Genomic DNA, 124,308 nt, shown 5'->3' on the forward strand with positions numbered 1-124,308 from the left:
GCCTTCCCTGCTGATGTTTATGTGCAGTTGCATCACACACCAGGTACACATAGACACATGGACACTGTTCTCACATATACGGCATACATGTACCCATGTGCACCAGCAGCCCACACCAGGCACAAATGTACACATGTGCAGCAGCAGCACTCACCAGGCACACATGTACACATGTTCAGCAGGATCATGCAGCAGGCACCCTTGAACACATGTACAGTGGCAGCTCACACCTGGCCTACATGTAAAGTGGCATCATACACCAGCCACACACACCAGGTACACATGTACACATGTGCAGCAGCATCATACACCAGGCCCAGTTGTACACATGTAGAGTGGCATCAGACACCCACCACACATGTAAAGTGGCATCATACAATAGGCACACATGTACAGAGGCATCACAGACCAGGCATACATGTACACATTGCAGCAGCAACACATACCAGGCACACTTGTACACATGTGCATCAGCATCACACACCAGGTACACATGGACTCATGTACACTGTCATCTCACACAGGGCACACATGTACACATGAGCAGCAGCATCTCACACCAGGCACACTTGTACACATTTGCAACAGCATCACACTCAGGCACACATGTACACATGTGCATTAGCACCACACATCAGGCACACATGTACACATGTGCAGCAGTAGCACCCACCAGGCACACATGTACATATTTGCAGCAGCAGCATCACACTCAAGGCCCACATGTACATATACAGTGGCATCACACACCTGGAACACAAGTAATGTGGTATTACACACCAAGCACACATGTATTGTGGCATAACATACAAGGCACACATGTACAGCAGCACTGTACTGGCTAGTTTTGTGTCAACTTGACACAGGCTAGAGTTTTCACAGAGAAAGAGCTTCAGTTGGGGAAGTGCCCCCATGAGATCCAGCTGTGGGGCATTTTCTCAATTAGTGATCAAGGGGGGAGAGCCCCTTGTGGGTGGTGCCATCTCTGGGCTGGTAGTCTTGGATTCTATAAGAGAGCAGGCTGAGCAAGCCAGGGGAAGCAAGCCAGTAAAGAACATCCCTCCATGGCATCAGCATCAGCTCCTGCTTCCTGCCCTGCTTGAGTCCCAGCCCTGACTTATTTTGGTGATAAACAGCAAAGTGGAAAATGTAAGCTGAATAAACCCTTTCCTCCCCAACTTGCTTCTTGGTCATGATGTTTGTGCAGAAATAGAAACCCTGACTAAGAAAAGCAGGAAACAACAGGCACACATGTACACAGAACAGTAGCATCACACACCAGGCACACATGTATACATTTACAACAAAATCACACACCCGGCACACATGTACACATGTTCTGCAGCATCAACATACCAGGCACACATGTATGCATGTAGAGCAACAGAACACACCAAGAACACATGTACACATTTGCTACAGCAACAAACACAAAGCACACATGTACACATGTACAGTAGAATAACACATCCAGCACACATGTATACATGTACAGTAGCATCAAACACAAGGTGCACATGTACAGTAGCATCACATGCCAAGCACACATGTACACATGTGCAGCAGCAGCACACACCAGGCACACATGTAAACATTTTCAGCAGCATCACACACCAGGCACACAAGTACACATGTAGAGCAGCAACACACAACAGGCACACATGTACACATGTGCTGCATCACCACACATCACAGACAGATGTACACATGTACAGAGCAATCACACACCAAGCATACATGTACAGTGGCAACACAAACCCAGCACACATGCACATATGTGCATCAGAATCACATACCCGGCACATATGTAAAGTGGCAACACACACCAGGCATACATGTACAGAGTCATAACACACCAGGCACACATGTAAACATGTGCAGCAGCATCACTCACCAGGCACACATGTACACAAGTGTAACAGTATGACAAAACAGCATACATGTAAACATGTGCAGTAGCATGACACACTAGGCACACATACACATATGTGCAGCAGCATCACATACAAGGCACACATGTAGACATGTATAGTGGCATCACACACCCTGCATAAATGTACAGCAGCAGCACACTCAGGCACACATGCACACATGTGCTGCAGCAGCACACATGAGGCATACAGGTACACATTTGCAGCAGCATCATACACAAGGCACACTTGTACACATGTAGAGTCGCAACAAACACTGGTCAGACATGTAATGTAGTTTAAAAAACAAGGCAGACATGTCCGGAGGCATCACCCAACAGGCACACATGAACACATGTGAAGCAGCATTACACAACAGGCACACATATACACATGGGAAGTAACATCACACACCAGGCACACATGTATACATATACAGCAGCATCACATGCCAGGCACACATGTGCACATGTACAGTTGCATCCCACACCTGCTACACATGTACACATATTCTGTAGGATCACAGACCAGGCACACATGTACACATGTAGAGCAGCAGCACACACAAGTCACACATATACACATTTGCTGCAGGAATAAACACAAGGCACACATGTACACATGTACAGTGGCATCACACACCTGGCACACATGTAAACATGTACAGTAGCATCAAACACAAGGTACACTTGTACAGTGGCACCACAAACCAGGCACACAAGTACACATGTAGAGCAGCAGCACACACGAAGCACACATGTACACATGTGCTGCAGCACCACACATCACAGACAGATGTACACATGTACAGTGCAATCACATACCAAGCACACATGTACAGTGTCAGCACACACCCGGCACACATACACACATGTGCATCAGAATCACACCTTCAGCACATATGTAAACTGGCAACCTACACCAGGCATACATGTACAGGGTCATAACACACCAGGCACACATGTACACATGTGAAGCAGCTACACTCACCAGGCACATATGTACACAAGTGCAGCAGCATCACAAAACAGGCACACATGTAAACATGTGCAACAGCATGACACACCATACACACATGTACACATGCGCAGCAGCATCACACACCAGGCACACAAGTACATATGGGCAGGAGTATCACTCACCAGGCAAAAATGTACACATGTGCAGCAGCCTCACACATCAGGCACACATGTACACACATGCAGCACCATCACACCCAAGGCACACATGTACAGTGTCATCACACACCCAGCACACATGTACATGTTTGCAGCAGAATCATACACCAGGCACATATGTACAGTGTCATCACACACCCAGTACCCATAAAAAGAGGCATTATACAACAGTCACACATGTACAGAGGCATCACAGATCAAGCACACATGTACACATGTGAAGGAGATTCACACACCAAGCACACATGTGTAGCAGCATCACACACCAGTCACACAATTCAGTGGCATCACACACCAGGTACTCATGTACATATGTACAACAAAATCACACACCTTGCAGACATGTATACATGTACAGCAGCATCACACACACAGCACACATGAACACATGTACAGCATCATCTCATACCTGGATCAAATGTAACGTGGTATCACACACCAGCCAAACACCAAGTACACATGAACATATGAGCAGCAGCATCACACACCAGGCACACATGTACACATTATCAGTGGATTCACATACCAGGCACACATGTAAAGAGGCAGAACACACCCAGCACACATGTACACATGTGCAGCAGCATCACATAGGAGGCCCACATGTTCACATGTACAGTGGCATCACACACACTGTACACATGTACAGTGGCATCACACACCAGGCACATATGTACAGTGGCATCACACACCAGGCACATATGTATACATGTACAGCAGCAGCACACTCAGGCACACACGTATACATGTGCTGCAGCAGCACACACAAGGCATACAGGTACATATGTGCAACAGCATCATACACAAGGCACACTTGTACACATGTAGAGTCGCAACAAACACTGGTCACACATGAAATGTAGTTTAAAAAACAAGGCAGACATGTCTGGAGGCATCACCCAACAGGCACACATGAACACATGGGAAGCAGCATCACACAACAGGCACACATATACACATGGGAAGCAGCATCATTCACCAAGTACAAATGTATACATGTGAAGGAGCTTCACATACCAAGCAGATATGTGCAGCAGCATCACACACCAGTCACACAATGAAGTGGCATCACACACCAGATACACATGTACACACGTACAACAAAATCACACACACGGCACACATGAACACATGTGCAGCAGCATCACACATAGAGCCACACATGAACTCATGTGCTGCAGCATCCATCACACACCAGGCACACATGAACAGCATCATCTCACACCTGGATCACATATAAAGTGGTATCATGCACCAGGCAAACACCAGGTACACATGAACACATGAGCAGCAGCATCACACACCAGGCACACATGTACACATTATCAGTGGATTCACATACCAGGCACACATGTAGAGAGGCAGAACACACCCGGCACACATGTACACATGTGCAGCAGCATCACATACGAGGCCCACATGTTCACATGTGCAGTGGCATCACACACCAGGCACATATGTACACATGTTCAGCAGCAGCACACTCAGGCACACATGTATACATGTGCTGCTGCAGCACACACGTGACATACATGTACACATTTGCAGCAGCATCATACACAAGGCACACTTGTACACATGTAGAGTTGCATCAAACACCGGTCACACATGTTATGTAGTTTAAAAAAACAAGGCAGACTTTTCAAGCAGCATCACACAACAGGCACACATATACACATGGGAAGCAACATCACTCACCCAGCACACATGTACACATGTGAAGGAGATTCACACACCAAGCACACATGTGCAGCAGCATCACTCAACAGGCACACAATGCAGTGGCATCACATACCAGGTACACATGTACACATGTACAACAAAATCACACACCTTGCACACATGTATACATGTATAGCAGCATCACAAACACAGCACACAGGAACACATGAACAGCATCATCTCACACCTGGATCACATATAAAGTGGTATCACACACCAGGCAAACACCAGGTACACATGAACACATGAGCAGCAGCATCACACACCAGGCACACATTTACACATTATCAATGGATTCACATACCAGGCACACATGTAGAGAGGCAGAACACACCCAGCACACATGTACACATGTGCAGCAGCATCACATAGGAGGCCCACATGTTCACATGTACAGTGGCATCACACACCAGGCACATATGTACACATGTACAGCAACAGTACACTCAGGCACACATGTATAGATGTGCTGCAACAGCACACATGAGGCACACATGTACACATTTGCAGCAGCAGCATACACAAGGCACACTTGTACACATGTAGAGTCGCATCAAACACTGGTCACACATGTAATGTAGTTTAAAAAACAAGGCAGACTTGTCCAGCGGCATCACCCAACATGAGTCCTGAGCTACATAATGTTATAGCTGATTGGTCAGCCTGAGCTACATAGTGTTGTAGTTGAGTGGTCAGCCTGGGCTACGCAGTGTTGTAGCTGAATGGTTTATGGCAATGAGCATTTCAGCACCCAGATTGTGAATTTAAAAGGACTTTTCCTACTTAAAAGGACCAGGTATCCCTGGAGCCATGGCTGATGATAAAATGTTCACTGGGAACTTGTGGGCGCTCTGTGAGGAGCATGCATGAGAACACTGCCACAGATGTGGTGCCTACTTCAGGGTTTGGCAGTATAGCCCTGCCCTGCACACCTGCTGTCCAGAGTCTGGGTTATGCCTGCAGCCCTGGCCTTTACTCTATAAACTGTCATATTGTGTTGTGTGACAAAACTTTTCCTGTGGAGGCACTCACCTCAGGGAGCCCATGACAGACCAAACTACAGCTACCACCAAAGTTCTGTTTCCTGAACCATGAGTTTTATTGGGAATGTGGGGAAGGAATATAGAGCAGAAGTGATTCGAAGACAGCTGCATCACTAAAGCCCACCCTGGCTCACAAAGCTGGGAATCTGGAACATACTGCACCGCTCAACAGGTTGGAGAGTGTCCTTCCAAGGTGGCTCAGTTGGTCTAAACCTCTTCAAGGTAGCTCGGTTGGCTTCTGCTTCTTCCAGGTCTTGCTGATCTGGTCTGAGAGTCTTCTTTGGAGCACGGCTTTGGAGCTGGTCTTAAAGAATCTGATCAGTTTCAGGGACTTCCTGAGGCTCCTTTAGTTTATCTTCTTTCTTAAGAAGCTTGCCTGCAGGATAAAATGTTTCAACTTCAGAGGAAACTATTAAGCAACATGTGGTCACACTATTCAAGAGAGACCCTCTTCCCTACCAGGTGGGAAAGTGAACTTTCATTCACTCATCTATCTCTTTCACAGCTCCATCCTTCATCTGCCCCCACCCCCATTAAATACTGCTTGGGGTACTGAGGCAGGAGGAAGGGAAATTCAATGATGTGGCTAGGCTAGAAAGAAGTTCAAGGTCAGCCTGGGCAACTTCTTGAGCCTTGTCTGAAAACCGAAAACAAGAGAAGAGCTGGTAGAGCACATGTGGCAGGCCCTGGGTATGGAAAAAGAAAAGGAGAAAACGCTCTTGACGCCATGGCTCAAGGCTGTAATGCCTGGCCTGTAGTACTCCAGGAGGTTAAGGCAGGAGGGTGGAAAGGCCAACCTAGACTAGGTACAAAAAGACGGGTTCAGGCGCATCCGATGAAAGGGTTTGTGTGTACACGTGTTGAAGTCTCCCGAGGGCATGGAGGCCAAGACTGAATAGAGTCCATTCTTTTAAGGACCAGACTAGGGACCAAGGTCCTTCTTGAAGGGCACTCAACCACGACCGGCCTGCACCTGCAGAGGGCGCCGCAGACACACTGAAGCGAAGTGAGCCTCCAGATGGGTGCGAGAGCAAGGCCAGCAAAGTTTCTGGAAAAAGCTTCTCCTCTAAGAACTCCAGAGCTTCAGACAGGAGGGGATATGAAAGTTGGTAGAAAGAACAGAAAAGAAAGAGACGGTTAAAAAAAAAAATAGAGTCCTGCCACTGACCCCAATCGTTCAGGTGCTTGAATCTGTTTCCCCATCTACAGAGCAGACTGGGGGCGGCGGGGGGGGGCGTGCTGGGGTGGGAGCGGTTTCGGAAAGTGCTCTTACAGGATTCCAAGACTACTTAGATTCAAACTCCAAGTGCCGCTTGCCCTCTCTGCTCCTCCCCAGTCTGAGCATCCCCGCCACTGAGCTTGGAGTAGCGGATGTGAGCAACGCAGCAGTCCTGAGTCCCGACTCCGCGAGGCCTTGGCACGAGGGGAAAACCTCGGACACCCGGCCAGAGTCCCATCGGACCTGTTCTCTTTTCCCTACCCATCTCCACCCCGAGCGCCCTGTCACCTGGGCGCTCCGGGGGTGCTGGCCTGGCGGGCGGGGCGCGGATGGGGGTGGGGGCTGACGCCCGGTGGAAGGAGGCTGGCCACGTGACTCCCGAGGCTCAGCTGGGCTGCCAGGCGGGGAGCGCCGCTTCGGCCCAGGAGGAGGTGGTGGGCGCGCAGCCCGAGCTGCGCGGGACTGGCCGTCGGGGTCCCGGGACGGCGAACCCCGGGGAGCGCCCATGCCATGGAGAAGCTGGCGGCCGGGCTGGCCGGGCTGCGCTGGAGCATGGGCGCTTTCCCGCTGGACCTCATCGTCAGCCGCTGCCGCCTGCCCACGCTCGCCTGCCTCGGACCAGGTACCGGGTGTCCAGAGGGGAGACGGAGGCGGAGGATGCGGAAAGTCGGGGCTTCGCTCTGTTGGAGCTGGCAGGACTTATAGGCGCATTCAGTCACTGCCCTCCCTGTCCCCATTGATGGGGGCTTTGCTTGTCTTCTGGGGCGGCTCATGGCACAACCGGAGCCCCCAAGTCTGGGAGCCGCTTCTGGGCCCCTCCGACCCCCTACAGGGTTAGTAACTGGCCTCAGGGTTGCAACAAAGTTTTCAGTCCCCTCTGGAGCCAGTAGCGCTGCTGAGTCCGTGGACCGCTCTGTCGGTGCACCCCGCTTTCCCGGCGCCTATCGGCCCCTGCCCGGGCCGCACCCCCTTGATCCCTTTGTCTCCAGCCTCTCACCTTCATCCTACCGCATCTCTTGGACTACGATAGGTCTTTCCCTACCATCCCCGCTAGTCCCTTTTTGGGACCTTTCCTGAACCGTCCTTTGATATCCTGAGGTCCTTTGGCAACGGGCAGACTACCCTCCGGAGAGGCCTGAGTGAGCGGGCCGGCCACCAGGCACCCCCCCCCCCCCACACACACACACCCTTCCCTATCTCAGCAGAGGACCCCGGCCCTCCCCCACCTCTCGTCCTATTTCGCCAGCAGGTGCGGGTGTTCCGATGATGGGACCGAATATGGCCTGAAGGCTGCACAGAGCAAGAGGACTGTAGTGTTGGGGGAAAGGGGAGCTGTTTGGTTGGGGGAGGGGCGGGAGCCGGGGCTGGCAGCCAGGCTGGGGGTTTTGTGTGTGAGAAGAATAGGGGTTTGGCCCGCGTTGGCACACTCGCTTCCCTGAATGCTAATGGGACTCCTGTGCTGTCTTCTTCTTGGACTGGCAGCCCCTCCTCAGACCGGCAACAGCAAGAACTGGGCACTGTGAGCACCAGGCGGGCCGAAGCAGGCTCTGTGGGACTTCGGTGTCCCGGTCCTTTAGGTGGAATACCTGGCAGTCTAACTCTGGTGGGACCTCACCCACTGCTCAGCGTGAGATCCCAGGACTGCGCCTGCAGCTGGACTGTGTCTGCTTGTGAATAGGAAATTCTGCCCTAGGTTCTTCCTGCTCACTTCCCACGCATCTCTTTGACATCCTTTTCTTTGAGTTCTTTTCTGAGCGCTTCTTTATGGCTAGGCCTTCTATGTGCTTCCCTGACACCGGTGTGCCCCATTTCACAGGGCTGCTGGCTTTTGGGGAGGGCCAAGGAGTATGGACATTCATTCATTAAGTGAATGAATGAATGAGCAATAGTGTGGGACGGCCTAGCTGTCTGTGACAGTGTGGTTATTACTGTCGTAACCATTAGAGTATAAATGTATGCTTGAAATTGTGTGTCCTTGGAAGTCCTCTCGTTGGTATGCATTCAGGAGGGGTCCCTTGGTAGGATCGTGAGACTGAGTTGTGCTGTTGGATGACAAGCATTTGTCTTGTTGGGTGCAGCTGAACTATTGCTGAGGGTGACCCCTGGCTATTGGTGTGTATACCTGTGTGGCTTCGGCCTGTGTCCCTGTGGAGGAGTGGTGGGTGGGGCTTGTTAGGCTAGCTCCAGGGAGAGCTTGTAGAGCTGGAGGGGAAACAACAAACCTCCCCTGTGCATATATGCACTTTAGTGCACATACATCCTCACACCCAGAGTGGGAGATCTTCCCCTGAAAGCCCTGAATACCCCACCCATTGTTCACACCACATAGACATGCTTTATGAAGTCCCCCGCTGTTAGAGTAAACCATTTCCCATTCATTGGGCTGGTAGAAAAATTGTAAGATGTGTGTGTGTGTGTATGCCCGCACGCGCGCGTGCACGTGAGGGGGCTGGGAAGGAGACATCCCCACCCCCACTGTGCCCACCAGCTGCATCCAGGATACGCCCCATCAGTCTCCTGGAAGCTGGGCTGCCCCTCCTGCTCCCCTGGAAACCGTTGCTGGGGATGGAGCCTCTTGAGCCCAGACCCCTCCCAACCCCTGCACCTCTGCCCCTGGGCTGTTTCCCTCAGACTAGACTCCTTCCCCCTCCCCCACTCTGCTTTCCTAAATCCAGTGCCTGTGCTACCCCAACTTTAAGAAATAGCTTCTCTGGGGTGGAGTTCCAGTGTCAGAGTGGGGTTCCCTCCCCTATCCTTTGAGGTCCTGTGAATGTAAGACTCTGGCTGTGGGCTGAGAGATTCAGGAGTAAACCGTGCCATTCAGAGCGAACAGTGACTGTGAGGGCCCTCATAGCCAGGACCCACGGGACAAATTCTTTCTAGTCCTTTCCTTGACAGGATCCCACTGATGTGAATTTGCCCCGTCCTAGAGAGTAATGGCTCTTTTACTCCACCCCAGCCTGGTGTCCTCTTCCTCCATGTCCCTACACACCCTCAGCTCTGTGCCTCCAACTTGCTTCCTGCTTGTCTCCTGAGGCCAGAGCATGGCTAGAGGGCAGAAGCTGGCTGGCCCAGACTCATCCACTGGGAGTCCCCAGCCTCAGCTTGGGCCAGGACAGCAGGCACTCCAGTAGAATGATGAATGGGAGGCTGTGGAGGCTGTAGTTACCGAGTCCCCATAGGGAGACAGAGCTTTGGGGCTCAGGCCAAACTCACAACACAGCTGACAGCCCACTGCCTCCGCTGGTGTTGCCGAGCAGTACAGGGATCACAGGGAACAATACCCAGGCAGGGGCTTGCTGAGGAACAGGGGGGTGGGGGGTGGGGGTGGGGACACACAGGAATGTCACCCAATCTTTTTTTTTTTCTTTCTTTCTCTCCTGACTTTCTCTCTCTTCTTTCCTTCTTCCCCCTCTCTTCCTTTCCTCTCCCAGGAGAGTATGCTGAGGGAGTCAGTGAACGAGACATCCTGCTGATCCACTCCTGCCGCCAGTGGACTACAGTGACTGCCCACACCCTGGAGGAGGGCCACTATGTCATTGGGCCCAAGATTGACATCCCCCTGCAGTACCCAGGTGTGCCCAGCTAGGGCCAGATGACTTAAGATCTCTGAGCATGGGGAAGCAGGAGGAACTGGGAGCAAGGGTGCAGGGGGGATGTTTAGGGAGAGCCTCTGCTGAGGGATGAACTAGGGCATGCTAAAGGGGTGAAGGCTGGAGGTCACCGTTAGAGTCAGGGCTTAGGAGTGTCAGTATCTTTTATAGAGACCTGTTTCTGAAAAGGTGGCATTCGGGCTTACAGACTTTTGATTCTTAGTTTATATTTTAGAGACAAGTTCTTGTCTTGTAGCTAAGGCTGGCTTTGAACTCAGGTTTAGTTTTATCTCCGTCTCCCAAGTACTGTTTTAAAACATGAATCCCTATGCTAGGCACATTTTAAGTTTTAAATGTATTTTGAAGTAATGATGAAAAATACCCACCTTTTAAAAAGAGACAGGGTCACACCGTATAGATCAGGCTGGGACTCAAACTCATAGAGCACTGTTTGCCTCTCAGGTGCTGGGACTAAAGGTGGGTAACTGCACAGCTGGCAAAATGTACACAGATTTTAAGCAACTAGAAGTCAGGCTTTATCCCTAACTGGAGAGTTTTGAGGCTGTTCCCTGAATTGTACTTAACTCCCAAAGAGAAGGTCTGCTAGGCTCTGCTCAGTACCAGGCGGTCCTGACCAAGGCCTGCCAAGGCCGACTTGTGCTGCCCATCAGCACTGAATACTCTTTTTCTCCAGTTTTGTGTTCAGCTCTCTCCATGGATTGGCTTTATAAACAATGCTGAAGTGTTAGATTTCTAAAGAATGTGCTAACTGCTTTTATGTGGTTTGTATTATTTTTTAGTTGTAGTACTGAGGTTAACACTAAGGCCTCATTCCTGCTAGACAAGTGCTCCCCTCTAAGGTACATCCCCAGACCCTTTGCCACCTTTTCATTTTATTTTTTATTAGATTTTTATTCATTCGTGTGTGAGTGTGTGTGTGTGTGAATGTATGTGAGTGTGTGTGTGTGTGTGTGTGTGTGTGTGTGTGTGTGTAAGTCAGAGGATAACTTGCAGATTTTCACCTTCTACCATGTGGGGCAAGGAAACAAACCCAGGTCTCCCGGCTGGGCTGCAAGCACCTTCATGAGCCATCGTAGCCATCCTTTATTTTGAGACATGATATTGATAGGTCGCCTAGGTTTGCTCTGTAGCCCAGGCAGGTCTTGAACTTGTGCTCCTCCGTGCCACGAGGGGCTTGACTCTGTGTTTTATGTAAGATTTTGTTTGAAGGAAGGGTGTACTGCCAATAGAAAGTGTAGCACTTCAGGTAAAGAAACCAAGGACCCTGGGAGGACAGTGACCTGCTGTGGGTCATAGGGCCACTCAGAGAAGTCAAGGACCAGAGCCCAGGTGTCATAACTGCTGGCTTCTGCTTAGTGCACTAGGCTAGCACATAATTGTCCCCAAGGTGCAGTACCATCCTAGAACTGTCTCCATGCAAGCCCAGGGCAGCTCCCCTTCCAGATCCTGGGTTTTGTCCTCACAGATTGGCCCCCTTGAACAACTGGAGAGCAAGGCTCCCATTCTGTGCTTCTGCCACTGTACAGCTCTCTGCCCCTGTCTGCAGCAAGGCCTTTGGAGCCAGGAGGTCACAGTCTTTCACTGGCCTTCTTACCACTGCTCTGTCTGGCCTGGGTCTCTTTTGAGTCAAGGCTTAAACCTTGCCCCAAGGTTTATAACACCCTTGGCAGGGCTGGCCTCTGTACTTCCAATACTTCAGGGAGGAGCTACCCCCACTATCTGGCTGACCTGAGGCTTCTATCCTAGGCTGCCAGCTAGAAATTCTCCTACCAGATAATCTAGCATTTGTTCAGGTAGAGATCTTTACCTTCTTGGACTAAAGCCCTCCAGCCTTTTGTGAAGGCCCTCACGGTGTTACCAGTTTGGTTGTATCTTTACAACCAAAGTCATAGAGTTTCCAGAATACTATGAATGGAGGAGGGAAGCCCCCAATCTTTTACCCCTCCAATTTAATGCCTCCTTAGTGAGCATGAGAGGTGGGGACAGGACAGTGGGGTGGCAGCTGGCCAGCAGAGCCTGCGGGCCCCTGCTCCCTCTTCCGCTGGGGGCCTCACTTCGTGGGAGTGGAGAGGGGGCTGGGCCTCGAAGAGGCTCAAAGTGCAGGCTCCACGCTGAGCCCTCCCAATGAATTAATAATGGCACTGGCCAGGCCGGCTGTGGCCAGCGGGCGGGGGAGGGGTGGGAGTAGGGGCGCTGCCACTGCTGCCGCCTGCGGTCTCCAGGCTGAGGGAGTCAGGGTGACTTGGTGTCTTGAGAAATCTGGGCCAGTGCGGCCTGAGGGTCCAAACACCTTCCCCAACCACCGGATATTTTCCGAGCCTTGCAAGGCCTTGGGCCATGCTGAGTCCTTGTCAGGTGCGCCCCTGCGCTCAACTCCAATGTGAGCCACGTAGTATGGCTCCATTTTACATATGGGAAACCACAAAGTCCAGCTAGCAAAAGATTTCACTTGCTGTTTGGTGTCAGAACTGAGACTCGGCCACATCCAAGTCTGTGCTCCTTCCCACCTAACTGCGGCGATGCAGAATCAGACCTGGCTTAGGCAAATTAGACAGAAGCAACTGAGTCACTACTGCTGTTCTTTACTGAGAGCTCGCCTGAGAGACGTCAGGTTTTTAAGAGGCAGCTGCTGGGTAGGGTGCTTCGGACTGGAAAGGGTAATCAGCACAGTTTAAATGTGCGACAGTCCCCAGATCCTTTAGTAGACCTTGCCCCTAACGCCGATTGTTGGGGGCGGCAGGAAAGGAAGCTGCAGTGCAGAGAAGGCTTCTAGAGGCCAACGCACGTCTCCCAGGAGGTCTCCCTTCCTTCCTCCCCGCAGAAATGACCCGGCTGGGCGGCTGAGGGGGCGGTGCTGGATACCATGGTTACATCGATCTTCCCTGCCACATCCTCCTAGGATCCAACCCTGACTGGGCTCCAAATCTCGCCACAGGGGGGCAGCAGGCATTTCTCCACGTCTGGCAACTCCTGGTTAAGGGGTGGGGGTTCACGTGTGATATGGAGACTGAGGAGACTGAAGCGGGTTAGAGAGTGCTAGCATCCATCCTCGGGACTCCTGCGCCTTGACTCTGGCCCCTTTCTTTTCTCCCTGATGCCATCTTCTCTCTAGCATCTGGAAGGTTGGGGCTGGACCGGGACCCTCTCTCCGGTTTGCTCCAGGGCACCTCGGCTGTCCTCTCTCCTCTTTCTTAGTTCCCATCCTCTCTTTGGTGCTGGCTGTTGGTGTTTTAGGCCCTGCTGCTCTTCAGGTCAGGCACCAGGGGGGTGGGGGGATCTCAGTCTCCCTCTGCCTCTGGTTAGACTTAGGGAGGGGCAGGGACCCTCTTCACTGTGTGCTTATGCTATGAGCAATGTGGGCTTTTAGGGGGTCGAGGGTCCCCACAGGGTTAAGACCCTCTTTCCCACTTCCTTAATCTGCCCCACCCTGCACTTAAGTCTGTTGCTCTTTCGTTCCCACATGGACAAGGGGCACTACCCTATGAGGCTCTTTGTTGGTCTTCTAGGATCTGCTTCCACCATGTTCCTCTTGGTTCCTCCTGTGGAACAGCCTGCCATCCCCTCTGTGACCAGTAGGCCATGTGTGTCACCCTCAGTCCATTCCTCCTTGACTTCTCTCCTTATGTCATTAGGGTCTGAGGGGGTCCTCTGAGTATCCATGGGTTTGCTCACTGTGTGCCATTTCCTGGCTCTTCTCCAGGATCTCTTACTGGACTGCTTGCCCGAGTATTGCCACAGCTCAGCTTCCATTACTGCATTTTCTTGTTCAAACTCTTCCAGAGGGCTTCATCCATTTTCTTTCCTGGTTTTATTGTTTATGTGTGCACACACGTGCACGAGTATGTGATGTTCTTGCAAGTGTGTATGTCAAAATGCGTGTAGGTATATGTGTGTATATGCATTCTTTGTGAAGAGCCCCAAGATTGACAGCAGGTGCCCTCCTTGGTTGCTCCCCACTTTGTATACTGAGGCAGAGTCTCTTTCTGAACCTGTAGTTCCTTTCTTCCGCTAGTCTGGCTAGTCTGCTTGCTCTGAGGATTTTCTGTCTCCTCTTCCTTTGAGCTGGGATTGCAGATTCGCCCATCCCCGCCTCGCTTTCCATGTGAGTGCTGGAGAGAACTCTGGACCTCACATTTGTACAACAAACACTGTGCCTGCTGATGCCCATTCTGTAAAGTCCCTTTCATTTGAAAGGTGCAGCTTCGTAATCCCCCACACATTGTGCCAGGCAGGTCTCTTCCTTTGGAGCTGCTTTCTCACAGGTGTGCCTCAGGACTTGTCACCTGTTGACTTCAGACACACCAGAAGAGGGCATCAGACCCCATTTCAGATGGCTGTGAGCCACCATGGGGTTGCTGGGATTTGAACTCCGGACCTCCGGGAGAGCAGTCAGTGCTCTTAACCACTCAGCCATCTCCACTTGGCCTGAGTTTCCAGAGGGCAGACTGTTTACAGAACTGTCTAATCTAAAGGGACTTTGGTACCGACTTACATCACAGTGGGGACGCCATGAATGTGAGTGAACTACAGAGAGGGCCACAACAGAACTAGGAAAACTGTGTCCTCTCTCCATCACCCTCTGTTAGTCCTTACTAACTCTCTGATTTTCCATCTGTGTGAAGGCAGAGCAGTTCTTAGCCTATCTTTAAGCTCATCATAAAAGCAGATTCAGTTGTTGAGGTGAGACAGACAATTTACATTATACCTTAATATACCTGCTTTGTGCCCACCTGAATTCCAGAGGGACTGGATGAGTGTGGGATAGCAGTTAGTATAGGGCCTGATGTACCTAGAATTCAGACCTGACCCCTAGCAGACAGGTCCTCCCTCAGCAGCTTGTGTCCCCTGTGCAGGCAAATTCAAGCTCCTGGAGCAGGCTCGGGACGTGCGGGAGCCTGTGAGATACTTCAGCAGTGTGGAGGAGGTGGCCAGTGTCTTCCCTGACCGAATCTTCGTGATGGAAGCAATCACCTTCAGTGTCAAGGTTAGTCCTAATGGCACGGGGTAGGACCTTCCCAAGCTTCCCTTTCCCTAGGTTAGAGTGTTGCTCATAGGATCCAGGAGGGAAAGTTGCTTCAGGGCACCCTCTGGCACAGCCAGGCCATGCCAGGAAAGCCCGCTCACTAACTCAGTGGACAGAAGCATTTCCTAGGAAATGTGGTGAAGCAGGAATGGCCTGTGGAGGGGTCACGACCCGACGTAGTCTTGGGTGGGTGAGGTATTGTTATCACACAAATGGTCAAGATGGCCTAATAAAATGTGCAGTGACTGAGCACTTTCAAAGTACATCTCTCCACCCATATGACCCAAAGAAAACGTTAAAGTCGCAGATTCCGTCCAGTCCCAGTCCAGTGCTCTCACTCTGATGTCAGTGACAGCTTAAGAGGAAGGGACTGGAAAGCTGAGGAGTTTGGAGCTGGTGTGTGACTTTCTTTGCGACCCTAGCTAGGGCTTCACCTTGTCTCTGGGATTCCCCAGGTGGTGTCAGGCGAGTTCAGCGAGGACAGCGAGGTGTACAACTTCACACTGCACGCAGGCGACGAGCTCACTCTCATGGGCCAGGCGGAGATTCTGTGCGCCAAGACGACCAAGGAGCGCTCGCGCTTCACCACGCTCCTGCGCAAGCTGGGCCGTGCAGGGGCCTTGGCCGGAATCGGCGGCCCCGGGAGCATGGGGGCAACAGGGGGTGGCGGTGGGGCCGCCAGGCCCGTCAAAAGCAAGATGCCCTGTCTCATCTGCATGAACCACCGCACCAACGAAAGCCTGAGCCTGCCCTTCCAGTGCCAGGGCCGCTTCAGCACGCGCAGCCCACTGGAGCTGCAGATGCAGGAGGGCGAGCACACGGTGCGCGCCATCATCGAGCGCGTGCGGCTGCCGGTGAACGTGCTGGTGCCCAGCCGGCCGCCGCGCAACCCCTACGACCTCCACCCGGTGCGGGAGGGTCACTGCTACAAGCTGGTCAGCATCATCTCCAAGACGGTGGTGCTGGGGCTGGCGCTGCGCCGCGAGGGCCCGGCGCCGCTGCACTTCCTGCTGCTTACCGACACGCCGCGCTTCACTCTGCCGCAGGGTCTGCTGGCCGGGGACCCGCGCGTCGAGCGCCTGGTGCGCGACAGCGCCTCCTATTGCCGCGAGCGCTTCGATCCGGACGAGTACTCCACTGCCGTGCGCGAGGCGCCCGCGGAGCTCTCCGACGACTGCGCCAGCCCGCGCCATGCGCGCCTCTGCCTGCCCGCGCCGCGCGCCCCCGGGGCCGTCCGCGCGCCCGGACCGCCGGGTCGCCTGGGTCCCGCCTTGCCCGCGCCGAGCGACAGCGACCAGGATTACGTGAGTCCCGATTGGGCGGGTGCGCCGGAGCCAGCGGGCGGCTGCGCCGAGATCCCTTACGAAGAGTTGTGGGTGCACCAAGCCCCGGAGAGCCGCGCTGACGCCCGTGCACGGCCGCTAGCGGGGCCGGACCTCATCTCCTTCGGGATCGTGGGGTCCCCACGGCATGAGCCAGAGGCACCACCGCCTCCTGTCCCTCCCAAATCCGAGGCGGTGAGTGAGCTCTGCTTCACCTTGAAGGTTCTTGAAGGAACTTGGGCAGGTTTTAGAGGACCACGGAGGCTCCGTGCGCCTGGGGAGTGACAGAATGGCCAGAGCCGAAGGAGAGGGGAACAGACCAGGGCACACACGTAAGGCAGAGAGAATTGAGGGTGAGCTGGAAGCAGTCACCCACAAACTCCACAAAGTTCGACATGATGGAAAAGTGCAGTAAATGTAGGAAATGCGAGTGATTTCCAGCAACCCCTGGAGTCAGTGAGTTAGAACCACATTACAGGCTCTGATATGTTCTGTGCTGATATTTAACCGTTCCCCACTTATTTGCCCACAGGACAGTTCCCTCATCAATCACACTTTTTTTTTTAAAAAAAGATTTATTATTATATGTAAGTACACTGATTTATCTATTATTATATGTAAGTACACTGTAGCTGTCTTCAGACACACCAGAAGAGGGCATCAGATCTCATTACAGATGGTTGTGAGCCACCATGTGGTTGCTGGGATTTGAACTCAGGACCTACAGAAGAGCAGTCAGTGCTCTTAACCGCTCAGCCATCTCTCCAGCCCTCAATCACACCTTTAAACACACTCTTTGGGGAACACACTCTTTGGGGAACTTAATTTGTAAGGACAGGATCCTAGTAGCAGGTCCCTTGCCTTTTCCCTGAAGAAGAAATATCCCTATCGCCCCCGCCCCCCCCCCAATCTACTAACATTCACAATAAATTTACGATGGAATAGGGGACTGTTGTGGACCGAATATGAGAGACAAAACAGGTTGGAAATAGACAGGGGTATCTAGGCGGGACAGCCTCCATTCTGCATGGGCCAAGGTCTCAGGCCCGGCCCACCTGCTTGAGAGGTGAGGTAAGGAGGGCCAGCTGCTCAGTAAGGCAGTCATGGTCTTCGTCTGCAGGTGAAGGAAGAGTGCCGCCTGCTTCACGCCCCTCCAGTGCCTCCTAGGGGGGGCGGCAGCTGCAGCAAGCTCACAGGCAGCCCTCCGGTGCTGCCCCACTTTCCCAAGCTGCAGCCTGTCCACTCGCCCAGCTCCAGTCTCTCCTACTATTCCTCTGGCCTGCAGGATGGGTGAGTCGCTACCTTGGTCCCTGGCTTTTCATTTCTCTTTCGTGTTCTGACATGACCTGGGGACTTAGGGGATCCAAGAGGGTCTCAGGCTATACAGTAGAGGGATAGTTTCCTGCCGGCGGCTCTGGGGTCCTGTGACTGTCACTTCCCACTCTGCCTGCCTTATGCTATGAGTGCATCCTGTGTGTCTGTCTCTGCTTGTAGGGCAGGATCCCGCAGTGGCAGTGGCTCCCCGTCACCGGATGCATACTCTCTCTATTGCTACCCTTGCACCTGGGGAGACTGTAAAGCCAGCGAGTCCTCTAGTCGCCCGCCACCTGGACCCCTGCCTTCTACCACCACCCAGCCCAGCCAGGCCTCAAGAGGCCTAGCAGAGCCCCTGAGTGGTCGAACCCCCTCCCTCTTGGGGGCTGACACTCCAGTAGTTAAGAACTACCATAGCTGCCCACCTGTGTTCAAGTCCTCTCGTCCCCAGAAGTCCTTTGCTCCCTTTGGTGCACTCAACCCCTTCTCTGGGCCTGCCCACCCTTCAGGTGCTCCAGCGGCCTCCTCCTCTGGGTCCATATCCACCTCGGGTGTCCTGGCTACCTCCAGCCCCACACACTCCCCAGGCCCAGGCCCAGGCCCAGGCCCAGGCCCACAAGGCCAAGGTTACTCAGCTGCTCCTTCCTCCTCCTTGTCATCCTCTGAGTGGCAGGAGCCAGCGCTGGAGCCCCTGGACCCATTTGAGCTGGGGCAGGCCAGTCCTCCTGAGCTGGAGCTAGTGCGCTGTCAGGAGCCCAGAGCTGTGGGGGCACCTGGGTCAGGACCTTGCCTTTCACCACTTGGTCAGCCCAAGGCCTTTGAGCCTGAAGGTTTGGTGCTGAGGCAGGTCCCTGCCTCACTGTCACCAGCTGCCTTGCAGGGGCCTGAGGCAGGAGGAACCCTACTCTTTCTCACCCAAGGGTGCCTGGAAGGGCCTCCTGGCAGCCCCCGGGAGGGAGCCACAGGTGCTGGGGTCCGGGATGCCTCCTCCTGGCAGCCTCCAGCAGACTTGTCAGCACTCTCCCTGGAAGAGGTCTCCCGTAGTCTGCGCTTCATCGGGCTCTCAGAGGACGTGGTGAGCTTCTTTGCCCGAGAACGCATTGACGGAAGCATCTTTGTGCAGCTCAGTGAAGACATCCTGGCTGACGACTTCCATCTCACCAAGCTTCAGGTCAAGAAGATCATGCAATTCATCAAAGGTTGGAGACCCAAGATCTGAACCATCCAGCCAGGTGCTGCACAGCCTCAGCTTTGGAAGCAGAGGCCCCGTGGGGTTAACTTGGGTCTGCCAGAAACAGTGCTCCCTGCAGGGAAAATCTGGGCCAGACCCTGCAGGAGCTTGCCTTGCCTTTGAGGAGGAGGCATTGCTCTGCAGGTGCCCTGGTGAGGCTTAGTGCCATCCCCACAGCAGGGTAAAGGTGGTGCGTATGTCATCGGGTGGCTTTGCGCTGGGAGAACGCCATTCTCTGCCCTGCTACAGCCTTTCACACATACACACACACACACACACACACACACTTCTCGGCCCTGTATGTTCAGGTGAGAGACAAGGGAGATGCCTCATCATTTTCAGCCATGTCCCCAAAGTGCCCTCTCTTTCACGCTCTGTGGTCTTTGGCTTGCAGCTGTTCAGAGTTAGGGATGTCTGTCTGTGAGGTACCCCTTGCCCTGGTGAATCAGTTACAGACAGGCCTATGTAGCACCAGAGTCCTTGTTCCGACGTCATCACAAATAGCCTGTTGTTTTCCACAGGGCAGTCTGAGGAACTAAGCCCTGAGGGAGAGGAGCCAGATGTAGGTCAGACACCTCCAGCCTACCAGTCTCTTGCCATTAGCTTTGGCTCTGATGGGCTCTTGGTGGCCTCCTTGGTGTGTCACTGGTACAGGACAGCAAGTGGCTCCGAAAGGCTGCTTGCTCCTGAGCTCAGCCACCAACTTATTCACATGGTTCAGAGCAGATCTTTGTACTCTTCAGTCTCAAGTATGGTGATCTGTTTGACAGTAGAGGTCTGGCTAATGTGCACCCTCACCCTCATTCTCCAGCACCTCTAACAAGAGGTGCTCACACTCACGCCTCCAGCGTCAGGGCCCAGAGATAGCAGCTTTCTTGTCTGCCTTCCCTGGCCTACCTATTTATTTCTTGTGTTTTATGAATAGTTAAGCCCTGCCCATCTGTGCCTTTCAGACGGAAACACAGAAACCTAGGCTGTGCCGTTTGTCTTCTCATAGTTGTTTAATGAAACCTCAAGGAATATGGAAATAAAGGCTAGACCCTGGAGTGGTGAAAGAGTAGGGCCCTGGGTGTTGGCTGATTCTTTCTGTGGAAGGCCATGAGGACCAAGGATGTGTCTCTAAGCAGGGAAGAATTCTAGAATGGTATGTGTAGCCTATGGTTATACCCTAGATACACATGGGGGCAGTCCTCACTGTGGCCTGTAAAACCCTATCCTCTCGCAACAATCTTTTTCTTGACACAGGGGTCCTTGAACTCACAGAAATCCACCTGCCATCACTAGGCTGCTCGAGTAATTTTTATCAGAGCCCACATCTGTGTGCTTGCAGGGAAGACCCAGAAATCAAAGCCCAATGCCACTGAGGTCTGGTGTAACTGCAGCTCTGCCAGCTCCCGAGACACCCTCAGTTGCACAGTAGACACCTGGGCTTGGCCTTTGTGTATGTGATCAGTTCTTTGCCTTCTGGCCATCTGAAAATGCATTTGAGATGACCAACTTTAGGGTTGGAGCCAGGTGAGCTCCGTCTGCTAGTCCCAGTGGGAATACTTGAAGCACTTCCACATGGGACAGAGCAGGAGTCAGCACAGTGACCCGGATGGGACCTGAATTAGGTTCCATATCCACTCAGTGACTCAGTAGGACCCAGGGAGGTGCCCGGCACTATTTATATAGCTAGGCCTTGCTTCTCCCAGAGTGAGAACTCTCACCGAGGGACAGGGGTAGGACAAACTGAGGTCAGAGAAGTGAGATGGGCTGATCTATGGGCGTCCATCCTTTGCATGACTCTCAGAAGCCAGGATGAGCATGCCAAGAAGAACGTGTACAATGGCACAGTGAGGAAGTGGTTGGGGAAAGGAGTATCTTTTGCATCCTGGTACACCACACCCCTACTGTCCCCACTCTCCCAACCAGGCAGCACAGCCAAGGCACTCAGGCGGTCAAGCATAAGGCATGGGTACAGAGTCTGTTTTCTGACATTACAATCCCTATCTAAAGCAGCTGCCCGACACCTCCCAGCCCGTCTATGCTCCACTACACAGGCTTTCTTACTGAAGGGGAGGCTCAAACACAAGGGTAGACAGAAGAAAACAGGCCAGGCCAGCAGAGGCACAAAGTCCGGATTTTATTGTTATCTTGTGTTTGGCTTAGTGCAAAAATGCCCTTAACACTGCCAGGCCCCACTGGCCTCTGGGAAGGCACAGGCAGCAGGTGTTCTGGGTTACTCTTAGCTGCTGATTTGGGTCTCAGGCAGGGCTTGCAAAAGAAGCACAGTGAGGCTCCCCCTCAACATGAAGTGCAAACACTTAATTCAGAGTCAGACTTCACCAGGAGGAAGAGCGGGCCAGGGCAGAAGGCACTCTGATGGAGGAGCAGGTCCAAGGATAGCCTGGGTCTTTTTCCTGCTTCCTGATAATTTGGACAGCACAGCTGAGAAGCGGCACTGCCAGGTCTGGGTTAGTGCATGGTGGGGTAGGGTGGGAGGGCCTGTCACTGGTAGAACTTCTTGCTAGAGTTGTTAGCGTGGTCGAGGAGCAGCTGGCATGGGGTAAACTGTATTCCATAGGCAGATTCATACTTCCGTAGCCGGTCCACTACCTTCTGAGCACCATACAGATCCACAAAGCGGAAGGGCCCTGAGCAGAGACAGACTTTAGTGAAAGAGACTAAAACCTGCACAAGGATAAAGGAAGACAACTTCCGGGCCTACACACTGACCTCCGAGACAAGGGGGAAAGCCAAGCCCAAAGACGGCTCCGATGTCTCCCTCTGCCGGTGTGGCCAGGATCCCTTCCTGTAGGCACAGGACTGCCTCGTTCACAAACCTTGTTATCACACGGTATTGGACGTCTTCGTCAGAGGAGCTGAGGAAGAGAAGGGAGCAGGAAGGAGAACTTAGCTAGAGAAAGAGAGGGAGGAGCCGGAGCACAGCATGTGGGGTGCAGGTGAGTTCTAGGGAGGCCAGTGGCCAGGGTGTACCACACCATCCTCAAAGATCAAAGTCCTTTCTCTTCCCTACCCGATGTGAACTGAGCACCCAAACAGGGCCTGGCACAGGAGAGACGACTGCCACATCTGAAGGATCAGCAACAGCAGCACATTCCCAAAGGCAACCAACAGTGAGGAGGGTACAGGCGCCTCCACAACCCACCTCCCACCTTCACAGGCAAGGCTGGAGCAGGCAGGGTGTCCACAGGCTGGGCCCACTCTCACTTGGATACTGAAACTGGGCTTATGTGCAGGGAATTTAGCTGTACAGTGTTTTGCCAGCTTTAGGTCATAAATAGAATAGAAAAGGGGCCAAGGAGCTTTGGGCTACTAAGATAAACATCATTTTCAGGCAAACAGTCACTCAAATCAACTTACACTTCGGGCTTGGCAGGCAGCCTCAGGTTTGCCAAGATACTATCCATTTCAGAATTCAAACTCTTATTCTTTGAGCCCTCCTGATAGATGTAAAAGCCCTTCCCAGACTTGCGACCTGAGAGAATAAAGAGATTGCGTTAGTCATTGCCTTTCACCCCAGCTGCAAACCTTGTCTCTGCTGGATGCTGTGAGCTTCTAGCACTCCGCTGCACTCCTAAGCTCCTGCATGCAGCCAGCTGAGCCATTTAACCCTTGTCAGATGATGGGCAGAGGACAGAGAAAGCTCTGGTGCATGGAAATCTGAGTCTGCATAAGAAAGGCCTCGCCTACCCCCAGCCCCAATTTTAATGTACAAACGGAAGGCCCAGGTCCTAAAGGAGATTTCACTGCAGCCTCAATTGTATGTTCTGTATGTTGGACGTCTCTCCACAGGTAGCCAGACTTCAGGGCCTGGTGGATATAGAACTTGCTCCTGACCGTGGCAGGAGGAGGATGCTGGTTTCTCTGGCATACCCGGCACCGACTGCCTTTCCCCAGCCTAGGAGATTCCCTATGTCTAGGGATCTGTGTTCTGGAGCCTTTCCCCTCTACCCTCTCTGTTCTCAGGCACCTGCTCAGAGCTCTGTAACTAGCAGCTAACTCCTGTGTCCTGGGGTTACTCACCTAAGAAGCCCTTGGAGACCATCTGTTTCAGCAGTTCTACGCTGCCACCTCCAAATCGCTCCCCAAAGGCTTTGCCTAGATCTTCTGCTACGTGCTGTGCTACATCCACACCCACTTCGTCTGCCAGCGTGGCAGCACCCACAGGGAAGCCGAAGCCTGTGGTCAAGGCATCCAGCTTCTTAGGGTCAACTCCTTCCTGAAAAGCAAGGGCCTCAGAGCACAGCCATCTCAGGTCCCCCACAGAAGGGCTGCCTGCATAACCTGCAGGCACAGCCTTGAGCAGAGCCCACTTCTTTTCTTGGACATCACCTGGCCAGGTGCAGAACTAGCGCTTCATCCAGGAAAGCACAAGGGGAAAGAAACCCTGCAGCTATCCCACAGGAACTCAGATCACAGAGTTCCTTCTCCTCGCTTGTGACTCTGAATCTCAGGACTAAGTAGATGCTATGGCTACCAGGACTCTGTGTGTGTGTGTGTGTGTGTGTGAGTGTGAGAGGGAGACACAAAAGGGCCTCTGGAGAAAAGCAGTAGTACATTCTTGGGGAACTTGTCCCTCATCTGGACATCTTTAGCTGGGAGGACAGAAAAAGATATGACAAGGCCTCAGACATCCCATAGAACAGTACCCACCTGGAGGATTCGCATGACTTCAGACATCATGGGTGCAAGACACCTGGTGGTGTAGAAGCCGGGTCCGTCCTGCCAAGGGAGAGGAAGGGAGCTTACAGCCTTGCTTTGCTCCTTTCCCAGACATCATTCACAGCTTTAGCTAACTTAGGCTCTCATCAGAGTGCTCAGTGTTACACTGGAGAAGAAGCCACCTTGAACAGTCTGGGCTCCATGTCACCTCTGAGGTCTGGAGTCACCAGTGAGGGTCTGCCAGAGCCCAGACACTCCTGCTGCCCCACTTCAGCAGGACAGTCACTACTACTGTCCATTTTGGAGACAACCTAGTGGACAGAGTTTTAGAGGCTGGTATCCCCTTCCCCTGCGCCCCCACCGCAGAAGAGTTATAACAAACCTGGAGGCTCAAGAAGTCTTGTTTGAACTTCCATAGCCTGCTCCTGCTTCTGGCCTTACCTTGACCACAATGATGACCTTCCCCTGCCTGAGCCCCACGGCCACGGCAGAGGCCGTTGTGTCCTTGGAGGTTTTGTCGGTCGTGATGATTTCTAGGAGCTGCATCTTGTCCACGGGGGAGAAGTAGTGCATGCCGATCACCTGTGAGGGAGCCATAACCAGCACATTACCAGTGCCGCGGAGGGGAACACTGGAGAGAAAGGCCCGTGGGCAGAACTGCTGATCTAGTCAGAGGGTTGGGTTGGTGGTCTCTTGCCCCCCCTGGGCTCGCCCCCATCAGGCCCCACGTCACATCCCTGGACCAGTGTGCTAGGAAAGGTGGACTGTTCTGCAGCCACACATCACGGAAGAATCAGTGTGCTAGGAAAGGTGGACTGTTCTGCAGCCACACATCACGGAAGAATCAGTGTGCTAGGAAAGGTGGACTGTTCTGCAGCCACACATCACGGAAGAATCAGTGTGCTAGGAAAGGTGGACTGTTCTGCAGCCACACATCACGGAAGAATCAGTGTGCTAGGAAAGGTGGACTGTTCTGCAGCCACGCATCACGGAAGAATCAGTGTGCTAGGAAAGGTGGACTGTTCTGCAGCCACACATCACGGAAGAATCAGTGTGCTAGGAAAGGTGGACTGTTCTGCAGCCACGCATCACGGAAGAATCAGTGTGCTAGGAAAGGTGGACTGTTCTGCAGCCACGCATCACGGAAGAATCAGTGTGCTAGGAAAGGTGGACTGTTCTGCAGCCACGCATCACGGAAGAATCAGTGTGCTAGGAAAGGTGGACTGTTCTGCAGCCACGCATCACGGAAGAATCAGTGTGCTAGGAAAGGTGGACTGTTCTGCAGCCACACATCACGGAAGAATCAGGCGTGGGTGGTTTGCAGACACAGACCTAGTATTAGCAGCTGTAGCTGCTTAGAATCTCTCTGGCTGCTCAGTTGAAGCAGGCATCCTCCAGAGAAGTGAGGCTTCTTTCCCCTCTTTAAATGACTGCATTCTTTATGAATCTGCTTAAGCAAAGATAACTTTCTAGACAGCATTCCAAATACTCAGTGAAAGTACTTCTAAGTTTAGTACTTTCAGATCCTGGGTAGAAGGTTCAGGGTGAGGCTGTAGGTCCCCCAGCCCTGACCTTCCAGGCTGGACTGGAGTCTTACCCAGCCTAGGCAGGTACCACACTGCACTGCAGCTGAACAGCACACTGCTTCTTGGTTTAGGGCCTAGCCTTCAGTATCTGGTTCTAATGTAAGTAACTTTAATAGTCTACATTTGAGAAATGGCTGCCACGAGGGATGCACACCAGTCCCCAGCCTACACCTGTAGAGCGCGGCGCTCAGTTTTCTGTGACCACTTTGGGAGAAGCACCCCATCCACTTTATAATCTACACCGGTCTTTTCCTGGTTCATATACTACAATTTCAGCCAGTGAGTCTGAAGCAGTCTGCCGTTTGAGGGCTTTCTGTCTGGTTTACCTTCTCAGGCCTTTTGCTGACAGCAGCAATTTGATTGATTGGGAGAGCAGATGTGTTGCTGGCAAAGATACAGTGTTCTGGAGTCACCTGCAGGGGAAAGCATGTAAGAATCTGTCAGGTGGGCCTAGAGATGACAGCCACTGCACAGCTCAGTGACGCTTGAGCCCAGCCTCCTCTCCAATCCATACTTACACCAGGTGGAACTCACCCAGACTCTGTGAGTCACCTAAAAGCTTTTGTGTTGACCTTGCTCTCTCTTTTTGTTTTGTTTTGTCTTTTCAAGACAGGGTTTCTCTGTGTAGCCCTGGCTGTCCTGGAACTCCAGGCTGGCCTCAAACTCAGAAATCCACCTGCCTCTGCCTCCCGAGTGCTGGGATTAAAGGCGTGCGCCACCCCTGCCCGGCGACCTTGCTCTCTTAATTGAGTCATCCTCTACTGATGGCCTGCCCTGCCCTGGAGACCACATCTCAGCACTTGGGTAAACATGGTGCCTTACATAAATGCCACGAAGATGAGTTGAACTCGGTTTTGGTCAAAGTGGGGCATGGGTGTTGACCCCTCAAGTCTGGAAGATCACACCATTCCGTACCCTTGCTCACCCTTCCTAAGTCAGAAAGTGTATACTGCCTTCATCCTAACTGAGCCACTGAAGGGCAGTGTCCATTGTAATTATGCGTGCAGCAAACAAATACGACCAACTGTTAGCTTTAGTTGACTGTCTGCACTGTCCCTAACACAGGATGCTCAGCCTTCTGGCTCTAATCTCAACTTATTCAAGTTTTCTGACACGGGTAAAAAATATGGAAGGTGTGTCTCTGTTAAATCTGCACAAATTTGGCACAGACAGAATGCAAACATAAGATTAGAATGAAGGTTGAAGACACATTTAACACATTGAAAAGTTGAGTACAAAACGTTAATTATGACAGACAAAAGTGAATTGTTAGGATTAAAAAGGAAGAAGAAAGTATAGGCATTTGAGGAAAGGGCCCGGCTGTGATGAGGATCCTATGATTTTTAACTAACCAGAGTGGACTGTGAGCTGACGGTGTGGTGTGACTCTGAGAGTGAACATACTCTCTTAGCTGCTAGTATGGTATCAAGGGTGAGGGAAAGGTCCTCTTGGGCTAGAGATGGTAGGGAGAGTGTTCGCCTCACATGCGGAAGCCCTGGGCTGGATCTCCAGGACTGCATAAACTGGGCACAGTACTGCATGCTAGTAATCCTAGCACTTGGGAAGAGGCAGCAGGATCTGAAATTCAAGGTTATCCTTGGCTACATAGTGAGTTCAAGGCCAGCCTGGGAGGTATATTTGTCTTCTACTCTAGGAAGAGCAAATCCTTATCTCCCAAGATGGCTGGCAACACTCTTGCCGCTCCTTGGTCATGCATGCCTTTCTTCCTAGGAAGAAGGAGTCTATTTCCCACGCTCTAAATCAGGGCTGGCCATGGCTTGGTTTTACCAACAGAAGCATGGCCGTTGGTCTTGGGCCTTGCTGCAGTTCTGCAGCTGCCTCTTTTGCTCTTAGAGAACCTTGCTATGGAGACATTCTGGCCATGGGAGGAATAGGCCCTGAAAGGCTTGGTGTTTAGGGCGCTGTGGTGTTCAAGAGATGCTTCTCAGCAATGTGTACACGGAGATGTGAGCTAATGACCGAGACAGAAAGACAGAAAAGCAGCTACAAACTGTTCCATGGGCTGCAGAGATGCTCAGTGGTTAAGAGCACTGACTGCTCTTCCAGAGGTCTTGAGTTCAATTCCCAGCAACCACATGGTGTGGCTCACAACCATCTGTAATGGGATCCAATGCCCTCTTCTAGTCTGTGTCTGAAGACAGCTGCAGTGTACTCATATAAATAAAAAAATAAATAAACGACTCTTTAGAAACTGTCCAGTGAAGAATGTCAGGAACAGTCTGTTTAGTTCCATAGGGGGTAAGAGACGACTGATTTAAACTGAACCATTAGTAGACTCAGCTTGGGAGTTTTCTTAAAAGCAGCAAAAGGTCAGGTCTCTCGAGAGGATGGGCAGGATGCTGTGCTGGAGGTCTTCCTCATGCCTTGAACTTTCCCTCTCTTTATAAAGATGTTTTTATTTATGTATAAGTGGCCAGGCTGCATGTATACCTGCTCCCCAGAAGAGGGCATCAGATCCCATTATGGATGGCTGTGAGACACCACTTAGGTGGCCTTAGTAATCCTGCCTGCTTCACCACAGCTTGCAAAGACAGCCACCAGTGTTGCCAGCTCAGTACCATTTCCCTAGTCTAGTCTAGCTGTGTTCTTTCTCACGCTTGGACTACAGCCATTTCTCCTTTTCTAGGCCTTTCCTTCTATCACCCACATGAGGTACGTATTTTGTTCACTGTCATCTCAAGAATGGGCTTTTAGAACACTTGAGCAGATCCAAAGGAGCGTCACCACAGATAACCATCCAAAACAGCCTGGAGAAAGCTCCCTTGGTTCCCTTTGCTACCGAGACATGAAGTCACCTGATTATGGCTCACAGCCAACAACAACAAATCCCCAAGACACCTGCGTACCCATGAGGCTATTTAGATGGCTGGTAACCTCCCCATTTCCACTCCAATATGGCTAATGAGCCCTGTGCTTAGGAGCGTAGGGTACTTAATTAATTTTCTTCCCATAGGATTCATACTTGAGCTTTCTGATATACACAGCATGTGTACACTCACATACAAACTTACATTTGAGGCCTCAAAATTGCTTAGTGGGTAACGGTACCTACTTGCTGTCAAGTCTGACAACCTGGATTTGATCCCTGGGACCCACACGGTGAGAGGAGAAATGATTCCTGCAAGCTACCCTCTGACTACCACACACGCTCTCCCCTCCGACAAGACCCCTCCGCTTGGTGCCCTCCGGGATTCAAGTGCAACAGCCCTTACTTACGCTTTCCACTTCCTTTAACACCTTGTGCTTTACACCGAGGTCCTCAAACACGGCCTCAATCACCATGTCGGCCTTCTCAAAGCCTTTGTAATCCAGCTGCCCAATCAAGTTGCTGAAGATGGAATCCCTTTCAAATGATGTGAGAGCTTTCTTCTTCACTTTGTCGTTCAGCCTAGAAAGAATGCACTCTTAGAACAGAACAGCGTGGCTTCAGGCACCCTGCGAGGGTGTGTCATTACCCCTGTTTTGAAGAGGTGGAGGTCAGAGGGACTTGGTGCTAAGCAGCTGGTGAGGGAGGTGATAGCATTTGATGTCACCGTGGACCCCAGGCACACAGGTTTTTTTACCACAAGATGACTGCACACAGCTGTATTCCTCATAAGACAGTTGGGAGTGCCGGCAAGAGGTGAGTCATGACCCAAGGAGGAGACTGGCAAGCACACAGCATGGCTCTTGCCATCATGTCCCAGACCAGTGAGTGTTAACTGCACCCTTTACGCTGCTCTCTAACACTGTCCCCCTCTCCCCACTACCCTACAACCCCAGCGCAGGTCTCGAACCCAGGGCCTTTGTGAGCACTCTCACACTGAGCTACATCTCCAGACCTAGGTTGTCAGGCTGTCAATCTACTTTCACTCAGTACACAAGTGTCATACTGAACTTGGCTTTTTCCAGGGAGAACTACAAAGGATTCTTGTTATAACTGAATCATTTCATTGCCAAGGAATACGAGATTTCTTTTAGGTTCATCTTAACCATACTTTTCAGAATAAATAGAAGAATTTTCCTCTGAATTGAAAACCCATTCACTAACTCCCTTAAGGAAAAGAAAAACTAAAGTCGCAGCTAAGTTCACAGAACTATCCAATAAGGGGCTGGAGAGATGACTGAGCAATTCAGAGCACTGGTTGCTCTCCCAAAGGACCTGGGTTCAATTCCCAGCACACTCTTGGCAGTTCACAACTGTCTATAACTCTAGTTCCAGAGAATCCAACACTCTTACACAGACATACATACAGACAAAATACCAATGCATAAAAAAATTTTTTTTTTCAATAAAGGCTTTAAAACCATGGGCTGCCTTCCTACAGTTAGCTACAACAGGCTGTCTCAGTGCCAACAGCAGTGACTGACTCAATGCCGAGTGACAGTTTCTGAGAAGGGAAAGAAAACATGTCCTAAGTCAGCAGTATGGTGATTGGCCCTCACCAGGCCTAAGATGAGAAAGGAAGTATCTAGAAGAAGTCAGGGATGAGGCTATCTATCCTATGGCAACAGCTCTTCATGCTGGTGATTGCAGGAGATGCTGAAAGGGGAGGCCTAGGTGTTGGTGCTGGGGCAGTGTTGCTGTATACGCTGCTGCCCCCTCCTTTTTATTTTACATTATAATCTGGAAATATCACCAACCTGCCAGTCCTGGCCAGCACTGTAGTGGCAGCGCACACGCTCCTCCGTAGATGAGGGAGGACAGTGAGCTCAAGCCACATAATCCACTTAGGACACACATGCCCTCACTCAGCACAAAGTCCCACGCAGGACAGTCTGATGCAGCCAGCTAATCCGTCATGTCTGTGAACACTGGGCTAAAAACAGCCTCAGTGTGGCTGAGCTGACTCCATTTCCACTCAGCCTAACTGGCGGCATCTATGTGAGACGGGACTGTGAGCCATCCTTGGTTTTCATTTTAAGACGTTTGTTTTACCGTTACTTTGCCATATACTTTGTATGTGGGTGTTCTGCTGCAGATGTGGAGCTGGTCTGCAGGCCTCGGGCATCTGGCTCAGTGGCAGGGGCTCTGCTGTGTCATTCTGGTCAGGAAAGTGGGCGGGAGAGCCCTCTGCCAGCACTGCCTTCACCTACTTGGTCAGTACATGTTCTCACACACCCTCCCTCAGCCCTGCCAAGAGCTGTGCAGGTTCCATAATCCATTCCACTGGGGCAACTCCATGCAAACCTTAGCCAAACCTGACAGTTACTAGTATCATACCAAAGGATCAAATAAATGGTATTTAGAATATCTACTAATAAGGAAACACTCAAAGGCCAATGTCTTATGACATTATAAAAACAAAGAGCTGAAAGAATAATTAATATTTCTAAAAAAAACCCAAAAAACAAAAAACAAAAAAAATCAAAGGAAACTGGTAAAACTATAGAGTATGGGGCTATGTTCAGCAAAAGGACCCTGTGATGAAAAACAAGACAAAACCAAACCCACTGCCCGGCCCCACACAGTCCACCTCCTGGCACCAACAGGCCACTTACCCTTTGAATACTTGCTGCTGTCCCCGGCCCAGCCCAGTCACTGTGGTGTCTTTAAGAAGAGTTTTCAGTCCCTTATCGACAGAGACCTGGGCAATGCCAGCCCCCATCAGCCCTGCGCCAAGGATGGCTAGCTGCCTGGAGGGACAGGATCGAACAGTTCTGGTGAACATCTCAGGCACTGATTAGCTGGGAAACACTACCCACACTGTGAGCCAATAAACCAACCGCCAGCCACAAGTATAAGAGCTTTTCAGGATTTCTATCTACAATACATTTTTGATTTTTAAAGATAAATGTAAAACTCACTAGGTCCAAAAACTTGGTTTTTCCATGAAGGCAGAACTAAACCAACTCTCAATTGCCCAAAGCATGGGAAACCAAGCCTAATCTAAATCTAGGTTATGTCCAAAGATTAGTCTGTTTGATAATTTCATAGTGATTTTAGCATTTTTCTGTCATTTCCCTTTCTCTCAAGATTTACCATCCTAGCCAGGCTAGCCAGGGTACTTCAGTCTCCTTACTAGTAGCTTCTGGGTGTTCTTTTTTTCTTCTGAGACAGGTCTTACGTAGCCAAGGCTGGCCTTGAACTCACTGTGAAGAGGATGACTTTAAACTTCTCACCCTCATGAATGCAGGGCTAAGAGTCTTTTTTTTTTTTTTAAAGATTCCAGCTCCAGGGCTAAGAGTCTTATATCACCATACCTGGGTTGTGTGGTACTGCCAACTGAACTCAGAGTTCCTGTATGCCAGGCAAGTATTTACCACAGGAGCCGAGTATAGCTTTGGTCTGAGATGTGAGACCTAAACCAGACTGCCAGGAAGTCATTCCGAGATAAGAAAGCTCTATAAAGGTACTAGAAGGGCCTAGGGAGAACTCAGAGGATCTGAAAACAAGAATGTACTGGAATAAAGGCTAATCTAGTTCTCTGGATCCTTGACCCTACACAGTTGCTGCAAAGCAAATTCTCAGGCTTTTTAGGCAGGGCAGCTTACTGAACATTCTTCTGTGGTGCTCCAAATTTATTTTTCTTGCACAGGACCTGGCCGTTATAAAGCCCCACCAGGGCCTTCGATTCTTTGGTCAATGCAAGCTCTCCAAATTTCTGAAAGGTAAAAAGAAAAAGGGAAAGGTGGAACTCTGGGGTCCTGGTGATGGGACTCCTTCGTCACTTGCTCTGCACAGCAGAGGGAACACCCAGTGCCTTAGTTCACAGGTGCTGCAGCTGGGCTTCCACCTGCAACTGGTGTCCTCTTCACTGTCCTCTGAAGGACGTCTCACCACTGCTTTGAGGGAAGTTTGGTATTTTGTTTTGTTTAATTTGTTAATTTTTTTTTTTTTTTTTTTTTTTTGAGACAGGGTTTCTCTGTATAGAACTGGCTGTCCTGGAACTCACTCTGTAGACCAGGCTGGCCTCGAACTCAGAAATCCGCCTGCCTCTGCCTCCCGAGTGCTGGGACTAAAGGCGTGCGCCACCACGCCCGGCCTGTTAATTTTTAAAAATTAAAAACAAACAAACAAACAAACAAACAAACAAACAAACAGGGTTTCTCTGTATCCCTGGCTGTCCTGGAACTCACTCTATAGACCAGGCTGGCCTCAAACTCAGAGATTGACCTGCCTCTGCTACCACACCTGGCCTTGAAGAAGGTTTTGATGTGACAGCTCTCAGACTCTTACAGCAGAGGAGTGATAACCTTTGCCCGTGGTTGAGAGTCTCAGGCCCAGATGGATTTTCACCATTCCTCCAATAACCGGCTATGGACTGAGAGGAGTTTCAGAGCCATCCTGCCTAAGGCAGAACTTGAGCAGGGTCCTAGAGACTTCAGTTTTCTTCCCACTGCAGCAGGTGGGACGAGCACCATTCCCACTGCCACTTTAAAAGCATCTTAGCATCAAGGATGAGTCCCTTGGTTTAGTGGTTCCCAGCATAAAAGCTGGGATCTCACTTTCACACAGCTGGGTTTGCACCCTGGTCTTGCCCTTCCCTACTGTCAAGCTTTCTTCACTATTTAAATGGGAAAATGGATGCCTAGTTCATAGTGCTGTTACGAGGAATAATAAGAACACTAGTAAAACAACTGGACTCTCCTTGCTAACTACTATTCACACTGCTAGCACACACTGGCATAATTATGGGATTACAAATAGCATTACAAAGAAAGACTCTGATAACATTGCTTATACACATTAACAGCATGAAATAATGCTGTATTTAATCGGAAATAGCATGTTCTATTTGGTATCCTATGGATTTCAAATTATGGATAAAGATCTATCAGGTCATGAGTTCAATAGGTTTTGATAAGTGGTTTATATAAAAAGTATATATATATGCATATGTGTAAAAATATATATACACACACACACATATATACATAAAATGTCAAGTATAGCCACTCCCTGGAATCCATGCAAACACTGGTTTTAGGACCTTAGAAGAGACATAATGTACAAATTCTCAAGTTCTTTACATAAAATAATACAGTATGTGCACATCCTCTGTATTTCAAGTTGACTCTAGATTAACTATAATACCTAACACAAGGCAAATATCATATGTACATGATAAATAACAACAAAAGTCTATATATTCAGGACAATGCAATTTTAAAGTTTAGATCTATATAATACATCAATCATATGTGCCCCATTGCCTTCCCACTCTCTTTTGATCTACCTCTATCTCAACATCCTCCTTGGCAGATGTGTTTGTTCAGTAGTTGGGTACAGGACTGCAGACGTGGGAGGGCCAGCTGCATGCTGCAGTTGAGGACATTACTGATTTGTGAGCCATATGTTTCTCTTTTTCTATACATACACATGTGTATGTATACCTAGTTATGACCTTTAAAGTATGAGGAAAGTGTGATCCGTCCATGAGGAACCAGAGCGCTCCCTTAGCTTTGGGTAACCCATTATCCTATTATCAAAGTCTTCAATTTCTGCATAAAACTTAAATTACCCATTCTACTCCCTCAAATCTGGGACACCATTAACGTTTGAGAAATGTGAAAGGTGTAGGACTGGTCAACACACGCTTCTTTGTCTGTTTCTGATTGTAAGACACTCTTTTTTTAATTCACCAAAGATGCTGCATCTCTAAGCCTTAGTAAACACACACACACACACACACACACACACACACACACACACACATAAATCAGTGCTGGCTTTCCTGTTTGTCTCTGGTACTGGGGTTGGACCTAGGACCATGCATGAGCTATAGGCAGTTGCTTTACACTGACCTCTATCCCCAGCTCACAATGTATGCATTTTATCACAACAAAATCAGCCCCAGTGCAGACTAAGGGCATTCACAGATTGGCTCAGAAAGGAGTAGCTGCTCCCCTGTTCTCATTACAGCCTCAATATTGAGCAGTCTCAAGCACTGCAGACACCACTCCATTCTCAAACCACTTAGTCACAAACTAATCCGAAGAATGACCACTGGAAATAAAAAATGTACTAGGTTTTATATATAGTGTTTTAATATAAACATTTTCAGCTTTCAGTGGAGCTTTGGGTCTTTAGTATTCTACAAGTAAACTGGAGAAAAACCATTTACCTGCGATTCAGCAAGATAACCAGCATCACTGCCTTGCTCAAGTCCAGCCTTCACAGCCTAAAACCACAAAGGCACATGTTCAGTGTTGCAACAGAATGGCTAGAGGTAAAGCGATGCTGAGTAAGACAGCCAGTCTTTTCAGGCTGTGTGTCATACCCAGTAGGTCATACGCCCAGCTTTGCAAGGGCAGACCCTGAACCAACTGTCTCTCAGCTGCTGTTGAACCCAGCAGGAAAGGGCACCTTAAGCTGCTCTTCCAGCTTCTCTCTAAGGCCAGCACTTTCTGCTCACTTCTCTGTGCTTCTGATATGTGTGTGATCTTGTTGGTCACATGAACCAGGAACTCCATGCAACTCAACTCTACATCCAGGGTAGGCACTATCCCGTATAGGGTGGTAAATAAAAAAGACAAAGGAAAGACCCCAAGCCCAACCACCATAATTTATACATATGACAGGAAACAAAAGAACCCCCAAATTCATTAAAAGATAAGTGATCTACATTCCTCGCCTTGACTTCCTGTAATATCTAAACTCGTCATCTCCGCTTGGTAAGCTTCTTACGCAGCACTGCTTTTACTTAAATGTATTTCGGAGTCTTATTCAAACTTCAGTCCTCCATTATCAGATAGTTGGCTGATAGCTCTATTTTGTCTCTCCTAATCCTCTTTGACCCACTACCATGAAAATAACTAAAGTTCAGGACAAAGTAAAATTGATTAGTTCATTATTGCTGACCTTTTAAGACTAACTGTAGCCTGTCTTGCTACAGTGAATTAGAATTAGAAAAAGAGTGTCTTGCGATCAGAAACAGATGAAGAAGCGTGTGTTGACTAGGCCCATCCTGCCTGGCCTGAGTCTCCCTCCACCTACCCTGTGCTCACCTCTCAGGTCAGCTCCCATGAGCCTCTGCCTCATCTCACTGACTGCTTCCTCTGAGCACTGACTACCTGGCATTAATTTTTTTTGCTGTTTTATAACTTGAATGGCTAGCTGTCTTACCGTAAGTATTTAATTCTCCAGCCCAGACTGTTAAGTATGAATGCAGATGTGTGTCATGTTTCATACAATTTCTTTTTTTATAATGCTGGGGACTGAATCTAGGTTTATTCAAGCCAGACAAAGGTTCTACCAGAGCTACATCCCCAGCTGCTGTTTTATGTTTAGTAATCTCATGACTTCTACTCTACAAAGGATACTTTGTAATGGATCCATTCCCCAGTCTTTTGGTTGCTTGAGATACAATCTCTCTATGTAGCTCTGACTGTCCTATAATTCTCTATGTAGAACAGGCTTGCCTAGACTCAGAGATCTGCCTCCGCTGCCTCCCAGAGTGTGAGCATTACCACACCTGGCTTTTATTTTATTTTAAGACAGGGTCTCGGGCTGGTGAGATGGCTCAGTGGGTAAGAGCACCCGACTGCTCTTCAGAAGGTCCAGAGTTCAAATCCCAGCAACCACATGGTGGCTCACAACCATCCGTAACGAGATCTGGCGCCCTCTTCTGGAGTGTCTGAAGACAGCTACAGTGTACTTACATATAATAAATAAATCTTTAAAAAAAAAAAAAAAAAAAAAAAAAAGACAGGGTCTCTACGAATCCCTACTTTCTCCAGTTTTGATTATATGTTGTTGAATCTCCCAGTCTGAAAAGTTCTAAGTTTTAAACTATTTTAAAGAGTTTTTAATTATCTTTCTTTGTCTTTTCACACTGCTTCTATATCATTAGGTCTTCTTAAGAATTATAGCAATGGGAATGCCTTTTAAAAAAGTGATTATCGGCTGGGAGTAGTGGCTCAGGTCTTTAGTCTCAGCAGCCAGGATGCAGAGGCAGGCAGAGCACTGAGAGTTCTAGGTAAGCCTGGTCTACAGTGGGGGTCCTGGGTTGAAGGCCAGAGCTACACAGTGAGACACTTTTTCAAAAGCAATCAAGTGAGCGAGCACACAAAGCTAACACACACTGTTCAGAATCACAGAAAAGAGCACCGCTTCCTGTAAGAGGGAGGACTCACATCAATTATTTTCAAAGGGGCAGGATAAAGGCCTTTAGTCTGCTTCTTCACTTTTTCTTCAACTGTTTTGTAAACCTGTTGTCTGACAAATGGGACAGTCATGGCATACGTTGTCAGCTCTGTAAGGTAAAATGTGGTTAGATATTTTCTGAGATGACCCAGGGCTCCCTTGTCCATTCGCTCTGTAGACTCCATAACACGACATAATTTTAGGCATCTGAAGGAACACAATGGAACCGCCATCCTCTGCGTGCACTGGGCTCGCTGCCTTAACATGCAGCCATTACTTTCTATGTGCTAAGGTTTCATCTGGGGACTTTTAGTACACTATTATAATCTACTCTTGTATTAATGTTTAAATTTTTCCAATTTAACAGGTCTCTAAACAATGGCTTTAGCTGGGGGCTGGAGAGATGGCTCAGTGGTTAAGAGCACTGACTGATCTTCTAGGGGTTCTGAGTTCAATTCCCAGCAACCACATGGTGGCTCACAACCATCTGTAATGGGATCCAATGGCCAATTCTGGTGTGTCTGAAGACAGCAACAGTGTACTCATATACATAAAATAAATAAATATATCTTTACCAGATGGCTTTGCTGTTAGTATTAAGTTGAGGATTTGTCCTTGAGGCAGAATTGTCCCCTCTAAGGCTTACTCCTAATGCACTTCTCTTCCTCTCCTCGCTCCTGGTTTTCAGAGACAAAGTTTCTCTGTGAGGCTTTGGCTGTCCTGGACCTTGCTCTGTAGACCAGGCTGGCCTCAAATTTACAGAGAGCCACCTGCCTCTGCCTCCCAAGTGCTGGGACTAGAGGTTTGTGCCAATACCACCCAGCATTTTTCTCTATCTTTTGAGGCAGGGTCTCAAGTAGCTTAGGGGAAGGCAGAAGCTCTGCTGTGTGCTGTTAACAAAGCCACTTACTTTCCACAAGGCCTTTGCTCTGCTTTGCAGAGACTTTCCGATCAGCCAGGCCTTTGGCAAAATTAACTGCAACTTCCTCTAGGTATTCAATTGTCCTTTCTTCTGGAGATTTTACTCCTGGTCCTGTAAAAACAAAATAAAACAACAACAACAAAATGATTGCAAGTACTTGATTGTAAATCAAGCTTGAACCAGTCCTATGCAGATAAAACCTGTGGCAGGAAGGCTCCCACACTTCCTTCACTGATGATCAGTGATGTAGAAGCATAAGCCAAATAAACCCTTTCCTCCCCAAGTTGCTTTGGTCACGGTGTTTCATCACAGCGACAGTAACGCTGACTAAAACAGCAACTAAGTTCCCATTTATGGGAAGCTTCTGCCAGCTTGTGAGCCTGTTGGAAGCAGAAATTAGGTTATGTGTAGCTCAGTGGAGTATATGATTAGCATGTATGAGACCTGGCTCTATCCTTAGTACCACCAACCAAACAAAACAAACAAAAAATGGTGACGCTGAGAAATCTGAGAAGAGAAGTTACAGGGCGCAGCCAGGCTGTCTAGTTAAAGTCTGCATGAACTGCACTGGGGAAGGCGCTCGAGTACAGAAAGGAGTGTACCCACTTTAAGTACTCTGGAAACAAAGTCTCCAGGGGGAGGAGCCTACTACAAATACAGAACTCCAGTTAGACATCTGTCTTGTTTCGAAGCAGAATGGAGAAGAAGAATCAGAACTAAACCTTTAAACCAAAGCTCAGAGAGTTCCCGGAAGTCAACCCCTCATCATCCTGCAGCCATGGCAGCCGAGGCCGAGGACTCTGTAGGCAGAGTGCTCCCGAGCATGTGCTCCACATCAGGACCACCCAGAGGGGCTTCAGCTAGCACTGCTCAGCACATTCCCGATGGACAAGTATCCAAGCCAGGGAAGATCACCAGAGAGACAGGAAGAGAACAGATGCCAGCACAGGACTGAGAGTGGCCTAGACCTTCTGGGATGGAGGTCATCCTACTAGGCAAAGAACTGTGACCAACTGAGGTACTCCCTTAGGGCTACGCCTTCCTTATACCACACTTGGAATGTGGCCAGTCCTCACTCCACACCACACTCCTCAGGGGAGGCATAGGCAAGGTCACAGGTTACAGGCTGGCTATGCTCTCATACTGCCATTCTGAGCCCAGATACCTTCCCTCCTTGGTCTCTTTACCTTAGAGCACCAGCTGACACCTTCTTAATGAGAAAAATGGGAATATTAAAGATACTTTGCCCTATGACCAAGCCATCTTTTCCGCCAGCCTCCATAAAGCCTGTTTGTTCAAGGCTTCTTCAGCAGTGAGATGCCTCACAACCTCCTGTAACTCTGGCTTCATGGTAGCCAAAGGCCTCCTCTGGCCTCTAAAGGCACATGCACATACATATGGGCACACTCATACTCAGATACACATGTGAACATAAATAAAATATTAAAAAAAAAACACTAAAATAAACCCTAAAGCCGTCTAAGCCAGAAAGAAAAACACAATAAAACAAAAGAAAACAAAAAACCCGAGAGCCTTCCAACCCCATATATAACTTTGTGGTTAGTTCTGTTAGGTATTTAAGTAAGAAGAAATATCAATTCTACACAAAGTGTTCCAGAAAACAAGAGAAAGGAAAACTTTACAACTCATTTTATGAGGCCAGCACTGCCTGACACTAACACCATGCAAATACTGTAAGAAAACATAATTATCCATGAGACCATTCATTTTTTTTATCAGGCACAAATATTATTTATAGGTGATCAAGTCAGTAACTTATAAACAAGATACTGTATTATATCTAAGTGGAGTTTAACCCTGGGCAAACACTGGCTCGATATTAAAAAAAAAAAAAAAAATTCAGTGCAATTGACACCAAAAAGAAAATCAATCATCGGATCACCGTAATCCAAACCAAGACGACGTCTGACAAGACTGACACCGCTCTTAGCAAACCGGGAGAAAAAGGGCAGCCAGGACAACCTACAGCTGCCACCACACTCATGATAGATCCTTCCTCCCCTCTGGGACTGGGAGTGAACTGTGTGCCCCCACCATTCCTGTCCAGCCCTGAACAGAGGTCTCAGCCATAGCAAAAGTCCAGAGAAGGAAACAAGCGGCACTCAGATAGGGAAGGAAGAAGGCTTGCTGACTACTGTCACAGAACATGGTAGCATATGTAGAAAAGCCTTGGTAATCCACAAAAAAATGCTCGCAGACTTAATAAATTAGCTTATTACAATCACACAACAAAAGGTTCATGCCCCCAAATTCAATTACATTTCTATAGACAAGTATTTAATGCAAAATAAAGCATATTAGCCTAAAGCTATGCAATAACTAGGAATAAACTGAAATGGTCACTGAGAAGTCGAGAAGTACAAACACTGCTGAGAAACTGAGCTCTTCAGCCGAGGAGACAACTCTGATGGCATAATATTTGTGGTGGTTTGAAAAAGCCCAGCCCATGGGCAATGGCACTGTTAGGTACAGCCTTGTTGGAATAGTGTGGACTTGGTGGAGGAAGAGGATCACTGGGTATGTGGGCTTTGAGGTCCTAGGCTCAAGCTCTACACCATGCAGAAGAGACCATCTTTCTAGCTGACAGCAGAAGACAGTCTCTCTTTCTGAAGGATCAAGGTACAGAACTCTCGGCTCCTCCAGCACCGTGTCTGCCTGCACGCTGCCATGCTTCCTGCCATGATAATAATGGATTGCACCTCTGAAACTGTAAGCCAGCCCCCAGGTAACTGTTTGCCCTTATAAGAGTTGCCTTAGTCATGGTGTCTCTTCACAGTAACGAAACCCTAAGACAACATTCTAATAAAAATTCTAGCAAGTATTATTATATCTATAATCTTTGTAGGTATGATCATATTAAATACAGAATTTATATTCAAATGTAAAGCAACTATTATAGAAAAAATAATTTTGAACGAATAGAGCATAGTTGGAGAAATACGATATTTGATAAAGCAATTGTCAAGACCACATTGTGCTGATTCGAGAGGGGGTTGGTTAACTGAAAATACAATATATAGTTGGCTTACACATGGATAGGAACACAGGTGACTACACTAATAAACTGAACTGATTGATTCTTGTATTGTTGGTATCCAAATAATCAATAAAGTAAATATAAACCAGTGTGGGGATAAAAATGATTATTAGCTCTTAGAAAATGTCACTCCTTGTTGGTTGGTAATGGCACATGCCTTTAATCCCAGCAGTTGGGAGGCAGAGGCAGGTGGATCACTGAGTTCGGAGTTTGAGGCCAACATAGTTTGCAGAGCAAATTCCAGGATGGCATGGGCTACCCAGAAAAACCCTGTCTCACCCTGTCCCCTCACCTCCAGCCCCGCAAAAAGAAAAAAGAAAATGTTACTCCTCAAAAATCATTACTTCTTTCTTAAGAGTTTTGAGTTTAATCCTAATATTCAAGAGATCAAGTCCTCCAGAAAATAAACAAGTCTATATGACCAAAATTCTGACTCATGTTAACACTTACCCAGCGGTTCCACCAACTGGTCAACCAGTCCCATTTTCTTTGCTCTGTCTGCACGAATGTTTCTACCAGTCAGCATCATGTCAAATGCAGCAGGCACACCCACCTAACATGCAAGCAAGAGACGAAGCACAGGGGGAATGAGGGTGGAAGTTATTTACAAATCATCACGTGAACAGACTTTAGAGGAAAAGTGGGGCTGGAGAGATGCTTAGCGGATCAGGTGCTTCTGTCAAGCCCGACAGCCTGGGTTTAACTGAAAGATGCCCTCTGCCCTCCACATGCACGCCCTGGGATACCTGTGTATGTACACCCTATATAAACCAATAAATGTAATAAAGTTTTCTAAAAAAGGAGAAAAGTCAAACCAGTTTTATGCTCTCTTATTAGTAAATTAAAACTTATATACTAATGTGTTTTTAAGTTTTGAGATTAGATATTCATCTGAAGAAGAAAATGTCATTATGGTGTCTTTGCCATGCATAAAACCATGGGTTTAAGTCTCAGCATCCCTATTTCCCAAAATTCCAATACTGGAACTATAGTGCAGACTCTGAGATGAGAGACTTGCTACTTTTACAAAGGCTTCAGAAAGAAGTTTGGGTTTAACAACAATGCAGCTCATCTGATACAGTATTCTAGAAATTCTGATTTCTAGCCAGGTGTATTGTTTGTTCTATAATCGCAGATCTTGGAAGCTGAAGCAGGAGAATCATTGACTCAAGGCCTGTCTCAATTGCAGAGAAGACTCTGACTCACAACACAACAACAACATCTGGTTATGGAGGCATATGCCTTTAATCCCAGCACCCAGGAGGCAAGAGGATCTCTTCTGGGTTTTAGCCCAGCCTGGTCTACACAGTGATCTCCAGGACAGTCAGAACCATAGAGAGAGACTGGCTCAAAAGCAAACAAACCAACCCAAAAACAAATAATGAAAGAACTTCTAGCAATGTAAGCAAAGAAATACAACAAAACTTTTTATGTCAAGATATCTTCTAGACATTTCTTATAAAGAGATGTGTATGATTTGAATGACTAGTTTGGTATGTGTTATTCCAGCACTTGGGAGGGTGAGGTAGGTGAGATGGACAAGAGTGTAAGGCCAGTCTAGGCTACGAATGAGGCTTCTGAAACCACATCAAAATCAGCCAAATGAAGTAAAACCCTCCCTTCCCACTCTAATTTGTATGAACTTCTTGTGCAGTCTCTCTACTGAGCCCTCTTCACTGAGGAGTCTACAGTGCTAGAAGCACCAAGCCTCAGTGCCTTCTGGATATGAAATTTCTCTGCAGCTTCTAGGTATGACTCTCCTTAGAAATTCAAAAGCTTATTGTGCCTGTTTTGGTCCTTTGAATACAGCAAGGAGATGGTCCAAATCAGAGCAGGATGGGAAGTTCTGTCTCTTACTTAGCATGAACCATGACACATGGTTTTAAAACCTATTAAGAGGAGGAACAAATTAATGCTCTAGAAAAGTAAGGCAGGAGCTTATCATCTTTACACTTCATAAGGGACTAATCAAGACTGATCAACAGTTCTGTAGGACTGAAAAAAAAATCTCTCAATGACCCTCTATATTGCTAACGGTACTGGCTGATTTTGTGTGTCAACTTGACACAGCTGGAGTTATCACAGAGAAAGGAGCTTCAGTTGAGGAAATGCCTCCATGAGATCCAACTGTAAGGCATTTTCTCAATTAGTGATCAAGGGGGAAAGGCCCCTTGTGGGTGGGACCATCCCTGGGCTGGTAGTCTTGGGTTCTATAAGAGAGTAGGCTGAGCAAGCCAGAGGAGGCAAGCCAGTAAAGAACATCCCTCCATGGCCTCTGTATCAGCTCCTGCTCCCTGACCTGTCTGAGTTCCAGTCCTGACTTCCTTTGGTGATGAACAGCAGCATGGAAGTGTAAGCCGAATAAACCCTTTCCTCCCCAACTTGTTTCTTGGTCGTGATGTTTGTGCAGGAATAGAAACCCTGACTAAGACACTAACTTACTTGGTTTCTGAATCCTTCATTGAGTGTCTATCTTATATATTTTGTCCAAGATGGATAAAGGAGTATTTATGTACAGCAATGTCAAGCTCATGGTATTGGGGGAATCTTAAACTCACCATTTTGGGCAGTCTCTGGGTACCTCCGGCTCCTGGTAAGATCCCCAGCAACACTTCAGGGACACCTAATACTGTTTTTCTGTCTTTTGTTGCTATTCTGTATTGGCATGCTATGGCAAGCTTCAAACAAATCAAAGAAAATCAGAATGTCAGAAAATTTAACTGGAACATGTTGGCACCTAGGTTGGCAGCTCTAAAGATTATTTATAGAGCAGAATGTACCACAAAATTAACCATGATTCCTTAGGCTGATATCTGGCACTCTACAATCTACCTTTTCTATCTGTTTTCATAATTTATTAGCCCCCTTTTAGGTTGCTATTCGTCTTAAAAATATTTTGATGGCAATGGACTTTACCAATTAAAAAACTCAAGCCAGGAGTGTACTTCCATAGTTCTGGCTACACAAGATGCCGAAGCAGAATTGTCTGAGCCTATGAGTTTGAGACAAGCTTCAGCAACATAGCAAAACCCTTGTCTTATAATCAAAAGCAATAATAAATAACTAACAATTTTCCTTAAGTCTTAATAACAATGACCCAGCTGGTAGAACCAGCTGCCTGTGTGGCCGAGGCAAGAGGAATCTCAGAGATGACCTCTTCCAATCAATCAGGTATACTTGCAATCTCCCGACAGGCCTTGCTTCCTGTTGCTTTTGAATACAACTACACTGTATACGGAACACTTCTGAAACCATTTTCTTGTTAATCAAATTCTTTTGTGGATCAGGCCCAGGTTTCTTTTATTAATGTATCTAAAAATCCCAGCATACAGTCCACCATGTGATATATGCTCAATAAATGTCTTGTTTTCCTCTTTTTAAAACACAGTACAATCTAGTAAGAATCTCTTCTCTCAGCTGGTCATGGTGCACACCTTTAAATACAGCGTTTGGGAGGCAGAGGCAGGCAGGTCTCTCGAGTTTGAGGACAGGTTGGTCTACAGAGTGAGATCCTGTCTCAAAAAACAGTAACAAAAACTCTTTAATCTTATTTTGAAGAGTTTTACAGGTTGAAAACTCTTCAATCCTATCTTTACTACTCACAAGAAACTATATGTCTGTGTCTGTCACACGTGTGACACACACACACACAACTTTGTGTGTAAGACTCAGCCAACTTAACATGAATTCGGGTCACACTTCCGGATCTCTGCCCTGTGATCCTGAAGCAGGCACTCAGATGTGAGAAAGCCTTCACAGATGTGGTACACATCCCCACTGTAAATGGAAACAGCATTCCCTGGCTTACTGTTTGCTGTTAATTGCCATTTCTCAAGAATTAAGAATTAAACCCATTCAGGCATTTGACAGCTGAAAATAAAATTGCTCCTACTCAGAAAACTGTTCTTTTACTGGCTTTAGGTAAAACAGCAGCCTAAAGGGCTATGGTGGCACATCCTACCAGTGAGTGGGAAAGTCTGTACAGCTCTGGAATACTTCTATACCTCAAGTCCTCCTCCCAAGCAGGATCCACTGATGGCGGCCACAACAGGCTTTGGGGACTTTTCAAGTTTCTCAAACATTCTCTGTCCTTCCTGTGATATTCGCGTTGCTTCTTGGGGGGTTGTACAAGAGGATAGCATGCTGCAATATCGACAGAAAAGAAAAACACAAAAGGAGAGATGAAACTGTGACCTATTTTGTATAATATTTCACCCACTATATACTTATCTCAATGTATATCAATATTTGGCAATGAGTCTTCAAACACAGAATGGAACAGGTTACACAATTTATTTTGCTCTATAACAAACTATTGACCACAAAGTTCTAACAAGAACATCACCTGGTAAATATTTTCACTATCAGACTAGACAGTTCTAAGGTTATACTCTGGATCTAGTTACTCTCTTTGAGCTATTTTGTAGTCTTTACTTGCCAGACATGTCTGTTTTCCTACTGACTTGTAGCTTGTTTCAAATGCTTCCTTATCTGTCTACACACAGGCCTGATTATTCCTCTCCACTGGTCCTTATGAATGGAGTAGGATTTCTTTAGTATATACACCTGGATAAGAGGATGTGGCTGGAATGTATGTATTGCCCCCACATCTTGTGTGGATGTACCGCACGTGTGCTCACCTGTGCGGGCACATGTGGAAGCCAATGTCAGGTGGTTTCTTCACATCTTACTTTTGAGACAAAGTGATCCATCAGACTCACTGTGCCCAGCTTTCTCATGGATGCTGGAATTCTAGTTCAGACTCTTGGCTGAGCAGCAGGGTTTTACCCACAGAGCCATCTCCCCAGCCCCTGTACTTTCAATTTTGCTAAGTACTGCCAAACTGCGCTCTAAATGTTTGCTGGTCTGATGGATGAAGACTAGGCAATCATTCTTGGTTAACTTAAGAAAAAGCTGTATTTAGTCATCTATGATTTAAGCAACAAATCCCTTATTTCATGAGCTTTATTATACCCTGGAAAACAACTTAAAAAAACCCAACCATTTGGAGAATTTACTTCTATCTTATTTTAGAGAAGGTATTATTTAAAAATACATAATCAGGCAGGATAAACTTACTTGATGTCAGCCCCTGCGACAAAGCAGCCAGGCTTTGATGAGATAAGGACAGCACTCCTGATTTGGTCATTGGCCCAGATTTCGTTCATGACTTCTATGAACTCTGATTGTACTTCTTTATTCAATGTATTTACCTACATGAGAAAGAGCTACATCTAAGGGTTTAAACTGGAAATTTCACATACATACACAATCACTGTCAAGTCTGTTTATGCAGCAGACACATATTGCTAGAAGAAAAGAAAACAAAACTAAAACACAGACCGACCAAAACCCCCTAAAACCCAGCAGCTTTCAGGTAGCTTTAGTTAATTATTAGTACCCTCCCTTTAACAATGGGTCTCACAAGCTGGAGGAATGCTGGGTGGTTAACTGGCTGGCCATGCAAGTCCAACAACCTGAGCTTGAGCATTGAACCCGATGTAAAGGTGGGAGAAGAGACTTAGCTTCACTCTCACTCCCAAATACATCAATACAAGCAAAAGTGAGGTGGTCTCAAATAGGGACAGCCAGCATTGGCCTTACTTCTGATCCTAGAACTTAAGAGGGCAGAGGAGCCGGGCAGTGGTGGCGCACACCTTTAGTCCCAGCACTTGGGAGGCAGAGGCAGGTGGATTTCTGAGTTCAAGGCCAGCCTGGTCTACAGAATGAGTTCCAGGACAGCCAGGGCTACACAGAGAAACCCTGTCTCATAAATAAATAAATAAATAAATAAATAAGGCAGAGGAAGGAGAACTGCTGCAAGCCTATGGCTTGTCTGGTGTACACACAAAGTTCCCAGCCATCTGGGATACACAGTGAGCCCCATCTCAAACAAACAAACAAACACCCCCAAAATAAAAACAAGAATGTGAGGTTGTAGTCCTAAGAGTTTGGATCATATGCAAATCTACAAATATTTATTGGTGGTTGTGGGGAACCTATAGAACATTACAAAAAAAGGGATTAAAATTAGACATTGTATGGATTTCACTTTGTAAATATATTCAACTTCAGAAAATTAGGTTAAAAAAAATCAAATCTGAATCACTGGTTAGTTAGTATAAGCCTAACTCTAGTGAAGAAACTGGCGCCAATTACTGTTAATCTGTAGTAGCTTTAGGTGTTTTCCTGTACAGATCCTCCTATTTCCTACAGGGTTTTATATAGCCCAGGCTAGCCTTGAACTCTGTAGCTGAGGATGACCTAGACTTCTTTCTATTTGTGTCTCTCGGGTGCTGTGAGCCACCATGCTTGGCTCAAAATCTCCTATTTCTATAGGCCCTGGTTATAAGACTTTAAAAAAAAAAAAAGACACCTTTATATTTGAAATGGGGGGAGAATGAATTCCTGTGGAATTTTGCAACTCTTGGCAAAAGATGGGGGTGCTGCTTCCTGCACTGTTGAACTTGCCAAGATCCAGGTTCCATTTTCACAGAACCTGATTTCTAGCACGTGGACTGTCCGGGTCATTCAATCCCCCAGGAGGCTCAAGAGCCAAGTATCCACAGTTACCCCAGACAGCCATGAACTTGACCAATGACTCTTTTAGTTTCCATATTTACCGCAGCCGTCCTACTATGAGTAATGACTCTGTAAGGCAGTAATGAGGTGGATAAAGTCTTATCAACATCATATTCTATCATCCTCATTCTATGTAACAAAAGAAGGCTAGTTTTATTCATCTTGATACCTAGAAGCAACAAGAAGGAATTATTTTTTTGTGTCCTGTCTGTTTCTGAGATAGGGTCTCACTGAGGGGCTCTGGCTGCTGGAAGCCATAGAGATCCACCTGCCTCTGCTTCTCCAACCAAACATCACCAAGAAGAATTTTTTTTTCCTTGTTTTGGGACAGGGTCTCACTATGGAGTTCTAGCTGACCTGGAACTTGCTCTGTAGACCAGGCTAGCTTAGAATTCACAGAGATCTGCCTGCCTTTGTCACTACCCATGGCCCCAAGAAGGAATTCTCATTCAAGAACATCTATAAAACTCACAAAATTTTAAAAATCATAAGACAAGTCCACTCAAGACAGGGAGATTTTATTTCTATGTAGGATAGGATTCATAACTGTGGTTGGTAGAAATTAACTAAAGAAAGTTTAAGTACCTTTGAATTGGGTGAGTTAATCCGAATAACTGCCACATCCCCTTTGACTCCATAATTAATATGGGTTCTGGCTAAAAAAGAGAAGACAAATTTGTTTCTAAACATGTTTATTATAAAAAAACATTTACAAAGTGATGTTAAAATCATATACATACAAGCGCCATTATATGGACTGGACAGTTATATTTAGGCCCGTCACCCCATATTTAGAGATGAACACACACATACATATTCAGGGCTACACACCACACACACACATACCCATATACACATACACTATTTACTTTCCTCTAACCACACCTCCCATATACTCCCCTTGTTCTCTCAAATTCATGACTTCTTTTTCTTTGTTGTTATATATACATATACTACATTACACTACATACATATATAATATATACATATATTTAGGGATACATACATATTGGGATGTATATATGTATATATGTATGTATACATATATATGCACATATATATTTAGGGAATATATATTTAGGGATATACACACAAATATGTACATATTTAGGGATATGTACATATGTATACACACACATATATACATCAACAAAGAAAGAGGCCATAAATTTGAGGAACCAGGGAAATGTATGGGAGGGGTTGGAAGGAGGAAAATGAATGTACAATAAGATGGGATTATATTATCATCTAAAAGAACAAAAGGATTATAAAGAGCAGTGTTAAGTACATAAGCAAGCGTGAACTTACTCAGCAGAGCAGAAGACGTTGTAAAGCTGCGGCAAATGCATCCTGCAAGACAATAGTGTTTCAAAATTACTTCCTGAATAGAATTTCTTTAATATTTGTCAAATCAGAAAAACTGTTTTTATGCCAATAAATTCCTAAATCAGAACAACGTATTCTAGGCCATTATTGAGACTAATCTATTACCTTTCTTATTTTAATTATCAGATCAAATGATTAACCAGACAGCAAGTAAGGTAGGGAGAAGATACCCTCCCCCAGAAAAAAAAGGAGGTTGCATCTCTACAATGTGAGTGTGCAAAGAAGGGCTCTGACTGCAAATGGAATTAAGATTGACCTTAATATGGGGACGGTATCATGGATTATCTAAATGGACTTAGTGTAATCACAAAGAAAATCAGAGACATGTGACCGGGACCCAGCTCCAGCTTGCTGAAGGAAGGAGATGAGCACAGGCAGGGACCACAGGCTGTCTCTAGAACTAGACCATGCAAAGCAATGGGTTTCCCTCAGGGGCTTCAGGAAAAACAGAACCCTGTCAACACCATGCGGGCCTAGTGAGACCCATTTTGGTAGTGCCCTTGTTAGTTCCCCATTTCCTCTTGGGGTTAAACCCAGGTCTATTGTATGCTAGGCAAACACCATACCACTGAGCTAAGTGTCCTCAGCCCAAGTCTCACTAAGGACCTCTGACCTCTAAAACTGCACTGGGGAGGCAGAGGCAAGTGGGTCTCTGTGATTTCCAGGCCAGCAAGCGAAACATGCAGGAAAGCATGTTTCCAGCACCCACACTGGCAGAAAGGCTCATAGTGGCCCAGCTCCAGAGAATCTGATGCCCTCCTCTGACCTCCATGGGCACCCACACACGTGGCATACACTGATATGCATACATAAATAAAAATAAATAAATTTTAAAAAACAAACAAAAAAAGCCACCAGGCATGGTAGTGCATACACTGAATCCCAGCACTAAGGAGGCAGAGGCAGGAGGATGTCTGTGAGTCTGATGCCAGTCTACTTCACACAGTGAGTTCCAGGTCATCCACGCTATATAGTGAGACCTTGTTTCAACCAAACCAAACCAAACCAAACCAAACGGTGAAATCAGAAGGCAAGCACTGTCTGTAAAGGAAACTCTCTATGTCACACCTTGCTGGTTTAAGCATACCTAACTGAAACTGCCTTCCACCAGTAATGTTCCCAATCTCTGCCTAACAAACTCCACTCTGTTCTCTGTTGCTTACTAGTTGATCCTTATCATCTAACTTGTTTAGTTCTTCAGAGGGACCACAAAGAGATCCCATCATATGGCCTTAGCCATTTTGGTTCTAATTATTACTTTGCTCACTGGACGCCTTTGGTAAGCAGCCCCAGCACTACAGGAAAAGCAGCCATTGAGATAGTAGCCGGACTCACATGGTGGTCCACATGCTATCATTATCATTCCTTAGCATTTGGGAGGCACTGAGACTCAAAAGATCATAGGTTCAGAGCCCCGGCAATCTGTTTTTTGTTATTGTTGTTTTGGTTTGGTTTTTATTTGAGATAGGGTTTCACAGTGTAGTCCAGGCTAGGTTGGAAATAAACACCTCGCTCAGTATGACCTTGAATTCTTGATTTCATGATTTTCCTACCTTAACCTCCCAACTGCTAAGAGTTTTGTTTGGTCTAGAAGAACTTGTTATGTAGATGAGGCTGGCCTTGACCTCAATAGATTGTGATTAAGAGAGTGCCTATCAAGGCACAGTGCTGAGGGTTACTAAACCCAAAGATACAAGCTGGAGAAGTACTCTACCACTGAGTTACACTAGATATTTTATTTCACAATAAGTTTTGAGGAAGGCCAGCAGTATTGGTTGGCTGTGAATAACTCTGTCTGGCTTAGCATATAATTCCCATTCTCCCTCCTCAGAGTATGGGAAATCTACTGTTTTGCTGCTAAGGATTATCCTGTCCAGAGTTCTAATTAACTGCACTTTGGGGAATCTTAGACCTGCCTTTCTCATGTCAGTCACATCAGTGTCATGGCCCCTCCCACGTGCAGCAGTCAGTTCTAATTCAGGGCTGGGCTTTTCTCTAACAGTGACGAGGACTGGATCCTCTGCGTGCAAGCACACAAGACTGGCCCAGTGCAGGGTCTTTCCAGCTAGATTCTAGGTAGAAGACAGGGAACCTAAGGGGAATTTTGGACAAACATTAAATTTGTTTGAGGCGTTGTTCTATAGCCCCTCCATCCTAAAGGCTTGCGCCTACCCTGCTCTAAGCAAGCTTTAGGTGATAAGCAGGTTGTTCTGGAGTAGCTCAGAGGCAACATCCCCTAAATGCAGCTTTTAGGGTTCTTCAGAACACCCTCTTTTTCTCCTTCATCTATACTCATGTTCACCTCAAACCGTCTCGTCTATGCTGCTCTCTAATTCTTCACTCCCTTCTCCTGACCACAGAGTTCTAAATTTGCCTGACTATTCTAGGAAAATTGTCCCTTTCCTTAGTTCCAAAAAAAAAAAAAAAGACAAACTGTCACTTTCTTAAGTGTTACACATGCAAACATCTGTACTCAGACATGGCAGATGCCTTAAAGCACTGGTTCTCAACCTGTGGGTCTTTGGGATCACATATCAGATGTGCTGTAAATCAGGAGGTATTTACATTATGATTCCTAACAATAGCAAAATTAGTTATGAAGTAGCAATGAAATAATTTTATAGTTGGGGGTCACCACAACATATAAAACTGTGTTAAAGGCTTGCAGCATTAGGAAGGTTGAGAAACACTGCCCTAAAAATACTATCAACTACTAATTACTTATTTCTTAATATTGAAACTTCAGTTCTTGGGGCTGGAGAGACGGCTCAGCCATTAAGAGGACTGACTGCTCTTCCAGAGGTCATGAGTTCAATTCCTAGAAACCACATGGTGGCTCACAACCATCTGTAAAGGGATCCGATGCCCTCTTCTTGTGTGTCTGTAAACATCTACAGTGTACTCACACACACACACACACATGCACATAATTGCATGAATGTATGTATGTATGTATATACATATCTATAAAAATAAAATAAATAAATCTTAAAAAAAAAACCCCTTCAGTTCTGATCGTCAACAAAATGTACAGGGCCCCTTTCTTGGTGGAGCTTGCATCCCAGGGCAGCTCCAGGGCATGTGCTGAGGACATGGCACTGAATCAGCTCCTGTTCGGGCCCGGGGGGGGGGGGGGGGGGGAGGATTGGGGGGACACAGGTGAAGATTTGAAAATAGCTCAGTGTAGACTGTTTGCCCACCACGCACATGGACCTAGGTTCAATACCCAGTTCTGAAAATCCAATTGTAAAGTACAAATTCTAGTGGGAAAGCAGCATGGGATGGGGAATCTACCTAGGAAAGAGTAAAGTATCCTGAAGTAGAAATGGACTGACTGCTAGTCCAAGTAGGAAGGGGTGAGGTACAAAGACAGACAGAAGCCTAGAAAAGTAAGCATGTAAGTGATAGAATACAAATGCTGAAGCAAATAACAAAGCAACCAAACTAACCAACCAACCCACCTAACCAAACAAAAAAACAACCTTCAAAAGCAACATGGTTGCAACTGTTTTCCAGGTGAGGTACTCTTAGCCAGCCCAGGCTAGCTAGAACTTGTAATCTTCCTGCCTTAATGGAATGCCCAGTTCACAAGTATTTGTATTCCTCAGGGCAGAGTTATTATCTTAAAAATCAAATATTTGTTCTTTAAAGGTTGAAGATGCAAAGTGGGGTGTGGGCACACACCTCTGAGGGCAGAGGGAGGCAGACCCCTAGGAGTTCCAGGCTAGCCAGATCTATTGAGACCTTGTCTCAATAAGCAAACAAACAAATAATAGTAATAAAAAAAGAGCTGGTGCTCATTAGCCTATTGTTAAGCCATTTTAATTCCTGCCGACTAACCTCTCTTTGTGGTAAACACACTCCCACACACTTACACAAAACCTCCTCTAAACCAACAGAGACAAAAAGCAAAGAGAAAGAGCAGTAAATGAACAAACATTAAAAAAATCTTAACCACTATCAATTTAATCAAACCAAAGTACAAGGTAACTGCTTCTGGAATCCAGCCTTACCCTAACAACACAGCTTACTATACAGACGCGGTGGCGTGAACTTTAGCCTACATTTTCAGTGCCAGCAAATGCAAAACCTTTGCCCTACTTTCTAATCATCTTCATGTGTAACTCAAGAAAATATCTACAAGGTCATATAAAACTATAGTCAGTGGGAAGGGTTGGGTTGTGCTGTACAACTTTGAAAACTGGAAATGTTACTTTAGTTTATAGAAATTTATAGCTTTTTCAAAATTCAACCCTGAGACAAGAAGTGAGAGTCAGATTTAAAAATAACTACTAATTGCCGTTCATTTCTTGTAAAATTGTTTTACCACTTACATACTTAGGAATTAGGAAAGGTAGGAATTAAATGGATATTAATTTCAACTTGTGACTTTTTTGGTAGTCATGTCAGAATAACAGTATTGTACAAGAGCTCTTTTTCCAGTAAGTTCCATAGTCCATTAAGCATTTGGCAATGCCTCCACACACTCTCAGGGTCAAGGATTGACCTGCTGAGTCTAGACTCTAAATAGCAAATCAGGTGTACAGCTAATTTTAAATAGACTTTCCTGCATATTTTTTCAAAGTGCATAAGCTGGTATTAAAATAATCTGTAGCTATAATAGACTACATTTTCTTTTCCTTTCTTTTTCTTTAAAGATTTATTTATTTATTATATGTAAGTACACTGTAGCTGTCTTCAGACACTCCAGAAGAGGGCATCCAATCTCATTACGAGTGGTTGTGAGCCACCATGTGGTTGCTGGTATTTGAACTCAGGACCTTTGGAAGAGCAGTCAGTGCTCTTAACCTCTGAGCCATCTCTCTAGCCCTAGACTACATTTTCTTTTTTTTTTTTTTAAAGATTTATTTATTGTTATATGTAAGTACACTGTAGCTGTCCTCAGATACTCCAGAAGAGGGCGCCAGATCTCGTTACGGATGGTTGTGAGCCACCATGTGGTTGCTGGGATTTGAACTCTGGACCTTTGGAAGAGCAGTCGGGTGCTCTTACCCACTGAGCCATCTCACCAGCCCCTAGACTACATTTTCTTAATGAAAAATAATACAATTTATATATTTAGATATGTTTCTATGTAGAAGTATAGAAAATTTTAGCTGTTAGCTTTTTATTACCTATGTAAAATGGATAGATTACAAGTTCTCAGCTATATATAGTCATTGCTTCTAAGGGATAAAAAACTAATATTTATTGAGAATGTATGCCTGTGTTATACCTAATATAACTTCTTTAGATTTAACATGATTGACTCCATTTTACCAATGAGAAAGATACTGAAATTAATTCCCAAGGTCACTAGAAGGTAAACTGTAGATTCAAGCCAGATGACAAAGTCCGTATTTAATGCTTTTAATTGCTCCATCATACTACTACTCCTGTCAAAGAAAAAAATCACTCTCATTCATTTCACAGATGGGAAAAGAAAGCCCATTTAGATGAAAGGGCAAAGTCAACAGCTAGCTAGTGACAAGCGAACATGTGACCCAATCACCACTCCAGTGCTATCCTGGCTGCCAATTCATGAAAGTACCTTACATCAAATACAGGACCATAGGTGCCTTTTTTCCCCTAAAACTGTTATAAATGTGGAAAAGGAAACACAACCAAGTGCAAACAGGAGACATAAAGATCTTTTCTTTCTTTTCCTCTCTCTCTCTCTCTCTCTCTCTCTCTCCCTCTTTCTTGGTTTTTCCCGAGACAGGGTTTCTCTGTGTAGCCTGGCTGTCCTGGAACTCACTCTGTAGACCAGGTTGGCCTCGGAACTCAGAAATCCACCTGCCTCTGCCTCCCAAGTGCTGGGACTAAAGGCGTGCGCCACCGTGTCCGGCTCTTTTCTTCTTTTAAAAGACAGGGTCTCACTGTGTAACCCTGACTGGCCTGGAACTCACTATGTAGATCAGACAGGCCATGAACACAAAGACCCACCTAATATTAAAGGTGAATACCACACCCAGCCCATTTCACTTTTTTTTTTTTTTTTTGGTAATATGGTAGCAATTTTGGCTATTTACACATAATCGATCTATGGAGGTTTAAAAAAAAGTAGAAAAAGATTCAATCAATTAAATGCCAGGGTAGGGTAAGAGAAGTAAATTCTACACGCATTCCCCCCCCCCTTTTTTTGTGAGGAAAATTAAAGTTAATTCACGTTACAAACTTAAGTCTGGGAAGTAACTGGTATCAAGTATGATACACAATGAAGTTACATTTGGGATGTCTGGAAAGGGCCGTTTTCTAACAACATCCCTTTAACCCTTTCAATGCCAGCTTGAAGAGGAATGCAGTTCCTGGACCCTGACTGGGAATCGACAGAAATGAGATTAGAAATAGTTTCTAAGTGATCAAAAATTTTATTCCTCATCAAAATTTCTTTGCCTAAGTCGGAGAACCTCCAGTTTCAACCTTCTATACATTCAAACTAGGATTACTGAAGTGAGAGAGCTGAGTTCTCTGGGAGGAAAAAAAAAATGGTTTTGACGGAAAAGATCAAGGAGTGGCACTGATCTGTAAGGCTAGTAGTCAATGTCACCGAGAAGGCTGATAGATATCTCTTATGGCGACTAACATGTGGTAGAGCTTCAAAAATGTGACAGGTCTTACTTAGTCCTCCGAACTTAGCAGTGTCAGGGCCAAGACAAACATTAAGGGAGGCAAGAGGGGCGTGAGCACAGGGCTACAGCAGAGACCTGCGCAAACTGCCAGACTAAGTGGAAAAGACTCAGGGAAGTTAGGGGAGAGCCTGACACTGCCGGAGCAGGGCGAGAGGGTGTGACAGTTCCTTTGCAAGGACACAGGAAATAGGGTCTCGGAACAGTAGCCCCATTTCCACAGGTCCCGGGAAAGGGGTGGGAGGCAGACAGTGAGGGGCAAACGCTGCTCCCCGCCGCCCCAGTTCCTGAAGGCACTCCGAGACTCTCCCGAGCCCTCTCCAGGCTCACCTCTGGAGCGTAGGATCCTGAAGGCAGAGAAGCGACTGAGACTGCCAATCGCCCGGGACGCCACCATCTTGAGCAGAAGAGGACGAAAGCTCTTCTAGTAGGGGGCAATGGAGCCGAGGGCTTTTCTTTTCTGAGCCGGTCCGGCAGGGTGTCCTAAGTGCCGCCTTACTAAAACGCAGACTCTGAGTTGTCACCCGTCCTGTCACCCTACCTCTTGCTCTCAACTAAGCGAGCCGAAAGGATGATTTCTCTGAAGGGGAGACTAAGGACCTCGGAGGAGAGGGCGGAGTGTCTGACTTTCTGCTCAGGCGTTCAGCGGGCAGCCCGTAAATGCCGCGGTGATGGCGGGCGGGGCGAGAGGGGTCCTTGCGGAGCGGGAGCCGCCCCTCGGCTTGGGCGGACGTTTGTCAGTCTGGACTTGACCTTGTTGGCAGCGGCAGTTTTCGCGGACTCTAAGGTGCGGCAGCGCGCTTCTCGGTTTTCTTCTGATTTCCCCGCAGGCAGGTGCCACTTTGCTCCCGACTCTTCTCGTCGATGCCCGCGGCCGCTTCCCTTTGCTGTGAGGGTCGAAGTCCCAAGAGCGGGACAGGCTGGTCCAGGCCTCCAGTGCGAACCGCCTCAGGACCGGCGGTGATCGCGTTCTCGCGTAGCTCGCGGCAGCGGTGTCTTCTGTCTGCATTTGTCACTTCAGGTTTACGAATGGATTGCGTGTGTGTGAAACGCTGGGCTGTGTCAGAGCGGTGTCGTTTCCCCTGTTGTTGACCTGTCTAGTCAGTCTGGCGGCTGTAGAGATTGAGAACGCGTCGTTAAGTGCGGGCCTCGGGGGTGAAAGCAGTCCAGACAGCCCTCCAGTCTGCTTGGTGATCCAGGGTTCACGGGCATTCTCTAACCCAGCAAACATCTGGGCAAACCTGCCACCCTCACTCTTTTATCTGTGAAGTAGCGGTAGCTGGTGACTGAGACTGCGCCACAGGTGGTAGAATTAATCTAGAACCTACGTCTACTTTTCCGGGCACCAGGGTGTGAGTTGTTTGTTTTGGTGCTGGAAAGATGAGCCTTGAAATAAACTGTTTTCAAAAGAAAGTAAAGTCAGCTTCCGGTGTGTGCACCATTTTGTTTAATATGCACAAACCCCACGTTTCATTTGCACTTTCGGTGACTTGACAGGCTCAGGAAGATTATAATACCTTCTCTGTGGCAAGCCCAGGATTCAAACAGAAGTGGCACTTGCTAGTTAATTGATTATTCTGCCAGACAGGAAAGAAATGGCTAAAATGATTCTAGAAAGAAAGGAGCGTCCTGTTGTAAAGCTCTAGTCAAACTAAGTCTTCCACCACCAAGAACATTTTAAGCTGGCACTAAACGACCACTTCGGAGTATGGGAAAAGGAACCCTTTTCCCATACTACGCCTTCCACTACACCTATTTCATATCCTTTTTTTGTAAAGAGCCACACAGAAAATAGTTTGTTTTGTGAGCCCACCCTGTGCTCTGTTACATACTTGTTTTGTGTTGCCTGCAGCTTTTTATCATTTTTCCTAAACTAGAGATGGAACTGACAAAAAATGGAACCATTCACACACATACACGTTGCAACTCTTTGAAAGTGTAAAAACCAGAGCCGATAGAGATCTTGATCATATGGGCCCTGACTTCACTGTTAGCCCTTCAAAGGGGGGGGGGACCCAAAAACCAAGAAATCATGTGAAAGAAAAACCCTTTTATTGAGGGTTTTGGGTTATATTTTGCTAATGCTTGATTTAAAGTGCTTTTTTTGTTTTGTTTTGTTTTCCTGCATTCTCAGTGAAATTATGAGTTTTATCAAGTACAAAGTTTTTTTGTTGTTGTTGTTGTTTGATCATTAGCACGTTAGTGCCAAGGCTTAGAGGAGAACCAAGTATATTTATATCTTCACCCACTAATAATAGCAAACACATAAATAAACCTTACTAGATAAAAGACAACATACCTGTATTTAGGTGTATATTTAATTATCTCAACAACTCTAAAATTGTGTACATTTTACTAAAGGACCAGAAACAGAAAAGTTAAGCAACTTGCTTCAGGTCCTACAGCTGCGGTGAAGCTATGATTTGCACTTGGAGTCTGTTCTTTGATGTTGTAGTAACTGTTAAGTCACCCCATCTTGCTTTTATATTCTTCACCTACCATTCTTTCTCTTTTGTCTTCCCATGTACCTCTGTGCTACCTAAGCCTAAACTACCCAAGTATTGACATGTTTTGAATACTTTTTTGTTAAAATTTCTGTATTTCTGAAGTTTTGTAAATGACAACAAAGGCCAGCCTTCCAATACAGTAGTATAGTTTTTTGTTTTTGTTTTGGCTTTTTTAGACCGGGTCTCTGTATTATGTCCCTCTAGCTGTCCTAGAACTGGCTAATTCGGGCTGGTCCCACACTTATAGAGATCTGCCTGCCTCTGCCTCTTAAGTGCCTAGATTAAAGGTGTGTACCATTATGGTATGTGCTGCCTGGTGTGTATCACCTGGTGTACAGTCTTGTAGTAAGTCTTTAGTTTTTGCATTTTTATTTAATATGCATTATGGATGTCAGTATAAACATGCATATCTTGTTCCATTTTCTCCCAAACTGCTGAATATTCAAGATATATTTATGATATAGATAACTATTTCTATTGATCTGCATTTATGTTAGTTCCAACTATAAATAGTTCTATAATGAGCATTTCAAGTATTCCTATAGAAACCAATTAGAGGAATTATTAGATTCAGAATTCACACTCTGGAGCCAGGTCTGTAATCCTAGCACACAGAATGATAGGCCATAGGTTCAAGGCCATCCTGGGTTAAATAGTAAGTACCAGCCTAACCAAGGCTGCCACACTTATGCCCTGTCTAAAATAAGAAAACCCCGACTGTTTGTAGTTTGATGGGTGGCACACGCACCTAGAGGACTGAGTAACCCAGGAAGATGATGAGTTTTAGGCCAGCCTAGGGTTCAGAGCCAGACCTTGCCTCCAAGTAACATGTAAATAGAAGTTTTTAAAGATTTTTTTGTTAGTGTGAATATTTTAGTTTGATTGATTCTGGGGATCAAACTCAGGGTACATGATGGAAAAATGCCCTGCCACTGAGCTGTACTCTAAGCCCTGGGGATCTAATTGCTTAGGAGCACTACTAATTTGCTCGTTTTTGCTTCTGATCTGCATATCAGGCAGGAACCTGTTAGTTGCAAATCATTGAAAATTCAAGTAAATTTGGGACTTAGTAACTTCTGCACCATCAATGGGGGTGGGTTTCAGATAGAATCTGACCAGGGCTATTGTTTTTATTTTATTTTTTCATAAAATTTTTAGTACTGTCTTCTTTTACTGTCAGCTTTGTTCTTGGTAGTATTGTTAATGTTTGTGAAGCTACAGCCATGACAGAAGGAAAGATTCGTGTTTTAGAACTGTAGAACTCTAAACCTTGAATACTGGACTTGACTACATCATCCCTACATCTGTACCCATGGTCAAGCCAAGTTGTTGTAGGCCTTGGTCACGTGAACCTTTAATCTCTGCAGCAATTAACTCTGATTGGCTAAATGCTAGAGTTGGCCTGGATTCCATCCATGTAAACCTCACTGACAACTACATAGTGGAGAAATGCGTGTCAGAACAAAATAAGAGATTCTGGCCCAGATTTTCCCCTTTGAACTTGAGACAAGCTCTTTGTGGATTATATTAACTCCTTTTTGCTTTATATGTCACAGGTCATTTTCTCTAAATTTATTTTTGTTTGTTTTTCAAGACAGGGTTTCTCTGTGTACCCCTGGCTATCCTGGAATTTACTCTGTAGACTTAGGCTGGCCTTGAACTCACAGAGATCCACCTGCCTCTGTATTCTGAGAGCTGGTGTGCGCCACCACTGCCAGGCACCTCTAAATGAATTATTTGCTTTTGAACTCAATTTTAGTATTTTTTTGTTGTTGTGTGTATGTTTAAAATGTTTTATTAATCAGTTCTGTTAACTCTTAGTTTATGGCTTCTAGATCCTCCTCATCTGACTAAGCTCATAAAGAGACAATCTCTGGTGTTGGGGTAGTGGCTTAGTAGGAAAGTGTTTGCTGTGTAAGCATGAGAACTGAGTCCCCAGAAGTTGGGTCTTACAAAAAGTTGGTGGGTAGCTTTTTGGGATTGTAATCCCAGCACTAGTAGAGAGAAGAGATCTAGGGATTTTTATTCAGCCAGACGAGCCAATTTATTGACAAATTCCAGGTTTTATGAGAGCCCTTATCTCAAAAACTGAGGTAGAGAAGTGATTGACCTTTAACCTCTACTTCCTTGTACATATATGCACACACACAGAGACAAACAAAGATGGTTTCTGATCTTTTTGTTTGTTTTGAGACAGAGTCTCACTGTAGCTCTGGCTGTCTTAGAACTTACTGTGTAGATCAGGCTGACCTCAAAATCATAGAGGTCTGCCTGGCTCTGCCTCCCAGGACTGGGATTAAAGGCATGTGCTATCTTGGTCCACTTTGGTATTTTTATATTTTTTAATGTTTTAAGATTTTTATTTACATGGCATTTTTTTAACTTGTGGTATGAACTATGAATCTTATTTTTCCAAGTGGTTAAAATTTATTGATCAAGCCATCTTTCCTCCATTTACTTTAAATTCTATACTTACATATATTATAAATTCTAATATCTTTAGATGTGCTTGTAAGATGTCATACACTTTCTGAGGGTTAAGAATCTGGGGCTACTTTTCTGGGTTGTTCTGACTGGAGTTCCTTAGGGGGTTGTCATCAGCATGCCGGGCAGGCTGTAGTCATCTGAAGGGTTTCCTACACGAGAGGATCAGCTTCCAAGCTCAGTCACATGGCTGTTGACAGGAAGCATCCATATACAGACCTATCCAGACAGGCATCTCTGCTCGCCTGCTGGCTTTCCTTGCAGTGATCTGAGAGACTAAGATAGAAGCAGCAATATTATTTTCTCATAGCTTGATTTCCGAAGCAGTGCCATCACTTCTGACAAAGAGCAGTACAGTGTGGGAGGTAATCACACCAGACTACAAAACCAAGAGAGAGATACTGAGGTCAGCTTGGAGGCTGGCCACTACAGCCATTATTCGTAAATTGTAAGTTTTTCTTACTTACTTTTTAAGTATATTTTTAAAAATTAAGAAATTAGGTCAGTGAGGTGGCTGCATTGGTAAAAATGCCTACCACCAAGCCAGAAGGCCTGACTTTGATCATGGAAGCCCTTGGTAGAAGGAGCACTCTAATTTCCACAGGTTGTCCAATGACCTCCATTTGGGCTCAGTGGTACATGCTCACCACCCCCTAGCTAACAATTATTATTTTTTTTTATTAACATTTATTTGGGCGGAAGGCCCATGCCACTCATGTAGAGATCAGAGGATGTCTTGTAGAGGTTTGCTGTGGTCCTGGAACCTACTTGCAGCTTGTGACTTGGGACCCTGTCTGGAGGCAGTGAGGGAATGAAAAAGGGACAAACACTGAAGAGATGACAGATGTGTACAGAAAAGCTTGGGTCAAATTGTGCATACATACTCTGAAGTGACATCCGCTGCCACTAGAACTTGGAACCTCATCGTCTCTATTATGTACAGCACGGGGTGGAGGGTTGTTAGCTTGTCTGAGTGGGAGGTACCCATCTGTAGGCAGAGTCTTAGGCTGTAAACATCCAGAAGGAGGGGAACCTACGGCTGCTAGTTTTGTACACACTGGTCACTCTGTTACACTTGGACCCCTCACCCCTGCCCCAAGAAAAGCTTTGTTATGCCTCTGAGCTTTCCCATGGAAGGCTTTGCCACTCTTACGGGGCTAAGGCATTGGAGTCCTTAGCATGGCTATGCCCATGTCTAAAATATACATTCATTTTAAGACTTTACTCACTCAGACCTTCCTCTGCTCCCTGTAGGAGTTGGTTCTCTCCTTCTATTACCAGTCCTGAGGCTCAAACTCAGGTCCTCATGCTTGGTGGCAAGCACCTTTGACCACTGAGCCATCTCATTAGCCCCTAACAGTATTTTTATTTGTATGTTTTGCCTGCATGTATGTAAGTGTTCCACATGTGTGCCTGGTGCCCATGGGGGTCAGAAGAGGGGGTCAGATCTCCTAGAACTGTAGTTATGGATAATTGTAAGCCACCACATAGGTTTTGGTAACCGAACCCAGGTCCTCTGCAAGAGCAACAAGTATTCTCAACAGATGAGCCATCTCTTCAGCTCTACTGTAACAGCCAGCCAGCCAACCTACCTACCTTCCTTCCTTTCTTTTTTGTAGCACTGGCTGACTTGGAACTCACTTTGTAGACCAGAATGCCCTTAAACTTATAACAATCTGTCTCTGCTTCTTGAGTCAGGATTAAAGACATGTGCCACCATGCCCTGACTAACAGTTTTTAACATTGTACTTCAACGAGTATTTTATTGTGATTCAAGGAAATATGCACATTTTCCTCCTTTAATGGATGATAGCATGCAATGCACACACACACACTTATTTTTATGCATATAGTGTTTTGCCTACATGCTTGTCTATGCAACACTATATTCCTGGTCCCTACAGAGGACAGGAGAGAGTGTTAGGTGTCCTGGATTGGAATTACAGACTGTTGTAAGTGCCATGTGGGTGTTGGGAATCAAACCTAGGTTCTCTGGAAAAGCAGCAAGTGTTCTTAACCTTTGAGCTCTCTCTCCAGCTCCTACTTTCTTATCTTTTATGGCTATACAATCCAGCATATCACTGGTTGTTATAGCATGGCTTAACCAATTCCCTATTTGCCGTTCTTGTAAGCTTTTTCTATTACAGTGACAATACAGATCATGTGCATAATACTTGTCATATAGGTTCATGGAAGTGGAATTATTAGATCAAAAGTTAGGTGAACATAGAGAGTTGAAAGATAATTCCGTATTACTGATCATAGAGTTTGTACCAATTCACATGCTTGGTGCAATTAGTATTTGTACATGGTTGCCCACGCAGTATAGATCAAACCTTTGGGCTTTTGCTAATTTAACAGAAAATTATATCTCTATGGTTTTAATCTGAATCCTCTTATGATTGGAGTTGAAGAAAGCCCCCCCCCCCACACTGCGTGTGTGTGTGTGTGGGGGGGGGGGGTTCTGTGGTATGTGTTTGTGGCATTGTGGACATGCGGGTTAACATCGGGTGTCTTTCCTCTATCTCTTTCCACCGTTACTTTTTGAGATAGGGCCTCCGAACATGAACTTTATTGACTCAGGCCAGCAAGCTTCAGGGAACCTCTGGTCTCTGCCTTGCTCCAGGGTTAGGGTTATAGGAGTTTGCTGCTTTTTGTGGCTTTTTATATGGCTTCTGGGGATCTGAACTAAATTCCTTTTTGTTGTGTGGTAGGCACTTTACTGACTAAGCCATCCCCCCAGCCTCCTTTTCTTATATGTATAAGAGCCCTTTGTATTTCCTTTCCTGTAAGCCATCTATTCATATTCGTGCCCATTATTTGCTGTTTTTTTTCATACTCATTTGTAAGAACTCACTGTTAGGACTTTAATCTTTTTTTCCCTAAGTTATTAATTTGAAATATTACAAATTTCTAATTTAAGAGATATTTTGATATAATATTATGGTTAGAAAAAGTTGGAAGTATGGTACTACAGAAAGTTTTCTAGGGGACCAGGAGAAATGGCTGAGTGTTAAGAGCATTGCCTATTCTTCAAGTTCCAGGTTTGATTCCCAGCACCTTCATGGTAGCTAACAACCTGCTATAAATACAGACCTGGCTCCCTCTTCTGGACTCTGGACAGTGTACACAGGTAGTGTACAGACAAACAGGAAAAACACTCATACATATTTAAAAAAGAAAAGTGTTTATAGAAGTAGTTGAAAATAAGTAGCTGACTTGATTCTATTTCAGTATTGCTGAATATTTTAGTATGTATCTCATTCAAATACCAGCATTCCATAAGGCCTTCTACATATTCAGGACACAACCTTCAAAATCAGGAGGATAACAATGGTGACTTCATGGGCATACTGTGTGGTGTCTTTGCTGCTTTGTGTTGAATGAGAAGGGCACAACCCAGAGCTATTCTGCCTGGGTTCAGATTCAAGCTCTCACTTACTGGTTGTGGGTCTTTAGACAGGTCAGTCTCTCTGTCTCACTTTACTGTCTCTTGGAAAGGATATAGTCTTGTTCATTGTGAGGGATAGATGGCTAAGGATTAGGGTAGTTGTTTGCACAATGGGAAAGCTATGCCAATGTACTTATTATAATATTACTAGAAAAGAATAGTTGATAATGGTATTTTATGGTGGCTGTGGATAAATTCACCAGAGGTCATAGACTGTGTACATTACAGATTGCTGAGGTAACTCAAGACATACTTTGTTCTGTTCTTTATAGATTTCAGAATGACTACCATCTTGACTTCCACTTTTAGAAACTTTTCAACTACATCAAAATGGGCTCTCAGATTTTGTAAGTTCAATTTTTTCTTCTTCTTTTTTGTTTTTTTGGTTTTTCGAGACAGGGTTTCTCTGTATAGCCCTGACTGTCCTGGAACTCACTCTGTAGACCAGGCTGGCCTCGATCTCAGAAATCCGCCAGCCTCTGCCTCCCAAGTGCTGGAATTAAAGGCGTGCGCCACCACTGCCCAGCTCCTTTCTTTTTTTAAGATTAGATTTATAAGCATTGTGTGTAGATAGTAAATGATATACCCTTTATTTGTTTTCTAGCTATAAGACCTCTGAGCTGTTCTTCCCAACTGCAGTCTGCCCCAGGTACAGTAACTTTAAGATAAATATTTCTGCATTAAATATTAAAATTCTGTATTTGTATATTCTCAGTAAAACCCAACCTAATTTGATAATTCTTCCCCTTTTATGTTCACCATGATTATCATCATTACCGTAAGATAAAAGTATGTGTAGTCAATCAGTAATATTACTTTGGGCTTAAGATGTTAAGAGATAGCTTCTCCCTGGGTTTGAGGGCTTACAGAGTCATACAGGGCCCATAAACTTTGCTGGGTCAGTTTATGTAGCCCCTGGCGGTCAGTCCTGCAAAAAGTAGCTTATAGACTATCTTGAAACTATTGTGGAGCCCGCATGAACTTTTACAATTTGTAATTAGTGGTAGGCTTCTCTATTAAATATCTTATTATCACATATACATGAGGACCTGTTTCTGAAATCGAGGTGAAAGGGGAACTAGGAAATAAAGGAAGATTTTAACCGTCATACAATGAAAGAATAGGGAAATTCATTCATTTGATGGGGCTATGTAGGGCCTCAGTAAACCCAATGAATTAGGCTTCTTCATTGTTAAAAACATGCTTTTTACATACGTATCTTCACTGATTGGTGAAAAATTTCCTGACAGGTTGTCAGCTTTTTTTTTTCTTTTTTAAAATCTTGCCTGGGCTTTATAGTGACCTGTTTCTGATTTTGGACTTATTGTATATGTTCTTATATGTAATATATAAATATATAATTATATGATATATAGCTTGTACAGTGGCTCCATGGAAAAAGAGCCGTCTAGATCAGGACTGTACTCTGTTTCAGCCCTGCGTCTTTTTGGCTGTAGGGCCTTGGAATGACCTCTCTATGTTCTAGTTCCCTTCTCTAAAAGAGTAAATGTGGTTGCCAACCTTAATAGGCATGACCGACCATATCTCCTAAGTTCTTTAAGCCCTGGGAATATATAGTTCAGTGGTAGAGCTCCCACCTAGCATGTTCAAGGCCCTGGGCCACACCCTGTACTAGGAAAAAGAAGAACAAAAATCACAACAGATTTGGGGCTGAAGTTACAGGTCAGTCATAGAGTACTTGCCCGGCACAGTGTGTTCAACCCACCATCACCACAGCAGCAACAGCAGCAGCAGCAGCAGCAGCAGCAGCAGCAGCAGCAGCAGCAACCCAAAAAGCTCTTAGTAAACTAAAGTCAGTATGTTCATGGTGGTATTATTTTCCTATAGTAGTCTAGAGATCTCAACTAGAGAAATAGGTTCCTATATAGCCTCTAAATTCTAAGCAGAATATAATTTCTATTGGTTCTACAAAGAATAATAAAGAATTATTCCTTTTTTACCTCCATCACCTTTCCCCTAATTTCACTCGGGCTTTTGCTTTGCACAGTCACACACGTAGACCTGACCCTTGCCAAGTAGCAGAAGGTTGTTCTGATGACAACAGAGAAGACATTTTTCAGGCATTTGACTAACTGTTTTTCATAGCCTTTTTTTTTTTTGGCTATTTTTCTTCCTAACTATGTTGTAAGCTCTGAAAGTTATGAGACTTAAGCCTTCTTTGTGGCCCCAATGTCAAACAGTATTTTATAAATAGTTTTGTGTTAATGTTGCTGATGATAGTGGCATAAAAATGCACCTAATAAGCAAAGAATGTGAACACCTGATTTAGGGTAGGGATGGCGGCGCATGTGCCTGTGCCAAGCAGGTTTTAGGGTCCAATTAGTGTTATAACTATATTATCTCTCTTAACTCGCTTGAGTATTGCTGCTTGACATGGCTGTTTGAAGAAATGTGGGCAAATGATTACAGGATTTATTGCAGTTTTCTGTCTTCTCATGAGCTGTGTGTGGTAGAATATTTGACTGAAGCCAACCTGAGCCACATTGTGACTTTGATATGAAGTAGTACCCTCTGCTTAAAAAGAAGGAGGAAGAGGAAGAAGAGGAGTAATAAACCCCAAAGAGAAGTAATTAGGTCGTTGATGTGAGGCATCAACTCTTGAGAGTGGTTGTTTTAAAATGAAACCACCTTACATACTTATCCTCTTCTGCACTTAGCTATTTTTTTTCCTGCCTTTTTGCTGTTGTTTAGCTTTGTTATAACAAAGCCAAGTGCACTTTTCCTAGGACCTCATTTCATACCATGTAGTTAGTTTAGATTCCAGTTCTCAGTCTCTGCTATTTTGTTGTAGGAAAAAACAGTGCTAATATACACTGGTCAACTTCTTTGTTGATTTGTTGGTGGGCCTGGCATACCCCCTCTTAATCTGATCAGTTTGTGCCTTGGATTTAGACCTCATTGGCAGGGACTATAAACAGGGCAACTCTTTTTCAAGGAGGCTATGAGAGCAAGCATAGAAAAATGTATCTAGGCAAGTGTTCCATTCTTTGAGCTACCTCCCTATCCCTGATTTTTATTTTTTATTTTTTATTTTTTATTTTTTGTTGTTGTTGTTGTTTTTCGAGACAGGGTTTCTCTGTATAGCCCTGGCTGTCCTGGAACTTACTTTGTAGATCAGGCTGTCCTCAAACTCATAAATCTGCCTGCCTCTGCCTCCTGTGCTGGGATTAAAGGCGTGCGCCACCACGCCCGGCCCTATCCCTGATTTTATATATTTTAATTAATAGTTCTTTGAACTTAATCTTAAAGCTGTCCAGACCAAGTCAAAGAAGACTTTAGCAAAACCCAATATGAAGAATATTGTGGTGGTGGAAGGGGTCCGCATTCCATTTCTGCTGTCAGGCACTTCGTAAGTATAAAATGATCGTGTTAGTTGTCTGTTTCTTTTCTGGTACTGTGTGAAGTAGTCTTTGTGGGGAATAATATAACTAGTGGGAGAGCATATGGCGAGCACCTGTATAAAAACAGTATAGAACAAGTCAAATCAGTGGTATATTATGGCAAGATGTTCTGTATGTGAGTACACTGTTGCTGTCTTCAGACACTCCAGAAGAGGGCATCAGATCTCATAACAGATAAGATTGTGAGCCACCATTTGGTTGCTAGGAATTAAACTCCGGACCTCTGGAAGAGCAGACAATGCTCTTAACCACTGAGCCATCCCTCCAGCCCCATGGCAAGATGTTCTATTTCTTTTATAAACTAGCTTGCCATGGCATTAGCCTGAATGAAATAGCTCTAGTTGAGAGTCCAGTGTAGGTCCAGATATCATCTTTCTAATAGGTCTTTTCTTTATTCCCTTCCCTTTTTTCTCTTCTCTTCTCTTCTCTTCTCTTCTCTTCTCTTCTTTTCTTTTCTTTTCTTTTCTGGAACATGGCTTCTGTAGGCACAGTTTGAGTACTGAAAATGATGCTGCTTTGGTCTTCTGAAAATGAGACTTGCGGCTGACACAGCTGGTCCAAATGCCTGCTATAGTTCAACCCCAAGTATTTTGGACTACCTTGAAAATTCCTCAGAATCAAACAGCTGGTTTTTCAGGCTTTTCTATCCTCTAAGTAAGATTCAGTCTACACAAAAGCTGGTAATGGGCTCTTTTAAGGAAGTAATTTGTTCTGTTTATATTGTTAGTTTTTAAATATTTGTTCTTTGTACAGGCAGTCACTAACATTAAAAACTTACTGGGGAATATTAGCCTCCAGTTTGAAAAAAAATGAGGCCTTTCTTTTTGTATTCATATGGAAGATTTGAGATCTTGAAGATATATTATCTTTAAGAGGCAAGGCATAGGGACTGAAGAGATGGCTTAGCAGGACTCAACAGCACTGGATGTTCTTCCAGAGGAGCTGGGTGCAATTCCCAACACTGCACTCCAATTCCAGGAGATCCAACACCCTCATATAGACATCCGTGCAGGCAAACATCAATGTAGATAAAATAAAAATTAATGAATTTTTAAAATGCAAGGCATGAAAGATGTAGTCAGACAGCTCAATGGGTAAAGGTGCTTGCTACCCAACTTGTGACCTAAGTACAGTCCCTAGAAAGCTGGGACTTGTACACGTTGTCCTTTGACTTCCCCAAGTATACAAGTACACACAACACTAAATGATACCAAAAAAAAAAAAAAAAAAAAAAAAAAAAAAAAAGAGGGGAATGTCCATTTTGTCAGACAGCAAGTTCTGTAGAGGTTTAGGGCTTGTCAGACTTTTTAAGATGACAGATAGCAAAGTCACACTATTTCTTCATATGAACTGATAGACTGACTTGGGAGTAAGATTAGCTGCATTGTCAGCATATGTTAGAGAATCTGTATGCCTTCGAATTTTTTTAAATTCTATTGAAACCCTAGGCTTTTGGTTTAAATTATTTGTTTTCTTTCCCCAGGTATAAAGACCTAATGCCACATGACTTGGCTAGAGCTGCACTTTCGTAAGTAAATCAAGTGTCCTGTTCTTTCAACCTAAAATACTTTTTATAGTTTTTGTACTTGAGGTAGCATGTTCTGTAGGATTTTCATAGCTAGGCTGTTAAACTTTATTTGGAAAGGAGCAGTATTAACTAGCTCCTAGCAAGGTTCTTTGATACAGGGTCTCACCATATAATTCTGAGTGACCTGAAACTGACTTCTAGACCTGGCTAGCCTTGAACTCATCTACCTCTGCCTCCCAGTTGTCAGGATTAAAGGTGTATGTCATGATAAGATTAAATTTTATTTTAACCATATATGTTAAATTTTAACAGCTTCTGAGTGGCCCCAAGCTTTTTATTTGTTTGTCTGTTTACTGAGTCCAGACCTTGATAAATATCTCTGGCTGGCCTGGATTGATTTGTAAATCAGAGTGCCCTTGGACTTACAGAGAGCTGCCTTCTTCTGCCTCTCCAGTTCTGGTATTAAAGTCATGCATTACCATGTCTGACTTCCTAAATTATCCCACCACTACTCCCAACCCCAGGCAGAGCTGAGGACTGAACCCAGGGTTTTGCTTCCAATGCAAGTGTTCTATCACTAAGCTAACTCCACCTGCCCAAGTTGGTTTTGATTTTTCTAATGTCTCATTACCTAGTGGCCATCGAATATTGACTCTTCACATTACTCTTCACTCATTTCCCTGTTGATAAGCTGTTAAATGTTTGTGTCTGGCCTTTTAAAAGGAAAGACTTGTCTTTGTGGTTTTGTGGAGATTAGGATTGAACCGAGGGCTTTGTATGCACTAAGTGAGCACGCTCCTCTGACCTGTACCTCCAGTGCATGGCTTCTCTGTTTAAAATGTGTAGTGTTTTATGTGATGTTCTCTGGCATACCTTCATATATGAAGTGTTTCTTTTCTTTGGATTTCTGCTTTTAGGGGTTTGTTGCATCGGACCAATATTCCAAAGGATGTTGTTGATTATATCATCTTTGGTACAGTTATTCAGGAAGTAAAAACAAGCAATGTGGCTAGAGAGGTAAGTAAAGCAAATTTATATAAAGCTGGATAGAGTGGCTGATGCTTGTAATGTACTCTTGGGAGGTTGAGGCAGGAGGATTACCATGGAGTCCAAGGCCTATCTGGGAATTAGTGAATTCCATATTATCTGGGCTATAGTGGGACCTTTTCTCCAAAACAGTGGCAACAGAGCTGGGCTTGGTGATCCACCTTTAATTCTAGTACTCAGAAGGGAGAGACAAGCAGATCAGTAAGTTTCAGGTCATCCAGGGCTACATAGTGAGACCCTGTCTCCCCCCACCATCACACCCTTCCCCCAAATTAGAAAAAGTCTATTTGAATTTGAATTAATATTTAATTATTTATTTCTTTTGTATGTGCATGTATTGCTAGAGATCTGACCCAAGGCCTTGCATATGTCAGGCAAGGCAAGTGTTCTACCACTAAGATACATGCCCAGCTTAGAATTTACATTTTAAAGTCATTAAGCTCTTAAGACCCATTAGCTAAACATGTATTCCACTTAAAATCAGATGATGTATGCTATTACTATGTATGCACATTTGGCTGTAGGTCAGATAAATTGTTTGAGTGCTTTAAGAAATGTTAGTTTGTCTCTTGTGTTAGAGAAACAGTCTAGCAATATGGCTGATGCTGCCCTTTGTAATGTTAGCCTTCATGGTTTCTAACTAAGCTTGAACAGTGTAGCCAAGTTCATAACTTGGTTTTTGTAGCAGGAGGAAGCCTTGCCTATGACTTGTACCTCTGACTAGATGACACGTAGGCAGAGGTTTTTTGTTTTTTTTTTAATGTAGCTACTTCCTCGGAGTTTACCTTTAGCCTAGTTGGCACACATCTAGTGTTTATTGGGCAATGGAGATAATGACAGCTTGAAACTAATATGAGTATCACACAGTCATTTGACAGTGACTTGTTCAAACCCGTCTTCTGGGCTTTGTTTCAATTATTTGGATAAAGTAGGCTTTCACATATTTATCTTATTTCTTGTCTGTGCTTCTGTGTTCATTATAGTTATGAGGATAATTACTTCCATTGTTAGCCAAGATAGAAGGGCAAATGTGCAGATCAAAGCCATTTGTTCTCTCACACAGTGAATGTTAAAGCAGCTGAAATTCCAGCACTGCCCAAGGTCACAGAGTGCGCAGCCAGTGCTGCTGAGGGCAGAGGAGAGAAGAGGGCTGAGAGCAGGGAGAGGCCCGTCTCTTCTCCTGCAGCACTGACTTTTCCTCTGCATTGGCACATTTTGAACACACCTAATAAAGAGCTCTAGTGGGTTAGTAAAAAAAAAAAGAGAGAAGGTTTGCAGGAGAAAATAGACAGGTAAATCTCAAAAGAACTACTTATCTTGTTCAACATCGAATGGTTGGATAAATTATGGTTCAACAAAATGATTGAAGATTATTAGTCCATTAAAAACCATATTAAGAAATTTATAAAAAAATTTCATGGTTACATAAAGCCATCAAGTTGTTTACAGGGCTGGAACTTCTGGATCATGGATATGAAGTGACTTTCATAAGACTGAAAAAGTAAATTTCAATTTTCTCTACATTCTTCTTTTCTCAAACCAAAACCATGGTGTTTTTCTGTGAATGTTTTTCTGAAAGTTTTACATCTATATGCACATTCCAACTGTTGATTGGTATGAGGAAGTTTCTTCCCTGGACCTAATACTAATAGCAGTCTTGTTGTACGCCACATAATCTCTTATTTTTAAGACAGGCAGGGTATCACTTATGAGCCCTGGCTGGCCTGGAACTTACTGTGTAGATCAGGGTGGCCCCAAGCTTACAGAGATGTACCTGCCTCCAAAGTACTGAGATTAAAGACCTAAGCCACCTAACGTCCAGGTCATTTTAGTAGCTAAGGAGAAAGGTAGAGGTGATGGGACAGGTAGGAAAATAAGTAGTAAAACTTAAAGTCCCCAGCAAAAGAATTTCACTAGAATCTATGCATATAGCATATATATGTGTGTGTGTGTGTGTATGTATGTATGTATATATATATTTTTTTTTTTTTAAGATTTATTTATTATATGTAAGTACACTGTAGCTATCCTCAGACACCCCAGAAGAGGGCATCAGATCTCATTACAGATGGTTGTGAGCCACAATGTGGTTGCTGGGATTTGAACTCAGGACCTTCCAAAAAGCAGTCAATGCTCTTAACCTCTGAGCCATCTCTCCAGCCCCCACTAATATATATTTTTAAAGATTATTTATTTATTATGGATACAGTATTCTGCCTGCATGTATGGGTGCATGCCAGAAAAGGGTACCAGATCCCATTATAAATGAACTCAGGACCTCTGGAAGGGCAACCAGTGCTCTTTCTTTTCTTCTTCTTTTTTTAAAATTAATTAATTTGTTATTCACTTTACATCCCATTATCAGCACCCCCCACTTCAGCTCTTCCCACAGTCAGTGCTCTTAACCTCTGAGCATCTCTCCAGCCCACAAGGACCTGTCCTAAGATTAATATGAAGTCCTCCTAAAGGGTTTTGTGCCCCTATCAGAGCTGACTTTGCTGACAGACCTCAGGGCATTTCTCCTTCAGCTCAGTTTCCTCCTTTCTCCTTGGTGCCTTGAAAGGGATTCAGTCTTTAAATAGAAGAATATGGATAAGGGTCACCAGCTACCAGTTCTATTTAAAGCTTTGTTAGTCCTGTGTCAGCTGGGCCAAGGGTAACATGCTGCAGTGACCTCATGAGGATCAAGCGGTTATGACCTGAGTGCCCTTACCCTTGTCCCACTGTGGAGTCTCTTCTTTTGCTCCCAACACCTGCTTCTGATTTCCTTTCCAACTGGTTCAGATTAAGAAGTTGACATGCAGATGCCAGGAAGTAGTTTTTAGTACAAATAGGCACTTAGTATCAGACCTCCCTACAGACAGAATAAGGTCATACTGGTGTACACAAAAGTAACAGCTCACTGCTCCTGCAGATGGCAAGTAGTATCAAGCACAGTGTAAGTTTAGTGGGGAAGTAGTGCTCAGAGCCTGACTCTCATGTGTATTTTCTCTTCCTCACTGTTCCTTGAAGGCTGCCCTGGGAGCTGGCTTCTCTGATAAGACTCCAGCTCACACTGTCACCATGGCTTGTATCTCTTCAAACCAAGCCATGACCACAGGTATGTGTAAATGGAGTCCAAAGGTGCTTGTGATTTTACTCCTTATAATTAGTCTTAAGGGGAGTAAAAGTTAGGGATTGTCCAGAGTCGTTTTTATGCCCTGTGGGGACAGTTGAATTCGTCCTTACTCCTAGGCTGGCTGCTACTGGGACTGTCAGTGGGAGGGGAGGCATAGTTTATTCTGCTTAGATAACTCTGATAGGGCATTTTCCCATGAGGACAGAGACCTGCAGCCTCAAGCATCACCAGAGTTGTCAAGTCCTACTCTATTCTTTTGGTTTTGGTTTTTCGAGACAGGGTTTCTCTGTGTAGCCCTGGCTGTCCTGGAACTCACTTTGTAGACCAGGCTGGTCTCGAACTCAGAAATCCGCCTGCCTCTGCCTCCCAAGTGCTGGGATTAAAGGCATGCACCACCACGCCCGGCCAAGTCCTACTCTAGATGGTTAGTTGCAAATTACTTGTTGAGTAAGTATGAGGACCAGAGTAAAGATGGATCCCTAGCACCTACACGCGTAGGTGTGACAGCTTGTTTGTAATCCCAGCATTCAGAAGGCAGAGACAGGATCCCCAAAGCAAGCTAGCTGACTGACTGGCTAGATGATGCAAATGGGTGAGATGTGTTCAAGTGTTGGGGCCGGCCTGCAGCTCTCATGTCCGGGTTTGAGCCTGGGAGGCAACCGGAGCTGAAAGAGAAGAGGGAATCAAGGCAGGTCGAGAAATAATGGAAACCAAGACATGCTAGTCTGTTCAAGGTTCGAATGTTTAATAAAAAAAGTCTGCACTTATAAAGAGGGAAACCCATTCCCTGCCACAGCCAAGTTTCTTGATGTTATCATCAGCACAGCCTTTTAGCAGTAATTCGCCAGATTCATAGGTTGTAGTTAACTACAGAAAATCTTGGAGAACCGGTTAGGCCTCAGGGCAGGTGGCAGGTAGTGTGACATCAAAGGAAACTGGTTGAGAAGCAGCACAGAGAAGCTGCATGGCAGGTGGCCCCGCCTCAGTGGCATAAGGTCTGAACCAGCCTGCCTAGGCTGAAGGAGGTTACATTCAAGTGAGAGAACTTGTCTCATTGTACAAGATGGGGCACAGTTAAAGACAGATACCAAATTCTGGCCTGTGTACACACACACACACACACACACACACACACACACACACACACACGTTTGCCCATGTGTCCCCTAACACATGACAGCACACATTCACACTTGCAAAAAAATGCTTTTATGTTTAATTGACTGTCTACCCACATCCTTGGCAATCTTGTGGGTCATTAAATAACACTGCCATTCAATGAAAAGACAGGAAGCTTGACAGGCTCAGTGCTCAATGCTATTATAATAATAACAAGGCCAAATTGAGTTCATGAGTGGCAGGAATGAAGCCAGAGGCAGTGGTTGGAGGCTTCTCTACTGAGCAGCATGTGACTGACTCTCAGTTAAACCAACAGAATTGCATGCCAGTTGCCATAAAGGGAAACTGACATCTGAGAAGGCGTGTAGCAGAAATTGGTATTCTCTATGTGAGGGGTAGGGAGGAGACCTTTCTGAAAACTTAACCTTAGAGCGCATAAAATATGGAAGATGTTCAGGTTTCGAGGATTTGAGTTGGATCAAATCCTCAGCACTAGCTGATCTTCCAGAGGACCTGGGTGTGATTTCTAGCACCTACATGATAATTCATAATTATTGACTCTATTTCCAGGAGATCTAATGACCTCTTGGCCTCTGTAGGCACGAGGCACAAATATGCAGGTGAAACACTAATATACAAAAAATTAAATAGGTTAAAAAGAATATCACTTGAGTTGATTTAGCAGTTGATGTCGTTGTGTCTTGGATGAATATATTTTTAGACATTTAAATATTTCCTTGTGCTTACCTATTTATGTGCCAAACCTTGGGTTCAGTCTCCAGAAGTGCAAAACTTATAAGGTAATAGTCCCATTGAAAAGTTAGAAACTAGCTGGGTGTAGCATATTTCTAATCCCAGCACTCAGGAGGAAGAAGCAGGTGGATCGCTGTGAGTTTGAGGTTGCATTCTGCTCTGCACAGCTAGTTGCAGGTCAGCCAGAGCTACATGGTGAGACTATGTAGTTAGAAACTGATTGCTGTTGTACAAAACTGATAACTGTGTCAAGGATTTTTGTCATGTATTTCTTTTGTGTGCATGCATGTTATGATGCATGTGTGCAGGTCAAAGGGTAACTTGTGGAAATGAGTCTCCTCCCCCTACATACATGCTCTAGGGATAGAGCTGCAAGGACCTTCTCTTATTGAGCCACCTTGCTGGCTCCTTTTTATACAGCTTTTAAATCAAGCTTACATTTCAGTGGTTTGTTATTCCTACAAAGTTGTTCATGCACCTATGCTTTGTACCCTGTAGCTGTTGGTCTGATAGCTTCTGGCCAGTGTGATGTCGTCGTGGCTGGTGGTGTTGAGTTAATGTCTGATGTCCCTATTCGTCATTCAAGAAATATGAGGAAAATGATGCTTGATCTCAATAAAGCCAAGACCCTGGGCCAGCGCCTGTCCTTACTCAGTAAATTCAGATTGAATTTTCTGTCCCCTGAGGTAAGACTTGTATATTTAGTGTAAATAAAGATCCAGAGCATCCTGAAGCTAGTTACAGTTAGATATAACACATATTCTAATAATTATGTATTCTCTTGATTACAGGGCAGGGTATTTGGTCAAGATTGGGAGTGGGAGTAGTTATAAAAATTGAATTTGTAATCTGAACATGGCGGCACATACCTTTAAGCCCAGCACTCCAGAGGCCCAAACAAGTGAATCTGTATGAGTCCAAGGGCAAGCTGATTTACATAATGAGACCCTATCTCTAAAAATGTATGTTTTAGACCTCTTTAGAAATATATTTTCTCAAGCTGGGTAGTGGTGGTGCACACCTTTAATCCCAGAACTCAAGAGGCAGAGGTAGGTGGATCAGGCAGCCTGGACTACAGAGAGAGTTTCAGGACAGCCAGGGCTAAACAGAGAAACCCTGTCTCAAAAACAAAAATGAAGGAAAGAGAGAGAGAAAAAAAAACCCACAAATGTTTGCTTGCAAAGAGCTTTTGCATTTCCTTTATTCCTTCTTTGGTGTTTGTTTGTTTGTTTTGATTTTGTTTTGAGCCAAGGTCTTGCTAGGCTGTTCTCAAATTTCTCCTGAGTGCTAGGGTTATAGGCATATGTTTCTATATCCAGCCAATAAAAAGATGTGTTAGCACTGAGCAATCCTGTGCATCATCTCACACCTCTTAAGAGCAGAGCTGTTCTGTGTCTCCTTTGCTAGCTCCCTGCAGTGGCTGAGTTCTCCACTAATGAGACCATGGGCCACTCTGCAGACCGACTGGCTGCTGCCTTTGCTGTTTCTCGAATGGAACAGGATGAATATGCACTGCGTTCTCATAGTCTGGCCAAGAAGGCACAGGATGAAGGACACCTTTCTGATATTGTACCCTTCAAAGTACCAGGTAACTAGTGATACTTACTGGGGTGTTCTGAATTGCTTTGGTTGTTCCAAAAACTTAAAAATTTGTTTTTGAAAAGGATTCATTTATTTTTGTTATGTTTTACTGTGTGTGCCTTAGTATTCGTGTGTCCTGTGCATGCAGGTGTCCCCAGAGGTCATAAGAGAGGGCATTGGAGCCCTTGGAACAGAGGTTACAAGTGGTTACAAGCCGATATAGGTGCTGGGAACCAACTCTGTATCCTCTGAAAGCAGCAAGTGCTCTTAACAATTGAGCCACCTCTTCAGCCCTAAACTTAAAAATGTTAAGTGATAATTTTTTTTTTAAACATCATTTCTTTTTTTTTTAAGCTTTATTTATTTATTTATTATATGTAAGTACACTGTAGCTGTCTTCAGACACTCCAGAAGAGAGAGTCAGATCTTGTTACAGATGGTTGTGAGCCACCATGCGGTTGCTGGGATTTGCACTCCGGAAAAGCAGTCAGGTGCTCTTCTTACCCACTGAGCCATCTCACCAGCCCCGATAATTTCTTAAAAACAGGGTTCTACCATGTAGCTCTGGCTGGCCCTGAGCTCACAAAGAGAACTGCCTTTGCCTCCCTGTTGCTATGATTGTTTCCAAAATAATCAGCTTTTATTCTCTTTGTTTGCTTGTTTGTTTTTGGTTTGGTTTGGCGTTTGGTTTTTCTAGACAGGGTTTCTCTGTGTAGCCCTGGCTGTCCTTGAACTTTCTCTGTAGATCCACCTGCCTTTGCCTCCTGAGTGCTGGGATTAAAGGCGTGCACCACCACCACTGCATTCAGTTTATCTTCAGTTTATTCTTAAACATGGACTCACGTTTAGATCTGTGTTATAACACTGGTAAACTTAGCCAAAGGGTTTTGTTGTTTTTTAAAACAAGGTCTTATATAGACCTGGTTGGCCTCATACTGTAGCTGAGGCTGGCCTGGCACTCCTAATTCTCTGCCTCTACCTCCCAAGTAGGATTCCATGCATGTGCTACCATGCCCAGTTTCTTACGGGTTTCTTTCATTAATTATTTATTCACTTTAAATCCCAATTACAGCCCTCCCTCCGTCCCTTCCATCCTCCCAGTCCCCTCCTCACCTTTACACTCCCCACCCCCGTGTGTGTTTATAGTCTGTCAGTGGAGGTCAGAGGATAATGTAATAGGAATCCGGTTTCTCTTTCACATGGGTCTTGGAGATCAAATTCGGGTCACCAGGCCCTGTCGCCAGTTCCTTCACGTGCTGAGCCGTCTCACTGGCCCTGTTTGGTTTGTAGGATGTTGGTGTGCAGCTTTAACTGGCCTCTTACTTGTAGCAGTCCTTTTGCCTTAGCCTCCCAAGTGCTAGGACTACAGGTATGAGTCACAATGCCTGGGTCCAGCCAATTTAAAACTCCTGATTCATGGGACTTCTATATAAAACAGCTAAATCTGAGTGAGTGTTTTAAGAAAATAAGATGTTGGGGTTTTGTTTCTTGTTTCCTCTTTTTTTTTTTGAGACAGGATTTTGCTATGTAATCCTGCCTGGCCTGATACATGTGATACATGGTCTATCAGAGATCCTCAAACTCAAACCGCTCTTCCTGCCTCAGTCTCCAAAGGACTAAGCATGCCTGGCGTGATGGCTTTTTGTACTTGTGTATACATCTGTGACTAAATAAATGAAACAAAATGAAATTTGATGATGTCTTAGCTGTAAAAGGCTCTTTTAGAGATGCAGTTATGTACAACTCAGTGGTAGAATGCTTGCTCAGGACGGTCAAGGACCTGCGGCAGTGGCGGTGGTGCGGGATGGGGGTGTTGATCCCCAGGCCTGAAAAGAATAAAAAGGCTTTCTTTATAGTTGACAGATAAGACTTTCATTTCCTTTGTTCTCAAATTTTTACTTAAGTGTATGTGTATGTGTGTGTGTGTATGTATGCACAGGCATGTGGGTTCTTTACAGGCCAGAAGAGGGCATTAGTTCCCCTGGAGCTGGACTTACAAGCAGTTGTGAGTTGTCCATTGTGGGTGCTGGGCACTGAACTTGGGTCCCCAGAAAGAACAGCAGTTGTTAAACTCTAAGCCACCTTTCCAGCCCCCGTTCTTAGAATTTTTAAAGCATATTGCTATAGAGAAGGTATATAACGCTTAATGTTTCCTAGAGCTAAAAAATTCATGTTCTTACAGGAAAGGACACAGTTACCAAAGATAATGGGATCCGTCCTTCCTCACTGGAGCAAATGGCCAAACTAAAACCTGCGTTCATCAAACCCTATGGCACAGTGACAGCTGCAAATTCTTCTTTCCTGGTAATTGTCATTGCTATTTGTGTCTAATAGTGGCTTTTCTATAGACTCAATAGAAGAGCCTGCAGCAAATTTGCTTGTGTGTGGTTGGAGGCTTAAAATACAACTATTTACTGTTGAGAAAATGTTAAAGGAAAATCATTTAGAAAATAAACACAGACTGGGTGTGATAATACATCCCTGTAAGCCCAGCATTCAGGATGTAGAGGTGGGGGGTTCAAGAGTTTACAGGCAGCCTACCTGTCCCAGAAATCCAATACATAAGTTTTACTCTAAGATAGATTTCCCTATGAAGCCTAGGCTGGCTTCAAAGTTATAATCCTTCTGCCTCAGCCTTCCTAGTGCTGTAATCACAGGCATGTACCTTGTATAAAGACCAAGTTTAAAATCATAGTTTTGGGCTGGAGAGATGTACCTTGTATAAAGACCAAGTTTAAAATCATAGTTTTGGGCTGGAGAGATGGCTCAATGGTTAAGAGCACCGACTGCTCTTCTGAAGGTCCTGAGTTCAAATCCCAGCAACCACATGGTGGCTCACAACCATCCCTAATGAGATCTGATGCCCTCTTCTGGTGCATCTGAAGACAGTTACAGTGTACTTATGTATAATAATAAATAAATCTTTTTTTTAAAAAATCATAGTTTTAAGGTCTTAGACATCTCACCATACTAATACAAAAGCTGTTCTTTTTATGAACTTGGCCACTCATCAAACTTGTATTGTTTTGGTAAGCATTGGAGATGGGAAGGACAGTTGTGATACACTGTGGTGGCTGTAGGTCAACTGCTGAGGATATCAGAGAGGCTTCTCAAAAGAGGCAGCAAGGGAAGCTTTATTTTATTTGTTCTTTTAAAAAACGTGGTATGTATGGGTGTTTTGTGTGAGTGTGTGTCTGTGCGTCCTGTATGTGGGCTGCCCACAGAGGCCAGAAGAAACATGGACTCTTCTGGATCCAGAGTTAGAGATTCTTCTTAGCTACTGTGTGGGTCCTGGGAACTGAGCCTGGGCCTCTGGAAGAACAAGTGCTCTGAACCACTGAGCCATCTCTCCTGCCCTCATGTTTCTTTACAGTATAGCTGATCAGTTTCTACCACCACACCTAGCAGTGAACAACTATTAATGTAGTATCCAAAACCATGTTTTATGTATAGTCAACTGTATTCCCAGACTTTCTGGCCACCTTATTGGTAGCTACATGCTCTTTTCAGTATTGCTGAGTTTTAAGAAGGAGATACATAATAAAATGTAACAGAACCTGTTTTGATATTTGCATACTGCGTGGAGTGATTTCATTGTCTTTGGAACTGTAGAGGATGTTCTTTCATTTTTGAAATAATGGTAAAGGGCTTTTTAAAAACAAACAAAACCCCAGAAGTACCTCTCTGTCCTGAAATTTCTTAATTATTATTTGGGATAAAAACATACTAGAGTGCTGATAGGACCCTCATATAGCTGCCTCTAGAGACTACGCCAGGGCCTAGCAAACACAGAAGTAGATGCTCACAGTCAGCTATTGGATGGATTACAGGGCCCCCAATGGAGGAGCTAGAGAAAGTACCCAAGGAGCTAAAGGGATCTGCAACCCTATAGGTGGAACAACATTATGAACTAACCAGTACCCAGGAGCTCTTGACTCTAGCTGCATATGTATCAAAAGATGGCCTAATCGGCCATCACTGGAAAGAGAGGCCCATTGGACTTGCAAACTTTATATGCCCCAGTACAGGGGAACGCCAGGGCCAAAAAGTGGGTGTGGGTGGGTAGGGGAGTGGGGGGAGGGTATGGGGGTCTTTTGGGATAGCATTGGAAATGTGAATGAGGAAAATACCTAATAAAAAATTAAAAAAAATAATCTACTAAAGAAAAACATACTAGATGTGTTTAAAGTGTTGTAAAACCATGATTTTGATGGTCTCATTTACCCATCTGAGTCTTCTCTCAGTGTGTTGCCTTTAGAATAAAATCTCAAAGCTATGGACAGGAGGCTACTAAGAACACAGAAAATGTAAAAAATAATTTAAGTAAATATTTTAATTCATGAAAAAAATTTTCATTTTCTGTGCCAGAAGCAAAAAACCTGTGGGTCCTTATTTCTGAAGCTGCATCTCCCAGTGTATCTTGATAAGTTGTAATACCTTGTGAACAGTCCCTGACACCTTTGTCCTCCCAAAGTGGCTCAGTGTATATGCTTGTGACTTAATGGTGGATACAGTAAATTGAATTTGCTACATAGACTCTATATAGATATACTAGTAGACTCATGAGCAGGCTTTGGAGGCAGATGCCAGGAGACCTCCAGATAACATCATGTTGTACCGTTTCAGACTGATGGCGCTTCTGCGATGCTAATCATGTCAGAGGACAGAGCTCTGGCCATGGGTTATAAACCAAAGGCATATTTGAGGTAAAGTAAATATTCTGGTGAATTACTTATGACTTCTTTATTTTATTACTAGAGGTAATATTTCTGGTTTTTGCCTAGGGATTTTATATATGTGTCCCAGGATCCGAAAGATCAGCTTTTACTCGGGTAAGTAGCAGTAGATATTTCTAAATCTCAATGAAAAATATTTGACTTTTTGATTACAGTTATTTAGTGTGTGGGGACGAGGGGTCAGAAGATAATTTACAGCATTTGATTTTCTCTTTCCACCATGTCGGTCTCAGGGATCAATTGCTCACATTTTTTTACACAGGTTTGAGAGTATATTAAGGCCTAAGTTGGCATTTTATTTTCACATTGCCAGCAATTGTGTTATATAATCAATCACACACACACCCTGCACTCTGTGTGTGTGTGTGTGTGTGTGTGTGTATTCATGTGAGCTGTGGGGTTCATTTATGCTAGACAAGCACTCTGAACCCGGGGCTTCATCCCTAACCCACAGGACCTTTCATAAATGCCTCTCATTATTTGTCCTTACACCACTGGCTTCCATTATAACCTTGACACTAGCCAGCCCTTTCTCCTGCCTTGCTCCTTTGAATTCTGTTCCTTTTCTCTTTAGTTTTAACTTACCCTACACTGCTTGCCTGCTTATTATCTGTTCTTCCAGTTCTACAATATAGTGAGGATGAAGGGCATGCCTTTTTTTATCCCCAACACTAAGTATTTGTATAATAGAACCAATGAGTAAGGATAAAACTCGATTTGGAGTATACTAGGAAATGCTTAAATTAAAATGGAAAATTTTAGTCTACTATTTTTGTTTGTTTTCTTTTTCAGACCAACATATGCTACTCCAAAAGTTTTAGAAAAGGCAGGGTTAACCATGAATGATATCGATGCTTTTGAATTTCATGAAGCCTTCTCAGTAAGTTGTTTATAAGTCACATCTGAAATGAGTATAGCCATTACAAGTGAAGTGAGTGCTTATAGGGAGTGGGGCTTTGTATTCAAACTGAATGTCTTTGTAGGGAGGGCTAGGTCACAGATTCAGGGTCACACTTGTGGTGTTGAAAATACACCTTTGAAGGCTGTTTTTATGTTTTGTTTTGTTTTTGTTTTTTAAAGGTTTATTTATTATATGTAAGCACACTGTCTTCAGACACACCAAAAGAGGGCATCAGATCTCATTACGGATGGTTGTGAGCCACAATGTGATTGCAGAGATTTGAACTCTTGACCTCAGGAAGAGCAGTCAGTGCTCTTAACTGCTGAGCCATCTCTCCAGCCCTGGAGGCTGTTCCTTAAAGTCCCGTTAAGAAGTGTTAAATTGCCAGGTGTGGTGGCGCGCGGCTTTAATCCCAGAATTTGGGAGGCAGAGGCAGGCAAATTTCTGAGTTCAAGGACAGCCAGGGCTACACAGAGAAACCCTATCTCGAAAAACCAAAAAAAAAAAAAAAAAAAGGAAGTGTTAAATTATTTCCTTATGAAATTTTCACTGAGAACTGATGTAAAGATTTGCTTAAAGTTACACAAGTCTATGTCTTACATAAAACCCAGGAGAGCATTAGTAACAAAGTCTTGAATTATTTTCCCTTCTAGGGCCAGATTTTAGCTAACTTTAAAGCCATGGATTCTGATTGGTTTGCACAAAACTACATGGGTAGGAAAACCAAGGTATGTTTTGATAAATAATATGTTTGAATTTACCAGCGTGTTAATATTTTGAATTTAGTTACCAGCTAATAATATAAAGGAGAGCTGGCCATGATGGTGTATGCCTTTAATTCCAGTACTTGGGAGGTAGAAGCAGGCAAATCTCTCTGCATTGAGTCCAGCCTGGTCTACAAGGGGAGTTCGTAGATAACCAAGGTTACACAGAGAAACCCTGTTTCTGAATGAATAAGTAAACAAACAAGAGAGGGAAAAGCCTATTCTCTTTTTTGCAGTACTGGGTGTTGAACCATGCATGCAGGCCAAGTACTCTTCCACTGAGCTGTAGTCCCAGCTTCTCTCCTAATTTAAAACTGAGTCATGGAGGCTGAGGAGTGAAGACAGTAGGCCTTCTGTTGGTCTTGTTCGGGTGCCATACATTGATTTGTAAGGTAGTCGGTATCAGTTACTCTTGCTGTGTTGTCTGCTTCCTCTTAGGAAGAAGCTGACTTGATTGGTCTTAAGTAAAATTGCCTTTAAATTGGTCTTTGTTTTTTGTGGGAGCCAGGTTGGATCACCTCCTCTGGAGAAGTTTAATATCTGGGGCGGTTCACTGTCTCTGGGGCACCCTTTTGGAGCCACTGGCTGTCGGTTGGTCATGGCAGCTGCCAACAGACTGAGGAAGGATGGAGGCCAGTATGCTTTAGTGGCTGCCTGTGCAGCTGGAGGACAGGTACGTCACAGCAGTGTCATCAGGACTCCCACGTCCTGAGAATGTTTTATTTGAAGCATTCATGAAGTGCTAAGATGTTTATATTTCTTGTTTATGTTTAATATATGCTCATTTTGGAAGCTATATAAAATATAGAAGTATATTGGAAAAATATCATTTAAATTTTGTGAGGAACTAGCATTAGAGGTATCTCAGTGTATTTTCTTCCTTAATGGTAAACTTTTATTCATTTACCTAGTAATCATGACACCTTCTCTATAATGTCTAAGGTAAACAGTCTCTGTGGCTGTTAACTCAGTGATCAAGTAGTTACCTGTCTTGCATGTTTGAAGTCCTGGGTCCTTAGCACCACCACAAAACCGTCTCCAGAGAACTGACTTACTCTGTATGGTAGTTAAGTTCTCTGTGATACGTGACTGCTGCTTAGCCGGAAATTCATTCGTCTGATAGATGTCTTCCGGTCTGCCTCACTTACATTATAGACTCAACATGTTCTGCATGTTCTGACCTAGAATAGTTCACTGGGAGTAAAATCCTAAAGGAAGATTAGCTGTTGGCTTTTATGTTATTTTGTTGTTGTTTTTTTGGGTTTTTTTTTTTTTTTTTTTTTTTTTTGAAGACAGTTTTTCTGTGTAGCCCTGGCTGTCCTAGAATTTGCTTTGTTGCCCATGTTGGCCTCTAGAGATCTCCCTGCCTCTGCTGGGAGTAAAAGCCACCACATGCACTGACACATAGTCTTTTTTTTTCTTTTTTCAATTCTGATATAGACAGATTTTTTGTTTTCTTGCATATTATAGACACTGTTACTAAGCAAGACAAATAAGCTATGTAAATGCATAAAATTTTGTCTATAACCATACCACCCCGAAAATACCTGATTGCTTGAAGTATAAAATCATATAAAAGATGATATAGACAGCTTTTCTTTAAAGAGTTTAAAGAAAGAAAGATAATTTATTTATAAGTTGAAACATTGTTGCTTCATGGTCTGAAACTTTTTGGTTGTGCTAGGATTAAACACAGGGCTCCACACAGCACAGCCCCGGGGATACAGTCCCCTAACTCAGAACTGTCTTGTCCTTTGTGACTCCCCTGCTGAAATCTTGCATATCTAGGTGAGAGCCTGCTTCTTACATGTGCCTGCTCCCTCGAGGGAGAAGACAGTGTGTGGCATGTAGTCTTCAGATTCCTTCCCACTCTGGTGCAGTTGTTATCTCTGTGTACGGAGTGTACATACCATTAGATGGTGCTGTGCATGAATGGAGAATATTCAGTGTCTTTCTTCTACAAGTTATAAGCATGCCACTTGTTTAATCGAGGCATTTGAGTGATACCAACATGATTAGGAAATTAGAACACAAATTCATTATGGTGGATCTAGAGCAGTGTTTTTCTTTTTTTATAGTTTATTTTTTTTATGTGCATTGATGTTTTGCCTGTGTGTATATCTATGTGAGGGTGTCAGAAACCCTGGGACTGGAGTTGGTGTGAGCTGCCCTGTGGAGGCTGGAAGTTGAACCCAGGTCCTCTGGGACAGCAGCTGTTTGTACTCTTAGCTGCTGAGCCATCTCTAGCCCAAAAACAGTGTATTTCATCTTTGGCATTGTTAAAATTTTGGACCAGTTAATTCTTTGGGCTGTGTACTGTAGGATGTTTCAGCACAGCCTCCACCCATGAGATTCTAATAGCAACAAATTATTTCCCAGCCCTGCCCCTTCCCATATGTATTGCACACAGTTGAAACTAGCAGAAATGCCTGCCAGCTGTCTTCTGAAGCGAGTGGGAAGCACATCCCCGAGTTGAGAAACACTGATCCTGTTGAAACATGAAAATAGTGCAGTATATATAAAGTTGGAGGAGACAGCTCCTGTGGGTCAGTCAGACCTTTCCCTCCCTGCTTTGTTTGTTTGTTTGCATTATTAAACAAACATTATTGACTATTTTAAACTAATGTATATGCTAAATTCCAGAGGAAGATCTTGTATATGAACTTACATAGTATTGAACTTGGTATTTTATAAATAATGGTTTCTTAATACATATTTGTTGGAACTGAATTGAATCTAGAAGCTGACCATTCCATTAGGCTGTCTATAGGTTTGATTGCAGTCCAACAGTTAGAATGACTGTTTGGCAGACAGGATTTAGACCCAGGAAATACTAAATGTTTGTGTAAGGCTTGAACTTGGGTCATAACTGGTACCCAGAGCTATGCCGAGTGTTGCAGAAAGGACAGTGTTCTTTCTTCTACCCTTAGGTACGCTCAGTTCACCTTTTCTTTTTTCAATTGTAGCTTTAGATTTTTCTTTTGTTCTTCTCATATATTACATCTGGACTGCAGTCTCACCTGCACTATCGAGACTCTCCCAGATCCACCCCTCTTCCCCCTCCCCTCAGAAAAGTACAGGTTTCCCAGGGGCATCAGCCAAACACAGCATAACAAGCTACAACAAGACCAGGCACATGCCGTCATATTCAGTTCATCTTCCTAACCAGAGAGTAGCAGAGAGCCAAGCCCGGGCCTTAGAATCAGAATCCTTACACCTGTTTCCCAATCACATCTTTCTTCACAATGGCTTTGTGATTTGACTGAGTCACTTAACCTTTCAAATCCAGTTTGGGTGGCCCAGTGGTAGAGGCTTGCCTAGCATGCTGTAGCCCTGAGTTCATTCCCCAGCACCACAGAAACTAAAATAAAAGCATTTACTAGGACTCACACTCTATATTAGATTGAGTCTGGTGCATGCATGGGGGTGGGGGGGAGACAGGGAGGTGTATGTATATAAGTACATGTATGTCTATGTAATGTATTCTATCTGATTTAATTTTTATAAAAATGTTTGTAAACTAGGCACCATGAACCCCCGTTACAGAGGAAGTTGAGTCTCCAAGTGACCCCTTTCCTGTGATCTCACAGTGGTAGTTATGCTGTTGGCCTCCAACACCTTTCAGTGCTTCCGACGTCTGACTGAACTTTCTTCTTCACAGGGTCATGCTATGATTGTGGAAGCTTACCCCAAATGACTGCTCTAGAAGGAGGCGACTGACTGATCTCTTCAGCACTTGCACTGGGCAATGCCATTTCAATGCACTACCAAGTGATACCTGCAGTTCCTAGCTCTTCTTAGGAAACAACATTTGTGGCCTTCTCTTAAATACTTTGCAGTCCAGCCTTGCCAGTGTTCGAGGTTTTCGATAATCACAGCTTCTGCTCTCTAAGTGCCAGACTATTACAGATATTTGCGCAGTTTAATGGCTGCTAGCCACTTGGAGAGAGGGAGGCTAGCTGAGGTTTAGAATCATCTTTGTAACATTTGTAGATTCTCCTTATTCCTGTCTGTGTCATAGAGATAATTATTTTTTTTCTAAAATACAAACCGATGTGCCTAAGTTAACTTACTATAGAAAAGAAAATAATCTAAAGATCTCTTAAACCTGAAATGCTTAGAGACATAGATACCATGTTGGTTGACCTTAATAAAGTAGACATGTATTAGAGGACTGTTCGTAGTCTCGTTATTAGTGGGAAATGGGCAGCTTTTGTAACTATTATAGTCAGTTGTGAAACTGCCAGGGACATAATAATGTCCCACTTACGATACACTTACAGTGTTTCCCCCATTTCTTAATTGAAGCAAATTGATTTTATTGGAGATGCTCCTATTTGTCAGGGTTGATGTAACATTTAAGAACATATTTTATTTTGACTATAATAAACCCCCTCAAATTCTTGACAGCTGTGCTACACAGTCACATTTATGCAATCCTGAAGAAGTTGTAACTTCAGTTACAGACAGTCACCATGGGTGGTTCGAGCACTTTTAGGCAAGGAACAGTGTTGACCTCTGAAGAAGACTTGAGAGTCCCCCTGTCATTTCCCCATAGTTTTCCTGGTAAATTAAGACGTAGTGTGTATGCATATATTTGTGTATGGGATATTTGTGTGGTGCTGGGAATTAAAGTCAGGGCCTAGTAGATACTAGGCAAGTGTTCTACTATAAAGATGAACTTCATCTCCAGAGGGGTGTGTGCTTGTTTTTTAAGGTTCTTTGGAGTCCAAACTTACCTTTAGATGTCTGATTTAAATTTTCTCAGTTACATTTTATGTTTTAATATTTAGTGAACTTTTCCCCAAAAGGCGATGGTTTAAATTCATTTGCAAAAATGACAGAATCACTTAGCCTGTGGTCACTAAGGAACAAAAAAATCTAACTGAGTGATGGTGGTGCTCACCTTTAATCCCAGCCCTCAGGAGGAAGAGACAGGCAGATCTGTGAGTTCTCGGCCAGACTGACCTGCAGAGCATGTCCCAGGACGACCAGGGCTGCACAGAGTAATTCTGTCTTGAAACCTTGCTGGAAATAACAATAAGTAATTTTCACAAGAGGCTGCCTGATGTGATACTGCACTCATGTATTTTGTTTGTATTTATCACATATTGTACGGTAGAAACAGGCTTTGAGGATAGTGATCCTGTCAGAAGGAAGAGGGACCAGAACTTACGCAGTCGTCTCCAGGAATGCTTTGGGGATTCCTAGAATCAAGGAAGCAATGGCAGTTCCATTAACCAAACTTCAGAAACACTTTTAAGTTCCCCAGGTTATTTAACTGTAATAGTTTACAAGTGAAAATGAACTTTGTGAGTTGGGGAAAATGGCATTAACCAAAAGCACTCCCTTGGGCTGTCCACTGGCTCAGCAGGTAAAGGTGCTTGCCACCAAGCCTGCCAAAGTTGTCCTTTAACCTCTCTACACATGAGTCACAGAACATATGCATGTATGTGCACACCCGCACACAGAATAAATAAGTAAATTAATAAGACAGCAGTCTTAATCAAAAACCCATCAAGAGAAATAAAACAAGGCATTTTTACAGGTGCACCATGTATAAAAGTGTTAATTGTATAATACATTTCCTAATAGCCAGGCTAATAAATGAGGAAAGTTTTACAGTAATCAAATATATGAGCACTAGTCTTATGTTTCTACTTTTTCTGTTTTAAAATATAAGGTAATTGTCTCAGTTACTGTTGTACTGCTGTGAAGAAACACCATGATCGGGGCAGGGTGTAGAAAGAGCATTTCACTGGGGGCTTGTTTACAGCTCCAGAGGGTTAGTCCGTGATCACCAAGGCAAGACATGTGTCAGCAGGCATGTATGGGGCTGCAGTGGCCTAGCGCTTAGTAGCCTAGGCAGGAGGCAGAGGAACAGAGACTGAGCTGGGCTTGGGCTTTTGAAACCTCAGAGCCCACTCCCCTATGACACACCTCCAACAAGGCCACACATTTTAACCCTTCCTACACAGTGCCACTAAGGGGAACCAGGTATTCACACATGTGAGCCTGTGGGGTCCATTCTTACAAAGACCACCACAGCGATCCGTACATCTAAAAGCTACACACTTGGTTGAGATTTTGAGACTAGGTCTTGCAATGTAGCATGAGCTGGGGTCAACTCATATCCTTTTTCCTCAGTCTCCCCAGCACTGGGCTTAAAGCATGGTCTTGGCATATGTGTACCCCTCAGCATGTTATATACACACAACACCCCCAAAAAAATCAGCTCCAAATTAAGTTAAATATATGGGGTAATTTTTTTTTCCTTAAAATTTAGGAAAATAATGTCACTGTGGTCTCAGATTGAAAGGACAGGAGAATTTATTGGAGAAGACATTTAAAATACTAAACATGGGGCTGGTGAGATGGCTCAGTGGGTAAGAGCACCCGACTGCTCTTCTGAAGGTCCAGAGTTCAAATCCCAGCAACCACATGGTGGCTCACAACCATCTGTAACAAGATCTGGCGCCCTCTCCTGGAGTGTCTGAAGACAGCTACAGTGTACTTAATAAATAAATAACTAAATCTTAAAAGAAAAAAAGTCTCTTAAAATACTAAACATTATAGTTCTAGAAAATTGCCAACACTGGGCTGGCAAGATAACTCACTGGGTAAAGGTACCTACCCCTGAGCTGGCGGAGCTGGAATTCCATCCCCAGAACCCATGTGGTAGACTGAGAGACCCAATGCTCACATACTGCCCTCTAACCTCCACGTGTGTGCCATGACATGCTCATCCATCCACCCACATGCAGTCTAGTTAAAAATTAAATTTTGCCTTGCCTATGTTGAAATAGGAATTTTGGTTTTCCATGTGCTTAGAATGCTTGGAAATATAGTGAACACATTTTATAAAGAATTGCTACAGACCCAGAAAATAGAAAATGTTTTAAAAAATAACAAAAGAATCATAGGCATTTTTTTTTCAAATGACATACAAATGATAAATAAATGTGAAACTAGGATTCAGGGGGGAAAAAAAAACAGAACAAAAACAAACAAGAAACCCCTGAGACCATGAGATTACTTTATACCTACCAGGTTGGCAAAATCAACCAGCCTGAGAATAGCAACTATTGGTAAAGATGTAAAACACTTTCTTTGTTTGGTTTTGTTTTGTTTTGGGTTTTTTGTTTGTTTGATTGGTTGGTTGGGATTTTTTGTTTTTGTTTTTGTTTTGTTTTGTTTTAAAGCAGAGTCTCACTATATAGGTCTGGCTATCCTGAAACTCCATATAGATCAGGCTGGCCTGAGCTCTGAGATTAAAGGTATGTGCTACCAAACTCAGCAAGTGCTTATTTTATAAGATTTATTTTTAATTGTGTGTATATGTGTGTTTTGACCTATGGGTATGTGCAGTGGGAACTCTGGCCCATGGAGACGAGAGATGCAGGCTTACACCAGAGTTGGAGTTTAGACGGTCATGAGCCACCATGTGAGTGCTGGCACTAAACTTGGGTCCACCGCAAGCCCAGTGCAGACTGGGAGAATACAAATTGATAGCAATTTTGGGAAAAGAGCCTGACATTGTCTTGCATTTGAATACGGCACAAGGTCTATCATCCAACACCTCTCTTAGGACCCTTCCCTGAAGAACACACTCATGAATCCAGGAAACAGGTACCTGGTTGCTCACAGCAGATAAAGAGCTCTTGTTAAGTGATAGATAAGTTTATAAATAGAACTGACTTCTAAAGATACCTAAAGTGAGTTAAAAGATAGTTTATAAGACAAGCAAGAGATAGTTTTCTTACAGAAAAATAACAAATAATACATGTAAGTACCTACAGTCCAGAATTTGGAACTAGCCCCTCCCCCCGACAATGGGCTGGACTTTGTGACTCCAGCAAGTGGTTCGTGGAAAGTGGGGAAAGCAAACATACAGTGCAGAAAGGGCAAGCATCAGCTGAACCCAAGATAACCTCAGATACTCAGAATTAGTTGAAGTACAAGGAAATACCAGGCAAACTCAAATTAAGGGAAATTCTAGAGTACTTGACCAGTACATAAGAACTGTCAAGGTCATGAGAGACAGTCTCGGAGGACACCAAAGAGACATAATAACAAAATGGATTGGGTTCTGGGACAGAAAGTGGGGAGGGCATTAATGGAAAAACTGGTGAACTCTGAAGTGAACAGTTTGAAAAAACAAGCTGGGTCTGCTGACACATCCTTTAATCTCAGCACTAAGATGGCAGATATTGGTAGAGTTCTGTGAGTTCAAGGCCAGCCTTGCCTCTGTAGAGAGTTCCAGACTATAGACTGTCTTTAAAAAATAAAAATTCCAGGGCTGGGGTACAGTTCACTGGGAGTGCCTGTCTCCTATGCCTAAGGACCTGGGTTAGATCCTCAGCTAGACCAGGAAGGGGCAAGCAAGAGTAAAACCTGCACAGAGGTCAGATGTCATTGGGTTTGATGATGATTTCTTGGGTATGACACCAAAGTACAAGCAACAACAAAAAAATGATTAGATTTCTCTGCATCAAAGACACAATCAAGCCGGGTGTGGTGGCGCACGCCTTTAATCCCAGCACTTGGGAGGCTGAGGCAGGCAGATCTCTACAAGTTAGAGGCCAGCCTAGTCTAGAGAGTCCCAGGACAGCCAAGGCGACACAGGGAAACCTTGTCTCAAGAAACAAAAACAAGGCAAAATTCCTGCAGTTCAAAGCCAGAGAAACAGTCTAGGTGAGAATGGACAAATAATTTGAATAAATATTTCTCCAAAGCAGTTATGTAGATGTCATTTAAAAACATACTCAATACCATCAGGTATAGCGGTACACACCTTTAATTCTAGCACGTGGGAGGAAAGGGCAGGAGGAATCTCAGAGAATTCAAGGATCCGAGGCTAGCCTAACCTACAAAATGTATTCTAGGTCAGTCAAGGCTACATAGAAAAGAGGAGGAGAAGGATGAGGAGGAAAAAGAAGAAGAGAAGAAAACCCCAAATATCACTGGAAGTGCAAATAAAAGCCACACACACAGACACACACACACTAGGCTGTTGTACAGAAAACTTTGCTTTTCTCCATCCCACCAAATAGCCATTTGGGAATGAAAACATTTTTCTTTCTTCTGTCTTCTCATTCAGACATTAATCTCTCAGTCTGTTATCTTGTGACCATCTCTGATTCCGAGTAAAAGCTCACACTCTTCCTATGGTCTATATAGTTCATTCATCCAGCGAGTACTCACTGTCTACTCGATGTCAGGCAGTCTAGGCTTCGGTACCCAATAAAATAGGAGAAAATTCCTGCCATCCTTGCTGTCAATGAAAAGAATTCTAATTCTTCTCAGCCATTCTCCTCCCAGCCTTTCCTCAGGTTTTACACTTTTTTTCTCTGAGACAGTTTTATTATGTAGCCCAGGCTATCCTCAAACTCCTGAGTGCTGATATCACAGGAACACACCGCCACACTTGCTCTTTCTCAAATTCATTAGGAACAGGGTTCTCAGTGACCCTCTGAAAATTACAAACATCAAAGTAGTAATAATGGGTATGTGTATTTGAGTTTTAATTTCCTCTCTATTTGAATTTTTGTAGTTAACATTTTGTTACATAGTTATATGTAGTTTGCAGCATTTAAAAAAAACATTTATTTATTTTATATATGAGTATAGTGTTGCTGTCTTCAGACACACCAGAAGAGGGCATCAGATCCTGTTATAGATGGTTGCTGGGATTTGAACTCAGGACCTCTGGAAGAGCAGTCAGGGCTCTTAACTGCTGAGCCAGCTCTCCAGCCTCTGTAGCAGGTTTGTTTTGATGGGGATGTGTATTGAAATGATTACTAATCAAGCTAATTTATCTGTTATCTCACATAGCTGGTGTGTGTGTGTGTGTGTGTGTGTGTGTGTGTGTGTAACAGTCCCTCAAAGCTGCTTTCTTAGAAAATTTCTAGCACACAAAAGATTATTCTAACTCTAGTTCTCACACCAGCTCTCTGGACTATTCTTCCTATAGAACTGAAATGTGTCTTTTTATATTAGAAATGATTACTTTGAAAAAGTTCTGGATCATTTGCATACTTAAACATATAAACTGAACAAATAAGAAGTGTGGTTTTAGAGAAATCCGAGCTCTTGTGTAGCCCAGTGTGGCCTAGAACGTGTGCCCTTCCTGCCTCATCTTTCTGAGTACTCAGGTGGCAGCTAAGGGAGCGTTACATTGTCGTGTGGAGTTCTGCTTTGGTAATCAACTGTTTGATCTGACAGACCTCTTATGGAAGGGAAAGGAACTTTCTGAGTCCACTGCAGCTCCAGATGTTGCCAACAAGTCTAAGAGCCTCTTCTCTTTCACAACAATGCATTCCCTCTAAGGTCAGCACCACTGCTAGTGTTCCTGTCACCCCAACATGCTCTCAGTCCCTCCAACCTGCGATTCCTCTTCATCATAAAGTCCCTAGCCAGGCAGTGACAGCATATACTTTTAACCCCAGCACCTGGGAGACGGAGACAGGCACATCTCTGAGTTTAAGGACAGTCAGAGATACACAGAGAAACCCTGTCTTGAAAATCTCCCAAAAAAGTAAAAGAGAGAGAGAGAGAGAGGTCTCAAATAAATAAACTAGTGACATTACATAGTGAGTTCCAGGTCAGCCAAGACTACATAATGAGTCCTTGTTTCAAAACAACAACAACAACAACAATAAAAACAAAGTGCAGAGTACCTTGGAGCCATCGTTACACTTTGATCTCTCTCCTTTTTAGAACGTGTTTGTATGATCCCAAATCACACAGTGAGATGCTTCCTGCAAGCTGTTGGGTTACCTCTGTATCTTAATAGAGGTTCCCCATTTGTTCTGATCACACAGCAGCCCTGCAGATTGATGTATTCTCACCTGCTCTTACCATGCGCCTCTTTGACGGGTTGTGTGTACTGACACTGGGGTGTGCGTGGGCGTGGTCTCGACATTACCTGCTCTCTTGCTCACTTACTTTTTGTTTTTTAAAAAGATTTATTTATTTATATGTAAGTACACTGGGGCTGTCTTCAGACACTTTGTCTTCTCGCTCCAGCCCAAGGATTGATTTATTATAGGTAAGTATACCGTAGCTGTCTTCAGATACCCCAGAAGAGGACATCAGATCCCATTATAGATGGTTGTGAGCCACCATGTGGTTGCTGGGAATTGAACTCAGGACCTTTGGAAGAGCACTCAGTGCTCTTACCTGCTGAGCTATCTCTCCAGGCCGCTCACTTACTTTTTAAGCCAACTTAGAAATGAGAGTTGCTTTGAAATGTGTTTTATTTGTCTCTGAGGACTTCTCTTATGAATTTTTTTTAAAATGGTGAGAGGTGCCAAGTGAAGGGTTAATGTTGTTGCATGCACTGGTTCTAATACATGGTTGTTACCAGCACAGCGTGCATTGGATATGCGTCAGTGCTTGGGAAGGAAAGGAAATCCCGTGACTGCCGAAGCACACTGGAAAAAGGAGTCTCCTCTGCGTCTGCAGGGAGCCGGCATTTATATGCTTGTGTTTTGTTGCATGTATGTATTTGTGTGGGAGTGGGCGTGGGGATGTGCATGCCATGACACGCAGACATGTCAGAGGGCAACCCTGGGGAGTCCGTTCTCTCCTTCCACCATTTGTGGGCTCTGATGCGCAAACTCAGGTTGACAGGCTCACATGCAAGCACTTTCATTTGCTGAGCCATCTCACTGGCCCACCAGTTTTTATTTTAACAGCAAACGTTTCTATCCCATTTTACAAAAGCACCCATAGATCTTCTAAATTAGAAATACTGACTTACCAGAGACTTTTCGTTGATTTGTTGATTTTATGTAACATTTTCTCAAAAGCCTGCCACTCCCTGTGAATTCTATCAACTGGCCAGATGTCTGATTGTCCTGTCTTCTTACTCTTCTGACTGTCTTGCCTCAGGTGTCATTCAAATGTGCCTCTTTGTTTCCATACATATTTCTCTGATATGTGTGTTCTCTATTGATTTTTTTTTTTTTTGAGTTAGAGAAAAAGGACTTCACCTTTCCCTGAACCTTAAAAAGATGTAAACAAGGGGCTGGAGTAGATGCTCATTGATCAAGAGCTCTGGCTACTCCTCTAGGGAACTGGGTTTGATCCCCAGTCCTTTCATGGAAGCTCAAGCCATTGATAACTGCAGTTCAGGTGATCTGAGTCCCTCTTCTGGCCTCTTAGGGACTGCACATATGGGATGCACAGACATACATGCAGGCAAAACATCTATAAACAGAGAAGACCAGAACAAGGCAAGAAAGATAATAGAAGACCGTTTTGTTTGTTTGATTTGGTTTTTGAGACAGGGTTTCCTGTGAAGCCGTGGCTGTCCAGGCTGGCCTCGGACCTCTCTCTGGGATTAAAACCTCACACCACCATGCCTGGCTAGTATAGAAAACTGTATATGCTGTAAAGACAACATGGGAAGCATGGTATGAACTTATAGCTGCTTCAGAGACATTTTGGCCACTACGCAAGTCTTGGATAAGATCATAAGAAAACTGACGGTTCATGTTCTCTAAGTGGAAGTTCTCAAGTTGCCACCCGTTTTATTGTTCTGCTATGAAACACACAGGCTCGTGTGCAGGCAACTTTTTATTGTGGTTCTATAAGTACATGTAAAATTGGGAGTTTATTGTAAAGCACTGCCCAACGTCTGACATCACTTTTTACAGTAGTACTTTTCATAGTCGGTAATACACAGCGTCTGGGTCCCTCCCTCCGGCTGAACAAATGCCCTTCATTTGCTACCTGTTTTGGGGAGCACTGTCAAAATTTTCACTGTTGCTGAATGCCCAGTCACCTGTTTTAATAGTTGAATTCACTGTGGGTTTTTTTCTATGACATGTATGTGCTACTTCATAAATTAGTAAATGACCTCTTTTGCTGTGTTTTAGAAGCAGTTTTTATTAGTAATAACTTTATAATTAAATTCTGCCCCAAAGAAACAGGATTTTCCCTTCATCTTCATTGGAAGATCACAGGCTCCTGTCAATCAGTCATCCTTTCTTCATAACTATCAAAAAGAAACAGCAAAGAAATCACTCAGGAGCGACATTTTCCTTGTATCTGTCACATGCATTGTTGGGTACAAAATACACTGCTGATTACAGCTCTTTTTCTTGTAGTTCTTTGGAACATTGCCTTTGGTTTTTGTTTTGTTTGTTTGTTTGTTTGTTTTTCCTTTTGTTTTGTTGTTTTGGTTTTTTTCTAGCCAAGGCAGGCTTTTTCATCAGGTTACTAGGTAGCCCTTGCATCTTTCCTGGATACTTCAGGGTGATAGACTGCTCAGCTGCAAGGAAATAAAGATCTGCCTTTCTTGAGCAGAGCCTAAGAGGGAAGAATGCCTTATTGCCTAGAACTCACTAGTGGATTCCTGCACACACACGCTTACCAGGAACATGGGGTCATGTGTGGCTCTTCTCCAGTGTCTGTCTTTCCTATAGAAAAGCTTATCCTGAAGCTTGGAGCTGGGAGACAGGACACTTGCCTCACCTGCATAAACAGCTCTCCTCTCTGGATATCAGACCCCAAAGGGCAAGCCATTTAAGGCAGGACTGGTTGGCTGGTTACTTACACACACACACACACACACTAACTATATGATATATAGTGTTGTTGTTTGGTCAGGCTCTCACTTTGTAGCCTCCTAGATTGGGCTTGAACTCTTGATCCTCCTGCCTCAGATTCCCAAGACCTGGGCTTATAACAATACACACCACAGCTGGCTGAAACGAGGGTCTTTCCAGATAATTTAAAAGTTGGTATTGTGGGAATCTGGACTGAACCGGTTCCTGGTTTGTTGATGCTTTGCCTCTGCTGCTCACCCAGGGATGGTGGGGGGATGAGAGGGTTGGGGGGGGGGAGGCTTTGCTGAGGAGCTGTTTGGCAAGAAGTTGACCAGAAGCCAGGCAGTGGTGGTGCTTGCCTTCAATCCCAGCATTTGGGAGGCAGAGGCAGGTGGATTTCTGAAGCCAGCCTGGTCTACAGAGTGAGTTCCAGGACAGACAAGGCTATACAGAGAAACCCTATCTCAAAAAAAAAAAAAAAAAAGAAAGAAAGAAAGAAAAAAAAGGAAAGGAAAGGGAAGGAAAGGAAAGAAAAGAAAAGAAAAAGAAAGAGGAGGAGGAGGAAGAAGAAAGAGGAGGAAGAAGAAGGAGGAGGAGGAGGAGGAGAAAGAGAAGGAGAAGAAGAAGAAGAAGAAGAAGAAGAAGAAGAAGAAGAAGAAGAAGAAGAAGAAGAAGAAGAAGAAGAAGAAGAAGAAGGAAGAAGAAGAAGGAAGAAGAAGAAGGAAGAAGAAGGAGGAGAAAGAAGAAGAAGGAAGAAGAAGAAGAAAGAAGAAGAAGAAGGAAGAAGAAGAAGAAGAAGAAAGAAAGAAAGAAAGAAAGAAAGAAAGAAAGAAAGAAAGAAAGAAAGAAAGAGTGAAGAGAAAAGAAAAGAAAAGAAAAGAAAAGAAAAGAAAAGAAGGCAGCGGCTGGAGCTATGATGTGCATGCCTGCAATCCAAGCACTTGGGAAACTGAGGTAGAAAAATCACAAGTTCATGGCATGTGGATTAGGGTGAGTTCAAGGCCAGCCCTGGTAACTTAGCAAGAGACCTCTCTCAAAAGGAAAACTTAGGTGTCCAGGTTCTGGATTTAACCCGCAGCAGCATTGCTGGGGAGGGGAAGACTTGGTTTGGAGGCCCTTGCTCCGGCCTCTTTTACCCCATTACTCGGCTTCCAGGAAGCTGCTTCTCACCTGGCAGGCTCACTTCTTTCTTTGCTGTGTTCTGAGGTATAGGTTTCATTTGTGACCTGGGGAGAAGTGGAAAGGCCCAGTTAGGGTGATCATTATTATAGTCCGCCCACCTGTGAAGAGGGTGCATCCATTTTGACATTCTCATTTGCCTTTCCAGGAATTTTGGTATCAGCTAAGTAGATTTCATGGGAACCCCCCACTCTGTCTTTTCTAATGTGGAGCAGAGTATTAGATGCAGTAGACCATAGAGAACAGTGCCACCAGGCATCCTGGTGGTCACAGGAACCCCAAATCCCTTGGCTGGAGAAACATAACCTGAAATCTGCTTGCTGTAAAAAGGACTCCTAGTGCAGTCCCTAGCACAGTCCTCTCCTGGCTGGGCCCATGTCTCCCCAGGAGGGCTAGAAAATGGCTGGCCAAATCTCACAGACAGCCAAGGCCTGGTGCAACTCACCATGGAGATGGCAGAGTTAGAGGACCCGCTGCCTCGCAATCGTTTGCGCAAGGCCTCTAGTACCTGAAGGAAAGGTAAATAAATATCTGCTTATGTTGATCACATGTGGGCCTCTAGGTCAGGTGTGTGGGCAGGATCCAGCTGGGCACTCACCTTCTTGTCTGTGAGGCAGCCAAACACTAATATGAAGACACCCTGAGGAGAGGGGGGGAGCTGGTTAGGGGGCAGGGGAGGCTCTCTTCTTGCTCCCTCTCCTCATCTTCCATTCTCAGACCTTTTCTCCAATCCACGTCCTAAGTCACCTGCTCAGTTTCTACGCGCGTTGGCACCATTTGACACTGTGTATGCACGTGTGTACCGTGTGCTACACTGTACACATGGAAGTCACGGGACAAGGTAGGGGAGCCAGTTCTTTCCTTCCACCATATGGGGTCCAGGGATCAAGCTGAGACTTGGCAGCAGTCACCTTTGCCTGCTGAGCCATCTTGCTTACTCTCAAGGGCCTTCCTAAACTGGGTTAAGACTGCACACTGATGATTTCCAGACTTCAATGTAAACGTAAGAAAACCAGACTCAGACGGGCTATGCAATTTGCCCAAAGTTATCCAGTGAGGCAGTGGGACCTACATTTAATCCTTCTAAGATTTGTGAGCCTGGTGATTGGCAGTGACTTGGTCTCGTAAAAGACCAAGTGGCATAGCCACCCCACCCTTGCCACCTACCTGGAGGCTGTTGAGAATGGAAAAGGCGTAGTGAGAGACTATGGAGCCATCAAACAGAGTGGCCACGCCCAGTCCCCAAGTGAGGCCAAAGATGGGTGTGAGAATAAGCAGGGCTTTAAGCACCCCCACAAGAGCTTGGCGCTTCTCCACCGTGGGCCCCTCTGACAGTGAAGGTCGCAGCAGCTTCAGCACAGCGATGACAAGGACCAGCCCGTTGACACCGACGATGGCCAGCACTGGCTCGCTGAAGCTGTACAGCATGACGCCACCTCCGTTCAGCAAGCATTTCCCCTCCCACAGGTATTTCCTTTGAGGCAAGTAGAGGCCCAGGGTGACACCCGCAAACCCCAGTGGGCACAGGTAGCCCAGCATCACCATCAGTGAGAGGACTATGTGCTTGGACAGCTGGTGGAAGACAAAAAGCAGCTGGTGGGCCAGCACCAGGGCCTGTGCCAGCATCCAGAAAAAGGTGGCCAGGTAGAAAAAGTGACACAGGAAAGCAGCGACTAGGCAGATCAGGCTGTGGTGCCCTGAAGGAAGGAATGGGTTTCCCAAGAAGCATGTGTCTGCGACTAGCAAGCAGATCACCATGTTAAACAGGGTGGTATGGCGGAAGAAGGCGACTTTGTTCCGCACCACCACCCTCCACACCAGCCCGTAAATAACCAGGCAGACGAGCAAAGCCAGGACCGAAGCCCCCATACCCACCTGGCTCAGCAGGCCCAGGGTGGGATTTTCTGGGACAGTGTGTTGGGACATGAGGATGGAAAAGGCTGTGAGATGCTGGCAAACGCACTGAGTGATGCTGGCATTGGCTGCATGTACCTCACACCCTTCATCTGACCAACCTCCCTGACCCTGGAAGCCACTGTGGTCCCAGAACACACAGTGAAGGGTTCCATTCATGTCTTCATAGTCCATGATAACCTCTGCCTGCGTGAAGGCCTGGCCGTCTGCTGTTATGGAGACCACAAGGATCAGCCCAGGGGTGGCATATGGGGTGTTCCACAGCCCTTGTGTGTAGTTTGAGGGCAGCCGGTAGTCCAGCTTTTGCAGTACTAGGCTAGTAATACTGACGTTAGTTCCACCATGGACCAGTGGGGCCAGTGAATGCCATGGAATCCGTGCCTGCAGCAGGGGCCAGGTGGAGAAGGACGTTTGGTAGCCAGGAGATGATGAGTGTCTGAGGAGCTGGCTCTGCAGTAACACATTAGCTGAGCTGAAGGAAAAAGGATGCTCTTGTGGGCTTAAGCTGTGGACCAGGGTCTCCACAGCCTTCAGGAAATCTGAGCCCATGGAGGGCTCCTGGGCCTGGGCCAGAGTCCACAGAGAGCTGATGTTCGCGTCTAGAATCTTGTCTGTGGTTGTCAGGAGGTCCTGCAGTGACCAACAGTAGGAGTTATGACTTGTTGAAGTCTACAGGAGCATTAGGACTTACAGACCCCATCCTTCCTTCCAATGCAAGACCCAGAGTGGCAAGAAAAAGTGACAAGATAGGCCTGTGGGGGGACCTTCTGGATCAGGGGACAGAGAGAGCACTGCTCAGCAGCTACAGGGCCCTCTTGGGATCATGGTCTCCAAATCTACACCCAGAGCCTAATGCCTCTTCTCCCGCTGGCATCCTTGGGACCTCCCAGGTTCTACAAAGGTCCTTCTTCAACTCCGTAGCTTGTCCAGTTCTGCAAAGCTAGGAGTGGTGGCTAGCGGCAGGAAGCTCGCTATGCTCAAGTTGAGAACCGCATGAGGTCTGAGTGGCCATCTCTGCAGTTTAGAGGCTGACAGGAGAGGCGTGTGGTGTTGCTGCCTCTAGTTGTTCTTGATTCATGTTGGTAGAGCAATGCCAAGTATTTCTGAGTGGTCTCTATGGGTACTGGGTTATCGTGTGTGTGTGATGCTCCCATGCCTGTGTACCCATGTGTGCCTCTGAAACTCATGCCTCCCCACCCCTTCTGGCCTCTCAGCATCAGGCTTTCTTTATTCTCCATGACTGATGAGAGAGCAGGAACCCCAAGCCTAAAAAGGTCCCTGTTGGGCTGCCCGCATGATGTCAGAAGGCAGAAGTATTCCCAATGAACGAGCTTCCACCTGCGTCCACCTGGTAGACGCCCACTCTGCCCCAAGATCTTACCTTCAGAGCACTGTCTGTGAGCTCTGTGTTTGTCTCTGCTACCGCCTTGGCCAGTAAGGTCACAGTGTGCAGCATTTCCCATAAGTCAGAGGGGGTGCTGGCCACGCCCACCTGCTCTTGCAGCTCACTCAAGATCCATGGCACTTCCTCGTAGGGCTTTCCCTGGCCTTCCAGCAGCAGCTGACAGAAAGGACAGTGGGTGACATGAAAATCCTCACTAGGAAGGAGCCATGTCTTCCCCTGCTGCAGCTCCCTGCTCCTCTGCTCTGCACCCCTCAGAGGAGCAGGAAGAAGAGAGAGAGTACACGCAGAAGGAACGGGTACTGAAGAGGTCTGATAGTTCTTGGTGGGACTGTGGTTTGAGACAAATACCACCACCACCACCACCACATAGACCCGCTTTGTCCCTGGAGGATCCACTCTTGCACTCCTTTCTAGGTCTGCAAGGGCTCCAGGTGAGAGGCTGAATAACATGTAAGCTGGCTTAAGAATCTGAATTCTGAGGGAAGGAGATGAAGAGGCATGGAGGGAGAGAGGAAATGTAGGCAGACAGGCAGACAGCCAGACAGACAGACAGGTAGGCAGGCAGACAGACAGGCAGACAGACAGGTAGGCAGGCAGGCAGGCAGACAGGCAGACAGACAGACAGAGAGATAGACAGAGACAGGCAGACAGGCAGGCAGGCAGACAGACAGATAGGCAGGCAGGCAGGCAGACAGACATGCAAGCAAGTAGGTGTTTGCTGGGAGAGTCATGGAGGTAGCAGCTTTACCTTGGCTTTAAGACACAAGGTTAGGATCTTTGCTTCTGTGCAGCTGTTCTGGACTGGCCTCCAGATGCCATCAGTCCCACAGAGCCTCTTTACCACACCTTTCTTATTCACAGGACATGGAGCCTGTGCCACGAAGCCAGCCTTGGTGACATTCCAGCTAACCACTGAGAAGTCCTCAGGGCAGGTAGTGTCTCCATCTGAAGAAGGATCAGTGAGGCCTCAGCAGCCACGAGATAGCCAGAGCTTCTGTTTTAGTCAGAACCTATGCAGGCCTTGATGCCTGACTCAGTGGCTCAAGGTACAGGGATAACAAAGAAGAGGCCCCATGTTTCAGAGACAAGCCACTCAGAGGTCGGCCTACTGGACCCAAGGCCCACATACCCTGGATAATCGTGATAGAGACAGGAGCCACGAGAGGAGGCAGGTTCTGACTCTGAAGGGTACAGGTGTATGTGGTATTGGTTGCTGGGCAGTGCTGAACAGCTAGCACAAAGCATTGGGAATCCGACATTTTTTGCAAGGAGGCTGAGGACAAGAGAGAGGAGAAAAGTGAGGCACCCCTGGCTAAATCAGATGAGGGCTGAGCAGGTCATAAACCGCCGCTTCAGAGTGGTCTTCAAGGATGAAGCAATGAGGGCAGGCAGGATGGGATGTTAGCCTCCAACCGCTGGTTCAGAATTTGGGTTTTTCTGAAGTGCATCCTATTGGAATGTCTCTAGCTCTGGGTCTCAGTTTCAACAGATTTAAACATATTTGTTCTTGCTATTCATATGGCATTTAAAAAGATTCACTTTCATTTTAATTATGTGCATGTTTATGTATCCTTGTGTAAGTATACATGTGAGCACCGGTGAGCCCAAAGTGAGCTTCAGATCCCCTGGGCTGGAGTTACTGGTGGTGAGCCAGCAGCATGGGTGCTGGGAACAGATCTCAGGTCCTCCGGAAGAGCAGCAAGTGCTTTTAACTGCTAAGCCAGGTCTCCAGCCCCAATTTCCTCTCCACCCTTAAAAAAACCTGTGTTTATGTACTTTATGTATATGAGTGTTCTGTCTTCACGTATACCAGAAGAGCGAATCAGATCACATTATAGGTGGTCGTAAGCCACCATGTGGTTGCTGGGAATTGAACTCAGCACCTCTGGAAGAGCAGTCAGTGCTCTTAACCGCTGAGCCATCTCTCCAGACTCCCACCCCCTCTCCCCCACCCTGTTTTCCTCCTTTTTAAAAACAGGATGTTATTAAACTAACCTCATAGAGTTTACTGCAGGAGTCAAGTGGGAGTGTATGATGGAAAGGTTCTATCAACAAGGCAGGGATTGCTCTGACGGACATGACTGCCCAACTCCCATCCAGAATGGTAGCCAGTGCTGCCTGGAGGGACCAGCCTCGTCACTCATCCCTGACAGTGTCCTACCTTGGCTGTCCTCCCCAGGACTCCAGGTAGCAGTGTAGTCCGTTGTAAGCGGGATGCAGCAGCTCAGCTGGAAGCCAGTGGAGGCAGCACAGGAGATGGACAGGGCGTCTGGGAGTAGAATGACTTCTTCCTCCTGCAAGGGCACCTTCACCACCTGCCGCAGCCTCCACCTGAATCCCTGGGCTTCGAAGATGCTCTCGTACTCACCTGCAGAGATGTGCCCACTACCTGGCGGCTCACCCAAGCTTGTCTGTAGGCCAGCTCTTCACTGCTTTCTAAGTCTCGGCCCAGGCCCTCCAGTTTCCCATTCCTGCTCTCTGTGCCAGGACCTTACTTCCAGCTGGAAGGTCCCAGGATGGCCCTTTTGGAAAACACTCCCTTGTCCCAAGGAGAAAGAGACCTATAGAAGAGGCTCCTGGCCTGTCCATCTTAGCCAGTGCCGATGGACTCTAAAATGAGCCCCTTCCCCCCACCATGCTACCCAGCCACTCAGTATCTGGACCAATGCTTCTCAGCCTGTGGGTTGTGACCCCTCTGGGGTCGAATGACCCTTTTACAGGGTCACCTAAGGCCACTGGAAAGCAGATATTTATATTATGGTTCATAACAGTAGCAACATTACAGTTATGAAGTAGCAATGAAAATAATGTTATGGTTGTGTGTGGGGGGGGAGGTCACCACAACATGAGGAACTGAATTAAAAGATTGCAGCGCTAGGAAGATGGAAAACCACTGCTCTAGACAAGCACCAGTCTCTTCTCAGCGGGAACTGAGTGTTCTCAGTTTTCAACATTCCCATCATCCTTTGTTGCAGGAATATTATGTTCTGAAGAGTAGCAGCAATCAGAAGATTGACATTTTTGTAGTTGTGTTTGCGTGTCTGTGTGTATGTGCATGCACACACATGCACAAGCATGTCTGGTGTGTGGGCGAGCATGTGCCACAGCATGTGTGGGGGTCAGAGGTGAGTGTTCATCTTCCACCTCGATTGAGGCAGGATCCCTTAGTTTGATGCCGTATCTCCTGGGCTCTTTTTCCTTTCATCTTTTGGTTGATAGGAGGTTTCATGTAGGGAGCATGACCGCAAGCATCTAGTCCTTCTGCCTCCATCTCCCAAATGCTCAGATTATAGGTGTGCACCACCTGCCTGGTTTAGGAGGTGTCAGGAACTGAATCCATTGCCTCGTGCCTGCTGGGCAAGCACTTTATCAGCCAGGGCTCCAGAGCTGCTACAGTGCAGCCTAGTCACAGTCACTTTAACCAGAGACAGAGCCAGCTCTGCATTTGCTCCCTGTAATGTTGTGAAGGCAGCACTAGATGTCACTCACTACCTATTCCTGACGAGCCAAGTATGTGTGTGTGTGTGTGTGTGTGTGTGTGTGTGTGTGTGTGTGTGATTTTACATTGTCACGTATCAGGATAACACTGAGTTTTTGTGAAGCTCTGAAAGGGTTTTAGGAACCCCCAGATTACAGTGCAAACAGTTGGCTGTCATACAGGACTTTCCACACTATAATGAGTCTCTTTGCTTTTGCTTTCCCAACAAATGGAAAGATGGAAAAGTCTAGAGAGGGGTGAATGGAGGGGAAAAAAGGAAGAAAGGGGAAGGAGAAATGAGAGGGAGAGGTGAAGAGAAGCAGAGAAAGAAGTGGGCAGTTCATGTGTGTAACCTCAGTGGTTGGTGAGCTGAGGCAGGAGGATTGCCATGAGGTTGAGGCCAGCCTGAGATAAAGAGTGAGGTTGAGGCCAGCCTGGGCTACAGAGAGAGATGACTCTGTCTCAAGAGACCCATGAGAAAGAAGGAGAGAGAAGAAACTGGAGGGTTACCTGCCCAGTGACGGGACATGCTGGCGACACGAAGGCCAGCCTGGCCCTCACTGGACATCTGCAACACATTGGTCCCTGGCCGTAGGATGATGGGTCTGTCGTTCTTTGAGTGTCTCAAGAACCATCTCAGGTTTGTGGCTTCCTCTTTCGTGAGGAGAATGAGGTTCAGGGTGTTCCCGTGCACTTGCAGCTGGGAGTCCAGTGTCAGGTTTGCAGGAACTACAGGAAGGGAAAGAGGCAGGGGCTAGAGAAGGGGGTCAAGTAGCAATTCTTCCTCCCCACCCTCTGAGGCCTGCCTCCCTGAGCAACTTTCTTCTCAGCCATCCTCAGGTATCTGACTGGGACTACACCCCAGCCTGTAGACCCTCCCACTGAGAACTAAAGTGGCAAGCCCCTCTGGCTTATGACCTCCACTTTCCAGGGACTTGGGGCGACTGAAGCTGCTTCCGGGAAGATCCCCTTGCCCATGTGTCTCCAGAGCTGCTTTCATTAGTCTCATTTTTCAAGTCCCAAGCTCAGGTCCAGGGTCTTGCTGAATAGTCAGTTGGCTTCCCCCGCCCACAACCCCAGCCTAAAGAGCAGCTGGGCTTGGACCAGCTGCCAGCAACACAGGTCCAAAGCAAAGGCAAAAACTAAGCAAACATCTCCAACAATCCAGAAAGCGTTTCTTTTCACTTGGGGATACTAGTGTGCAGGTTCCTAACCCTCCTTACCAGGTGGCAGCAACTGGCAGTAGCCAGTAACAGGACCGCGGAAGCTGCGACACATACAGGAATCTCTTTCTGACCTGCGGCCCCAGCAGTGTGGGTAAAGGGAGCAAAGTGTGGCGTTCCATTGGTAGCCAGGGTGGCAAGTGCAGAGGCTGGCCCCGCTGTGGTTAGCATGACACTCTGACCGAGAGAAGTAGGCAGGCTGAGAAAATGAGGTCTCAGGGCTGGATGGCACTAATCTTGAAGTCCCAGGAGATCAGACCCGCCCACCCGAGGCGACTTCCTTTGCAGCCAGCACTGAGTAAAGCAGACCGTAGCTGGCAAGGACACCCTCGTGAAGTTCCTCACACTCTACCTACCCCCTATATTCTCTGCTCAGATCAGAACATTGGGACATGAACAGGAAGGGAGGATGTGGCTGGGTAAGGGGATGAGGACGGTCTTGGGCCAGGGACAATGAAGTAGGAAGTAGGAGAGCCCGCTGCATCTTGGGCAAGCTGTCTAGCTGGAGGATTGGGGAGCCGCGTGCCATCTTCAGGGAGCCCCGTGCAACCACTACCTGTTGTAAGGCCAAGGCCAGTAAGCGTTTTCGGGGGAAGGAAGGCCAGGGCAGTAGGAAGAGTAAAGTTCTTAGAGAGCTCCTGAGGCCAGGCTCTGCTTGAAAACTCCAGATGCACATAGCTGGAGACCAGCACGGATTCTATAGACGCAAAGGGGACATCAGAGGAGAGGCAGTGAGACCCAAGCTAGTCCTCTTGGGCCTTAACATACTCAGGTGGCCATTTCCCGGGGGACACAGGCAGATGTCATCTTCTGTAGCCTGCCTAGGTACACAGAGGGTGCAGGATGGTAACAATTCCCACCCTCCTTGGGGAAGCACTCTGGTCTATGGTTCCAAGTTGTCATTGCAAAGTGCATGTGTCTTTCTAGGCCTCACAGCTAAAGAGCTGGAGAGCCCCATCCCCACCCCCACCCCCAGAGCCTCACTGTGGCCCTTTCTGTTTCTTCCTCCCCCCCACCCCCAGGCCCCCTTTTTTGTTTTTTTGAGACAGGGTTTCTCTGTGTAGCCCTGGCTGTCCTGGAACTCACTTTGTAGACCAGGCTGGCCTCGAACTCAGAAATCTACCTGCCTCTGCCTCCCAAGTGCTGGGATTAAAGATGTGTGCCACCACACCTGGCTCCTTTCCCCTTTCTTGATAACCCTGCCCCACCAGTCCTTCCACTCACCCCCTTCTCCACTGTACTGGTTCAGTTGCTGCCCAGATTTCCCTCCAGATGGACTGAGCTCCTGGAAAGAGATAAAGAAGAGACTCTCAGGAGAGAGGCTTGTCTCAAGTTCCTCCCAGGGGACCCTCAGGGGCAGCCTGGCTACTCTGCTGTGACTTGGTCTCTTGGAAGTTCTTCTTTAGGCCAGAGGTCAAATGTATCTGGAGGGAGAAAAGGGCATTCAGAAACGGGGACAGAGGCACAGTTCCAGGGACCCTGCCAGGGCCAGCAGCCTCACCTGAAACCAGGAACCAGGCACACCCTGGAAGTCAACATGCTTTGTTTAGCTCCTTCCTGAATTGAGCTGTCCCTGGGCCTCTAGGCTAATTGAAATGGCTGGGTCCAGAGCTCCAACAAGGAGTCAGGGTCCTGCAAATTAACCCATGTTTTCCTCTCAAAAATCCCATGTGTGTATGCCACCAGATGGCAGCTCACACTTGCAATCTCAGCACCCAGGAGACTGAAGCAGGAAGACTGTAGCAAGTACAAGGTCAGTCTGGGCAACAGAGGGAACCTTTATTTAAAAAAACCCAAAAAACTAACAACAATCACCCCAAAATATAAATAATAAAACCAGAAGGAAGCCAGACATGGTGGTTCAAGCCTGTGCTGTAATCCCAGTGCTTAAGATAATGGGCAGGAGCATCCCTTACTTAAGTGCAAGGGTTCAAGAGTAGCCTGGGCAACACAGAAGATCCACACGGAAAATAAAAACAAGGAAGTACATGAAAACTAGGAGGATATAACACAAACAAACACGTACAGGCAAGGGTAGGCTATAGATAAGACACAACATAGAGGAAGCTACAGATAGGGATATTTAGATCTGGGGATTGCAATCGATTAGGAGCTGTAGATAAATAGATAATAAAATGCAAGCCTAGGCTCCAGGCTTTTCCTCACACTCTTTCCCGTCATCTATGCCAATAAGCTTCTACATCTGCAAAGGTTTTCTTCCCATTTCATTGTAAGTCGCTAGCATGACCCAAGGAGCAGCAGGTGCCGTAGGGTGTCATGGGGACTCAGGTAAAGCCATGGAAGTGCCCCCCCCCCCCCCCCCGGGCAGGAAGAGTGCTTTCTGGGGGTCTTGCAAGCTGGTCCCTTCCTTCCACCTTTCATCCCACACCCTGTGGTTCCTCACAACCTGTGGCTCTGACTGTGGCCTCTGCAGGTCTCCCCAGGGTCCTCACCCCAGTACTTACTGATTGGGCTGTGGGGACAAATGTTGGCTCCAACTCCAGCAGGGGAAGAGTCATGGCCAGGAGCAGCTGGGAGAGAGCTAGAGAGGACATGGCTCCATGCAGCAGTCCCTAAAGCCCTCCGGCTGTTCCAGGATGCAAATTTCCTCCCCCAGAGCTGGCAGGGCTATTACTGAAGGAAGGGAGGAAAGAGCAGAGGGAGCCAGGGTGAGCTGACAGAGCAAGTGCCACAGCCTGTGATTCGGGCAGATGTGCTTCCAGGTCACTGGGGTCACCTGGACCCCACATGATTCTGTGAGAGGAGTGTGCCTTGGTTCTCCTGGGCAGGAGGAGGGGACACAGGTACCAGGTCACAAAAAACAACAGGTCACAGAGGCAGGTTCAGGCATGGTCCCCAGGGTCTAGGAAACTTGGATCATTTTGGAATGCCTCCAGGAAGCTAGACCTTCGAAACTAAACCAAGGTTAGAAAAGACTATAAAGGGGGCAGCAAGATGCCTCAGAGGGTAAAGGAGCTTGCCGCCGAACTCCACAGCCTGAACTGGTCCCTGGGACACACATGGTACAGGAAAGCCAGCTCTTGTTCCATCAAACACCTTGAATCCGTCCCCTGTATTGGTATGTCAGAATACCTCAGGTTGGGTAATTTTTTGTTTTGATTTGTTTTACAAGACAAGGTTTCTCTGTGTAGCCCTGAATGTCCTTGAACTCACTCTGTAGATTGGACTGGCCTCAAACTTAGAGATCCATCTGCCTCTGCCTCTGCCTCCCCAGTGCTGGGATCAAAGGTGTGTGCCACCACAACTGGCAGGCTGGGTTTTGTAACAAATAGAAATGTATTTGGCTTACTGTTTTGGGTCTTGAGGGGTTGCATCTTCTGGGGGTCTTCACACATGGCAGGAACATGGTACAAGAGGGCATCTTGGGAGCCAGGAGGCCAAACTCTTTTCTTTTTTGGATCGGGCCTTACTATCCTGGGATTCACTATATGGACCAGGCTGGCCTTGAACTTACAGACCAGGCTGGCTTTGGACTTAAAGAGATTTGCCTGCCTCTGTCTCCAGGTGCTGCGATTACAGGATGTTGACAAAATTAAAAAAAAAAAACATTTTGGGCAGATGAGATGGTTCTGTGGTCAGGATCACTGGCTGTTCCCCAGAGGCTCCAGGGACCCACGTGCTAACTCACAAGCATCTGTAATTCCAGCCCCAGAGGATCTGATGCCCTCTTCTGGCCTCTTCAGGGTACTACATGCATGTGGTGCATAGACAAATACATGCAGGCAACACACATGGATAAAATGAAAAATAAAGGGAAAAAAACTTTAAAAACGAAAACTTTTGAGAAACTTGTAATTTATAAGTGGAAAGTCCATGCTAGTTAGAGTACGCATCGAAGTCTGCCCTCAGTTACTTACTAAATGAAGCAGTGTGTCCAGACACCTAAAACCTATGAAATACCCATCGACTCATTAGTAACTTCACAATGGAGATCAGTTCTGGGGACAAAAGCAGGAGAGGTGGTGAGGAGCTGTGATGAACAAGGTAAAAGCTTTGAACTACACATGGCAGACAGTTGACACCGTTAACTCCTGGCGCTGGGTGTATGGAGGCCGAGTATCTGTCTTTTTTTTTTTTCCCCGAGAGGTAAGTTTGGTTGTGTGTGTGTGTGTGTGTGTGTGTGAGAGAGAGAGAGAGAGAGAGAGAGAGAGAGAGAGAGAGAGAGAGAGAGAGAGAGAGAGAGAGAATGAGAGAGAGAGAGAGAGAGAGAGAGAGAGAGAGAGAGAGATGAACACAGAGACATGAGTTTCATCATGGTATTTCCACACATATTTACCCTGATATTTTATTTCTATTCATCCCTGTCCTTCACTGCCCCACCTTCTTGCTGGTCACCTTCTTCCGCACAAATAGCCCCCTTCTGATTTCATGTCTTACGTATTGGTTTGTTTGTTTGTGACAGGGTCTCACTGGCTAGCCTGGAACTCCCTATATAGACCAGGCTAGTCTGACCTCATGGAGCCTATCTGCCTCTGCCTGTTGAGTACAGAGATGAAAGGAGTACACCACACCCAGCATGACACATGTGCACTTGGCTCTGCTGTCCTCTCCCCCAGCCCTTCCTCTCCTCCCCATCTCTCTCCCTCTCCCTTCCTCTCTTTCTCTCTCTCTCTCTCACTTACACACACACACACACACACACACACACACACACACACACACACACACACACACACACACACACACGTCTGCAGGAGAGAAAACATCCAGCCTTTGTCACTCCGAGACAAGTCTGGTTTACTTTGCTGTGACCTGAGGTTCTACCTACTTTTCTGTAAATGTCATGACTCCATTCTGTCCGTGCACCACAGTTTATTTATCCTAGATGGTCATGTAAGCTGGATCCATTTTTCAATCTACAGTGAATTTTGCAACAGTAGACAAGGACATGCAGTTTCCTTGTGGAATGTTGGCACAGACTCCTTCAGGTATGTATCCAAGAGTGTGACAGCCAGGTCTATGGTAGCTCCATTTTCAGCATTTTAGGGCATCTCCATACTGATTTCCATAGTAACTGCACCAATTCTAACGCTGTGACCCTTTAATACAGTTCCCCATGCTGTGGTGACCTTTCACTATAAAATAATTTCATTGCTACTTTATAACTGTAATGCTGCTACTGCTATGAATCATAGTGTAAATGTTCCGATGGTCTTAGGAGACTCCTATGAAAGGGTCATTTGACTCCCAAAGGATTCCAGACCCACAGGTTGAAAACCAATGTATTATAGGACCTTGAAAAGCTTCTGCACTGAAAAGAAACAACCAGAGTGAAGAGACAGCCCAGAGGGTAAAAGGAAATGCTTGCCAGCTGTATACTAGACTGGGGGCTAGGGAGATGGCCAGCAATTAAGAGCACTGGCTGCTCTTCCAGAGGTGCTGAGTTCAATTCCCAGTAACTACATGGTAGCTCACTGGATGGGAGACTGATATCTAGAATCTGTAAAGAAGTCTGGCTGGGCTCAGAGGTGCATGCTTATAATCCCAGCACCAGGGAATCAGAGACTAGAGGACTGCCATAGGTTGAGACCAGCTTGGTTTACCAGTGAGTTCCATCTAGCTGGGGCTACCCAACAAGATTGAGAAAAAAAAAAAAACTCTAAAAATTAAACATCAAACAAAGGAAGCCACCCGATCTATTAATGGGTTAATGAAGCCAACAGCTCTCGATATGCATGTGCATGTATGTGTTTCTTTTCATGTCTGTGCATGTGTATATGTGTATTTCCACATGTATGGGCATGTGTGTGTGTGTGTGTGTGTAAGCACATTTGCATGCATGCCTGTGGAAGCCCAAAGTTGGCGTTGGAAATCGTCCCTGATTGTTCTTCCATTTCCTTCTTTTGAGGCAACCAGGGTTTGCTGATAAGGCCAGTCTAGCTAGTCAGTTTGCTCTGAAGATCCTTCCTGTCTTCCAGGGCTGGAATTACAAACACGTTACCATGCCAACCTGGCATTTATAAGGGTTCTAGGAATCGGAACCCTAGTCCGACTTTCCCCCCAGCCCTTTAAGATATAGGTATCAGATCCTTTTGTTTTAAGTGGTAAAATATTTCTTTAAAAATTTAAAGAATGCTTAGCATCATTATTATGGGCATGTTCAGAGGAGAATTCTGTAGAGTTGGTTTTCTCCTTCCCCCCTCACGTGGGTTCTGGGGATGGAATTCAGGCTGTCACTCACATTGACAAGCAAGCAGCAAGCACCTTACCCACTGGGCCATATCACTGTCTTTTGTTACTATTTAAAAACAACATGTTAGGGCTGGAGCAATGGCCCAGTGGGTAAAGCGCTTGCTGCAGACCATGAGGACCATAGTTCAGGTCCTCAGCATCCTTGTAAGGAGCCAAGCAAGGCAGCGTGCATCTGTAACTGCACTGCGGGCAGAGAGAGATAGGAGAATCCCAGGGCTCGTCGGCCAGTCAGGGGAGGGGCTTATGTATGAGTGTCTACTGCTGTGATAAATACCATGACCAGAAACAAACTGAGGAGGAAAGGGTTGATTTAGCTTACACACCCAATCACAGTCCACAATTGAGGGAAGCCAAGGACAGGAAGCTGGAGGCAGAAACTGAGGCAGAGGCCATGGAGGAGTGCTGCTTAGCTAGGCCCTCCCATGCCAGTTGTTATTTAAAAAAAAAAAAAAAAGTTCCAGGCTGGAGAGATGAGTCAGAGGTAAAGAGGGATTGCTGTTCTTTCAGAGGTCCTGAGTTCAATTCCCAACAACCACATGGTGGCTCATAACCATCTGTAATGGGATCTGATGCCCTCTTCTGGCCTGCAGGCATACATGCAGGCAGAATGCTATATACATAATCAATCAATCAATCTTAAAAAAAAAAAAAAAGGCCCCCCCAAACTTGCCTAGCGAACAGTGTGATAAGGGCGTTTTCCCAACTGAGGTTTTCTTTTCCAGATGATGTAGCTTACATCAAGCTGACAAAAAACCAAGCAGCTTCGATGACCAAAACCGTACAGATCTTGTCTCACAAATGAGAATAGCGGAAGACGGCCCTGTGTCAACTTCTGGCCTCTACAAGTGCTTGTACAGGCGTGTGCATTGGCACACACAAATGCACACCCCACATACATACACACAGCACTCAGATTGTAAACCCCATCAGTTAAAATGCAGAGAGGAAATGGTCTGCTCTGGATGGTACTGTGTCCAGCTGTGCTAAAAGGAGCTGAGGACCCCTCCCCTCACCAAAACACCAAAGCGGCTGCTAACGTGTGCATGCCGTTCCCATGTATCGGATCCTAGGAGACCATGGTTTGGAGTTTCCACTGGTTGGAGAAGAGCCCCTCACAGAGGATCAGTACCTCTGATCACAGTGGGATCGCAATGGAGATGTTGGGAGAGGGACATTTAGGGAAGTGGGCAGCGTGGCCAGAGCTGGAGCAGCCATGCAAGTTGTTCACCCTGGCATGAAAATGAGGTGAAAAGCCGGGCCTGGTGGAGCACATCTGCCATCCCAGAGGACTGGGAATGGCAGAGGGATCAGAAGTTCGAGGCCAGCCTTGCCTGTGAGGCCCAGACAAGACAGACAAATCACAGAGCAAGAAATCAGAAGGGTGGAAGATAGAAGACTTAAGACAGCTAGAGAGATAAAAAAGGAAGAATTTTCCTCATAGAGTTTTGCTAAATCAAACGTAAAACAAACAAAACTCCCTGTGATGGTTTGAATATGCTTGGCCCAGGGAGTGGCACTATTTCTCCAAATAGTGGTCTTGTTGGAGGAAGCATGTCATTGTGGGCATGGGCTTTAAGATCCTTCTCCTAGCTGTCTGGAAGCTAGTCTTCTTCTGTTTGCCTTCGGAACAAGATGTTGAACTGTCAGCTCCTCCTGTGGCATGCCTGCCTAGATGTGTCATGTTCCCACCTTGATGATAATGGACTGAACTTCTGAACCTCTAAGCCACTCCAATTAAATGTTATCCTTATAAGAGTTGCCTTGGTCATGGTGTCTGTTCACAGCAGTAAAACCCTAAGACACCCCCATAGTCCACACAATCAGCAGCTCAAACAATCTTGAACTTCAGAGTCTCTCCAACAAGACATCTCCTGCATAGCATGATTCCTTAATAATCTTTTACTTTTTTTCTATCATTTCCAAGAGCCCTGTTAGGTCCTAGAGGCGTTTCAGTCTCAAAACAGGGTCCATAAAAGTAGTTGTCTCTAAGGCTGCCTTTTATAACCCTCTGCCACCAGTAAGTTATCCACCCAGCCTGAGTCACAGGAGGAAGGCTCAAAAGTGGCTCTTGACAGGTGCAGCAGCACACACCTATAAAGTCAGTCACTTGAAAAGTCTGAGGCAGGAGAATCCCAAGTTTGAGACCAGCCTGTGCTATATAAAGCAAGATTGCATCTCAAGACAAACTACAAAAGTTGTTTGTTTGTTTGTTTGTTTTCATGGGCAACACCCTCCCTGGGAGCATCCTTGAGAAGCGCCACAGTCAGGTAGAAGTCAGGCACAGCACAAGGCCTGTGAAATGGGCGTGTTTAATGTCTTCTTTGGGCATGCACTCCAACCCAGAAGCACTGGATTTCTCAGCTTTGGGATGTGTATAGAGACTTCATTACATCTGCATGAGTGACTTATTCACCAAATCCCCAGCTCATTTCTGTTCTCCTGGTTGGGCAGAGTTGACACTTCTAAGCTTTTAATTGGAGAGCTGGTTCTCCTGGTAACCAGCTGGTCACACTGAGGCTACCCAGGAGCTCTACCTGTCCTCTCAATAACATATAAAATGACATGCACCACTATGGGGATTCCTAGGGTTTTACGAGCTATGTGCCACGAAGCTAGGTAGACACCTATGAAACAAAGTGTGTGTGTGTGTGTGTGTGTGTGTGTGTGTGTGTGTGTTCGCGCACTGCATACATGCCCAAGGTGTATATTGTGTCACTGCAATTCATTCACTATAGGAGGCCTTGATTCAAATGTCCCATGTCCCACTTCCCTGCCAAACCCGAATATTATTCCTAACATTCCCAGCTTGACTTTCTAAAGGAAAAGGCTTTACTGCCAGGCCACAAATTTGGAAGAGCATTGCCTGTATAGAGAGGACAGTATGGAGATCAACTTCAAGACTCAGTGCTTGTTTGGACTTGATTTTTCCTGTGGCTTTTTGTTGTTTATTCCTTTGCTTGCTTTCTGTTTTGTTCCTCTGTAGCCCAGGCTGACCCCGTGATCAACCCTCCCGTTTCAGCTGAGATTACAGAAATGCACCACCATGTCTGCCTTCCCTCTAACTTTTGAAGGTTCCCCAGGATAAACTGACTAAAACTATACAGGAGACAAGGTATTAATATTTATAATCTATCTGGGGCATGGTGGCACACACCATTCATCCAAGCACTCAGGAGGAAAGCAAAGACAGGTGGATCTCTGTGAATTACAGGCCTGTCATGGTCTACATGATAAGTTTCAGGGCAGCCAGAGCTATGTAGAAAGATCCTATATCAAAACCAAGCAAATGAACAAGCATATTGATAAGCTGCAAAAATTTACTAAGTGAGGAAAACTCCAAGTGTGTCATTTATCTCTGTCTTAGTTAGGATTTTACTGCTGTGAGCAGACACCATGACCAAGACAAGTCTTATAAAGGACAACATTTAATTGGGGTTGGCTTACAGGTTCAGAGGTTCAGTCCATCATCATCAAGGTGGGAGCAGGGCAGCATCCAGGCAGGCATGGCGCAGGAGAAGCTGAGAGTTCTGCATCTTCATCTGAAGGCTGCTAGTGGAAGACTGACTTCAAGGCAGCTAGGATGAAGGTCTTTAAGCCCATACCCACATGACACACCTATTCCAAGAAGGCCACACCTCCTAATAGTGCCACTCCCTGGTCCAAGCATATATATAGCACCATGATCTCCTAGGTCAAAGTGCTCACACATTTACACACTTGTCTTTTTACAGGGGAGGAAGGGGTAGAGGACATCAGGAGAATAGTACATGACTCCAGGCCTAAGACAAGTCTGTTCTTTACAATGGACAATGATTTGTTGATGATTCTGAGACCAAAATTGAGGACAATGCTGGACCTAAGGTTCTCCAGTGGGCTGACCAACCTGAGTCCTTCTTTTGATTTGAGTTTAATTAATAGAAGGTCTGAGAAGGAATGGTGGTGACTGCTTCTTTGTGGGTGGGAGTGGACTCAGACAGACAGGCTTTGTAGAAGGCCCTCGTCAGCACTGGGATGGGAGATACACGGAGGGATCTGTTCTGAGGGATGTCTCATGGAGCTTCAGATGTCAAGGCACCAGGCTCTGGGTAGTTGTGACATGTTCTGGAGTGTGTGGTAAGGAGCGGGACTGAGGGATCATGGGTAGTTGTGACATGTTCTGGAGTGAGGAGCGGGACTGAGGGATCATATGGAAATCCTACATTTTTGAGGAATTAGGAAACATTTTCCCAGACACTGGACCGTTTTACATTTCTTACTCAAAGTGCACGGATTCTACTTTTTCTCCATTCTTACCCACACTTGTGTAGACTCCGGAACCTGAATCCAATCTGTAGAGACCAGTAGAAACCTTAGTAAGAAAGGTTTGGCCAGCAAAATGGCTCAGCAAGAAAAGGTGCTTGTATACCAAGCCTGATGATCCAAATTCAATCCCCTGGCCCTCATGCTGGAAGAAAAGAAGTCTCACAAGTTGCTCTCTAACATGCATATGTGTATGTTGTTCCAGGCATGTAAACACACACACCCACACACAGAGAGAGACACACACACACAAGCACACATGCATTAAATAAATGTGATAACAGTAATAACAAAGAGACAAGAGCAGAGTGGACATAAACATTTCCTAGTTCTAGGTCTAATGTGTTTGTAGTGACACTGGCTGTTCTAACACTAGGTGGCACTCAAAGCCCAGGCTTGTACAAATTTTGCTCTCCGTTTAGAACCTCAAAAAATAGAAATCTGATGGGTGGGAAGTGTGGAATCCCAGTAAACAGGCAGCTGTCTTCCACTCCGTAGGCAAGCTTTAATAATCTCGTTCTTCTCGTCACACTGGACTTGCATACATGGATTCTTTGGGTTGCAGGCATCACCCCAATTTGGAGGCAGACATTTCCCTCGGGATGATACGGAACTGTTTATTACCTGTCCCTGCCCCTACTATATTTACCTTTTTAAGGGAACGGTGTACTTTATTATATTAGTTCACTACAGTTTAGGTTTTCATTTAACTGGGCATTTGATTGCTTCTGTCTTCTGCAGTTGTAAAAAAAAAAAAAAAAAATGGCTCTCTGTCATGCTATGGAAAAACCAGAATCATTTTTCCTACCCTCTCAACCATGCACACTTCTGACATCAGGTGGGCAGATGCCCACCCCTGATGCCAACCTCAGGGCCCAGGTTGTTTGCTCGTGCTTTTGACCAACTGGCTACCCAAGATTCCCACCCCACCTTCCTTGGACTCAATTAACTTGCTAGAGATATTCGTACAACTCAGAATCCACTCGCACTCCTTTTATCCATTTATTAGTTTGTGTCATGAAGAGACACAGGAGGCAAGCAACGTGGGAAGACGTAGGTGCTCCTCTCGTCTCTTTGGGTACACCAACTTCAGGAACCTCCACACCCAGCCCCTTTGGCTGTTTCATTATGTTGATATGACTGACTGAGACGCTGGCCATCAGGGGTGAGCCTGGACTTCCTCCCTTCCATGGAGGTTGAGGACTGAAGCTGAAAGTCCCACTTCTCTACCATGTCTTCATCCTTCAGGTGAGCCGCCCACTTCCTGATCCTATCTGGGTTCTTCAGCTACTTGCCTTCCCATCAGTGTATCAGGCAGACATTTTACACTGTCACAGGCTCCTGTTCATTTCTGTAATAACAGCCCCTGCTCCCAGCTTGGCTTATTTCACAATGTTCTATCACTCCACAGTGACTGTGAATGAGTGTGAAGCCTGTTAGCACTTGCTGATGTCAGCAACATGCATTTCTTTATCCCCTTGTGATTCGTCTTACCTCAGTGAAAGCTTATGAGGGCCTCTTGACTATTAGACACTGTGCAGGGTACAGGTGTATTTGATGTGGCTTTCCCCACAGATAAGAAGGGTGAAACGGGCATGCATGAGACACCATGGAGGACAGACGGACAAGTCTAGATGGTGTGGGGTGAGAAATGAGACACCCAGTTTTCTTGGAGTTCTTGAGAAGCAGAGGTAGAATGGTTGTGAGTTTGAGCTTAGCCAGGGCTATGCAGGGAAACCATGCCTGTTTGGTTAAGTTTGAGCCTAATGTGGTAGAGCACACCTTTAGTCCCAGCACTCAGTTGGCAGAGGCGGGTGCTGCTCCTTTATTTTAAAAATATTTATTTATTTATTATATGTAACTACACAGTAGCTGTCTTCAGACACTCCAGAAGAGAGCATCAGATTTCGTTACGGATGGTTGTGAGCCACCATTTGGTTGCTGAGATTTGAACTCAGGACCTTTGGAAGAGCAGTCGGCACTCTTAACCGCTGAGCCATCTCACCAGCCCGAATGTCAAGATTTTTAATTGAATGTGTATGTGTGTGTGTGTATGTGTGTGGGTACCCCACATGGGCTAAAAGTATCAGATCCCCTGGCACTGGGGTTACAGGAGGCTGTGAGCTATCTGAAGTAGATTCTGATAACTGAACTTAGGCTCTCTGCAAGAGCAGTATGTGCTCTTGACCACTGAGTCATCTCTCCAGTCCTCATTTATAATTTAAAGTTATCTCTGTATCCCATATTCTAGATTATTCATCAAAATATTAATGTTAACACCTGGAGGATCTCAGTTATTGATTCAAAATCTTTTCAAATTATGTTCCTGATTCCTATCTTTAAGGTAAGTCTCTGTGGGGAGGAGAGCAGAAGGCTGGAGAAAAGAATCTGTGATGCAGGATGGTTCTGGCTCTTCACAGGATACAACAGTAGTAACTCATTGCCGGGACCATGTATCACTTTAGTTTCTATCTCTTCACAGTCACTGGGCTATTTGTAGCTAGTACGTGCTTACTATTCAAGGAAGATGCATGAAGGAATCATGAAGTCTTTACCTTTACACATTGTTTCATATTCCTAAATCTTATCTCCTAAGTATAAAGCCAGCCTGTGGTAGGCTGAATATGCTTGGCTTAGGGAGTGGCACTCTTAGGAGGTGTGGCCTCTTTGGAGGCAGTGTGTCACTGTGGGGGTGGGCTTTGAGACCCTCCTCCTAGCTGCCTGGGAGACTACCACTGTGCTCCTGGCTTCCTTTGGATGAAGATGTAGAACTCTCAGCTCCTCAGCACCATGCCTGCCTGGATGCTGCCATGCTTCCCACCATGATGATAATGGACACTGAATCTCAGAATCTGTAAGCCATCCCCAATTCAATGTAGTCCTTTATAAGAGTTGCCTTGGTCATGGTGTGTCTTCACAGCAACAGAAACCCTAACTAAGACACAGTTCAAACTTGCATTCTGGGTAAGCAAGCTCCATAGCCTTGGGCCTCAACAGAGCTATTTCAGAGCTGTGCTTAGTAGATATTTGTGTTGCCAATCTTCTGGTTTCAATCATCGCCCTAGCCTTCTCAGGAATCTCGAGGAAAGCAGTCCATAGCAAAACTCCCTAAAAACTCCCTGCCCTCCTGCTACCCTTGGTTTTGTCTTTACTTGTGCCCTTGACTTCCCCTAAACCAAAGGACTGATGAGCCAACCACCCAAAGGCTTAAGAGGATAAAAAGGAACACACAAAACAAAACTGAATGGTAGTGGCTACACATGACTCCATTTGCAGGACTGCAATAAAAAGGAAAGGCATCCCAGAGCTGACGGATGCATGGCACCACAAATGGCTCCTTATTTAAAAGATCTGTGTTTTTTTACTCCATTTGGGTGCAGCTAAAATGGGGAGGAAGATTCGGGGAGGGCACATAGGTATCAGTTACTTCTTTGTTCATAACATACAACTGCTCAGTTACTCTGAGCGCTTCTAAAAGGCTGAAAACTAAACTGTCCTGTATACAGCTTTATCTGAGATCGGTTGTTAAAATTCTATTCGTAGCTGGATAGTGGTGGTGCACGCCTTTAATCCCAGCACTTGGGAGGCAGAGGCAGGCGGATTTCTGAGTCCGAGGCCAGCGTGGTCTACAGAGTGAGTTCCAGGATAGCCAGTGCTACACAGAGAAACCCTGTCTCGAAACCGCCCCCCCCCCAAAACAAAACAAAAAAACCCAAATCAAACCCAAACCAAACCAAACCAATTCTATTCGTTATTATTGTGTATATGTATGTGTGTTGGAGCCCAGGCGTTTATGGTGAGAGGATAACTTTGGGGAGTCAATTCTTTCCTTCTACCATGTGTTCAGGTCAACTTGCATGGTAAATGCTTTTATGAACTGAGCCATCTCCCAGACAGAGGTCAGTTTATTTAATGGCCATCCTCATCAGTAATGAATGCAAACAATTATTCATCATTTGAACAAGAATTGGTAAGTATGCATAAGTACATTTAGGTATACTTACTTATACCTAAATTCCTCTAAGGCTTTCATACTGAGACTGACTTGGGGGACCTCTCCTCCTGTGGCTTTGGGGAGGTTAAGCACTGTTGGAAACTATGAAGAATCACCATTGATGTTAAGGCACTCTTTATTATAAGTGCCCCCGGTGTTTAATTTTCCTGTAAAGAAGCAAGGATGTTAGAGATAGGCAGCTTGACCTTCTGAGCTATAAGCCTTGTACCCTAGATGCTTCAGGGAAGGGTGGCTGGCCGAGCAGCCAAATGACTGCCCTCGGACTAGCACTTGAGGAAGCCAAACGGCAACCTAGCTGTTTGCTGTAAAGTACAGCTTTGCCTCCTGAAGGCAGAACCCCAGGCATGGCTGTTTCAAACAGCTTGCGTTAGACTTTCCTGTCCTCACAAGTCTGGGGGAAATCTAGATGATTCTGCAACCACCATCCAGGTCAAAAGGAGAGCATCTATCTCCCTTGGAGCAGAGCAGAGGGACTTCTGTGACTGGTGCCAGGACAATGCCAGGGTTCGTGTTCACAGTCTTCCATTTCCACCAAGGTCTACTGTGTTGGCACAAATACTACCACTCTTCTAGGTATCCAAGGAGATGATTGGTTCACCCTGGGAGAAGGCTGGGCGTTCTCTTCCTATGCTACTGCTCTGTTGTCACAACACGAAGCCCAGTAACAGTTTTCTCCCAAGCTGCCTTTTCTGGCCTTCTTCTGATCTTTGTCTTCAGTAGAGTGGGCTGGACATGGAGGTAGCAGTGGTGATAGCTGAGGTAGTGGTAGTGGAGACAGTGGCAGAAGTGACAGGCAGTAGCAACGGCTGAACAGTTCCAGAGAACAGATTAGAAACAGCTGCCAACAACTGAAGTAAAAAGGCTTGAGAGCTGAGAGCTAAGGATTATGGAAAGCATCTGATAGCCAGCACTGTGGATGTATTGTATTTTCTAAGACCTTATCAAGGAAACTTGTGTGATCCAGTGGAAAACTTATCCAATTTAAAATAGAAGTTTAAAGCCGGGCGTGGTGGCGCACGCCTTTAATCCCAGCACTTGGGAGGTAGAGGCAGGCAGATTTCTGAGTTCGAGGCCAGCCTGGTCTACAAAGTGAGTTCCAGGACAGCCAGGGCTACACAGAGAAACCCTGTCTCGAACCCCACCACCACCAAAAAAAAAGAATATATAAAGTAGAAGTTTTACTACAGACAAATTGAGTGATTTGGAGACAAATATATGACTTCTCGCTTGCTCTGGTCAGTATGACTGGACAGCCGCCTGTTCCCTGGTTCAGTGTTGTTAGGGTGGTCTAGTGATCTCCCAATTGCTCTGAGAACTGGTGGTGCTGGTGGTGTGTGTTAGGGTACTGGGGATTGAATATAGAGCCCCTTGCATTTGGGGCTAAGTACTGTACCCCAGCCAAGGATTATAAAGCTTCTATGAGACATTATATTTTGGTGCTGGCTTAGTATTAAATCCAGAGCTTCATGTCTATGAAACACACACACTCTACCAGTGACTTATACCTCAGCCCTATTTTCATTTCATTTATTTAAATGAATTCTTAAAAAAAAACAAAACAAAAGCAAGGTCTCACACTGTAGCTCAGGCTAGCCTCAAACTTCAGTTCCCCGGGTGCTGGAGCTGCAGGCATGGGCCACATCTGGCCTCATTTTTATTGAAAAAATGGGAATAAAGCCATCATATCTTTTACAAACTTCCATGGGAAGATTTTATTCACTTTTATGTCTCCAATCACTTTTATTGGTGTTATTAACTATAACTAGTTTTTTGACTTACTAGCCGTTCTCATGTATCTGGCACATTCTTCCTCCTGACTAAACAGAAACTGCAAGAATTAAATTCTTTTCAAGTTACATTACAAAGATCACATTTTTTTCTTTTTAGCATGAATTGATATTCTCTATGACTACCACTCCTGATGGTAATGTGTTTTATTTTTTTCGAGGGTATGAGTTGCATACGTTTGCCTAGTATGAGCAAAGCCTTAGGTTCAGTCTCCGTACTGGTAGAGGGGGATGAGGAAAGGGAGACACAGATAGGAAGGCAGAAGAGGTGAGGCTCAATGGATGAGGTGGCAGACAAGGGAAGCAAGACAACAAAAACCACACTCACAGCGATGGTTCGCTGAAGAGAGATCCAGGGAGTGGAACATTCAGGACGCCGTAAGATAGCCCCTGGTCGCTCTGGGCTGCTTTGACTGTAAAAGCCCCTTCATATGGGATCCAGAAGAGGAGGCAGGATAATGGTTTGATCCCCAAGGTAATTTTGTTTAATGCTTTTTTTCTTTCTAGGCATTTTCTAAGTGCATGGGAAGTTGACCCGATCTTATGATTCACAGGACTCTGGTGAGTCCTTTCTTAAACTTGCCTGGTTTTAATTTAACCTCATAAGGCCACCTCATTTCACACCATCTGTGTAGTAACCGAAGGTTAGCCATCTTTCCCAGTTGAGTTGATTTCATCTGAGAAGTTTAATGACATAGTTTCATTGGATTTCAGGGGTGAATTAAGATTTTTAGCGGTTTAGTCTAAAAGATGGTGACCTTTTAAAAACAGAGACCTTACGGTCTGGCAAGATGGCTCAAAGGGTAAAGGCACTTTGGTGCCAAGCCTGATAACATAAGTTAGATCCCCACAATTCACAAGGTGGGAGGAGAAAAATCAACTGTGGAAAATTGTCTTCGGATCCATCCATGCTCACAATCCCCCACAAATACATGTTATTAATTAAAAAAAAAAAACTGGGGCAAAGTGAAATTGAATTGTTGAAGATCCCTCGGATAACAAGTATAAGATGACAAAGGCCAGACAAAGTTCTGTATCATTTCTGTTTAAGATCTCAGGATTTATAGTTGATTCTAAGTTGTAACAACCATCCACACAGGAGAGGCAGTGAACTGTAACTACTCGCCGCCACCGTCACAAAATGTAAAGCTGTGGGGCTGGAGAGACGGCTCAGTAGTTAAGAGTGCTGACTGCTATGCAGAGAGGACCAGGGCTCCTCCTAAGCACCCACGTCCTGAAGCTCACAACCGCCTGTAACTCCAGCTCCAGAGGCACGAGATGCCCCCGGTCTCCTCAGGCACCCATACTCACGTGCACATACTCACACACATAATTAAAGATAACAAGAGTCCTTTAAAACATTCAAAATTGTTCTTTTAAAAAAATATTTCCTAGATTGCCTTTGGGGCAGGAGGCTCATGAGTTTAAGTCAACATTGGCTACAGTGATTCTTACACCTCGGCTCTCCAGAAAGCTGGGATTGTAGGGGTTCAGAGCCACACCCAGCTCTGGGGGAGGGGAAGTCACACTGAATTGCTTCCTTATGAAGTGATTTAACAGTGCAGTTCACTGGGATTAGATGCTCCAGGGTAGGGTGGTAATGGGGAAGGGACTGGGAAGAGAGGAGGGAGGGGGGCTGTGAGCCGATGTAAAGTGAATAATAAATGTGCAGCTCGTGTACTATTATTAGTTTGCAGTTGTGTAAGTTTTCTAAAAATTACTTTTTATTTTACACGAATCGGTGCGTGTTTGCCTGCATCATGCGCATGCAGTGTCCTTGAAGGCCACAGGGGGGCATCAGATCCGCTGGAACTGGAGCTACAGATGGGTGTGAGCAACCTCTGGGAGTTGAACTCAGGATCTCCAGAAGCATAGACATTACTCTAACGGCTGAGCCATCTCTCCAGCCCTAGCCTGTCACTTTTAAATGTTTTCCCACAAGTAGTTAAAGTATGTTAAGTATGGTTTGTATTTCAGATGGAATGGTACAAGGCTCATATTTTAAAAAAAATTGATGACAAGATTTTTTTTGTCATATTTATATTGACTAGAAAACCTACATAGCAAAGATTTTATGTTGGTTTAACGGACACTTTATATGCATCATCTCATTAAGAACTGTACATTTTAGAGGTGGGTGTGGTGGCTCACTCTTGATATTGATAATATTGTCATGAATCTGAGGTTAGTTTGGGCTGAATAGTGAGTTCCAGGCTAGCTGGGAACTAGTATGAGATCCTGTCTCAAAAAAGCCGGAAACTGTGCTTGGCATATCTTAGGTCCTGACAGCAATTTGTTAAGTGAATGACTCCAAGGAACTTAAGCGGAGATT

The 124,308-nt window shown here is 45.6% G+C and overlaps 4 protein-coding genes across 5 annotated transcripts; 2 read left to right on the forward strand and 2 right to left on the reverse strand.

Annotated features, from left to right (window-relative positions):
- The first annotated feature begins 7,513 nt into the window (after positions 1-7,513).
- Garem2 (GRB2 associated regulator of MAPK1 subtype 2) lies at positions 7,514-20,792 on the forward strand. Of its 2 annotated transcripts, none has more exons than XM_085836560.1 (6): positions 7,514-7,694; positions 10,507-10,647; positions 15,522-15,670; positions 16,165-17,226; positions 18,152-18,321; positions 18,526-20,792. In XM_085836560.1, exons 1-6 carry the CDS (start codon positions 7,583-7,585, stop codon positions 19,562-19,564), a joined length of 2,673 nt encoding a protein of 890 aa, XP_085692686.1. In that variant the 5' UTR covers positions 7,514-7,582; the 3' UTR covers positions 19,565-20,792. The 2 variants fall into 2 exon arrangements, with proteins under 2 accessions (XP_085692686.1, XP_021019532.1); XM_021163873.3 differs by having other exon boundaries at positions 15,540-15,670.
- Positions 20,793-21,682: 890 nt separating this feature from the next.
- On the reverse strand, positions 21,683-56,062 carry Hadha (hydroxyacyl-CoA dehydrogenase trifunctional multienzyme complex subunit alpha). Its single transcript, XM_021163083.3, has 20 exons — positions 55,827-56,062; positions 48,790-48,831; positions 48,067-48,137; positions 45,979-46,112; positions 44,904-45,042; positions 43,458-43,577; positions 41,350-41,452; positions 37,830-37,952; positions 36,910-37,028; positions 34,899-34,955; positions 32,326-32,435; positions 31,333-31,467; positions 29,068-29,239; positions 26,157-26,243; positions 24,686-24,826; positions 24,236-24,304; positions 23,606-23,801; positions 22,943-23,057; positions 22,295-22,440; positions 21,683-22,212 (listed from the first exon to the last, which is right to left on the reverse strand). The coding sequence occupies exons 1-20, from the start codon at positions 55,891-55,893 to the stop codon at positions 22,067-22,069; spliced, it is 2,292 nt and encodes a 763-aa protein (XP_021018742.1). The 5' UTR covers positions 55,894-56,062; the 3' UTR covers positions 21,683-22,066.
- Positions 56,063-56,215: 153 nt separating this feature from the next.
- On the forward strand, positions 56,216-87,078 carry Hadhb (hydroxyacyl-CoA dehydrogenase trifunctional multienzyme complex subunit beta). The gene is made up of 16 exons (XM_021163084.3): positions 56,216-56,326; positions 64,211-64,285; positions 64,543-64,587; positions 67,209-67,308; positions 68,844-68,888; positions 69,806-69,905; positions 72,948-73,035; positions 75,424-75,611; positions 76,333-76,513; positions 78,689-78,810; positions 81,133-81,212; positions 81,291-81,338; positions 82,035-82,122; positions 82,797-82,871; positions 83,416-83,580; positions 86,569-87,078. Exons 2-16 carry the CDS (start codon positions 64,219-64,221, stop codon positions 86,602-86,604), a joined length of 1,428 nt encoding a protein of 475 aa, XP_021018743.2. The 5' UTR covers positions 56,216-56,326; positions 64,211-64,218; the 3' UTR covers positions 86,605-87,078.
- An 8,764-nt stretch (positions 87,079-95,842) lies between these two features.
- On the reverse strand, positions 95,843-108,217 carry Adgrf3 (adhesion G protein-coupled receptor F3). The gene is made up of 14 exons (XM_021163888.2): positions 108,128-108,217; positions 106,887-106,947; positions 106,219-106,359; positions 105,663-105,839; positions 104,950-105,168; positions 103,123-103,329; positions 102,091-102,234; positions 101,710-101,906; positions 100,938-101,117; positions 98,810-100,186; positions 98,241-98,282; positions 98,088-98,150; positions 97,634-97,689; positions 95,843-95,910 (listed from the first exon to the last, which is right to left on the reverse strand). Exons 1-14 carry the CDS (start codon positions 108,215-108,217, stop codon positions 95,886-95,888), a joined length of 2,979 nt encoding a protein of 992 aa, XP_021019547.1. The 3' UTR covers positions 95,843-95,885.
- Between the last annotated feature and the right edge of the window lie 16,091 nt (positions 108,218-124,308).

This window comes from Mus caroli, unplaced genomic scaffold, assembly GCF_978045245.1.
Source record: "Mus caroli unplaced genomic scaffold, Mus_caroli_1 scaffold_4, whole genome shotgun sequence".
Taxonomy (NCBI): domain Eukaryota; kingdom Metazoa; phylum Chordata; class Mammalia; order Rodentia; family Muridae; genus Mus; species Mus caroli.

Coding starts and splice junctions, on each gene's coding strand:
- Hadhb (XM_021163084.3), top strand. CDS start 64,219: ATGACTACCATCTTGACTTCCACTTTTAGAAACTTTTCAACTACATCA. Junction 81,339..82,034: donor AAAGATCAGCTTTTACTCGG/GTAAGTAGCAGT, acceptor TTTCTTTTTCAG/ACCAACATATGCTACTCCAA. Junction 83,581..86,568: donor CCTGTGCAGCTGGAGGACAG/GTACGTCACAGC, acceptor TCTTCTTCACAG/GGTCATGCTATGATTGTGGA.
- Adgrf3 (XM_021163888.2), bottom strand. CDS start 108,217: ATGTCCTCTCTAGCTCTCTCCCAGCTGCTCCTGGCCATGACTCTTCCC. Junction 98,151..98,240: donor GCTGCCTCACAGACAAGAAG/GTGAGTGCCCAG, acceptor CCTTTCCTTCAG/GTACTAGAGGCCTTGCGCAA. Junction 95,911..97,633: donor GAAAGAAGTGAGCCTGCCAG/GTGAGAAGCAGC, acceptor TCTTTTTGATAG/TTATGAAGAAAGGATGACTG.
- Garem2 (XM_085836560.1), top strand. CDS start 7,583: ATGGAGAAGCTGGCGGCCGGGCTGGCCGGGCTGCGCTGGAGCATGGGC. Junction 7,695..10,506: donor GCTCGCCTGCCTCGGACCAG/GTACCGGGTGTC, acceptor TTCCTCTCCCAG/GAGAGTATGCTGAGGGAGTC. Junction 18,322..18,525: donor TCCTCTGGCCTGCAGGATGG/GTGAGTCGCTAC, acceptor CTCTGCTTGTAG/GGCAGGATCCCGCAGTGGCA.
- Hadha (XM_021163083.3), bottom strand. CDS start 55,893: ATGGTGGCGTCCCGGGCGATTGGCAGTCTCAGTCGCTTCTCTGCCTTC. Junction 26,244..29,067: donor TGTTAAAGGAAGTGGAAAGC/GTAAGTAAGGGC, acceptor TTTCCCCTGCAG/GTGACTCCAGAACACTGTAT. Junction 23,058..23,605: donor GGTCTCCAAGGGCTTCTTAG/GTGAGTAACCCC, acceptor TTATTCTCTCAG/GTCGCAAGTCTGGGAAGGGC.